Raw genomic sequence first — 134,674 nt, forward strand, 5'->3', positions numbered from 1 at the left:
AGCGGGGTGCGCGGCCGGAGCCGTGGCGCTATGAGGGACGGCCGCTTCCTTCTGTCCCCGCCTGCCTGTCTGTCTGTCTGTCCCTCCCTCCCGACCCCTCCCTTCTGACTTTCTTTCCGGAACGAAAGCACGCATTTGCTGGAGATTCGGAACTCTTTACTTCCCAGAAGGAAAACCCATAAAGGACATTTGTGCTGTGGGTCTTGAAAAATTCACCAGCGAATGAAAGGTTTCCACGCACGGCGTGTGCACTGCCGGCGGCGATGACGGTGTCCGGAGAATTGCAGGGGGGCTTCGGCCGGTCCTGGGAGTCCGGCCCTCTGGGTTGCGGGGGGGGGGGGTCCCGGCCCCTCCGTGGGCCCGGATGCAAGGCTCGGGAGTGGGGAGAAACGGATCTGGAGGCCTGGGTTTCTCCGTGGAGACGGCAGGGACCATCTGGGGGGCGGGGGAGGCCGGGAAGTGGAGGAGGCTGGCGGCCTGCACAGGGTCCCCACTGTCCCCACTTAGCCCGAGGGCACAACCCACCCTGTGAGGTTTCTCAGGAGAGCTGAGGAGGGCTGGGCTTTGCAGCTGGGTCCGTCGGGGCTTCCAGACCAGACTGGGTGGCCCCCAGAGGCGCGGCAGGGATAGGACGGCACCCCTACCCATTCTGCTGTGGGGACGTTGTAGGAAACCAGGACAGGGGAGAGGGGCGAGCTCCGTGGGGGGTTGCCTGACAAAGAATCCCAAACTCACCAGTTTAATGCAACCATTATGTTCTACTCCTGCTTCCGTAGACCAGGAATTTGGGGAGGGTTCAGCAGGATCGTTTGTCCGGGGACGGCCCCGAGCCCACAACACGCAGGGAGGGACCCAGACACAGGAGGCCCCACAGGGTGTGAGTCCACGCGTGTGACACGTCCTGACCAGGCTCCTCCACCGCCGGGAAGGGGCCTGTGGGGGCCGGGGGACCGGTGGGGCTGGGGAGTGAGGGCTCTGGGGAAAGGGATTCCTTGCAGGTGATGGAGGGTTCTGGAATTAGGCAGTAGTGACGGTTGCACAACTCGGGAAACATACTGACAACTGAGCGAATGGACCTGAGGACACGGGGCTCAGCGAGAGCGGCCAGACCCAGAAGGACCCGTCCCACAGGACCCCACTCCCAGGAGGGCCCCAGAGGAGTCTGGTCCACGCAGAGAGGAGGGGGTGGGACCGGGAGCTGGGGCAGGCGTGGGGAGTCCGTGCTTCGTGGGGATGGAGTCTCCGTGTGGGGGGTGGGACGTTCTGGAGCCGTGTGGGGGTGTGAGCCGTCTGCGCAGACGGTCGAGGCAGTGCATTCGTGTTATGTGCACTTTATCACAGTAATAATTTTAAAAAGGTAAAGCAAAAACCAAAACAAGACAACAGAAGGCACGGGGATGTATTTCTGGCCCCGTGTCTGGGCGGCTGGGCCACCGCTCGTCTCTCCCCGCTCCTGGGCTTGCGGCCACAGTCCCCGCGGGGCAGACAGGACAGGGATCTGGAGTGCGTCCCTCTGTCGAGTCACGGCCCTGAGGTGGGGGGAGCTTTCCAGAGAACGCGGCTCGGAGGACAAGGGAACCCACAAGCCTCCTCCGTCGCTCTGCACAACCGGCCAGGCAGGAGTTGGCTCCCCTCTGTGCAGAGGGGACGGGCGAGGCCGCCTTTTGTCCTCTGGACATCGACTTCACCACCTCGCGCCGGTGTCCTCCCGGGCCCCGCTGGAGAGCGGCTCCTCCGGACACGGTGGAGGACAGAGCGAGACGGACGTCCCCACCTCCGCAGCGAGGCTGGCTTCCTGCTTGCCCCGTAACCTGGGTCTTGCTCCCTCGCGCAAAGAGACATTAGGACTCTCTCGGGCCTCGGAGGCCGCCTCCGGGGTGAGGGGCGGAGGACAGGAACCTCAAAGCCCGTCTCGGCAATAAAGAAAGAATCTCGTGACCCAGAGGACTTTGGATCAGCCCAGTGCTGGGAGAGATAAGAGAAGTGTGAGGAGGGGTGGGTGGAGGGGGGGATCCCAGTCCCTGCGGTTCCGGAGAGTGGCACAAAGTGCTTCCGGAGCATTCCAGAATATTCGCGTCTGCTCTAGGCTCACCCCTGGTCGGCGTTCCTGGAGTACAGGCTGGGAGCTCGCTGGGCGTCCGACGGACGGTGTCCGCAGTGGGTTGATGTAGGAGCAGAATTTGCTCTGAGAGTCGAGACAAGTCAGTGCGTCATCAGACCCATCACCCCGAATCCCAGAGGCCCTTCTGCTTCTCCGGGAAACTGGCCCCCCGTGGAGTTGTCCCCTTTGCTGTCTCCCGGGGGCTGGGTCTCCCGGCAGCACACAGGGAGGCGGGAACGCACCGGAAGGTGTGGAAGGATTCCCTGGGAAAGTCCAGCAGGGCAGGGACTCCCTACGGGGACAACTACCCCTGGAGGCACCGGGCCACGACTGGGGGTGTCTGCGGTTGTCACACTGCTGTGCCTGGCCTGGGGGTCTGGGGGTGCTGCTCAGCCCCCACAGTGCCCGGGACGCCCCACTAGTGAGGACCGTCCAGCCTCCTACATCCGCAGTGCTGGGGCAGGGGCAGGAGCCTCGTGGTGGGGGGCGCAGAACCAGAGGGCAAGGCAGGTGAGCCAAGGGGGGACATTGCACAAGGTCCCCTAGGGGCAAATCCGGAGAGGACGAGGGTCACACATCAGCTGTCCCTCCTGGGGCAGGGGAGCTGGGGTCCACCCCGCACCTGCACGTCATCAGAGTAGGGCTGCTGCCGCGGGGACGTTACTCCCAGGGTCCCCCGGCTCCTGCTGAGTCCTGGCGAACGGGACATCAGCTGCCTGAGGGGCCGAGAGCACAAGGCGCCGGCTCGGGTCGGGGGAGCGGCGTGAGCAAAGTCCTGGGACCTGGGGGCGGCCCCTCGGCTCCTGCTAGAAACCGACGTCCAGGTGCAGCGGGCAGCGCAGGAGCCCGAGGTCCAGGACGCCCACCAGGTGCAGGGCCCGGCGGTCTGCTCCCTTTGCTCCCTGTGGCCACCGCCCCCAGGACGGCTGCCCAGGTTGCACCGTGGGAGGAGGACAGGCCTGGGTTGCCCAGGCTCCTGGCTGGCAGGCACCCTGACAGCGCTGCGCACACAGGCCCGCAGGAGCTGAGACTCCCCGCCCCCCAGCCCTGACTTCCCGCAGAGACTAAGCCGCTTGTCCTGGGAGACACCACCTCCCGGCGGGCTTCCGAGCTTCCTTCGGCTGCTTTCTGGCCACGGAACTTCTCATCAGTGGGAAGCTGCACTCAGGCTCGATGGGAGTCCAGGCACCACTTTGGGCTCGAACCCTGGGGCAGTGGCGCCCCCCTGGCCATATCTGGGCGTCTGACCCTCGGGCACGACGAGACCCCAGCACCCCGCGCCCCTCTTCCACTAGTGACCTCAACCCCACGACCACCCCGACTGGGAGTGAGAGTTTCACGAAGAGATGCTGTTTTCCCTCAAACGTGTACCCTTCTTCCCCGCAAACCTGGTCACGCAGTTCCTGACCTCGGGAGGCCACGTGAACAGTCCATTCTATGCCCAAGCAGATCTGGCCATTGGGCCGGGTGCGAGACTAAATGAGACTAAAGCGTGACCAGGTGGGGCTTCCCCTGTTCCGGGTCACTGAGCTGCTTGCAGGAGGAGCCTTCCTGGGCCAGGGTGCCAAGGAGAAGGCTGCGCGGGCCGGCTGGAAGCGCTTCCGTCTTCAGCCCAGGCTAATGGAAGCCAAGGGGCACCAGGAAGCCTCGACCCACAGCTACGATGTCTCTGGCAAACCTCAGGTGTGTGGGGGAGGGAAGCCTTTTCCTCTACCCTCTTAGGTTCTGTACTGGGGCCTGTCAATTAAACGGATGAAAGACATTTTATAGGAGCCACACAACTTTGCTTATTTTTAATTTGACGTGCTCAGGCATCACGTCAAGAAGTTGAGGTTCTAATGAACCTCAAGAAGTTGAGGTTCTAATGAACAGGGAGATCCGACAGCTCGTACACTGTCACGGGGGAAAGGCGGGCAGAAGAGCCGCGTATGGGGGAGCAAATGAATTTTGGGAATGATAAACTGCCCTCAGGAGAATAAGTGGGAGCGGTGATAGTTTGTGACAAAGTCTGTCTGGGAGTGGCGCCCGCTTCTGTTCCCCGAGAGGAGACCCTGATCCCTGGAAGGGATCTATGACAATTGTGTTCTTTCGGGAACCTCCGTTTTCAGGCAGATAAGGGATTTCAGGAGCTCAGACGCTCGCAGCTCAAAGTAATTCTCACAACAAAGTGCCATGTTTTGGGGGTAACAGGTCCGGGTCCCCTTCAGCTGCTCCAAAACTTTGGAAAGTTTTACCAAACTTTCCTTTTCGTTACTTGTGTCAGACATTTTTGGTGCGAATGAGGACACCCCTGTGCGACAGCCCCAGTGTCCTAGAGTCCCGCAGTGGCCGGGGGTAATGACCTCCCACCCTGCCCTGCACCTTGGGTCCCCAGAAACGCCGCAGGGGTTTCCAGGCTTGGCTGTTTAAGCAGCGCCCTCTAGAGGCCCCGCCAGTGTAGACAGGCCGGGAAGTGGTTCGAAGACCCCCTGCGGCGAAATTCTAGCTCCTTAAGGACTCCGGCAAGAAGACGCACAGGTGTTGGGTGGGCGCACTGCACAAAGTGTCAGTCAGACGAGGCGAACAGCCTGCGCACCTTCCCTGGTCACCCCTGGGGCCGACGTGCCCTCAGCCTCCTGCTTCCGCAGCTCATCTCCGCGTCTTCCGGAGGACCGCGGAGCGCAGGGAAAACGTGGCGTGCTAAAAGCGAACACTTACTTCTCACATTTCAGAATATTTCCTTCTGCGTTGCCAAGACATATATGTACATATTTATATGCATCATATATGTTTATTTATTTTTTATAAATTTTACTTATATAATATGCGTTTTTATGTATTTATATGTTACTTATGTAATATATATATATTTAACTGCAATAGAGAAGTTACGACAAGGTGAAACATGGTGGGTCAAGCACTACCTATTTTACCTTTTTATTTTTATTTTATTAATTTATTTTAGTTTTTTAAAAGATTGTATCTATTATTTGACAGAGGGAGACGCAGAGAGAGAGGGAACACAAGCAGGGGGAGGGGGAGAGGGAGAAGCAGGCTTTCTGCCGAGCAAGGAGCCTGATGGGGGGCTCGATCCCAGGACCCCAGGATCATGACCTGAGCTGAAGGCAGATGCCCAACGACTGAGCCATCCAGACGACCCTATTTTATTTTTTTAAGACTTTTACTTTTTAAAAGATTTTATTTATTTGTTTATTTAAAGATTTTATTTATTTATCTGACAGACGGAGATCACAAGTAGGCAGAGAGGCAGGCAGAGGAAGAGGAGGAAACAGGCTCCCTGCTGAGCAGAGAGCCCGACGCGGGGCTCGATCTCAGGACCCTGGGATCATGACCTGAGCCGAAGGCAGAGGCTTAACCCACTGAGCCACGCAGGTGCCCCTAAAGATTTTATTTTTAAATCATCTCTATACTCAACGTGGGGCTCGAACTTATGACCCTGAAATCGAGAGTCATCTAGTCCACGGACTGAGCAGGCCGGAGACCCCCAACAGTCACCTACTTTCACCCCTGCAAAGGTCTGGAGTTTTGCACCCGAACTGAAATGGCTAATACTTCGGAATTCCCTGTACTTGCTTGAATAACATCTACCAGGGGCACCTGGCCGACTCAGTCCGTGGAGCCTGTGACTGTCGATCTCACGGTTGTGAGTTTGAGCCCCAACGTGAGCACAGAGATTGTTAAAACTAAAATCTTGAGGGGTGGCTGGGGGGCTCAGTTGTTAAGCGTCTGCCTTCGGCTCAGGTCATGGCCTCAGGGTCCTGGGATCCAGCCCCGCGTCGGGCTCCCTGCTCAGCGGGATGCCTGCTTCCCCCTCTCCTACTCCCCCTGCATGTGTTCCCTCTCTCGCTGTGTCTCTGTCAATTAAATAAATAAAATATATAAAAAAAAAAAGATGCTGCCAGGCAGGTGTGGTGCGCTAGACAAGCCTTGGAAGGGAGCTCGCTTGCTCATAAACCCACCGTCCACCCGTCGGGAACGGCCCGCCACTTCCTTTGGTTTCTCCTTGTCCAGCATGTACAGGGGCCCGTTGGGAACCAACACTGCACCTTGATTTTAGCCCCCCGGAGGCCATCACAGCCTTCTGACCTCCATAGTTGTTGGACAGAAATGATCTAAGCCACTGTGGCTGTGGTATGAGTTACCATCTCATACCCACTCGGGGACCAGGACTGGTCCCATGCCCCGTCCCCGAAGAAATCAGTGGGCCAGGCGTTCCTGGGCACCCCACAGTTCCTGCCATCTTAGATCTTCATTCCCAACCCTTGGCTGATTGTAGAGACCCTTGATATCACCACTAGGGTCTGTCCTTGTAGTTTATGCTGACAGGTAAAGTGAACATGAAATCACACAAGCTATAATTAGGACATTCAGAAACTTACATGGTTTGCCAAATGATAAAAGAAAAAGGTAAAATTATATTTTGGGTGAGGGGCTAAAAAATCAAGGGTTTGCAAATATTCTCTGTAATATTGCCTGTGCTTTGGTCTCACATCTACTCACATCTGTCCTGGAAGCTGGGAAGCAGGCAGAGACACCTCCCAAATGAATGGGCACGTCTCTGTGCCAATAAAACTTTATTTACAATAAGAAGTGAGGGGCCGGGTCTAGCACTCAGGCAGGCCATATTCACTAAGGACACCTGTTTCAGAATATCACTGGAGCTAAATTGGAAACAGCAATAGGAACTCACCCTCTTCCAAATTGATTGTTTCTACCTGATCACTTTAGGTAGCCATTAGAGGTTCTGCACCAAAAATTAGCATGCAGTCATTGAAGATGTGTCCCCAGTACCCTGCAGTCATGGATACTCTTCTCCATACCCAGGGAATGGGGGTCTCTGGAGAACAACTGGCAGTGTGTTTCCGGGCAGGGAAGGTGCACTACGGGCTTGGACTATGTCACTGCAAGAAGGCAGGGGTGTCTATCCACGTGGCAGTGTTGAAGGCACACAGGAGCCCACACAGACATATCCGTCATCAATCATGATTACAATTAATTAAAACTGCGTGAGTCTGAATGGCACGAGTCCATAATTATCCTCCAAGGGCAGGAACAATGGTTATACTATACACAGGCCTGATTTGTTCCGGTGAACCATTTCTCAGCACCCTCACATCAAAAATCTGCTATCCTGTCACCACACGGAACAGACTCAGGGTGACCCAACTATATAAAAGATCCTATTCTTTGTAAAAAAAACCCAAGAAATTAAAAAAAAAAAAAAGGGCCAATAAAGAAATACACTAAAAAGCTTACACTAGTTATTTTCGGATAGTAAGACAATAGGTGATAGTCACGTGCTTTTCTGTATTTTTCTGGCATTTCCAAGAGTCCCTCCTTTATACTTCTAGAATGAAAAATTATCCCCGGGTTTGGACTGCCTGTGTCCACGGTTATAAGCTGGTGCTTTGGCCTTGGGTCAATTTCTCACCCCAAAAGAGCCGAGTGAGCTGGTGCACAAGGAGGCGTTTTATCCCATCTCGTGGCCGAGGCTGCCGTTGGCAGCACGTCCCGTGAGGGGCTGGCAGGTGTACAGGTGCAGGATGCCCTTGGCTCTGTCCTCATCCCCAGGGTAGAGGTCGTCCCCAGGGCCAGGGGACTGGCTGTCCGTGGAAGGGAAACCCGGAAGGGCTTTAAGCAAAGGCTCTGAGCCTCCGATTAAGCTTGGAGGAGACTGGATTCTACAGGGTAAGGAGGGGTGAGTGGTTGAGGCTGGAGGCTGTCCTGAGAAGCAGGGGCAGTGCACAGTTAAAGCGCGGAGTCCCTTGTTCCAATATTGTTACAAATCTCAAGATGGTGACAGCAGAGCATTCCATCAAGCTTGGGGCCCTGGATGACCGCTTGGGCTGCGTGCCCGGGGAAGTTGGCCGTGGTGGCATCCAGAAACGGGGACCCCATTCAAGCTGTGCTTTGGAGGTGAAGAGCTGATCGAGATTTGGGACTGCACACTGAGGTGGGAGGTCTTGCCTGTGGCTCTCCTAGGTGTCACCGGGCCACTCGCCCCTGCCCCCAACAAAACTCCCTTCATGGGAACGACCAGGCCGAGACTGTGGTGTGGGGCGGGGCGGGGGGGGGTTGCGGGGGCTCCCAGTCCCTCATTAGATGCTACATTGTTGCAGATGTGCAAATGTGTCCTGAAGTGCCCTGTTCAGGTAAGGGCCAGAGGAGAGCCTCACGCCCGCCTATGGGGATGGGCCCGTGCCGCCGGCCTTGACCCACCGGCCTTCTGGCCACCCTGACATGGCTCCAGGACCTGGAAGGGTCGCCGCTCTTCCTGAGTGCTGGTCAGCGGTCCGCGGCCCTTCCTCCAGGGACCCCTCCCCCAGCGCAGCTCCAGATTTTGCCCCCCGCCCTCGGGTTGCCCAAGGAGCCCGGCTTTATGGACCCCGACCTCCCCGTGTCCCCTCTGCGGGGCGCTGGGGTGCCTGACACTACGGGCGCGGCCAGCAGTTTGGGGTCGAGGCTCCGTGTGCCCCTCGCGTCAGGTACCTGGCCCCGAACGGGGCGCGTTTCTCCGCCCCTTCCGCCTGCGCGCCCCTCCCCCCTGCGCGCCCCCTCCCCGACCCTCCGCAACCCCCGTCCCCCTCGCCCCGCCCGACTCCCCGCCCCTCCCCCGTCCTCCCTCCCTCGCCCCTCCCCTCCGCTCCCGTCGCCTCTTCCCTCCCCTCCCCTCCGCTCCCGTCGCCCCGCCCCTCGCCCCGCCCCTTCCCGCCCTCCTCCCGCCCGCCCCGCCCCGCGGCCGCCGCACCGACAAGATGGCGGCGGGTGGGAGCGGCGGGCGCGCGTCGTGCCCGCCGGGGGTCGGCCCGGGCGCGGGGGGCGGCCCCGGGCCCAGCGCCAACGCCGCCCCCGCCCCCGGCAACGCGGCCGCCGCCGCCGCCGTCGTCCCGGCCCCCGCCGCCCCGGGGCCGCCCCCCGCGCCCGCGCCGGGACCGGGGCCGGGGCCGGGGCCGGGGCCGGGGCCGGGCGCGCAGCCGCGGCGGGCGGGGAGCGGGCGGCCGAGGAGCCGGGGGCGGCGGCGCTGCTGCGCGAGCCCGCGTACAACTGGCAGGCCACCAAGCCCACGCTGAAGGAGCGCTTCGCCTTCCTCTTCAACAACGAGGTGCTCTGCGACGTGCACTTCCTGGTGGGCAAGGGGCTCGGCGCGCAGCGCATCCCGGCGCACAGGTGGGCCGCGCCCCGCCGCCCCGCGCCCCGCCGCGGCCCCGCGCCCCGCCGCCGCCCCGGGCCCCGCCCGCGCCCCGGCCCTGCCACCCAGCCCCGCGGCCCCGGCCCCGCCGCGCCGCTCCCCGGGCCCCGCCCTCCCCCGACCCTGGGACCCCCCCCCCACCATCCCATCGCGGGGACCCAACCGCTGCGGGGACCCGCCACCGCCGTGTCCCCTGAGCCCCAGCGCGCCTGGGACCCACCTTGCCCCAGGCCTGTGACCCTGCCAGGCCCGCCCTCGCCCTCCACCCGTCCGCCCTCTGATACTGGCCCTACCCTGGCCCTGGGACCCCACCCCCAGCCCCCCAGCGGACTCCTGCCCTCCAGACCCAGCCGCCCCCACCGTCCTGCCCCAGTGGCCTGCTGCACCAAGTCCCCCATCCTCCCCGGCTGGGGACCTTCAGGCCCCCACCAGACCCCCCCACCAGACCCCCCACCTCTGGAGCCCAGGAGCCAGATTCCTAAACCGCATAACCCCCTCAGTGATCCCAGGTCTGTGACACCCCAGCCCATGTCTGCCCCGGTCTCCAGGCCTGGTCTCTGTAAAAGGGCCATTGTTGGCCCAGGTCGGCCCCCCTGCCAGTCTCCTGGGTGAAGCCCCCAGACCCCCAGCCTGCCGAGGGCAGGGGTGGGGGGGGGGCTGATGTCAGACCCCCGTTCAGTCCTGGTCTTTCTGCCCTTTGCACTCCAGGGGGCTGGGGCTGGGGCAGGGATTGGGGGGGGGCCGGCTGGGAGGCCTCCGTCGGGGGAGGGGGGCGGGGGGTGTCTTGCCACTGGCCTGGAATGTTCCACAGCGAGCGGTCCTCCAGCCTTCCTGACATGTGGCCTTTATTTAACCTGTGTCTTTGAGATGTTTCTGGCTTTTTCTTGGTTATTTATGTGCAGCTGGATTTAGATTTCTGTCTGCAGAAGGTTCCAGGCCTTTGGTTGGGTCCCCGGGACCTCCTCCGCCGTGTGCGGGCAGCTACATGGGCCTCCCCCCTGCCTGGAGTAGGGTCTTTCCCAGAACCCCCCACCCGCCCCAGGCCTCCTGCATGTCCATCTGATCCACTCAGCCCGGTCTGGCCTTTAAAGCTGTTCCCCCCAACCCACCCAGCTTGGGGGAGCGCACGGAATGAGCTCCTGCCCGCCTGACCCACGCCCTTTGGGGATGGGGCCCCGTGGATGCAGCTGGAAACCCCACGAGGTGGGGGAGGCCTCAGGGTTTCTGCTGCAGGGGAGTGACCGGCCGCCCCGCGTGCCCTTAACCTTAGGACATGCACTCCAGCGTGCGTGGCTGTTGGTGATGAAGAAAGGATGGGGAAGGTGGGCGTGGGACCCCCAGAGGAGTCCGGGAAGGGTGTGGCGCGGCTGGAGCTCCCCGGATGGGCTCTGGTGGGAAGGTCAGCCTTGTGTGGTTTCTGGTGAGCTCTTCTGGGAGCAGGAGGGAGTTGTGGCCTGGGAGAGGACGGGCGAGGACAGCAGGGATCCTAGCCCTGCGCGGGTGGTGCCAGTGCCCAGCGGGGCGAGGGGGAGGGGAGGCCTGGGGACCAGAGGGGCTGGGCCTGCAGCAGGTGCAAGAGGGCGCTTTGGGCAGAGGGACAGCGGCTGCTTTGAAGGGGGGGCCTGGCTGTGGATGCAGCCTGCACGCGCTTGGTGGGGACCCTCGAAATAGCAGGTGCAGGTCCTCTGCCTGGGGGGCTGGGGTGGCGGCTTGGTAGGGGAGGAGGGGTGGGCTGCAGTGGCGGGTCCCTGGACCCTGGCTCCAGCATCCTGGGGGAGGACAGGTGTGGCAGGGATGCGTCCAGGGCCGAGACACCTGGCGGTGGGGGGAGGCGGCTGGAGGCCCTGTGGGTCTGGGGTCTGCAGCGTGCGGGGACAGAGCCGTGGGAGGGGTGGAGTAGCCTGGGAGAGGTGTGTGGTGGGGAGCGGCGTGGTGCTGAGGAGTGGCTGTGAGGAGCCGCCCCGAGAGGGGTCTGGGCACAGGCGGGGCGGCAGGCACTCCCCTTCAGACCGGCCTCCCGCTGGACCGTGGCTTCGTGCACGGGCGGCCACACGGGTCCCGAGTCCCCAGGGAGCCTGGGCCCGAGACTCCCGGAGCCTGTGGGTTTGATTGCCAGCCAGGGTCCGGGTCCGGCTGACGGCACTTTTCTCGTCCCTGTGCCCTGGCATTGACGCCCCACTCTTTGGCTGCTACTGATAGAAGGTTCTAGTTCTTTTTCTTTCTTTTCAGCCTTTGGGTGGTGATTTTGGATGCGGGGGTGAAATTTGCCCGCAGTGATCATGTGGATCACTGCCCGGCGAGTGGCCCGGGGCGTTCTGGGCCTCGGTTTCCCTACCTGTGAACTGGGTCTGACAGCTCAAGTGCCTCCACCCCGGGACTTCCAGGAGGACAGACTTGGTGACCCCACCAAGTGCTTATCGCAGGGCTCCAGGGTGAACGTGAATAGAGGTGGGGACGGAATCCAGGGCGTGAGGTCAGCAGGCCGGGGGCCCTGTAGGGAGGGGCAGAGGCTCGGTACCCCGGGGCCCCACTGGCGTGTGCCGGGGCTCCCCACCTGGGCCCAGATCCTAGGAGGTGATGGTAGCCTCATTGTGGGGAAACCTGGCACACCCCCCTGAGCCAGGGCAAGGTCAACTTGAGCGTGATGGTGAGCGTCCATCAGGGACTCCGGGTGGATCAGGCCAGAGGGGCACCTCGCCTCTGTGTTCTTCCCCAGCGTTGTGGGTTGAATGGTGGCCCCCGAAAAGGCGTGTCCACACCCCAGTGCCTGGTACCTGTCAATGGGACCATATTTGGAAAAAGGGTCTTTGCAGATGTGGTGAAGTTCAGGGTGTCAGAGGTCACCCTGGACTGTCTGGTGGGCTCCAAACCCAGTGACAGGTGTCCTGGGAGACAGAGGAGAAGCCCCCGACCACCACAGAGGCAGGCACTGGAGCCCTGGGGCCCCCCGCGGCTGGAGGAGGCAGGCAGGACCCTCCCCTGCAGCCTTCCGAGGGCCCTGCCGCCCCTGCACCGGCGACTTCTGGCCTTCAGGACTGGGGGACGGTGGGATTCTGTTGTCGAGAGCCGCCCAGCACGTGGGAGACTGGGGTCTCCAGGCTGACCCCAGGACAGCCCCCAACAGACTCAGATCAGGCTCACGCGGTGGGACGCCTGGCCAGGCGTCCTGGAGACTGTCAAGGTCACGAGAAGCAAGGAAAGGTGGAGATCTTGCCGCACGCTAGGGGTGCCTAAGGGGGTGGCCAGACGCCATGTGGGTCGCTGGTGGTGTCCTGCCACAGAGGGCAGGTTCGTGCCCCTGCTGAGCCCACGGCAGAAGGCAGACTGGGGGAGGGGCTTGTGCCAACCACGAGGAAGGCCCCTTGGGCTGGCCCACCCCCTGCCCCAGGCTCTGGCGGGCATGGGCTGACCGGGGGTGGGGGACAGCAGGGCCCTGGGCCCTCGTCTGGGGGCTCTGCTTGGCCTTCACCCTGTCCCTCACGTGTACATACAGTAGATGCATTCAGTAGGTGCTCAGTCACTGCAGGGCTGCTGACCTGCCCGAGTCAGAGGTCTCGTCGCTGCGGAAGCCCTGGGTGTCTCCTACTCCCGCAGTCGGTGGCTCCGATGCCCCAATTCCTCCCGTCGTGGAGAACGGAGCCCTGCAGGGGGTGCCCACGGGGAGCAGTGTGTGGGGTCCCGGGGCATCGACTGTTCTGCTCCCAGATCTTGGCGATGACTGGCCGTACCGTTTGTTTGGGGCACTGCCGAGGCCCTTGTCCTTTATCGAGACTCTGGGCTGGTCTCCCCCTGACGCTGACCCTTCTGTCGCTGATCCCGGCCGCGCCCCGCCCCCCCCCCGGCAGACAGTCACGGACGCGAGGCGCCGGCGGGATGCACCCCTGGGCCGCCGACACTCCGGCCCCGGCGGCCTCCGTCTCAGGTGCTTGGTCTGCCCGGGGGGACAGGGCGGTGCGGGCAGCGCCATCCGTGAACGGGCGCGGGCGTGTTCCGAGAAAACTTCATTTGCAGAAACAGGCGGTGGGCCGGTCTGCCGGCCGCGGGCCGACTCCTGGTCCCTTGGGTTTTCAGCTGCCGAAGGAGTTCGCGGCGAGGCCGGGTGCACCGGCCGCACCAGGCTGGGGAGCGCGACGGTCAGGCTGGGCGCGTCTGGGCACGGGAGCCCTCTCCGCTGGCTCAGGCCGTTGTCCGGGTTCGCGGGACGGCTGCGTGGTTTTCCACAACGGCTTTTGCACATTTATTGCCGATTTTTGTTCACTTTTTTTTTTCTCTGTCATGAATAATCTTCGTTATATTTTTCCAGCTGGTTCTTGCTGGGAATCATGTTTATTTCTGTCTGATTTGAGCGATGTCTGTCCGAGGCCTTGTTCCTGCTAATCGTCGGGCGGATTCTGTGGTCTGGCACCGCCGATAGGTTTTCAGTCACTGCAGGGGTGGTGACGTCTCGCGCTGCGGAAGCCCTGGGGAGTCCCACTGTCCCGATGCCCCAATTCCTCCCGTCGTGGAGCCAGCTGCCCGTGGCCGCCGAGCCTTTGAAATTCAGTTGTTGCAATGGAGGGATTGAATCTTTAATTTCTTAAAAAGATTTAATTTGTTTGTTTGAGAGAGAGAATGAGCACGAGCAGGGGCAGGAGAGGCAGACTCGCCGCTGAGCAGGGAGCCCGACGTGGGGCTGGATGCCAGGACCCGGGGTCATGGCCTGAGCCGGAGGCAGAGGCTTCACCCACCAAGCCCGTAGGTGCCCCAGCGAAATCTTCAGATTTAAAAAAAAAAGGTTTTGGGGGATTTCTCTACGCTGTTGTTTTCAGTACACTGAACCCTTGAGTCATGGCGGGGCTGGGGCTCTGGCCTGCTCCCGGCCAGAAATCCACGTGTCACTGTCCACCCTCCAAACCGCCCCTGCTGGTAGCCTAGTGGGGGCCACAGGCTGTGCGACGCCCGAGCGGACGCTTTGTCTGCCATGAGCCGTGCTCTGAGGATCGGGAGGAGAGACGACGTTGGCAGCCCCGGCAGCGCTGGCCGAGGGACACCCGCCTGGGCGTGGGCCCCTGTTGGAGGCACAGCGACAACTCTGTTACCTGTTCTCAGGTTTAATTTTATTTGTTTATTTATGGACGGCAGAGGGAGAGCCCCCAGCAGGCTCCTCGCTCCTGTGCAGCCCGAGGTGGGGCTCGATCATGACCCTGGACGGGAGCCGAAATCAGCCCGAGGCTTAACCGGCGGAGCCCAAAGTGCTCCAGCTCAGTACGGGTGTGGCCGGGGTAACTCCGCAGCTACTGAATTCCGTGCAGGGGCAGACGGCGCCGCGTCCATGCCGCGGGCCGCGTCCATGCCGCGGGCGTCCAGCTGCCCTGGCTTCTGCGCGGCCGGGCGCGAGGCTGTGGGTGGAGACCCAGGTTCTTAACTCCGGGGTGGACCTGGGAGCGGACAGCTGGGCCTCGGGGGGAGCCCTGACGTTCGACAGTTGGAGAAAGCGCCAGCCTGGGGCTCCCCGGGGGGTCTCCGCTGTTCCACTTGGGGATCCCCGGGTCGTGGATCGATCCCCGACAGGCTCCCTGCTGGGCGAAGTCTGCCGCCCCTGCCGTGTGCGCGCTCTCTTGAATAACTTAGATCTTTCGTAGAGAAGGAAAGCGCTGGCCTGCTTCCCGGCGCCGCACCGTCTGCCCCCGTGATCTCGGCCTGGTGGCTCCGTGGCTCCCTCCGGTCTTGCGGGGGCGCCGGGGGTCGCCGTGGCTTCCCTTCAGGGAGGGGTTCGCAGGGGCTCCCCTGTGCTTGTGCGTGTCCGCAGCGGCTCCTTCTCCGTCTGAGCTGCCCTCGTTTGTTGGTGTAAAACCGTTCCGAACTTCATCTTCTCGAGGGTCCGCAGCGACTGCCCACCTGGCCGCTGAGTCCCACGGCTTGCGTCTCCTCTGGGGGCGGCGGGCTCGCGAGGTCCGCCCTTCCCCATGTGCACCTGTTTCTCGCCTTGGGTTGGGTCCGCTCCGCGCTCGCTGGACGCCGGGGATGGGCGCTCCCCTCGCCGAGTCCCGGGCTTGGCCTCATGGACTCGCGGCCCTTGGTCCTGGCGGTGCCCGTCGTCCCCGTGGCGGGTGGTGGTCTCCCCCAGGCCGGCCGGGGGCCCTGCTCGGCGGCTGTGGCGGCCGTCCTCCGCCCGTGCCTTGCTTCTGGTGCTGCTCTGTTCCCAGCGCGTGGCCCTTTCTCGGCGTTGCTGTGGCTGTGGTCATCGGACTCGTGTTTGGAGAGCACGCCCTGGCTGCTGCCAGCCCCGCCGTGTGCCCGACGCGCGACCGTGGCGTGTGCACGTGGAAGCCCCCAGATACGCTTTGGTCAGGCCAGCCGTACCGCAGTCTGCGCGCCGCTCCGCCAGCCTCCTAGAGCAGCCTGAAGGTCCGTCCGGTTGTCTCTCCGTCAGCGCTCGTGGTCTCCGGCGAGAGCCTCATCGGGACGCCCATCGTGCGGGCCTCCTGCGGCTCTGCCTGTGGCCTGTGCCTGCCTCACCCGCAGCCCCTCCCGCTGCGTCCCAGGGCTGCTGGCCGGGAGCACTGTCCACTCTAGGGGCTCTCCCTGGGGGACACTGAGGCTCTGTACACACCCCGTGTCTTCTCCGTGCTGCCCACTGGCTGTCGCGTTGGGGGACGAGGAAGCCCACCGGGTGCCGGGCGGTGGTTTTCCGTGTTTGTGAGCCGGACTTCTAAAGGGAGAGCTGTCCCCTCCTCCTGGCCGCTCCCTCGGTTCTGTGCTTGATCTGTCTTTGTGGACGTGGATACGCGCTGTGTCCCGCACACGTACTCTGTTGAGGCTCACGGCGCCCCAGATTTGGCCGTCCCACAACCCCCGCTCCGTGACCCTGTCCCATGTCCTTGTCCCGCTCGGAGCCTTTCTCTGCTTCCTGTCCCCACGAGACACTCAGTGCGTCTCGTACTTTCCCTGCTCCGGCCCTGGAATCCACCACGTCTCCAAGGAGCTGGTCCCGTTTGTCGACACCGAGCTCCCGGCGCTGGGCGTCCCCTCGCCGCCAGGGTGTCCGAGCGTGGAGCCCTTCCCAGTGGACGAGCTGCACCCCCGACCTGTGTGTGCGTCCACCTGCCCAAAGCACAGGGTGACCCAGTGCCCCAGGTCAGCACCCCAGAATCCGTCCCTCCACCGCACCTGTTGCCCCTTTATCCTCGGAGGAGAACCTGGCACACCCCTTCCATGACAAGCCTGCTTCGTGGCACAACCCCAGGACCCGCGGCTCTGCTCAGGAGCGAGACAGGACGTGCAGGGGTGCGGCCCCTCCGGAGGCCCGGCTCCTTAAGCGGCGCCTTGCCTTTGTGTGCGGCTCTCTTGGCCTGCACCCCCTTTCCCAAAACAGGGGTTCTCACGCCATCCGGGGGTCTTGTCCGTGTTCCGTCTTCTTTAAAGCTTTTCAATTGGGGTAGAACGCGCACAACACGAGGTCACCACCTGACCGTCTGTGCACAGCTCCGCGGCGGGAAGCACACACCCCCACCCTCCGGCTCCAGAACTTTCCATCTCCCCCACGGAGGAGACTCTGTCCCCACGAAGCATGGACTCCCCAGCCCTGCCCCAGCCCCCGCTCCCACCCTCTCCTGTCTGTGCGGACGGGACTCCTCTGGGGCCCTCCTGGGAGTGGGGACCTGCGGGACGGGTCCTTCTGGGTCAGGCTGCTCTCGCTGAGCCCCGTGTCCTGGGGTCCCTCCGCGTCATGGCAGGAGTCAGGGTCCCTCCCTTCCTGAGGCTGGACCGTGTTCCCGTGTGGGGACGGGCCGCGCTGCGTGTGTCTTTCACACACTGAGGACACTGGGGCGCTTCCCCTTCTGGCCGCTGTGACCCACGCTCTGTGAACACAGGTGTGCAGCGTGTGTGGACACGTGTGCGGCAGGCGTGAAGCTGCTGGGTCCCGTGGTAGCTTGTGTCCAGCCCGCAGAGGGCCCACTGGACCGTCTCCACAGTGACCCTGTGACCCGCATGTCCCCGCGTCGGTGTCTCATCTCGCCGCGGTCCGCGTGGTTCACCCCCCCCCCCGTCTCTGTGGGCCGAGGTGGCGTCCCCCGGGGGGGGCAGATTGGCGCTTGGAGAAGGAATGCCGGCGCGGTGACGAGGGGCTGGAGGCGCGAAGGCGTCTGAGCCCGGGGACGGGAGACCCGGTGACCTCTCTAGGGCGCGTCTTGTGGCCATGCCTGCTGGCAAGGGCGCGTGAGGTCTGGGGCCACAGGTGTCCGGCACGCAGCGTGGACACACGAGGTGCCGTCCGGGCCTCTCGCTGCGGCGCCCGACCGTCTCCCGGCCAGGACTGAGGTGCTTGTGTACAGCTGGGACATGGGAGCAGGAAGGCGCTCGGTTACAGGGTGCGGGAGCGCAGGGAGGGCCGGAGCCGCCGCCGTCGGGGATGTGTCCGAGGCCAGCAGCTGCGGAAGCCAAGCCTGCAGGCTGCGGGACCACAGACGTGTTTCCTGTCCGCGTCCTGGGAGCCAGACATCCGAGGTCACGGTGTGACGAGGAGGTCCCTCCTGCCTCTCCTAGCTCCGGGGGTGTCCGGGTGTCCCCAGGCTCGTGGCTGCGCCCCTCCCATGTCTGCCTCTCACCACGGGGCTTCTCCCAGAGTCTGTGTCCCAAAGTCCCCCTTACAAGGACTAGGTGTGGGACGAGGGCAACCCTGCCCCCCTGTGACCTCATGCGAACCAGTCACGTCCACCAAGACGATTTCCAAGTGAGGTCCCGTTCCCGCTTTCTGGGGGACGTGACTTTTGAGCAAGGCTGTTCTCCCCCGTAGACTCGGTTTCGCGTCCGGTCCTCTGTCTCGGGTCCGGTCTCTGGATGGGCTCAAGCCCCGTGCCGCGTGGTGGCCCCTACGAGGGCCTGGGAGGTGTGGCCCAGGGTGGAGGGGACGGTAGGAGCTGGGGAAGGAGGTCCTTCTCCCCGTGAAGAGTCGGGGGCTGCCCGGCCTGGGACTCGGGGGGGTCTGTGGGCAGGCAGAGGCTGGAAGGGGGGTGTGGGGGCCACTCTGAGCCCCGCATGCGTCCCGATGGGGGCCCCAGGACTGGGTGTGGCGCGGGGGCCTTGGGGGCCTTGTGGGCCCGGGGCAGGCGCTCTGCGGCCGGTGGGTGGCGGGGTGAGCCCTGGATGCTGGGAGTGGACAGCACAGAGCGGCGGCCCCGTGGACGGCTCCGGCTGGGGGTCACAGCTTGGAGGACGGCGGGGTGCCGCGCTGCTTGTCCTCAGCCAGTGGGCCTTCCGGTCTTTATGCTGAGAAGTCGCAGGCAGGTGGGTCCCCTGTGGTCACGTCACACTGGATGAGCCCTTTGGCCTCACAGCTCCCGCCTCCCAACGCCGCCCCTGCGTCGCGCGCCCTCCCCTGCAGCCTCAGCTCCACTCCCCTGTCCCTGCCGGCCTTCCTGGACCCTCGCAACCACCGCAGCCTGCGTGCGTCCAGCCCCACAGTCAGGTTGTCCGTGCACCAAACCTGTACGTGCCTCCCTCCAAGACGGCCGGGACCCTAGTGCCCACAGCCCGAGTGGGGGCGTGGGGGGGGTGACGGAGGGACCCTGACAGCCCGAGCGGGGGTGTGTGGGGGGTGGACACGGAGACACTGACAGCCCGAGTGGGGGCGGGGGACGGGCGCACAGGGGGACAGAGCCTCAGGGCACGGGCTGCATAGCCTCCTTCCTCCGCCTCTCCGTTCGGGAAGCGTCTGCTCCCGCAGCAGCTCCTGTGGGGACAGCCGGGCCCCCGACAGCCCAGACTCGGGTGACGGGCAGAGGCAGAGCGGCGTGGAGCGTAACCGGGCTCTTCTGTGCCGCCAGGTTCGTGCTGGCCGTGGGCAGCGCCGTCTTCGACGCCATGTTCAACGGCGGCATGGCCACCACGTCCACCGAGATCGAGCTGCCCGATGTGGAGCCCGCCGCCTTCCTGGCGCTGCTCAAGTAAGACTCCCGGACCCTTCCCGGCGGGGTGCGGGCGGGGCGGCGCCGAGACTCCCAACGACCGCACCCCAGAGCCCCCTTCCGTGCGTGGAGGGGCCTGGTCTGGGCGTGTCACACGCGTGGCCTCACACACCGCGGGGCCTCCTGCGTCTGGTCCCTTCCCTGCGCGTCGTGGGCTCCGGGGCCGTCCCCGGGGCTGCCTCCACGTCCCCGTTCTCACGCCCGGCAGTCAGCAGGGTTTGTGGAAAAGCAAGATAACGGGAGAACCTTCCATCTGCCTCCAGTTGGCTCTGTGAGCCTGGAGCTCCCTCTCCACCGCGTCCACCTTGGAGCCCTGAGTGCTGGGGCGCGATCATGACCTTCGCGGAAGGCAGAGGCTTAACCTGCTGAGCCCCCCAGGAGCCCCTAGGGCACCTTTTTAAATGCAGTTCATCTCTCTGCGAGTGTGAAGAGAGCACAGAGTCTCACGGGAAATCCGGGGCGGGGAAGGAGCAGGAAAGACTGGAAGTTCCAGCCAGTGTGAAGGACAGAGCACGCGGCCCCCATCTGCTGTGTCCGAGCCCCGCGAGTGCTGGCCCAGCTCCAGCCCGCAGCCCCGCAGCCCCTTGGGGCCACCCTTGCTCCCTCCCGCTGCCCACCGGGTCCCTGGATGCCCCTTAATCCCTGACGGACACGGTTGGTCCTTCGCGGTCCCGGCGACTTCCCCACTGGCAAGCGGCACTGTGGGGAGCGATCTCGTGGATTTGTCATCGTGTAACTTCTCCGATTGCTCAGCCTGGGCCGGCGGGCTCGGTCTCTCCGTCTCCACCACTCCCCCCGCCGCTGGGAGTGTAGAAGCAGCTGTGGGGGGGGGTGCCGTGTGCCAATAAAACTTTATTTACAAATACAGGTGACACAACCATGGTGAGCTCTCACCCCGTACCTGGGTAACTATTATGAAAAACACAGAAAAACACGAGAGCTGACAAGAATTAATGGGGAGTGGGGGTTGGGACCCCCGTGCAGGCCCAGTGGGAATGTGAGACCTGGCTGTGTCCCCAGGAGACGCGCCAGAGGTCCCTCAGGAGGTTTCCACTTGGAGCCACCATGTGACCCAGCAGTTGAGCTGCGGGATGTCTGTGCGGAAACCGAGAGCAGGGACTCGAACGTGACCTGCGCACCCGTGTTCACAGCGCGAGTGTCCACCTGTGGGTGCAGGGGAGACACCACGTGTCTGTCCACACGCTAGAATGTTAACGCGGAGGGACCCCGAGGACACGGGTCAGCGAAAGTGGCCAGACCCACAAGGACCCGTCCTGCAGGACCCTACCCAGGAGGGCCCCAGAGGAGTCGTGTCCACACAGACAGGGCTGGGGCCAGGGCAGGGGGTGGGGAGTCCGTGCTTCAGGGGGACAGTCTCCGTGTGGGGGGATGGAAGGTTCTGGACCCAGGGGGGTGGTTGCAGGACGGGGTGAGTGAGCTTCCCGCTGCTGAAACGTACACCTCAAAATGGCGCTGGGGTGGGAGGGGCCGTGCGGCCACCTGGGGCCACTGCTGGCCGGCGGGTCCAGGTGCCCTCAACCCCCCACTGCTGGCCTGGGGGCCGCTGGGCGCCTGCCCTCTTTGGTCCGGGGCTGACCCTATGGGACCACAGCTGCTCGTGCATGGGGCTCTTCGGCTTCTGGCACATTCTTGGGGGAGGGGGAGGGTGGCCGCACTCGGGCGCAGCCCCCCAGATCTGGCTCTTGGGGCTGCGTCCCTGTGCATCCGGCGGGCTTCGGCCAGTTCCGACCTCTCCATGCCTGGGCCTGCACCGCAGGCCGCACGTCCACGTTCAGAGTGCAGAAGTGGCCGCAAGGCCCGGGACCCAAAGCTCTGGCCGCCCCAGGGCAGACCCCACCGCGGGGACCTCGGGCAGAGTCGGGGGGCTTCCGTGCTGGTGCTCCGGCATGGGGCCGGCCCCGGGGGCCGGAGGGGCCGGACTGTGGGTACGTAGCCCCTGGCTGGTCCAGGCGGGTAAGGGTCTTGGGCAGGTCGTGTGTGCAGGTCACGGGGTGACGACAGCTGCTCGTTCCGGAAGGCTCCTGGGGCTGGAGCGCTGCTGCCCGCCCATCTGACGGTCCTGGTGTCCTGTCTTAGGTTTCTGTACTCGGATGAGGTTCAGATCGGACCCGAGACGGTCATGACCACGCTGTACACGGCCAAGAAGTACGCGGTGCCCGCGCTCGAGGCCCACTGCGTGGAGTTCCTCAAGAAGAACCTGCGGGCGGACAACGCGTTCATGCTGCTGACGCAGGTGCGCGCGGCGCGGGGCGGGGTCGGGGGGGCTCCGGCGTGCGGGGCGCGGGGTCGGGGTCGGCGGGGGGGGCTCCGGCGTGCGGGGCGCGGCGCGGGGCAGGTGAGGGCGCGGCGCGCGAGGGCGGGATGGGGGCGGGGCAGGTGAGGGTGATGGGACCCGGCGCCGAGGCTCCCGGGGCCGCGGGAAGCGGGTGCTCGGGAGAGGCCGCGGGTGTGCAGGGGAGAGGGAGGCCGGGAGGTGCGCGGGTGCACGGGGGCTGGGGGCGCGAGGCCGGACCAGAAGGCCGGCGTGCGGGTGCCGTCCCGCGAAGGCCGGGGCGGGGACCAGGCGAGGCCGCGGGTGTGGGGTGGGGCGCGGCGCGGAGGGAGGCGGGAAGTACGGACGCGGGCGCAGGGGTTGGGCGAGGGCACGTGCGGGCGCGTTAGGGCGCGGATGCAGAGGGAGGCGGTGAGAACGCTGGTGCGCGGGGGCGGGGCCGGGCCCCTGAGACTGGGCGCGGGTGGGCTGCTGGGGGGCGGGGGCCGCTGGGACGGTGCCAGGACCTGGGTGGGCGGGGACGCTGGGACCAGGCGACACTAAGGCGCATGGGGCTGGGGGCGGCGAAGGCGCGGTCGGGGAGCAGGTGAGGAGGGAGGGGCGCGGGGGCGAGGCGCGGGGGGTGCGCGGGACGCGGGAGGGCTGGGCGCGAACGCAGGCGTGTGAGGGTGCGGGGAGGGCACGGCTGGGGGGGGGACCTGAGTGTCCCTTAAATGTTGTGGCTGAAAGAGAGCTTCCCTAGGCTCATCCTGGCCTGGACCTTGCAGACAAGGTGCCTGGCCCGTGTTTGGCCAGAGATTTCCCAGCTGCCTTTTGATGCCCTTTTTCAGGGGTCAGGTGTGGGGAGAGGGGCTGTTACCATCATGAGAGTTTCTTGGGGCAGGTCCCTTTCAGGGTCTGTGGTCCCCGGCGTGGGGGTGTGGCTGGCGTGGCCACAGGGACTGGAGGCAGGGAAGGGCGTGGACCCAGGCGGGTAGGGGACAGGGCCGCCCCCTCCCTGGCGGGCCCGGGCTCAGCCTCGTGTGGGCTGTGGCAGGGCCAGAGCCAGGCCTGTCGGGTGGCACCGAGAGCCGTAGCGCTGTGGGTTGTGCCGACCAGGCCCCAGCAGGGAGAGCACGGACCGGGGGCAGGGCTGGTGCTGGGCAGGAGCCGGGACGTTTTTGGCTCCGGTTCCCGCACCCTGCGAGCAGGTTCCTGACGGAGCAGTCTTGGCTGGTCGAAGGGCAAGGCTTCCCTGTCCGCTGGCCGTGTGTGGCCCTCTCCCGGGCTTTCTGCCTTCCCTGGGGCCTGGCCCGCCCGCGGGCCCCATGTCTGCCTTGGAGGCACAGGCATCGTCGAGCCCGAGTCTCTGCGGCCCCGTGGCCGCGAGACGTGGAATTCAGGCCTGCGTCTGGGCCCGAGGGGCGTCCAGGGTTCCCGTGTCGGCCGTGCGCTGACGCCCGCCCTCTCGCCAGGCGCGACTCTTCGACGAGCCTCAGCTGGCCAGCCTGTGCCTGGAGAACATCGACAAGCACACGGCGGACGCCATCACCGCCGAGGGCTTCACCGACATCGACCTGGGTGAGGCCTGGTCGCCGGGGCCTGTGGCCGCAGGTCCGGGGAGGGCGGCGCGGCGACCCCCTGCCGAGCTGGTGCCTTCCCCCCACAGACACGCTGGTGGCGGTGCTGGAGCGGGACACCCTGGGCATCCGGGAGGTGCGCCTGTTCAGCGCCGTGGTCCGCTGGTCCGAGGCCGAGTGCCAGCGGCAGCAGCTGCCCGTGACGCCCGAGAACAAGCGCGAGGTGCTGGGCAAGGCCCTGGCGCTCATCCGCTTCCCGCTCATGACCATTGAGGAGTTCGCCGCAGGTAACGGGGAGGGGGCGGGGGCTGCTCGGCAGGAGCACGACCCCCCGGGTCCCCAGGTGTGACCCTGAGCCAGCTGTGGGAGCCGGGGTGGGGGGTGCTTCTCCACTGAGGACACCCTGGCCGGGTTCACGTGGACAGTGTGGCCCGCATGCCAATGTGTAAAGACCAACAGCCCCTGGACGGCACCCGCTGGGCATCTGGGCTCCCTCCCCCCACGTCCCGCATGTCCATCCTGGACAAGCCTACACTGGGCGCGAGGAGGCTGGGCTCGCGCCGACGTGGAGGCAGCCCCACCGTGTGGACATGTGGGACACGGAGCTGCCGGCCTCCCCTCCGGGGCTGGCGGGTCCCGGGTGAGGCTTCTGGTCCCGGCCGCGCAGCTAGTTCCGATCACAGCCCTGGGGCTCCGTGTGCCCCACACCGTGCTTGGCTTGCCAGATGGAGCAGCTGCGGTGAACTGTTAGCGCGCGTGTCGCACACGCGCGAGCCAGGACCGCCGTCTCCTGCGGAGTAGTGGTCTTGAACGTGGGGTTCAGGGCTGGCTGTGACGTCCGAGCCCGATTGCCCATCATCAAAGGCGTAGTGAGTGCCTCTCGTGTGCCAGGCACCAGCAGTCCGCGGTGACCAGGGGGGCCTGGGCGCTCTGGATGGCGCCAGGCTGTTGTCGGGTGGGGGTGGTCAGCGGGCCAGGCCTTGTCCCGTCCCCATACCTGCGGGAGCCTTGTGGGGGCTCCTCCTGCTGCAGCTTGGCTCACACCCCCAAAACTGCTCTCCTGGAGGTCCCCCTGCCCACCGGGCCGCTGGAACCCCTAGTGACAACCCCAGCTAGTGCCGCCCACTCCCCTGGGTGTGGGGTCTCGCTGCTTCCTGTATCCCTACCTCTCGTGAGGCCCCCCCAGGCCGCCCTGCTCTGCCTGATGCCTGTGGTCCCTGGGAATGATCTGTGTCTGCGCCCTGGGGTCGGGTCCAGCCTTCTGGCCCTTTGTTGCTCAGCGTGTTTTAGAGAAAGACGGCCCCTGCTTCTGTGTCCCACCGGAAAACAGGAGACCAGAGACAAGTCGGGAAACACCGTGCCCGGAGGCCCGACGGCCAAGCCCACCGTGGCCACGGCCTGATGTTCTTTTCCTCCTGCATTTCCTACGCAGAGATTAAAGCGAACCGTGTCAACTCTGTTCATGTTGTTCCTTCCTTACTCCCCCAGAGCTGTCCCCACGGGTCCCAGGGCTGCGCGCAGGCCTGTCACCAGACCAAGGAGACCAGCCCCGAGGCCCATGGATGGGACTGGGCCGGCTCGCCGCCCCCAACCCCTGTCGCTAGGTTGCCTGGCCCAAACCCCCGCCGGCTGGGGGAGACAGCGGCACCTCTTTAGCCTGGGCAGGGCGGCTGCGGCTCCCTGAACCAGGGCTGCCCCCCAGGGCGGCTGGTTGCCGGGCGACCCGGGGGCGGGAGGGGCTTGTGGCCCCGGGAGCCAGCGGATCGGAGGCCCCCGCAGATGCCAGGGCTGCCCGGACCCCCGGTGTCCTCACCTCTGAGGGCCCCCGCCCCCTGTGCCTGCAGGGCCCGCGCAGTCCGGCATCCTCGTGGATCGCGAGGTGGTCAGCCTCTTCCTGCACTTCACCGTCAACCCCAAGCCGCGCGTGGACTTCATCGACCGGCCGCGCTGCTGCCTCCGCGGGAAGGAGTGCAGCATCAACCGCTTCCAGCAGGTGGAGAGCCGCTGGGGCTACAGCGGGACCAGCGACCGCATCAGGTGGGCCGGCGGGGGCGGGGCCGGCGGGCCGGGGGCGGGGCCGGCGGGGGACACGGCCGCAGCTTGGCACCTGCTGTGTTCACCGCCCAGGTTCTCGGTCAACAAGCGCATCTTCGTGGTTGGCTTTGGGCTCTACGGCTCCATCCACGGGCCCACGGATTACCAAGTGAACATCCAGGTGCCCACCCTGTGCCCCCCCCCCCAGCAATCAGCCAACTCATGGGGACACGAGCCGACTCTGGGCCTCCGTGGGGTCTTGGGGGAGGCACGGGGCGGGGGGCGGGGGCGTTGGTGAGCAGCGCCCGCTCCCCCCGCCCCCCCCAGATCATCCACACGGACAGCAACACTGTCCTGGGCCAGAACGACACGGGCTTCAGCTGTGACGGCTCCGCCAGCACCTTCCGAGTCATGTTCAAGGAGCCGGTGGAGGTGCTGCCCAACGTCAACTACACGGCCTGCGCCACGCTCAAGGTGTGCCCCTCCCAGACCCCAGACCCAGCCCGGGTCCCGACTCCCCACCCCCGTTGTGGGGCTCTAGGGTCATTGTGGTCATGGCCCCGGGCAGGGGGCTGCCACCCCGAGGCCTCCAGTAGGACCCACTCCCTTGGGAGGGGCCTTGCTGGGGCTCCGGGGTGCCTGACTGCCGGAACCCCATCCACCCCCAGGGCCCCGACTCCCACTACGGCACCAAGGGCCTGCGCAAGGTGACCCACGAGTCCCCCACCACGGGGGCCAAGACGTGCTTCACCTTCTGCTACGCGGCCGGGAACAACAACGGGACGTCCGTGGAGGACGGCCAGATCCCCGAGGTCATCTTCTACACCTAGGCCCCCAGGCCCCCGAAGTCACCTGAGGCCAGCAGGCCGCCCCCCGTCCCAGGCCGTGCCCCCACGGCCCCCATGCTGTGGGCGCGCTCCCTGCCACGTTTCTGGGCGTCGGGAGAGGGTCACTCCCTGAGGGGAGCCTGGCTGCCTGCTCCGAGGAGCTGGGCAGGAGCTGGCAGGCCCTCCTGCGGGTTTCGGGAGGCAGGGCCGGCCTGGACCCGCCCTGAGCGGAGGGGCTGCCGGGTCCTGGGGCGTGGGAGCCCTGCACGCTGTCCCTGCAGCTCGGGGCTGCCTGACCAACGTCCTTCCCCCGGGCTTCGGCCAGGACCCCGTCTCATGTTTGTTCTGCACCCCCCCCCGCACACGGCAATGCATTCTGGGTTCCCATGCCTCGCGTGGGAGGCGTTCAGCAGGGGCGCCCCTAGTGCATCGGTTTGGGGTCTCGTGTTCCGGTCTGGTCACGGGATGCTCAGGCCACCCCGACCCCGGGCCCCAGCACACTGGCCTTGGTCCCCCCTTGAGGTCCTGTGGGCTGGCGCTCTGCCAGGACCCCGCAGCCGTCCCGCCCCTGCAGCCACGGGCGCAGACCACAGGCCCCGTCTGCCCGGGTGATGCCGTGGGTATGCGGTGGGTCCGCCGTGGCAGCCAGGTCCCCGGCTGGCCCACCCCCCACCCTGTACATAACGCAGCCCTGCCCCTCCCGCAGCCACCTCCGAGCAAGCACCCTGCGCAGAGGTGCGGGGGGGCGGAGCCCCGCCCCCAAACCCTGCTGCACCCCCACCACGTGTTCCCGCCCCGTGATTCCTTCTGGAAACTGTCTTCCCCAAAGCCATGGAAGGTGTGCCCTCCTCACACCGTACCCCCACATGATTTTTTTAAATAAAGGAAAGAAACGTAATGGCCCTGACCCGTGGGCTTCTTCCTGCCGGAGGCGGCCCAGGAGCCCAGCTGCTCCGAGAGCTGGCCCTTCTCTGCGGCCGCGTCCCCACCTGAAGACTGGGTGGCCCGGGGAAGGTTCTGCCTGTGTCTGGAATCACGGTCTCCTGACACAGATGTGCCTGCCCTCCCCATGCCCTCTGTCTTCTGCCCGAACTTCTGGTCTGCCCATCGGGGGACCCCAGAGGGGCTCTGCCGGAGCACCCTGACCACGCCTTGTCGTCTCTGCCCTCTGGGCCCTGGAGCGGGGTGGCACACAATAGGTCCCTAGGCCGTGCCATGCAGTGCAGGCAACCTGACCTGGGTCCCTTGCTTGGCTCTGCCCCATGGGTGAGATGATCCCCAAGAACAGGCAGAAAGAGAAGGGCCCGAGAGCGAAGAATTTTCCAGAATGAATACATACATCGATCCCTGCATTTAAAGATCTCAGAAACTCCGAGATTTAAAAACCACACATACTCAAAAGTGCTAGAAACCAAAGGAAAAAACAGCAGGAGAGGGGCACCTCGGCTCAGCCGTTTAAGCGTCTCTTGGTTTTGGCTCAGGTCATGATCTTGGGGTTCTGCGATCGAATCCTGCGGCGGGCTCTGTGCTCAGTGCGGCGCCTGCCTGACATCGTCTCCCTGCCTTGGCCTGCCCCTAACGCGTCAGCAGGCGCTCTCACTCTGTAACGTGAATAAATCTTAAAAAAATGCACACAAAAGAGCTACCAAACTAGAAAATGCGCCCTTCAAAATTGAAAGACAAATGAACTCAAACAGCAAAACGGGACCAAAACTCTGTCAATTATGTTAGACACACACAGATCTCCACGGCGGAAGGCGGTCAGGCTGGGTAGGAAACCGAAACTAAACTAGTTCCTGATTCCAAGAGTCTCACTTAAATTACGAAGAAATAGAAAAACTGAAGATAAAAGGTAGTCAGTTTCACTACGCAGACCCCGACCTTGCCAGAAAGACGGCAAAGACCTGAGGGCAGCAAGTGGCCCCGGAAGCGAGGCCCATCGCGCAGCGACGGGAGGTCCGCGCGGCAGGGAGGAGAGGCTGCGGGTGCGCGCACGGGTGCGCGCGCGGAATAGATGCGGAGACGGAGACGCAGTCAGCAGAGCCCGACGGGAGGCTCTAACACCAACGCGCCGCATCGGCGAGCAGGACGGCACCGCCGGCACCGAGGGAGGCTGCCCTCCCACGGCAGGGCAGTCGGACTGGAAACCAATCCAGGGGGATCAAAGCTTGTTTCCATAAACACAGGCTAAAAAGCCATATGGGAGCGAAATATTCTGAACTGAAGGATACTCTGATCATACTAGAGCAAAATCGTAAGATCCCGTCAAAGTGGACTTGGGGAAATTTATATTGTATGCACAGGTAGAAAAACCAAAGGTCTAAGTTTTCATCTTAAGAAACTAGAAAGTGAACAGCAAACTTGATGCCCAAAGTGGGAAACAATATGCTGAGACCAAAATTGAAGCAGAAAACGTGAAATACCAACAAAACCATTAGCTGGTTTCTTGCTGGAATCCTAGCAAAACCCAAAAACTTTCTTTTTTTTTTAAACACAAAAATCCAAGAGCGACGTCCAGACTGAGGAGGAGACAGCACTTCGCACCCCACAGATCGGGAGGACACAGCACGAGGGGTGTTCTGGTTCGGGTACGGACCGTCTGCACGCCCGCATCCCGTGCGGCCTCACGGGCGCCACGGAAACGAAGCGTCCTGAGCGGAAGACGGAAGAACGCGTGTGCAGCGCACGGCATCAGCCCCGTCTCCTTTCAAAGGGAAAGTTCTGCCATTTGCAGCAGCGCGTGGCCTCACTCACGCAGAGGCTGTGCGCGGTCCTCCGTGTGACGTCTGAACTACAGCCACTCCCGTGGGATCAGGCCGGGCAACGGGGCAGAGGCCGGTCGGCGTGTGTCTGAGAAGATCTGCGCGCTCTCGGGGCGCACCATGCAGCCCAGTGACGACAGCGCAGGCCGGCAGAGCTACTACAAGGGGCCCCGTGTCCTCGCCGTGCACACACCGTCAACTCTGGGAGCTGAGGGGTGTGTTAGTCACCCTGGCCCGGGGTTGGGGGTGGGGGGCGCTGCGCATCAACGTCCTCTTGTCTGCACGCCATCGGGTCACAGCGGACAGCCTGAAGTTAAAGTTGGAAGAAAACCTATGAAAGGCACACGGATGCCGAGAAACCTAGAGGGGCTGGGTTTCAGGAAGAGACACTGCCCGGCAGGCAGAGGCCAGCAACTGACCCCCCAGAAGCATGTGCTGAGCTGGGCACGCCATGGGCAGGGCACACTCTGCCCGAGAGAAGCCAGCTGGGGCTGGCATCTGTGCGCCAGCAGAACCAACCAGAACCTGGAGGAGCTTGGAAAATGGCGGGTTTTCTCCCACGGGACTGTGCTTAGTGCCGGGCATCTGGTGCAGGGTGGGTGGGGTGGAAATCTGCGGTCTCTCCCTGCCTGGAAATCACAGTCTGCGAGAACTCGAGGCCGGCAATAAAAACAAGCTCAAGACATGAACAAAGTTCAAGACCTGTGAACTGGAGGTGAGCCAAAGCCCAAGTGGAAACGCAGCCTGATGAGCCTGGCCAAGGCCTCATCCAGGCCGGCAGTCTGGGAAGGAGCGGCCCCCGGCTCTGCGGTGCTCGAGCACAGTGTCTGTGACACAAAACAATTCTGAAACGTGGAGGAGAAAAATGAAATCTATAATCAAGAGGGAAAAACCACCACAGCCTGCAGAAGCGGACCTACAGGGGCCCCGAATGTTGAAACGAGAGGTCAGGGGGGCCTGGAGGGCTCAGTGGGTTAAAGCCTCTGCCTTTGGCTGAGGTCATGATCTCAGGGTCCTGGGATCGAGTCCCGAATCCGGCTGTCTGCTCGGCGGGGAGCCTGCCCCCTCACCCACCCACTCCTGCCTGCCTGCCTACTTGTGATCTCTGTCAAATAAATAAATAAAATCTTAAAAAAAAAAAAAAAAAAGAATATATTGGGGGCGCCTGGGTGGCTCTGTCGGTTAGGCGTCTGCCTTCGGCTTGGGTCATTCACGATCCCAGGGTCCTGGGATGGAGCCCCATGTTGGGCGCTCTGCTCAGCGGGGAGCCTGCTTCCTCCTCTGCCTGCCGCTGCGCCTGCTGTACTCTGTCATGTAAACAAAATCGTAAAACAGAACAATTAATAAATTGGATAGCTTAAGAACACACGAAGCACGACAAACAAGTCAGGACTAGTAAATCCGAAGACATGTCAAATGACCCAAACTGGAAGCACAGAGGAGGAGGAGGAGGAAACCGTAAAACAGAACCGCGCGTATCAGAGCGCGCTGGGGTCAGGGAAGAGAACTGGAAACCTGGGTGAGGCCCTGGGAAAGCGCGCTCGCTGACAGCAGGACACCGGCCGGAGCTGACGCAAGACACAGACCCCCAGATCTCAGGAGCCGGCAAGCCCTGCGGGACGAAGACAGAGACAACCACGTGCCACGGCCATGCGGCTCACACGCGCTGCTGCAGGCGGCCAAAGAGGTGCAGGAGTTGGAAGGAGCAGCGGTGACTCACATCAGCACCAGCCGAACGACATCTGTGAAATGCTGGAGGCAAAAAAAACAAAATGCCCCCACAAAAAACTGAACCCACCTGCCCACCCGAAATCTCATTCCCAACAGCCATCGCTAAGGCAGGCAGCATGTTCTCAGGCGGACAAATGTTGAGACTTTGTTGCAGAAACCCACACTCCCAACACCTTTAAACGCAGCTCCCCAGGCGGGAAGGAGAGGCCGAGCCCGGGCCCCCTGGCGTGCGGCGGAGGCAGCACGCACACGCGCGCACAGAACGCACACACATAAGCGTGTACTCACAATTACATAACAGAAATATACCCCCGCACCGGGGGACCGGAGGAGGGTGAGCGGGACCGGGCCCCACGGTGCAGCCAGCAGCGCCTGCGCGACCCGCCGGCTCCATCCCCGGGGCCACAGGCTCTGACCCGACAGCCCAGGGCGCCGGCGGCAGGTCACCCAGACCAGCGGCGCCACTGAAATTGTCGCCTGGCCAGGAGATGCCTGGTCGGTGGCTGTTCTCTGCGTCCCCTGGGCGCCCGTTCAGTGTGGGGTTGGCGATGTCTCTCCAGCTGGAATGTTCTCTCCAGCAGAGGCTCTCCAGGTCGCTCCGACGACGTGCTTCTTCAAAGGCTCTGCCGACGCGGCGCTCCCTGGCGGCCCGGTCTTCCTCCCGGCGCACCTCGCGCTCCCTGTCCCGCTTCCAGGCCCTTCCGCCCGCGGACACCCGGCCCCGCGGACTCTTCCTCGTTCCTGAAGTCTTCTTCCCCCTCCATTTCCTTCTGAATTCAAGCTGTTTCCGCTCCTAGTTTTGTCCATTTCCGTCTTCAGTTTTTGAATTTCTGATCCAAGATGACTTTTCGCAGAAGTCTTCAAATGCGGTCGGGAGTGTCTCGCTGTCTTCACCGGCGTCGAAGTCACCTGTCCGGGGAGGCTGGGAGTCCCCTGGCCGAGCTCCCTGGTCTGCAGTGGACAGGGTCACGTCCTGGTTTCGCTAAGATTCATTCCCTTTGCTTTCGGCCATATCACTCCAAGACCCTTCACAAGGGCATTAGCCCAGCAGGGGGAGACCCCCCAACATGAGCTCACCGACCCTCACCACATCCAAAGATTCTGTCCCCAACAACGTCCCGGGCCACGGCGGGGTCAACCTGGTGAGCGCTGGGTGAACACGGGCAGCCCGGCAGCCACCGAGACCTTGTCCCTCTGTGCCGCATTCAAGGCACCACGAGAGGCTATCCCGGGCCCCCACTTTGTCAGGCGTGTGGGGACCCCGTGCGACTGCCCCAGCCCCGCCACTTCTGCAAGCAGCCGCTTTGCCGGGGTTTCTGACATGTTGGTGTGAAGCCAGGCCCAGGGAGACCCGGCCCGTACCTGTCCTCCACGCTCATCCCGACGAGGGCAACAGCAGCGTCCCCAGCCCGCAAACACAGCCTTGCCCAGCTCTGGCACTGACCGGAGCTCTGACGCCGTCTTGGGAGCAGGGGGTCGCGCCCCGGGCCTGCCCCTCCTAGGGACGGGTGCACCTGTGCTGCCTCAGCCAAGCCTCTTGCAAACACCGCACGCCACACTCAGGACTGCTTTCATTTTCCTTTATTTTTTTTAAAAAAGCCCCTAAACTCTATGGCTTCCAGGAAGCGTCAGAGAAACCGAAGTGCCGTTTCTGTACACGGTGTAAAGCAAGGCCTAGACGCACACCCGCTGCCAGGCCGGCCCCGCCGCTCCAGCCCGAGGGCCAGCGCAGGCCCTCCGGGGACCTAGGGGGACGGCTCCCGCCAGGGCTGCCCAGCCCGGACGCACCCGCGGGGCTGGGACCAGGCTTTAAGGCGCTTGTCTCCTGCCGCTGCACCGGGGCGTGGAGCCCGGCCGCGAGGAGCCCGCGAACGCCCGGGCACAGACCTCAGCCCCAGCGCGAGCAGGGGCCGCCCCTAGGGCTCTGGGCCCTGGACTCGGCTCCACGAGCAGCAGCGGCAGGAGACCCTGCGGGGCTGTGCCCGCCCGCCCAGGCTGGGCTGCAGCATGTGGTCGGGGCCTCCCCCACCCCGCCTTCCCCTGTGGCGCGGGGAAGCCCAGGGTGGGCTCGCCCCCGCAGCGATGCCCACGGTGCCCCCTCGAGAAAACGGCCTTTGGATCGAGGGAGACAAGCTGAACTTTATGAGACTAACAGGGCGGGCGGCGCGGGCGGCCCACTACTCACTCCGGCGGGCGGCGGCCCCGCCGCTTCTTGTTCCGCTGTCACTGCTCTCGGAGGGAAGGACTAGACACGGGTGTAGGAACGTTCGGCCAAAGTCTCGTGTGAAGGAAGTGAGCCCGCGAGGGGCAGGCGGGCAGCTGGCCAGCCCTGTAGTCTGTGTCCTGGCTGCGGCCGCGCTGCGGGGCCGGACTGCCCCCGGGGGGGCTGTGGCAGGAGGGGTTGGGGCGCCTCGGCCCCAGGGTCACTTGTGACGCTGCACCGCTTTTCTCTTCCTCCTCTTGAAGAAGCAGCAGCACCTGCACGGGGAGGGCAAGGGGACAGGGACATGGGGCATGGGGTGGGAAGGAGGCCCGAGGTGCCCCCGTGCCCGGCTGCTGCCCAGGGCCTTACTTGGTGTCGTCGGCCACCTCCACCTCCGCAGGCGCTGTGATGGGGGCGTTGGAGTGCCCGGCCGTGGGGTCGTCCGCGTTCAGCTCCCCGTTGGTGGAGTTCAACGCCTGGGTGGGGGCGCAGCAGGCGGGTCAGGGGGGCCCTGCCCCACCCCCCCATGTCGGGGTCGTCGGCCCCGCCCCTCACCTGGTTTTTGCTGTGTGGCTGGGCTTTGTCCCGAGGCTGAGGCTGCGAGGGCAGGTCGGAGTGGACCGTGCCGATGGGCGTGGGCTGCAAGGGGTGCGGGGCGCACTGCTGAGGCCGCCCACCACGGGCCCGGGCCCCGCCCCTTGCCCCCGCCCCGCCGCCCGGGGCCCCGCCCGCCGCAGGAACCAGGACTCTGGGCCGGCGCCCACGTACCAGGGGCTTCCCCGCCCAGTCGTACTCATAGTCGAACACGAAGCCGCTGCGGTCAAAGAGGTCGGTGAAGAGCTTGCGCAGATAGTCGTAGTCCGGCTTCTCGAAGAAGTCCAGGCGCCGCACGTAGCGCAGGTACGTGGCCATCTCCTCTGTGGGGAGCCGGCGGGGGCGCAGGGTCAGCGGGGCGGGGCGCGGTCAGCCGGCCCGGGGCCGCGGGGCGGGGGCGGCCCTCACCTGGGAAGCTCTCGCAGAGCACCTCGATGGGCGTCGCCCGCTTGGTGTCCCCGATCTTCTGGTAGCGCTCCTTGAGCGTGTCGGCCTGCGGGGACAGCGGTCAGCCGAGCCCGCGCCGCCGGCCCCCGCCCCCGCCCCCACCCCCGTGCCCACCTTGAGCCCCTGCCAGGGCAGGCTGCCGCGCAGGAAGTACATGAACATGTGGCCCAGCGCCTCCAGGTCGTCGCGGCGGCTCTGCTCTGCGGGGGGAGAGCAGGTCAGCGCGGCCCGCGCACCCCCCCCCCCCCCCCCCGCCCAGCCCGCGCGCCGCTCACCCTTGCCCAGGTGCGTGTTGATGCTCATGTAGCGCGCCGTGCCCGTGAGGCTCTTGTGCTCCCGGTACGGGATGTGCTTCTTGGTCTCGGGGTCGATGTACTCCTTGGCCAGGCCGAAGTCGATGATGTGGATGGCATGCTGCCGCTTGCTGCCCGGCCGGCCCACCAGGAAGTTCTCGGGCTTCACGTCGCGGTAGATGAGGCTCTTGGTGTGCACGTACTCCATGCGCGTGATCTGGGACCGGGGTGGGGGGCGGTGAGGGCCCCCCGCCAGCCGGCCCCCAGCCCTGAGCCCTGCTCCGCCCGCCCGCCCGCCCCCAGCCCGCACCAGCTGGACGGCGATCATGAGCACAGTCTTGAGCGTGAACGTGCGGTCGCACAGGTCGAACAGGTCCTCTAGGCTCGGCCCGAGCAGCTCCAGCACCATGGCGTTGTACTTCCCACACGGACCGAAGTAGTAGACCTGAGGGACGCCCTCTGCAGCGGGCAACACAGACTCCTGTGGGGCCTGCGGGGCACCCTGGGCACCGCCCCGCACTGCGCGCGCCCGGCTCCGGCCGTACCTGCGGCGTTGAGCTGCTTGTAGAAGCGGTACTCCAGGTGCAGCTGGGGCGCCCGCGACTTGATGGGCTCCTGGGAAGGGCAGGCGGACATATGGCCAGGTGACCCCCGCCCCCCACGGTGTGCAACACCGCCACCCAGGAGACCCACTGGGCCAGTCTGAGCTCAGGTGACAGCCCCCTCTCTGCGTGCCCACCCCCCCCCAGACTCTCGGCTGGTCTGAGCCTGGACCAGGCGACGACACAAAAGTCCCAGACTCACCAGTTTAATAGCCACGTACTCATTTGTGTAGAGATTCTTCCCTGCAGGAGAGACGAGCGTCAGAGCCGCAGCGCCCCGGCAGGGGGCCCAGCGGACCCAGGGGCCTCCGGGGGCCACCTCCGATTCCCCGGCAGACCCCCTTGAGCTTGGCCACGTCCTGGGAAGGAAAAGAACGCCTACACGGCCCCCTGCCCCGCCGCGGGTGGCCCCATCGCCCCCCCATCCTCGAGGTCCCCCCGGCAGGCGGCCCTCTCCTCCCGCCACCAACCAGGCCCGCCCACTCAAGCAGGCCGCTCCCAACTCCTCTCTAGGGACTCCTTCCTGCCAGCACACCAGCTCGCTCCAATCTCTCCCATCTAAAAAGACAAAGAGAGAAAACGTAGACCCATGGTGACCCCAAGGCCCCTCTTCAGCTCCCACGGCAGCAAACAGGAGAGAGCAGCGTTCCCCTCAGCCGGTGCCATCTGACTGCAGCAGCCCCTCGGGGCTCCCGAGAACACTCCCACCCCTTCCCCCTCTGACAGCTGCTCGGCCTCTCCCCAGGACCAGCCCCAGCGCAGTCCACGCCCCCGCCCCCGCCAGCCCATCTCCTTCCGTCCGTCCCGCCAGCAGACCCCAGCCCTGTGGAGCACAGCCCCCTGGCAAGAAGCCACGTGGAGAGGCCTGTCCAGGTCCTGTCTTGCAGGGGACTCACCGAAGGGGCTCCACCCCGGCCATCGGCGTGGGGAGCTCCCTCGAGGTGCAGAAAGGAATGAGGCCCCAGGTTCCAGCAACACCCTGCCCACAGCGGCTCTGGCTGCCTTCCCAGCACACCTGGGGCTAGGATCTGTGTGCCTCACAGGTTCGAAAGAGCCTGGGGGAAGTGGTCTTCCCGAGCCCATCACTGACCCGCAGGACCTCCAGAAGCCCATACAGAAAGAACCCACACACCCAACCCCAGAGACCTGCTAACATGTGAGTTCCAGAACCAGCCACAGCCCAGGTTTCACCTGCTAGAAACCCCAGATGGGGCTACTGGAGAGCCAGCCTAGCCCAGCAGCTCAGGGCTTCTGTCAAAGGGTCCCGCACCCTGTGGCTCCGAAGTCGGGTGAGCTGCGGCACCACGGAGGGCTGCCCGGTGCTCGGCCCCACTCCCCAGCCCCTCCGGGAGCCACTGTGCCGCGGGGAGCCGGGCTGCCCTCTCCCACAGAGCAGCTCCTCCCGGCACGACCCTGGCCTATGCCCTCGGACCGGCCTCACGGGACCCGGAAGGCCACGTACATGGCCCCACACGGTATACCTGCTCCTCCGGGAGGCCGCGCGTCTGTCCCGCTGTCCCGGAGGAGGATCCGCTGTGGGGAGAGGCCCCAGCTTACTCCCCCATCATGGTGTCACCTGCACCACGCTGTCCCTGTGAACCAGCTCCCAGGCTGTCGCGGGGGCTCTCCCGGCCCACCAGCCCCTCCCCCAGGTCCCCGCCCCATCCCAGGCGTGCTCCGGGTGGTCTGTGGCACCAGCGGCCTCCGCGATCCTAGGGCCTTGTTCCCAGGGGCGGTTCGAGAGTCCACAGGTCCACTTCCCTGACACGCTGCGCAGGCCCTCAGGAGAACCCGAGGAGGGGACACCGGACCCCCCAACCGCCAGCCGTCACGTGTGAGGTGCCTTCTCATGGGGGTCTGCAGTTGTCACTGGGAACGCGTGACAGCCTGTCCGAGTCACTCTGCGGGCCCCTGGCAGGCTTCGGCACGCGGACAACCGGCAGTGTGTTTCCGTTTTTCTTCTCCAACTGTTGCCCAAAGAGAAAAGCTCACTTCTGATGGCGTCTCGAGAGACCACGTGGCCGCCACGGGCCTGTGCCCGCGCCGTGCAGGGGCGCCCAGCCCGCTCTCTCCATGTTTTCCCGTCTTCGCCGTGGCGGGCCATGGTCAGGAAGGGGTGGACTGCGAGACCCCGTGTCCTGGCAGACCCTGTTCACACCGCAGACGACCAAGAGGCTTATCAGACGCTCTCTTGAAGCCCGGCTTCCTTGTTTTTGATGAAAACTAGCTTTTGCCTCTTATGTTCTTTCTTCAACGTTTTACGAGAAGTCTCAACATAAACGGAAGCGCCACACGGGGAAGACCCACATCCTCAGGCCCCAGGTGACCTCAGTGAACCTGCTCCTTACCCCACTGAATGGCCGTGCACCTGTCACCAGATCATCTCCTTTCAGATCATCTCCTTTATTTACTTATTTTTAAGATTTTATTTATTTGAGCGAGAGCGAGCACAAGCAGGGGGAGCAGCAGAGGCAGGGGAGAAACGGGCTCCCCACAGAGCAGAGAGCCCGCTGCGGGGCTCGATCCCAGGACCCTGGGATCATGGCCTGAGCCGGAGGCAGAGGCTTCATCAACAGAGCCCCCGGGCGCCCCACCTTCCTTCCTTCTAGTAAAAGCAGAGCCCTGCGAAGCAGCCGCAGCAGCTCCCGCGGTGCCTGTTTTCACTGGAGGCATTTCCCGGGGATGCACACACCCGCCGGGCCCACGCGATGCGTTCGGGCAGACATGGGGTGCCTCCGGCTCCACACGGACGCAGCAGCCCGCCCGAGGCAGCGACCAAGGGGCACCACTGTGCCCGACCCCCCTTCCCGGCTCCAGCCGTGTTTCTCCGAGGACGCCGGCGGGCTCCCAGGGCGCTCTCCCACGCACCGCAGGGCTGGGTACCACGCCGAGCCGCCCGGCCCGGTCCGCTGCTTGTGCTGAAACGTGGCGTGCGACTCACGTGTGGCGCCTTCACTCGTGGCCGCTAAGGCCGAGTGCCTTCTGCGCCCCATGGCGACTCTCTCCACGCCTGCCGTTTCTAATGTGGTGTCTCCCCGCCCTCGCAGCAGAACGGGGCTCGGGCTCACGGCCCCGGGTCAGGGCTCGCACGCCCCGCCGGCGAGCTGGCTGGGCACCCCTCTCCTGCCCGTCTGGACTCCCGGCGTCTTTTTACACGTGTGCGACACCGGGACTCTGTCACACAGTGCTTGGCACACCACCTGTCTGTGGCCTGTCTGTCCACGCTCCTAACCGGCTTCCTTGCGAAAACACGGGGTCTTTCCAAAGACTTCAAAGACAGAGCGAGCAGGCAAGCGCCCGAGGGGGGAGAGGGGCAGGAGAGTCCCCAGCGGCCGCTCGCGGAGCGCAGAGCCGGACGCGGGGCTCGATGCCACAGCCCAGAGATCATGACCCAAGCCGAGACCAAGAGTCAGACGCTCAACCAACGGGGCCAGCCAGGCGCCCCTCACAGCAGGAGTCTTTAACTCTGAGGGTTCTGACCCTTTACAGTAACTGACCACTGGGTCTTGCTGAAGAAACTGGCGTCTGACCGCCTGCGTGAGCCCCGAGACAGCCAAAGTCCTTGAAGGCCAGAGTGAGTGGAAGGTGAGCGTGTGCCCACGTGCCCACTTGTGTCTCAAGTGGGGAGTCGCACACAGCTGGAGGCGGTCAGGGCCTTGGCCTCAGAGGGCCTCACCAATGTCAGCGGAGTCACTGGTGCTCCCGAGGGCGGCGAGCAGAAGGAAGATCCGTGGGGGCCACAGGAGGCTGCAGCGGCCGCCGTCCGGGTGCAGAGGTGCCCTGAGCTCCCCCGGCCCCTGGCTAAGAAGCCAGGACGCCCTCGCCACGGGACAGAGGTGACTGCAGCCCGAGTGAGGTCTGCTCTCAGCCGAGTGCCCGCCCCCAGTGATGTCAAGATGAGCCTCCACGGCAAAGGGTCACACAGACGCCCAACGCGGCGGAGAAGGCAGTGCCGGGGTGTGCGGGACACGGCGAGCGAGGCGGCGACTAGGAAAGCGGAGCCAGAGGTGCTGGGCGCTCGGTGTTGAACAGTCACGAGGACGCGTGAGGCTCAAAGGACGAGACGGGGACACGAACGCGCAGATGGGAGACTCCGAGGGAGAAACGGGGCGTCCAGAGAAGTGAGAAACGCCGAGCGTGGAAGGAAACTCCCCCCCCCGCGGCTCCGACGACAGGTCAGACGCGGCGGAGGGAAGGAGGGTGAACGGACAGATGCGCAAGACCGAATGGGACGGGAGCAAAGGGGGGCCCCGGGCCCTGGGAACACCCGCCGCCGCCTGGGGGCCCCGCGGACAGCGTGAGCATCTCGTGTGCGCCGCGGGGTCGGGGGACGCAAAAGGCCCGAAGACGAAGGCAGGAAGGAGCCGGCCAGAGGACCGAAGCGGCTCCGATGTACCGGACAGGAGTCACGCAGGTCTGCAAAGCGCACTCAGTCCCACGGACAGACACAAAGAAATCTGCCCTGAACCACGCAGAATCGAGGTCTGAAACCAGAGGCAAAGAGAAAACCTTCGAGTTGCCCGGAAAAAGGACACACGACGGACAGGAGGGCAGGAATCATCGGGAAGTGCACACGGAGACCAGCCGGCGTCCCCGAGCGCGCTCCAAGCAGAGTCCGGACAAGCCTGAACTCGGACAGGGCCGTGGGACTCCCGGGCCCTCGGACGCTGCCCACGGGGAGTTTAGAAATGTCGCCGTGCCTGCGGGGGCCAGTCTGGCAGTTTCTCGTCCGCACATAGCTTGTCCGCGACCCAGTGCTTTAACAAAACATCTGCACACGACTTGGGGAGGGCGCACGGAGCGTGTGCACCACAGCGGCGGGAATCTGTGTGCAGCTGCTCGTCCCCGAGTGGGAAGACGGGACAGGGACAACGGGGCGTGGTCACAAAGACCGACAACCAGCTAGCTACACACGCAGCAGCAGGGACACGCAACACCATGCGGGCAGAAACCGGCACAAAACACCAAGCCCCTCAATTTGAAAAAGGCTCGAAGTCCAAAACTGCGGCACCCCACAGCCCCGACGCACCCTGTCCTTAGTCTGTGCACACCCGGACTGTGAGGCTGCCGACCCCAACACCCCAAAAGATAGGCCTGTGTAGCCCCCAGGCTGCAGGCCAGCACTGGGCCCGGTCTGTGTGAGCACGGGTGTGCACACACGCACACGCTAACAGGGCAGCGGGACGGGGACAGGGTGGCTCCGTCTGGGGTCGGCTGCGGAACAGACCGCAGGCTGTTGGGAGGGCCGGACGCCGCTGCCCTCTGCTCTCTGCCACAAGCTCGGCAGCCTCGGTGCCCGAGTGGCACACGCACCGGCCGTTCGAGCCCAGCACCAGCCCCACCTGCCCCCTCAACCAGCACACAGAGATCGGACCCCAGCCCCGACAGTCTGCTCGTTCACAAACCCCGAGCCCTGGGCTTCCTAGAGCCACAGACAAGCAGTGAGACTCCACGGCCCAAGCCCAGTGCTGATGCCTCGAGCAGCTGTGCTGTGCCTCTGGCTCCGAACGGGCCCCCCAGCCTCCCAGGGCCACAGGCTGGGGGAGGGCTCGGGCTCTGCCTGCGGCTCCAGGGCTCAGCGAGAGCTGAGCACACATCTCACCGGCTAATGCCCCTGTCCCCGCCAGCTAGAAACTTCCACGTGGGCACACAGCTCCCCGACTGACAGAAACACAGGTCAGGTCGAGGCTAGGGCTCCACGCGTCCGGCAAAACCTCCCCCTTGGAGGAGGTTTACCTGCATTCCCAGGCCCAACCATCTGTAGCCCCCTGGGAGTGCGGGCCGTAGCCCCATCGGGCAGCCTCCCCCTCCCTGTGCCCCAGAACGTAACAAGGGGCTCACCTAGCCGGAGTTCCCCGAAGTTGCCACAGCCTATCTTCTTCCCGACCCGGAAGTTGGGTCCCACCATCAGGACCCCTGAGCTGGTCCCCGAGCTCCGGACGCCGTGGCTGGTCCGGCCGCCGGCCTTGGACATCCTCCGACCCTCCTCCGACTCCCCTTTCCCGCCTTTCTTGTCAAAATCCATAAGTTTGTGGTACCCTGGCCTCTCCACGGTGACTCTGCTGCCGTGCAAATCCCGGGTCCGGGCAGACCTGAGGCTGCGGCCGGCTCTTCGGGGCTAGTACACCATGGTGGCCCGGCGGGCTCCCTGCTAGTGAGACGCGGGCGCTTGCCAGGGCCCGGCCGTGGCGCTCATCTCGGTGGCCTCGGGGTCGCATGCAGGGGGAGGACACATTCTGTTGACAGGTCCCGCCGCCTCAAATCTCGTAGCTCCCAGCTGGTAGAGAAACAAAGACAGGGGTTAGGAGGCCACAGGTGTCCACGACACAGTCCCAGACTGGTGGGGGGACCCACGGGTAGCACCACGAGAGGCTTGGGCAGTGAACCCGCACGCTGGAAAGACTTCTAAAGGTGAGAGTGCGACCCACGACTTTCTGGGAGACAGGAGTGCAGTGACTCACGCCCCTGTGAATGCCACAGGTCAGGCTGGTGGGGGGTGGGCTCTGTTGAGGGACCCCAGCCCCATGACTCGAGGGCAGAGCCCCTGGCAGAGGAGGTGGCCAGTCACATGACTGAGGCCTCAGAACCCCAAAGCCAGCTATGGAGCCCCAAGCCTGGGTGCAGAGAGACCAAGGCTGATAGACCCTTACCACGGACCTCGGATGCCTCGGGGCCGTCCCACCGAACCCCCTGCACCCCACCCTGAGCTGTGCAGGTGGGCCTAACCATGCAGAACTGTGGCCTGTGGTCAGGCGGGGCTGGAGGAAACCTTGACCCTGGCAAGGCTTCACTCGGTCCGCAGCTGCCAAAGCCGGCACAGGCTGTGTGCGCCACTGGAGTGGGCCCAGCCTCGGCCGGAGGGACTACGCGGGAGCCCTGGAGGGCTGAGGAGGAGGGTGGGTACCAAGCAGCGCCCAGGATACAGGGAGGAAGGGGCCGGCCACCCAAGCTGGCTGTGGCGAGGGGCAGGTACCCACAGAAACCACCCCGGCCAGCGGCCTCCAGCCCCGTGTCCCCAAGGCCCTCCCAGACCTGCGCCCACCCAGCAGACTCAGCCAGACCCGGCCTCTCTCTCCAACCCCACCAACCGCTCACACCAAAGCCAAAGATCTCCTCACAGAGAAAGCACCAACTCCGCCAGCCAAAGCGCCCCCCTCTCAAGTCAGGGTGGGGCGCCCGGGCGCCTCCGGGGGCTGATGGAGTGTGACCGAGGACACCCAGGTCGTGATCCCAGGGTCGTGAGCGAGGCCCCTGCGGGCGCCTGCCCTGGGGGCGGAGCCTGCTTGACTCCCCCCCCCCCCCCCCCCCCCCGCCTCTCTCCGCTGCGGCCTCTGGGCCTACCCAGCTCACACCCATCAACGTCCAGTACTCAAGGCCTGCCACACCCACCCGGAATGTCCACGCGGGGCTGACGGGACCAGGTGACGGAAACAAGGCAACGGGACACAGTGGGCTCACCGTGGAGGGAGGCAGCCGGCGTTTTTAACAGAGTGGGCAGGGGCTGGCAGGCGGGACACGGAGAGAGCAGGCTGCTTCCCCGGGGCCAGCGCTGCTGCCAGCTCTCCCGGGCAGGGGCGCCGGCGGCACAGATGCTGCTGCCTCTCCCTCGGGGGGGCTCCAGCACCCCTGCTCCGCGATTGCCCAGGGCTGTGGCGCACACACACCCCCTTCCGGGCTCGCACACAAGCGTGCACACCCACATCACCCAGAAAGGCGAGCTGCCCTGGGAGCCTGGGTGGGGCCTGCTCGGGTCTCCTGCCCCCGTGGGAAGGAGCTCAGGCCAGTGGGGAAGGCCCAGGGAAGGCCCCACCCGCTCTGGGAACCCTCCCTCCCTCCAGCAGGCCCTGGAGGCCAGAACCAGCGGGGTATGCTGGGCCCCCCAGTCAGCAACAGGGCCCAGCACGAAGAAGGGGGCGTGCGGGGGTCCCCCGCCTCCCTGCTCCGTCAGTGGTATCCCACATACCCCTGGGCAGAGCCTAGAACACGCAAGGGACGTGGGGTCTTGGGGCAGTGGCCGGGCCCCCCCAGGAGGGAACACGGCCATGTGAGACTAGCAGAGCCAGCCCGCTCCGTCGTGGGCGCCTGGAGACCCCGCAGGAGCCCCCCGAGTGCACCCCGGCTCCGCCTGCAGGTGACCCCACAGACACCGTCGCCCCAAGTCTGCTATGAACACTGCCCTCGCGCCTGTCCCCCAGCGTCCACAGGAGCCGCACTGTGGCAAGAACCCAGATGTCCCCCGACAGACAGCGGGTGCGCACGAATATCGCGTCATCGGGAAGGATGAAATCCTGCCGTGTGCAATGACGTGAACACACTAGAGCCGGTTACGCGGACCGAACTCGGCCAGAGGAAGACGCCGGTCACGGGCATCACGGATACGAGCGTCGGAGAAACAGGACGGCGGCACAGGGGCACCAGGAGAAAATGAAACCAAGATAACACCAGACGCGGAGACAAACCGTAAGAAACTCTTAACCTCAGAAAACAAACAGAGCTGCCGGCGGGGAGGGGGTGGGGGCGCTGGGGCACCGGGGACGGGCACCGGGGAGGGCAGGTGCTGCGGGGGCGCCGTGAACTGCGCAGGACGGGAAGTCGCACGTCCTACGTCTGAAGCCAGTAATACATTAGATGTTAATAAAAAAATACTTATTTCCTGTAAAAACAACAACAAAGCCCTCGATGGGCTCTGTCCTCCGCCTGAGCCAGACCCCGTCCCAGGCACGCCGCGGGGGCGCGGGAACCGCAGGAGAGGAGCCGGACAGCACCTCCCTCCCCATGAGAGCAGACGGCACCGCCCGTCTCTCGGACCTTGCTCTGCGTCACCCGTATCACGGATATGACCCACACCCCATACTGGTCACCCTTGAAAAGCGCACAGTTAGGGGCGCCTGTGGGGCTCAGTGGGTTAAGCCTCTGCCTCCGGCTCAGGTCATGATCTCAGGGTCCTGGGATCGAGCCCCGCATCGGGCTCTCTGCTCCGCGGGGAGCCTGCTTCCCTGCCTGCTTGTGATCTCTGTCAAATAAATAAAATCTTAAAAAAATTTTTTTAAATCTAAAAAATAAAAAGAATAAGAAAGCACACAGTTCAGTGGTCTTTAATACAGTTACCCAACCATTACCATGATCTCATCCCAGAACATTCCGTCTCCCCAAAAAGCAGCCCCAACCCCATCAGTCATCACCCCCGAGCCCCCTTCCCATCCATGGAGGAGCCTGGTCTGGGCGTGACACACGCGTGGACTCACACCCCGTGGGGCCTTCTGGGAGCACGTCCATGCCAGGGGCCGCAGGGCACGCGTGTCTGTCTCTGGGCGTTGAGAGGGGAGCCTCGGCGGACACGTGCAGCCGGGGTCCTGGGTGCACCGCGGGCACGCCGCTGCGGCCCTGACGGACATCGGACATCGTACCGAAGCCGTCAGAGCAGCAGCCGCCCGCGTCCCGGAAGCCCCCAGCGCTCCTCCGGCTCTAGCCCGCCCCGCCGGCGCGGCGGCAGCTCCTCGGTCCACGTTTGCCCGCACGCCCGCTCCTTTCTAGACACGGCCTCCTCCGCCAACCGAGACAGAGGCGGCCAGACCGGCTTCCCCGAGAGTGGCTGCGGCGGAACGTCGTCGTGAAAAGGGAGCGGAGGGGGCACGGCCCGGTCTGGAGCGGCCTGGAGGGCCGGACGGAGCAGAACCCGGCAGGACGCGGCCACCCGCCGGGGCAGGACTTCTGTAACAAACACCTGTTCTCTGGTACAAAGTGCAGGGCAGAACGCCACAGCCACAGCCGCCTGGCGGCCGCCCCCGCCCCCCCCATGGGCCCCTCACGCTCCCGGCGCCCGCCCCGCTCCCCCAGGAGCCTCCTGGGGTCTGCACCCATGGGGCGCCCCAGCCCACCTACTGCCCTGCGAATGCTCAGACTCTCCTTCCCTCAGAGCGCCACCAGGCACAGGCCACCAGGTACAGGGCACCAGGCACAGGCCACCTGCGCACACGCAGGCACAGGCAGGCACAGGCGCGCACAGACTCGAACACAGAGGCCCCGAGTCCTGCAGACGTAAGAGCTGCGGGAGTTTTCAAGATCGTGAGGGACACGGACCATTCAAGCATCTCACGACGGCCGCTCTCCTGATGAGGGGTGAGCTCCAGGGATGAAGGGGCCCCGGGGGCTCCCCGCAGAGGCAGCATGCTGGAAGCCAGCAGGGGGACCACCTGAGAGCCATCAGCTGGGGGTGGGGGGGGAGGTCCTGAACACAGGCTCCACACAGACGAAGCCAGGACAACCGGAAAGACAGACACCTGCTCTCTGTCCTGGGGCCTGGCACGGAGCCCCTCAAACCCGGGGCACTTCCCGAGGGACCAGTGGGTCTTCAGAGGCACCAGCAGTCGCCGGGCGGGTTAGTGGGAAGACCTTGGGAGAGGAGCTGGGAGGCCAGGCAGGCAGGGGAGGCTGGGCCAGGCTCCGCGGTGCCCTCTGCAGGCAGGGACACCTGGCTCTGGATGCCACTCCCTGTGGACCTACCAGGACGGCTCTGCCCCAGGCACGCGGGAGGAGCTCCTCTGTGGGCCACACACCTCAGGACCTCAGCCCCCGCTCCTCCTGGGAGGCCCCCGGCCAGCGGCACAGGGCCATCCCTAGCAGCGCCCACCCCAGATAGGCATCTCCCCCGGCCTCGTGACCCAGGCGCAAACCCTCTGGGCCTGCAGAGCTGCCCTCCGGAGACCAGAGCGCCAGGAAGACCCCTGTGCCTGGGGTGGTTCTTAGGGTCCCCTCCAAGAGACCATGTGCGCACCCCAGCCGCTGCCTGTGACGGCGGGGTCTGGGGTCTCGCAGCACGCCCCTCCCCAGACACCTCTTGCTGCTGCCATGAAGAAACCTGACCATGGGGGTGCCATGCTGGGGGCTTGGGGACACCGTCCACACCCCTCACTCTCTCACCAAACCCTCTACGGGGAGGGGTCCACCAGCTGGCCCACTCAGCCACAGGCTCCTCTGTGTGAGCCTCCCCAGCGGCCCCTGGCGGCCTCCCCAGCCAGAAGAGCCCCCAGTGGCTCTGGCAGATGGTGCAGACCGGGCGCCTGGGCGCAGCTCGGGAAGGATGTGCGTGTGTGCTGCCCCACAGAGGCCCCGGCACTGTGCCAGCGGCCCGCACCTGTAGCTCTCCCAAGCCCCACGCTGGCCCGCAGCTGCCCCCCTCGGGGTACAGCAGGCACTGTGGTGGCAGGTGAGAAGCCCTTCAGTCTGACCCCTTCCCGGGAAAGCTCTGAGGATACCAGGCCCTCCTCACCCCCACGGAACAGGGCCACCTCCCCGCAACCCAGCAGGCGGCACAGACCTGCCAACGTTCTAGAAGGCAGCCAAACTCAGCGTGCCCTGGGAGGCCACCCCACCCAGCACGGGCCACAGAGGGGCATTCTGGGTCATGCCTTGGTCCACTCTGAAAGCCAGATGGGAGCCACAGGGGACCAGCAAGAGCGAGTCACCTGCCAGCCCAGGAAAGCAAGGAGAGGAGCAGCACAGAGGCCTGACGCGGCCAGGACCGGGCAGGTGGCAGCCTGGCATGCCGGGGTCCAGCCGGGTAACCCGCCATCCAAGGGCACGGGAGTGTCTGCCGTCAGCCCCAGCCCTGCCCAGGCCTAGGTGCCGCCGCTAAGAGTAACCCTGTCGGGGGAAGGGGCTCCCGACTCTCCCTCAGGCCTACGATAAACCCAGTCTCTGCTCAACCAACAGGGCCTCCAATTCCTGACACAGGGCAGTTCCCCCGGGGCCCCCCGACCCAGGAAAGGCCTCAGCCTGCCCCCACCAAGAGGACCACAGACCGCGTGCCCAGGCGGCCCCCGTGTCCCCACCAAGCAGGCCTCGTGGAGACCTTTCTGGGGCAGGGCTGTGCTCCTCTGTGAGCACCCACCTCAGGTGAGTTACCTGCCGTGGTATTTTGGGGGTCCTCCATCTTGTCAGGGCCAGGGGCCAGCTCCCCTGGTGGAGGCCCCAAGAACCCCCTTCTCTGACCATGTCCACTTAGTGATGTCACAGTCCCTGGCTGACATCACCAGCGCAGCCCCATCCCAGAGCCGGGGCAAGTCTGGGAGCAGGTGCGCGCAGACAGCCTACCTCCTGAGATGTGGGGCCCTCTGAGGCTGCCCTGGGCCCGGGGCCCAGCCCACAAGCACCCACGTCCGTGGGATCCAGGCTGCGCCCCACCCCAGCATCTCTGGACACGCACATCCCTCCTGAGCCGGACCGACCCTTGTCTCACGGGGCCTTGAGGACGGGGAGGCCAGGCCCCCTCCCAGGACCCCCTGTGCCACATCCCGGTGTCCACACAGCACTCCCAAGGGTGATCTGGACCCCGGACACGTGACCGACCTCGTGGTCGCAGCCCAGAAGTCCCAAGTCACTTGCAAGGTCGTGTTATGACAGAGAAGTAAGTGCCCCAGGGTGGCAGGCCCCCCGCGACAAGGTCAGCGCAGTGTGTTCCGGGGAACAGGTCATGCGCTGCGTGTCCCAGAGGAAGGACTGCAGGTGACCAGCGAGGGCACGTTCGGGGACAAGCATTCTCAGTGGGTGCCACACACAAGCCACTGCTCAGCGAGCAGGAGCGGAAGACCCTCAGGCCACGGTGAGCGTCCGCTCAGTGGCCACGAAGACGCCCGGAGGCCGCGTTGCAAGGAGACAGCGTGGAGTCCTGGGGGTCGGACAGGGGCACTGCCGCAGCCACAGGCGGCAGCCACCAGAGTGTGCTCTCCAGCGGCTCGGGCACAGCCGACGCGGACAGCTGTGCAGATGTGGCCGGGTCTGGACCCAAGAGCCCCGGAATTCACAGTGCCTGCCTTGCGACCTTCCGACAGACCTGGGCTTTCACACAATGAACCAGATCACAAAAGAGAGGTGAGGCCCCGATGACAAGCCCCACAGCCGAGCCCACGCACTGGCACCAAGCGGAGACTCGTAAGAGGTCGACCCCAAGACCTGGGCACCAGGATCCCCGGCAGGCAGCAGGAGAGGACGCCCAGGATCTGCTTCGAAATGTCGCCTCCAAAAAGCCTGGCAGGACACAGATCCCTGGGTGAGCTGCTGGGGCCGTGGGGCCCCGCGCCCCGTCCAGGGCGTCTGAGAACAGCGGAGCCGGAGCCGAAGGGAAGCGGGAGGACTCCAGTCTGATGAGTGGGGCGCACTCCAGTCCTGCGACGGGGGATGGCGGGGACGTCCACAGGGCCTCCCCGGCCATGGGGGCTCCGAGGGGTGGGCTGGGCTGGGCCCTGCTGCTCAGGCAGCCTGCACCACGCCCCACACGTGGCCCACGGGGGGCCATCTGTCCAGCCCGGAAGTCACCAGTCACGTTCACAGAAGAGGAACGAGGCGGGTGCCAGGGGCTCAGTGGACGCCCGGGGCTGCCACACGCCAGCGCTGGCCTCTCCTCCGACCGCTCCCAGCCACCCGGGAGAGCCCTCATCCGTAACTTTTCATAGAGCTAACCCACTATCGCGGGGCAGGCGACCCCACCACACGTGACAGACCCCGGGGACCCCATCCCGGCAGGCCCAGGGCGGCCAAGACACTTGCTGCAGCAGTCCCTGGTGTGGGCACTTGTGTCCCTGGAGAGGCATGTCTGAAGCCCCAGCAATGTGACCCTCTGGCACATTAGGGTAGGCTGTCTCCTTAGACAAGTGTCCTCACGAAGAGAGGACAAAGATATCCAGGAAGGGCAGGCGCAGCCAAGGAACAGCAAGGACAGCCAGCAAGACCAGAATCCGGCAGGGGCAGGCAGGACCCGTCCTGAGGCCTGCAGGGCGGGTGCGGCCTCGCCACACCTGGATCCCAGACCTCTGGGCTCCAGAACAGTGTGCAGCCCCGCTGGGAGACACCGCGAGTGGCCACAGGCAGGAGCTGCGTGGGCAGCCAGGACCCAATGGGACGAACGCAGCCTGGGGACATCCTGCAGGACCCCCGGCCAGCCCTCCTGCGACCTCCCAGGGCACCACACGAGGAACAGTGGACTCAGGGTCCCGGCCCAGAGGGTCCGAAGCCGAGGGACAACGGAAATCCCGTGGGGTCGGGACGGGGTCCGGGGACAGAGCGAGGATCTCTGCTGAAGGAGGGGACAGGCCCGCCCGTCACTGCGCGGCCGTGCAGCGTGAGCGGAGGGCCCACGCGTGGGGCCCCGGGAGCTCTGTCCTGTGCGGGAGCTCCGCTCACGACTACTCCGGAAGAAGGGCTACTAGCAAAAACCCAAACTGGGGCACCTGGGGGGCTCCGTTGGTGAAGTGTCTGCCTTCGGCTCAGGTCGTGATCCCAGGGGCCTGGGATCGAGTCCCGCGTCGGGCTCCCTGCTCGGTGGGGACTTGCTTCTCCCTCTGCCTCTGCCTGGCCCCTGCTTATGCGCTGTCCCGCCCGCTCTCCCTCCAACAACTGAGCCACCAAAACCAGGACACTGACTCATGAGGCCCGCGAGCCACTCCGAGGCTGTGCGTGCACCTGCTCAGAGGAGCGTGGGTGAGGGAGTCCACGGCCACGGGACAGCTGGGTGCCCCCACACAGCTGCTGCAGGAACCCCCGGGTTCTAGAAGGTGTGGGGCAGGCACAAGGAGGCAGAGACGGCCCCGTGAGGGTCAGACCCTGACCCAGGAAGCAGCAACGGCGCGAGAAGCCAGGATGCGGACAGTGACCACGGAGTCGGTGAAGACGGGGAGACCGGGGCCTCACCCACAGCGAGTGCAGAACACGGCAGCGGCCGCCGAGGAAAACCGTCAGCGGCTCCTCAGAGTTACTCACGGAGCCGTCAAGGGACCCAGCGACCTGCTCCTCGGGGTCCACCACAGAGAATGGACAACATGCGTCCACACAAAACCGGTGTGCCGTGCTCACAGCAGCCGAAAGGCAGACACAACCCCCACCTCAGTGTCCACCCACGGACAAACAGACATGCGTCCCCCGCCCATGGGCACGGCCTCGGCCCCCAGCAGGAGCGAGCACCCCCCCAAGCCCTGGGGATGGACCCTGAGCCCACGACACCCGGGGAGGGAACCGGACACAGGAGGCCCCACGGGGTGTGAGTCCACACGTGTGACGTGTCCAGACCAGGCTCCTCCACGGACGGGAAGGGGGCTTGCGGGGGTTGGGGCTGGGGAGGGGGTGACGGCTGACGGGATGGGGTTTCCTTCTGGGGTGACGGGACATTCTGGGATGACAGGGAGGTGATGGTCCCCCAGAACTACGAATGTATTAAAAACCACCAAAGTGCACATTTCAGTGAATTTTTTATGGTTCTGTAAATTACATCTCAACTCAAAACAGAAAAGCACAGCGCGTGGCATCTCAATAAAGCTGTTTAAAAAGCCACAGGGCGCCTGGGGGCTCAGTGAGTGAAGACTCCGGGCTTGGGCCGGGGGTCGTGATCTCAGGGTCACGGGGCTGAGCCCCAGGTCGGGCTCTGCGCTCAGCACGGAGTCTGCCGGGGCTCTCCCGGTCGGCGCGCCCCACGCGTGTAGGCGCACGTGCGTCCTCTCAGGTAAGTCCTGAGAAAGCCCTGAAAATAAACACGAACCAACAGGCAGAGTGAGGGGTGGGGGGGACGGGCGCCGACGGAAGGCGCACCTGCGAGCCCGCCCGGTGCCGAGGCCGCACCCCTGCCCCTGCGAGAGCTTCCGCGGAGCCCAGGGCCCGGGCCCACAGGAAGTCAACGCCACAGAAACGGCCGGCCCGGGGGAGACTCGCCCAGCGTGAGCGCTCAGCGACCCCAACCTGCGCGTCTCAACCCCTAGGGGGCCCCGGGCGAGGATGCCCCCTGCCACAGCCAGCCAGGACAGCCCCAGTCCACGTGGCCCGGGGAGCCTGAGCTCACAGAACACCCCAGCGCTCACCGAGGCCGGTCAGGGCGATGCTGCGGCCCCCACGCTCCCGCGCACCCCACTCTCCCGCGCACATGCAGGGCTCTTGCACCTCCAGGCTCACAGGAGCCCACACCGAAGGCCCTCGGGAGGCGGCCAGCACCCTCCCGCCCCGTCCCCACCACCAGAGACCCAGGCGGCAGTGGGGACCAGTTAGAGAGACCGGGAGCAAGCCGGAGCTACCCAGCCCCTGCCTCTGGCCACACACGTGGCAGCGCCTCCCCCGACACTGGAACAGCGCCCAGTGCCCAGGAGGCCCCTCAGAACACACACGCGGCCCTGCTCACGACCCGGGATCCCAGCGCTCCCCGAGGGGCTGAGGCCAGCGTCCGTGTGGGCTGGGAGCTGCCACTGCACCCTGAAGGTCCCACTGCGCACCCCACAGGCCCACCAGCCACCCACCCCACCCCGCAACAGCCCGGCACCGGCAGCCAGAACAGCAGATAAAAACACTAGGAGCTCCATTAACAAGGGACCTCGGTCGGCAACACGGAAGCGGGTGCGAGGGCGTCCCCGGAGGACACGGGACACGCTCCCACGAAGTAGCTCTTTCTGTTTGTCCAAAGCTCAAGTCCTCGGGCCCAGCAGAGCGGACCGACTGCGTACTGGGCCACAAATGTTTACTGGTCAAATCTGTGCTCTTTTTTTTTTTTTTTTAAGATTTTATTTATTTATTTGACAGACAGAGATCACAAGTAGGCAGAGGCAGGCAGAGAGAGAGGAGGAAGCAGGCTCCCCGCTGAGCAGAGAGCCCGATGCGGGGCTGGATCCCAGGACCCTGAGATCATGACCTGAGCCGAAGGCAGCAGCTTAACCCACTGAGCCACCCAGGTGCCCCTTCTGTGCTACTTCTTAAAATCAAATATTTCCAATGAAAATTTAGCTCCCAGGGGCGCCTGGGTGCCTCAGTGGGTTAAGCCTCTGCCTTCAGCTCATGATCTCAGGGTCCTGGGATCGAGCCCCGCATCGGGCTCTCTGCTGAGCAGGGAGCCTGCTTCCCCCTCTTTCTCTCTGCCTGCCTCTGCCTACTTCTGATCTATGCCAAATAAATAAATAAAACCTTAAAAAAAAAAAAAAGAAAACTTAGCTCCCCGAGAGCGATGGGCCACAAGTGTCAGACACGCCAGCAGGAAGGAACTGACCGGCCGGGTCAAGGCTTCCCGCACAGGCGCCGGGGCTCAGCGGGTTCGGCCTCTGCCTCCGGCTCAGGCCAGGGTCTCAGGGTCCTGGGACTGAGCTCTGCACCGCGTGCTCTGCTCAGCAGGGAGCCTGCTCCCCCCCACTTGTGACCTCTGTTTCACCAAATAAAGTGAATTCCACCTGTTGCTTTTGTGCCAAGGCCGCCACCGCGTGGCCCGAGTCCGCTCTCCACCTGAGATCTGGAGCACCTGTGCCTCAGAAACCCTTGTCACTCCCAAAAGCCGAGGACCACCGAGACCACCTCGACGGGGACGCTGAGGCCCAGGGGGTGAGCGGGCCCTGGAGAGCCTGGGCGAGGGCCACAAGGCGCACTGGGAGCCTCGGGGCTGGGCCCCTGTGCCTCGGCCTTCAGCTCTCCCCAGCCGCCCAGCCCCTCCCGCCGGGCTGCAGAGGAGCTCCGCCGGCAGCTGAAGCCGGACTCCCGGCACCAGGTGCAGCTCTGGACGTGGTCCCCATGGAGCCACGATGCAGCCCAACCCAAAGCTCCAGGCCGCATCCCTGATGGCTCCTGGGGGACCAGCCCCAGAGCCCTCTCCCAGCTTTCGTCCTCAGACGTCCAGCTCCAGGACACAATGGAGGGCTGCACCGCACAGGCCCTGGGACCCACGGCCACAAGCCTCACGCTCGGGGAGGCCACTCTCAGCTCGGCTCCCAGCAGCGGCTCCAGGGCAAGGCTCTCACCGGGGACATCCTGCCCCCAGGAACCGTGGGCGACACCTGGGGACGTCTGCTCCGTCATGACTGGAGGGCTCCTGGCACCAACTGGGTGGGGCCAGGGAAGCTGTTCAGCCCCCACAGCACCCAGGAAGCCCCCCAGGGAGTGTATCAACCCCGGTGTCAGGGCGCGGCGACAGAACATGTCCTCAGCAGATTTCCAACAGGCCCGTCGGTGCAGCCTAAGCAAAAAGAAGGCAGCCCCCAAGCAGGGGCCCGCAGTGAGCTCCCGCCAGCCTCCCCGCAGGTGTCAAAGCAGAGAGGCAGGACGGAAGGCACTGCTGGGGCAGGGAGGTGCACTCAGAGCCCCAGGGCCCCAGGGCTCACTGCCCAGGCCGATCAGCCCTCCTGGCCCCACGCTCGCATGCGGAGCTGCTTGGGGGGGTGGACTGGGGATTCGTGGGACACACAGCTTCCTGCACAGCATGGTAAAGACATCGGTCTCCGGTCACAGCCCCAGAATTACACCCAAGACCATTCCTAGAAGCAGCGAGAGCGCCCTCAGGTGTCCTGTGTCCCAATGAACCACACCCACCTCTACCGGAAGCCCTCAGCCTTCCTGAAGTCTCTGTCTAATCTAATCTAATCTAATCTAATCTAATCCAATCCCTGAGACACACAAGTGAACCTGGGGAGACTGAAGTGTCCCAGGCCCTCTGCTGCAAAGCCTCGAGAGGCACCGCCTCACCGTGGGGTGCTGTCCAGAGCCTCCAAGGCCACAGATCTGCAGAAGGGCTCTGCTGGGCCCACTCTCCCAAGGCTCACTCCACGCCCACCAGCCAGATCCTGGGACCACAGCAAGCAGAGACTATGAGGACAGGCACAGCCACGGGGCAGACACTGCCCTCAACCCCGTATCTGCAGGGGAGACAGTACCTGCTCTCTGAGACGGGGGCTCGGTCTCCAGACCCAAAAGCAGATGAGGTGTCCCTCACTTAGAGAGCGGAGACTACTGGATAGCTGGCGTCTCCCTTTACACACAATCTTCCTAAGACTCTAATATCACACACCAATGAGAAACCAGTGACAACGCAGTATGTCCCTTTCCGCCTCTTAAACAGGGACCGCCCACCCAGGGCAGCCTTGGATCATCCCAGGACCCGCCCTGGAGCTACCCAGGTCCTGGCAGGAGGGTCTGAGCAGCGTGAGAAACACAGGCACCTTGCCCACCTGCCAAGAGAGCTGCACTGGACTTGGGGGGCGGGGGCTGCTGACGGGAGCCTCAGCAGACAGAACCCGAGGTCGACTCTGCACCCCAGGTCTGGTGCATCAGTTGATCCGACGCACGCCAAGAGCAGCTTAAGGAACAAAACTTCTGTCACGACGCTTAACCGTGGATGCTACCGAGCTCCCGGAAGAGAAAGGACCCGTCGCGGGGTGGGGGGCTCCCAGAAATGGGCCTCCAGCTGCCCTGAGGGTGAGCAGACCATGCGGGAGGCCGTCCAAGGGAGGGGACCCCAGACGGGGCCTGGACCGGGCTGGTGCGACAGCAGGGCCCAGAACCACAGCCTGCTCCTGTGAGCAGTTAGACTGGGGGTTTCAGCACAAGGACTTACCCCCCTGGGAGAGTGCCTCTGACCCTGTGAGTGGACCCCCACAGCACAAGGGCACTGTGTGGAAGACGGGATGAGAGGGAGACACCAAGGCAGGCCAGCGCCCACGGGATGGTGAGGACAAACAATAGCTCCCAGCCAGCAGGAGCCCCAGGGACTCCCAGCACACCCACTCCTGCCCGGGCCAGTCCTGCCTGGCACCGTGGGCACCGAGGGGCACAGGTATGTGCGCTGGCCTCATCAGGGCCAGGCCTCCATACCCAGCAGGTCACTCAGGACTCTGCTTCCTCGACTGCACAACAGGGACTCAGGAGGCTGGCCCCCAAAAGGGAAGGGGGCAGACTCGAAGCCACGCAAGGTGGGGGCCTTCCAGACCCACCAGACCTTGGCTTGGTTCTCTCTTTCCCTAAGGGCCCACTGACTGCACCACGCGGAAAGACTTGACCCGTGGGAACATTCCCGAGCAATCGCCAGCTCTCCCCAGTGCGCCCTGCGGCCCAGCGCCAGCCAGCAAGGCAGCCATGCTGGCCGCCACCCCAACCAGCACGCCCCGGCTCGTGCCTACAGGCACCTGTCTCCCCATCAGAGCCGACCATGTTGACCTGCCGATGTCACCAGAGGCCTGAAGGCTGGTGGCCCCCAGCCCCCCACCTCTCCTGCTCCCCCCAGCCTTCTGCCCACCAATGGACCTAGGGCCTTGATGGAGTTCACCTGCTCCTAGGAGGAGACAGGGCCCACCTGGAAAGAACCTGCCAAGACAGAGATCGGCCCCACCCCAACCAGGGCGAGGGACCCTGCTGCTTTTGAGGTGGCCTGGGGAGAAGGGGGAACTCCACAAAGTCAACTATGGAACAAGCGGTTACTGGGTCCCCCAGGGGAAAGGCCACCACAGGACAGGGGGCCCCGCAGGCCTGTCCCAGTAAATCCCCATGGACACGAGTGACCCCGTGGGTGTCTGCAATGCCGACTGGCGGCGCGCTGGCTTCCCCCGAGCTGGGATGAACGGATAGAGAGGCTTTCAACTTCGGGAAAAACCCCTCACCTACTTCCTCTCGCAACCCGAGGTAATGACTGTGTAATTAAAAAGAAGAGAAAAATCAGCTGGAACCAGAACCAGCAGTTCAGAGAGGCCTGTCTTCACAGGGGCTGTCATCAGAGCGGGGACACACCCAGAGCCACGTAACGAGCCACTCATCCCCAGTCCCCTCGAGAAACGAGAAGGCGTCCACATCAGATGCGAAGCCCGTTTACGCAAGGTCCTGTGCCCCACGGCCCCCGCAAGCCCCTGGGGTTCTGTCCACCCCCGGGGCCGGGCATGTCCAGTCCGCTCCTTTCAGACCTCCCTCCCCACCCGCACCACACAGGTCGCACCTCCACTGGCCCAGCAGGCACCGGACCGCGCCCCCCCCCCCCCCCCCCGCACTCAAGCACTCCCCGTTTGTTTCCGAGGCCAGGCCACAGACCCCCCCAGAGGATGAAGAGAACACCTGGGGGGGCCACAGCCCAGCCCCACCCACCAGCCTGCCCATCTGCCTGCAGGGCTCCCTTTCTTGGGGCACAACTTGGAGGAGACACAAGCAAACAGAAAACGAACTACCAGCGAAGCCGCAAACTTCCCCCTTTCGAACCTGCCGGCCTGGCTCCCAGCCTGTCTTGTCAAGGGCCCACCTGCCCCAGGGACCAGACCAAGGCCCCGCGGACCTACCCCCACACTGGAGCCTTTGTGTTCCCACTCGTCTCTCTCACCCACGAGCCGCAGCCTGTGGGGCTGGAGACGCCAGCGGAGCCGGCCAGGTCCTGCAGGCGAGGACCGAGGCCCCACGCAGCGGAGGGGCCAGAGCGCCCGGGGCAGGCGAGCCGGAGCCCTCCGAGGCACGGCCCACAAACACTACCGCCCCGAGGCCAAGAGCCCCCAGGCCTCCCCAGGAGGACAGCCCCAGCAACCCCCCCCAAAGCATCCCTGAGAAAGTTGGGGCGGGGGGGGGCGGGCAGGGAGGAGATGGCGCGGCCACCGCCCCCGGCGCACAGACCGCGCACCCCCTCCCAGAGCCAAAGTGTTTCCGGAAAACAAAACCGGGGGCGCGGGCGGAAAGGGGCGGGCACAGCCACACCGAGGCGGCCGCTCCTAAGCAGGGCCCCGCAACAGGTCACCGCGGACGAGACCCCCTGCCGCAGGCCCCGTCCCCGCCGGCCCCGCTGTCCCCTCGGGGCCTTCCAGCCCACAAAGCCAGGGACGGCTGGGCCGGGGCAGGCGTCCAGGGTCGAAGGGGGGACGTGCGGGGTCACGGGCAGGGGGCAAGGGGCCCGCGCACCCTTGCCCCCTGCCCCCTGGGCCGCGAGAGGCGCAGTGGAGCGCGGGGTCTCGAGCCGGGTCCCCGGACGACCGCCGAGCCTGCACGGGGGCGGGGGCAGCGCGGCCGGAGCCAGGCGTCGGCGGGAGCGCGAGGCCGCAGGGCCCGAGCCGGGGAAGGGGCCGTCCGGTGGGAGCGCGGGGCGCGGGGCGCGGGGCGGCGGGGCCGTATCGCGGGGTCTGGGGGCGGGGGGGGGGCCCAGGTGCGGGGCCGGCGAGCGGGGGTCCGCGGCCGGGCGCGTGGCCGTGGCAGCGGCGAGGGCGCGCGTCCTTACCTCGGGGACTCCGCCGTGGCCGTGGCCCCCGGCCGGCCGGGCAGCGACCCGGGCTCCCTCAGCAGCGCGGCGCGGACCCCCGCTCCGGGCCCCGCTCGCGCTGCGGCTCCGGCTCCGGCGCCCGCTCGGGCCCCCGCTCCCGCTCCCGCCCCGCCGCCGCCGCCGCCGCCGCCGGCCTCCGCATGTTGGCGCGGGCCGTCCCCGCGGCGCGGGCGCCCGGCTCGCCCCGGTCTCGCAGCGTCGCCCGCGGCCCGCGCTGACGCCCCGGCGTGGGGGGAGGGCCCGCCCGCACTGCGCAGCCGCCGTCGGGCCCGGGCGCGCGGCGCCTCAGCGCGGGGCGGGGCTTGGCGGTCGCCGGCGCCGCCGCACGACGGCCGCCGCGCTTTGCGGCCGCTCGGGGACGGGCAGACAGCGGCCCGCGGGGTGTTCCTGGGGCGCGCGCCCCGCAGGGCTGGGTGGGGCGGGGCGGGGTCGGGTGAAGCGCGCGCGCGCACGTGTGAGGAAGGAGCTGGGCCGCGTCCACACTCCGGGCTCGGGGGGCGGGGGGGGGAGCGGGACTCCCGCCGTTCGCCCGGGCCCGCCCGCCGTTGCCATGGCGACGCGTGGCGGCCGCCCGCCGCGCTTCTGTGACGTCACGGTCTCGCCACCTGACGTCACGGCCGGGCGGTGGCGGCAACGGGGCGGGGCTTGCAGGGCTAGCGGGAGCTCTCGGAGAGGCGGCCGGGCGGGCGGGCCGGGGGGCGGGGCTTGCCCCCCCCCCGCCGCCCCCAGCAGGCTCCCCTGCAGGGTGGAGCGCTGACCTCCCGGGAGTCCGCCGGCCTGCGGGCGCTCAGGGCTGCGAGCACCGGGCCCGGCGGGTTCGGGGGGCTACGGGGACCGCGCGGGGCACAGGGACCCAGAGCTCAGCCCTGCGGGAGGACGACGGCATCGGAGCTCGGGCCGTTGTCCGGCCGCGGTGGCCAGGCGGGAGGCCGAGGAAGGGGTCCACGGCGGACCGGCGCTGCAGGGCCGGGGCGGAGGCGGCGGCCGGCCTCGCGGGGCCCGCGGAGCCGGCCGTGGTGACCGAGCACGTGCGCCGCCGTTAACCGCCGCAGTCCTCGCCCGCTCAGGCCAGAGACCCTGCGGAGCCCGTCCGTAGACCTCGCTGCACCCTACACGACCCGCGGGCCGCCCTCCCCAGTGGCCGTCGAGACGCCGGGCAGTGCTGTCCCCGCTGGGGAGACCGTGCTGAGCGCCCGTCCGCTGTCGGCCCAGTGTCCCCTGAAACCGTGCTTTGCCGCCGCCCCTTTCTCTGCCTTTGGATTTTGTCGGGGGCGCGAGGCCCAGCCTGGCCCCTCTGGGACTCCCCGAGCCAGGGCTCTTGCAACCCTGCGACCCATCCTCTGTCCCACGGCAACATGCCCGCCTCCAGGAAGCCCAGGCCACAAATGGCCGTGCTGTCCTTGCTGGCGGCGTCTGACCCCTGCCCAGCCTGACCCTGCAGCCTTGCCCCTGTGGGAAGCGACATCCCAGGCCGCTGAAGGAAGAAAGTGAGGCCGAGGCTGGGGCGGTGCCAGGAAAAGGCTGTGTGACTCCGCGCAGGTCGCCGGCCCTCTCTGGCCCTCCACGTCTGCAGGGTAGGACGCTCCATAACCCCCCGGTGCAGCGTGGGAATCACAAGCTCCTGAATAAAGGACCGTCCGCTGAACGTCTCTGTCACCACTTGGAGACTTTGAAAAAGCAAAAGGCCTTTTGTGCTTCCTCTTTTCTAACCCACTTTGAAGGTGGCCCGCAGGTGCCTGCCTCCTTTTAGCTTTGATCCTGGGGACACCATCGGGGAAAGCTGGTATGGGAAGGGGCCCTGCTGGAGCTCTCAGGGCAGTAAGAACCTCGTGGAGAGGTTGAGCCTGTCGCTCCCGTTGCCCATCACCCCACCGGGGAAAGCCGGCCGAAATCCCAGCCGCCCCTAAGTCCCAGACAGCTGCGGATTTCAGAGAGGAGATGGGCGGGCAGCGACCCCTTGTATTCCCCGACCCCCGGAGGAGGCAGGCCGGGCTCCTGGGGTCCAAGGCCAGCCCACAGGTCCACTTTTGTGGAACTGAGTCGGTTCCCACTCCCTGCAGCCAGGCCCTGCCCCCGCTATGGGGCAGGGATGCGGACTGGCACATTCGCATATTCCAGAAGCGGACACTGAGCTTTATTTATAAAGGGGAGGTGACTTGCTCGTGTCTGGGCCGTGGCAGGAGTTCTGCAACCCCAGCTGGGGCGAGTCAAAGCACACTCTCGGGATGCTGTGAGCTCCGGGGGATCCCAAGGCCAGAAAACGTGTGAGGGGCAGCCCGTGAGCAGACACCCAACAGAAGCTCCTGGGTGGGACCCCCCTCACCCAGCGGGCCCCCATCCTCTGAGAACAGACCCCAGCCACCAGGGCTCTACCATGTGGCCCCAGGCTGCTTCTGATTGGCCCAGAGCAAGCCCATCTGCGGTGACTCTTGGGTTCCCGAGAGGAGGGGTCCCTGCCTGCCTGTGCCCAGGAGACCCAGATGGTGGTCTCCTGCTCGTGTGTGTCTGCCTCCCGCAGTGCCGAGACACACTGGGGTGAGCACGCGCCGGGGCACCCAGGCCTCCCGGGACCCTCCCAGCGGAAACCAGGGCAGGGGATGTGCAATGTGCCACGGCCACCAAAGATCCCAGCCGAGGAGCTCCTTCACTCCTAGGGGCCAAGGCCTGGGCAAGTTAGAGAATTGAGCGGTGCCACCCCCCAAAATTCACATCCACCTGGAACCTCAAATGGGACCTTATTTGGAAATAGGGTCTTTGCACTGGTGAATTCAGAGGAGGTCACGCTGTGTGAGGGTGGGCTCTATGTCAATGGCTGGTGTCCTCATAAGACAACACATGGGGCACCTGGGTGGCTCGCTCAGTGAAGCGTGGGACTCAGAGGGGGCTCAGGTCATGATCTCGGAGGCGGAGTCGTAGGATCGAGCCCAGCATGGGGCTCTGCGCTCAGCACAGAGTGTGCTGGAGATGCTCACCGTCCACCCCTTCCCCACTCATACACTCTCTAAATATATATATATTTTTTTAAATGGAAGAGAGGGGCGCCCAGGTGGCGCAGTGGGTTAAAACTCTGCCTTCGGCTCAGGTAGTGATCCCAGCGTCCTGGGATCAGCCCACTGGGCTCTCTGCTGGGGTGGCGGGGGGAGCCTGCTTCCCTCCCCAGCCCACCCCTGCCTCTCTGCCTACTTGTGGTCTCTGTCCGTCAAATAAATAAATAGAATCCTTTTCTTAAAAATGGAAGAGAACAAACAGCGGACACTGGAGGGGTCAGCCACAGACCGAGGGGCTCCTGGAGCCCCCGGACGGAGCATGGACCCGGCGACACCTTGATTTCAGGCTCTGGGCTCCAGAATTTAGGAGGATGAGTTGTTTCGGGCCACACAGTCTGCGATACTTGAACGTGGCAGTCCCAGGAAACCCCTGTAGACGTGGACCCAGACTGGCCACTGTTAGGGATTGAACGGTGGTTCCCACAAAGGTATGTGGAGATCCCAGCTCCCGGCGTCTGTCGGAGACAAGGGGTCACAGGGCTGGCTCCTGCTGGGGGAAAACCTGTCCCAGGTCCCCCAGCTTCTCAGGGCTTCCCCCTGCCTGTCTGGGCCCACACGTCCCCTTCCTATTATCATACTGGATTGGGACCACGCTACGCCTTATGGCCTCACCTTACCTTGGAAAAGTACTCCTTCGGTGACCACTTCTAAAGAAGGTCACCTCCTGGGGTCCCGAGGGGCTGGGATTTCAACATAAAAGAACCCAGCTCACCTCGTCAGAAAACGCAGAGGCGCGCGCACAGCGCAGCACACACCTCACTCCACCAGAGGGCAGGGCCCAGGCCCTCCGACCCCCAGACACGGACGGACAGCCGGGGACCGGTCTGTGCCTTCCGGAGGGTCGCAGGGGACTGAGCCCCGCCTGCCCGCGGCCATGACCTGCCCACTGATGCCTCCCCACAGACCCCCTCGCTCTGGTCTCCCTGACACCTTCTGTCCCCACTCTTCACGGTGGGCCCAAAGAGCTCCCAACAGAGAATCCAGCCGCCCTTTCCGTAAAAATGAAAAGAATGCCACTCATCCCTTTCTCTAAAAAACGTTATTTTTTAATGTTGAAGTATAATGAACATTTTTAGATGACATTAAGAAACGTTTTTAAATTGTCTTGAACACTAACCTAGTGTTAGGATTCGGCTAGGACAGGCAGGGAGGGCCCTTCCTTGGAGCTTGCCGCGGGGACACCGCCCCATGGACACGGTCCTCTTGCAAGCCAGGCCCCCCAGACAAGGGAGCACGGAGCCCCGGGGGCCGTGGTCCTTGGGACACCAGCATCACCCCACTGCAGACCCCGGGCTCTGCCCTCCGGAAGGTGGGGGGAGGCACCCGCGGTTTAAGCCCTACCTGTGGTTCTGTGACGCGGTCACCCGCACAACGGGTCCCAGTCTCTCAACTCCGGCCCCAAGCTGCGTCCTTCCAGCCCCCGGGAGCCGGGGGCGCACACATTCCCCCCTTCTTGCTGTTGTCAGTCTGGTCTCCCCACCCAGCCCAGGGCAACCTGCTCTCCGTCCACCCATGCACTCAGGGGTCCCACACATGGACAGGTGCGTCCCCATGGCACAGCATACCCCGGCACCCTGTTTCGTTGCCCTAGCATCTGCTGGGAGCCTCGGGAGGGCGTGGCCCCAGGAGAGTCGCAGGGGTGGTTCCTGCTGGGGGAGAACCGGTCCCAGGCACCCAAGCTTCACGGGGCGGGGCAGGGGGTAAGGGGGTCACTGGTCACCTTGGCATGCTGTAGAAGCATCAGCCCCGTCTCCACGGGGTTTCTCCTACATTGTTTTAGGGCCCACCTGACTTCGGGGTGACCTCACCTTAACTAAGTACCCCTGCAACCACCCCATTTCCAGATAATTTCCCATTTTGAAGCTGCTGGGCACTAGGACATCAACACACAAATCTGTGGGGGGCGGGAACAAGGCAGCCCAGGCCATCTGCTTGGGGCTCGGTGGGGTTCTCTGTGGATCTGGTCTCCTCCTGTGCTGGCGAAGTGTCCCGTGGAGGACTCCCGCCCTCCCGCCGTGTCCATGCGGGGTGTCCACGCCAGGAGCCCCGGGAGGCTCTCCCGTTCCTCTTCCTGCCACATCTACCATTACCTTCTCTTCAAAGTGAGCGATGCTGGTTTCTCATTTTCTGCACAATTCCCTTTTCAAGTTAAAGAGCGGGGCATAAAACAGCGAGTGGACTGAAACGAGAAGCACAGAGGACACGCACCATGGTGGCTCGCGGACCGCTGGGGTGCGGCTGTGCGGGGCAGGGTCCACAGGCAGGGGCGGCATGGGGTGGCTAGGGCAGCGGGCCGTGCACCCCTAACAGCCCAGCAGAGGCTCCGTGATGCAGGACGGACTACGGGACTGACTTCCAGGATCCTCTCCCGTAACATACCCATTACGGAGTAACAAAGGTGCCTGCGTGCGGGCTTCCTAACGTGGGCCACACCTGCTCCGCAGGCTACCCTGCCCCATGGTCAGTGCAGTGTGTGCCTGTCGCAGAGGCTGGCTTGGGGTCGTTTGGGGGATACCCATGGCTTGAGACCTAAGGGGACCCAGGCCTGGGTGCATTTGCAGGGACCACGGCTGCCTTTGGACACCACGTGGTGCTTGGCACAAGGAGCTGAAGCAAGCAGGCGTGGGTGTGGAGAGCACAGAACGAGCCCGGCTGGCCGGGGCTGCTGGGGGGCCGGCGTCCGGCGCGGCAGTGTGTGATGCAGAGGGCCCCTGTCCTACCCCAGGGCGGCCAGCCAGGGGCCGAGGGGTAGCACTCGGGGTGCCTGGGGAGCCTGGCCAGAAAGGGCTGGGGGGCTGCCAGGGCCTGTCTGGCCTGTCCGCACGCAAGAGCGCTGCCGAGATGCCCACGGGGTGCTCGGTCCTTTGTCTCAGGAGCTACAGGGTCAGAGGGGGAAAAGTGACGTTTCGATGAGATTCCTCACTAAGGCACAGATTTCGCACAACTTCTTTCCTTCTTCAAGGCCAAGCTCCTGAGAAATTCCGTCTCCCGCTTCCTGCAGCTCGGGAGGGGCTGTGTGGCCGCAGGCTCCAGGCAGCCGGCCCAGGCGGTGGCCCCCATCCTCCCCCAGAGGGGTTCCACCCCAGGTTCCGGATCTCGACAGATGTCTGCTCCACGTTCGCAGGAGGAGGGCCGCTGCGGGCAGGCCGGCCAACGGCCCTGCACAGAGCCCAAGGGGCAGATGGACAGACGGACAGGGGCTCAGACCACGGCACCCAGGCGGCTCATCGGCTCTGGCGGACTCCGCAGGACTGTGCACAGGAGCTCTCTGGCTGCAGGCGGACCGGGACACAGAGGACAAGAACACGGAGGAGCTGGCCAAGCGTCGCCTGTAGGGACAGGAATCGAGGGGACGAGAAGGGCCGAGGGGCGCCCGGCGGAGCCCCGCTCTGCGCCGTCAGCTCCAGAAGGCAGACAGCGGGCCTGCTGCCCTTCCTCATCGGGGAGGCCTGCAGTGGGCGCCGCGGAGACCTCCGGGGAGACAGCGTCCTCCTGCCGGGCAGCGGAGGCCGGGCAGCTTCCGGGCGCCGCTCGCAAGGACGGCCGCTCCCGGAGGTGAGAGGCGCGCGTGTGGGTCTCTGGGTGCGCGCGGGCGCCGCTGCCCTGGTCGGGGAGGGGAGAGGGCAGTGGGGGTGGCCAGGCAGGGAGGCGGCGGCTCCTCTAAGGCCACTGGCTGCCGGCCGCCGGGTAGCTGGGCACAGTGGGATACTCGGGCAGGCTGTTCCCCGAGAAGTTGTTGTACTGAGCCTCCCGGGACGGTGGGTTCCGCCACGCGCCTGTGTTCCACTCAGTCTGCGCCTTCTGGAAGCTTCCGCCAGCCCCCCGGTAGATCCTGTGCACCTACAGGCACAGAGGCAGAGAGAATCCAAACTGAGTCTGTGGCAGGCGACAAGACCCGCTTGTGTTCACGGCAGGACCTCTCGCAGGAGTCACAGAAGCCACAGAAACAGCTCCCCGGACGCGTCAGAAAACGCCAGAGCCGACATGGCGGCCTCGGAGGGCGCCGGCCTGACCCACCGCCACGGCCCCCGCTGCTGCCGTGTGTGGCCGCCAGCACCGCTCTCCTGCCCTGCTCTGGGGCCGGGCTCTTGGGCCGCCTGACGCGGGCGCCCTGCACCCCACGCCCTCTCTGTGGCCCATGGTCTCCTAGCCAGAGACCGCCAGGAAGGACTGACGCCCCACGACAGCGCAAGGAACGTGGGCCAGGGCTGGAAGCTCTAGAAATTCTGGAAAACTCAGCAGGCGAAAACTGGCATTTCAACTGGGTGCTCTGCTGACCGGTGGAGCGAACCCCGTCGCTCACGGGGATCCTCCTGCTGCTCCGTGACTCTTAAATACCCTCTCTGCGCTCTCAGTGAGGGGGGGACAGACAGAGAGCTCGCACAGACAGCCGGAGCCCGCCCTCCGGAGCCCGCCCTCCCCACCGGCCACTTGCGAGGATGGCCCTCCGCGGCATCTGGAACCGGACTGCGGGCTCCGGCCAGCCTCAGCCACCCGACCCTGCTGGGGGGCTCGGGTCCCCGATCCGTCTGTGTGGACGCGAGGCTCGAGCTGAGCACCTGCTCCCCTCCCCGAGTCGGGGTTCCTGGCCTGAGCCAAGCAGACGGGCCCGCAAGACCGATGCCGCGGACAACCCGGCGCTGGGTCTCTGCCAGCCCCCGGAGACCACAGCACACACGCACGGTGCTGTCTCGTTTGGGGGGAAACGAAGCGTGTCCTGTGGGACACCCCGGGAGAAGGCTCTGGAAGCTCCCGCCGAGTGTCCCCGCCCCCCACACCCCTGGCCTGAGCTCATTTTGCTTCCTGTCCTCTGTCTGTATAAACCACAGCCATAGGGAAACCATCTGCTGCGCTCTGGGGTCCTCCCGGTACACCCCTGCACCTGGGCCTGGGGACGGACGCAGGCGTGGTGTCGTTGCTTAGGAAGAACACACTCTATTTGAGTCCATGCATCTTTCCTTTCTGGCCCCACAGGCGCCTTCAGTTAGCATCTACTTTCTAATTTCCGATGTTTGCAGCTGCGCGAAAGTCCCTGGTTGCAAACATCGCCCCGTGCGGACTCGATCCCGGAACCACGTTCAGGTTCACTCGCCATGCGTCTGCGCGCACACTCGTGGGTCCCACAGGTCCCTCCACACCCCCCCGACTGTCCACACAGCTGAAAGCATTTGGGGTGCACACGGGGCGGGGGGTGCGGAACAATGCTTCTGTGTTCGTTCCCAGACAGTCAGGGTGCAGGGGCTCAGGCCTGGTGTCCCCCGCGGCCGCGTGCCTGCCGGCTTCCACGGGGCTGCACGGTGACCATTCTGCCGCAGTCTCCGAGCGCCCGGAGCCATCCTGCCCGTGGGAACTTTCCGTGGCGGTGGAGACGGCCCACCAGCCCCACACAGCCGGCAAGCACCCTAGATGAGGTGGGTGTGCTAGGCGCCTGCCAATTTTTACTTTTACTTAATCTCAATTTAACTGTACTTGGCGGCCAGCATCCAGCGGCAGCCAAATTGGGCAGCGTGGAGCATACCCCAGGCCACGCATGTGCTGGGGGCTCTGGCATATGGTGTCCCCGAAGGCAGATGCAGCCATCAGCGGCCTCCACTATGCTGTTCCCCCAAGCCTGCTTGAGTAACGGTCAGCTCGTTCCTGGACACTCAGTCTCTCACTCCTTAAACGGGGATGAGACGAGCTGCCGGGGCTCGGGGTCTAGGGCGATGGCATGCATGGGAAGATGCTAGAAGTCTCCGAACCCAGAGGACTTACCTTGATGATTGCAATGGCCATCATGGCAGCGGACATGGAGAACATGATGGCTGGGAGCAGCATGACCACAGCAGCCCCGACACTGGTCTGGAAGAACCCAACTGCCGCCAGCCAACCACTACAAGGGGCCAAAGAGAGCGAGCATGGGTGCCAGCACATCCACCAAACAAGGAGCCCAGTACCCTCCATATGTAAAGATCACCAACAAATCAACAAGAAAAAAAATAAACAACTAACAGGGAAATGGGTGATTGGTATGGGGACTTGCAGGGAACAATGAACACACAAAAAGACGCTCAAACCCAGCAACAAGGAACACACGCTAGAACGGAGTCGCTGCGTTCCCAAGCCACACAGGCAAGCGTGGCGTGTGCAAGGGGCTGTGGAGAGAAGCCCTGCCCTGGAGGGAGCGTGGCCCTATGCGGGGCAGCAGCAGTTACCACACTAAGCTCTACGCGCTCATGGCCGCACCCAGCTCTCGTGCTCCTAAGAATTTACACCACAGAATCACGAGTCACCTTGAAAAGCCAGGGGGCCCTAAACGTTCACCGGCTGGAGAGAACACAGATGCCTGGTGTGCCACAGCCTCACGATGGATGCTAAGGTGGTGTGCAGGAAGCGAGAGAGCAGAAGAGTTAAAGAGCCCTCGGTACAGCAGGACCGCGTGAGGCACGTTCTGTCCCAAGCACGTGTGGACACACATCCGCACCTGCCTCTAGGGCCGAGAGGCAGGAAATGACGTGCTTCAGGGACATAGAAGACCAAGCAGGAGCCGGGAAGTCAGGACTCGTCCGCGGCTGCCAGCTACCCCACATGCCCCGTTCAGGCCCTCCAGCTGCTCCGCGGGCAGCCCCGTGTTCCACGGGCCAGCCAGCCAGGCGTGCCGGGTCCAGGCCCCCGCGGTCACACGCGCCCCCGCGGTCACACGTGCCCTGCCGCCTACAGCCCCGCGGCAGTGCCCCCGAGAAGCAGAAGGCTGTGTCCCGCCGCCCCCATACGAGCCTCGCCGTGCCCCACGCAGGAGGCCGAGCCCCGGGTCTCCAGAGGCCGCCTGCGCCTGTCGAGTGTCCTTGCGTCTCGGGCAGCAGGGTGGGCGCTGGCGCAGGAACACGCGTGGTTTTCTCGGAAGCGTGCTCCGGGGACCGCGTCACGTTCTCAGCAAAAGGGAAGCCGCAAGTCCTCCCAACCCAAGTATGTGACACGGGGGCGGCCGAGGAGCCGGAGCCGCAGGCTCACTCTGTGCTGGGCACTAGGGACAGACCTGCCACCCGCTCCCACTCAGTAGGGGGCTGGGAAAGCCACTGGGGAGGGCACCTCGGCCGGGCAGGGGACGCAGTGTGGGGCCGAGCCAGGCGGCTGGATGGCCCAGGCGGGTGACGGTGGTCGGAGGCTCCTGGGAGGGGAAGAAATGCTGGCGCGGCAGTGGGGGAGAGTCACCCTCGGGACCAGTGTCCTCCCAGCAGGTCTGCGGCCCGGAAAGAGGGGTCAGACAGGCGGGGTCCCAGCCTGAGGTCTGCGGTCTCTGGGGGAGGTGAAGGCACGCGCAGGCAGGAATGCGGGCTGGGGGACCTGCTCCACGGCCCCAGCCTCCCCGCAGGACCAGGACGGAGAAACATCTCATGTATGGGTGACCACCCAGGCTCCAGGGACAGTAGGGGACACACTGGTCTCCATCAGCTACAACTCGATGAACGACAGAGCCTGCCACGAGCCGTCCAGGTCAGGAAGAGGCCAGGGCGTCCACGACGGCAGCGGGGAGGAGCCGGAGGGCAGGGCTCAGGGAGGGGACGAGGGGCGCCGGGGGCTCCCGCGGGGGGGGATCCAGGGGGGGGAGAACATGGCGTGAGAGACGGAGCGGAGACTCCCCAGACGTGCAGCCCCGCCACCAGCACACACGCGAGACATGGAGACACGTGTCACCACTGTGTCAACAAGGGCAGGCAGCTCGCATAGAGCAACCCCCGACGCTGGTGGGCACGGACGGAAGCACACAGCATGCCCCCCACGCACAGCAGTGTCCCCGGCACCAGCAGGAGCGAGGCCTCCACACGCTGCCCCAGGGCCCGACCCCGAGCCCACGACGCTCAGGGAGGGACCCAGACACAGGAGGCCCCACGGGGTGTGAGTCCACGCGTGTGACACGCCCAGACCAGGCTCCTCCACGGACGGGAAGGGGGCTCGTGGGGGCCGGAGGCTGGTGAGGGGGTGACGGCTGACGGGGACGGGGCTGCCTCGGGGAGATGAAACCTTCCTCAACTAAACAGAAATGACGGGTGCACACTCTTGAGGGTGCACGAAAGCCACCAAGCTGTCTACCGTGAGAGTGAATTTCTGGCCTGTGACGGGGGGCTCACTACCGCCGTTACTCTAAAAACCAAACTGCGGACTGGACAGCCACATGCAGAAAAATGAAACCAGACCATGTCCTTACTCCACACACGGAAACAGACTCCGAATGGATGAAAGACCTCAGCGTGAGGCAGGAATTCACCCCAATTCTTGAGAACACAGGCAGCGACCTCTTCGACCTCAGCCGCACCAACTTCTTCCTAGGAACAGCACCAAAGGCCAGGGAAGCCAGGGCAAAAAGGAACTCTTGGGACTTCATCGAGATCAAGAACTTTTGCACAGTGGAGGAAACAGTCAATAAAACCAAAAGACAACGGAACGGGAGAAGATACTCGCAAACGACATACCCGATAAAGGGCTAGTGTCCAAAATCTATAAAGAGCTTAGAAAATTCAACACCCAGAGAACAAAAAATCCAATCAAGAAAGGGGCAGAAGACATGAACAGACATTTCTGCAAAGACAGCCAGATGGCCAACAGACACATGAAGAAGTGCTCCACATCACTCGGCGTCAGGGACATACAGATCAAAACCACAGCGAAGGGGCGCCTGGGTGGCTCAGTGGGTTAAAGCCTCTGCCTTCGGCTCAGGTCATGGTCTCAGGGTCCTGGGATCGAGCCCCGCATCGGGCTCTCTGCTCAGTGGGGAGCCTGCTTCCTCCTCTCTCTCTCTGCCTGCCTCTCTGCCTACTTGTGATCTCTGTCAAATAAATAAATAAAATCCTAAAAAAACAAAACAAAAAAAACCCACATTGAGATGCCACCTCACACCGGTCAGAAAGGCTAAAATTAACAAGTCAGGCAACAACAGATGCTGGCGAGGATGCGGAGAAAGGGGAGTCTCCTGCACCGTGGGTGGGAATGCACGCCGGTGCGGCCACTGTGGACAACAGCACGGAGGTTCCTCAAAAACTTGAAAAACAGAGCTACCCTACGACCCAGCAATCGCACTACTGGGTATTTACCCTAAAGATACTAACGTAGTGATCCGAAGGGGCACGTGCACCCGAATGTTCACAGCAGCGAAGTCCACAAGAGGCAAACTATGGAGAGAGCCTAGATGTCCATCAGCAGATGAACGGATAAAAAAGATGTGGTATTTATATACAACGGACTCCCACGCGGCCTTCAAAAGAAATGAAATCTTGCAATGACGTGGGTGGAACTAGAGGGCATTATGCTGAGCGAAGTCAGTCAATCGGAGAAAAACAATTATCATCTGATCCCCCTGATGTGGGAAAGGTGAGAGGGACTGTGGGGGCCTGGGGGCAAGGAAAGAATTCATGAAACACGATGGGAGTGGAGAGAGACCAACCATCAGACTTTTTAAAATTTTATTTTTTTAAAGATTATTTATTTACTTATTTGACAGAGATCACAAGTAGGCAGAAAGGCAGGCAGAGAGAGAGAGGAGGAAGCAGGCTCCCCACTGAGCAGAGAGCCCGATGTGGGGCTCGATCCCAGGACCCCAGGATCATGACCTGAGCCAAAGGCAAAGGCTTTAACCCGCTGAGCCACCCAGGCGCCCCAACCATCAGACTTTTTAAAGATTCTATTTATTTATTTGACAGAGAGATCACAAGGAGGCAGAGAGGCAGGCAGAGAGAGAGGAGGAGGCAGGCTCCCCGCGGAGCAGAGAGCCCGATGCGGGGCTCGATCCCAGGACCCTGAGATCATGACCTGAGCCGAAGGCAGAGGCTTTAACCCACTGAGCCACCGGGTGCCCCTCATAAGAGACCCTTAATCTCACAAAACAAACAGAGGGTTGCAGGGCTGAGGTGGGGAGGGGGAGGGGGGTGGGGTTTGGACCTTGGGGAGGGTATGTACTATGGTGAGTGCTGCCAAGTGTGTGAGCCTGACCATTCAAAGACCTGTGCCCCTGAAGCAAATAACACGTTATATGTTAATAAGAAATTAAAAATTTTTTTAAATTTTAAAAAATTGACATAAATACTATAAAAATGAAAAAACAAAACAGCAAACCAAACTCCGAAAGCGCAGGGCAAGGAAGCCTCCATTCCCACAAACGAGCTGGAAAGGGAGGGCGGGCGCGGGGCAGAGCCCGGGGAGGGCCGGCCCCGGAAGCGCGCACACCCCACGGGCACAGGCAGCCGACCCGAACGTAGTTAAACCCCACGTGGGAACAGAAGGACACCCGTGGCCACGTGGGGCTGCCGACGACGGCCCAGCGGACGGCAGTGCGGCACCCGTGCGGGCCTCCAGCCGCGGTAGAGGCCTGTCCGAGGCCCACGGGCGCGACGGCCACAGGCGCACCACCCTTCTCTCCGCTTCCCTGGAAACCCCAAAGAGGCCCAACACGGAAACCCTACTGGGGGCGCCTGGTGGGCCCGGCTGCTCCCAGTCTTCGGGCTCCTTCCCACCGTCTCCCCGCTGTGGGGACAGGCCGGTCCCCTCCCCCGGTTTGCCCCAGGGCTCAGCGCCGGCCCCAGAGCCTCCCCGTCTCTGCGCTCCCTCCGCAGTCCTACCCGGGGGGGGCTCCCGGAGCAGTCTGGGGGGCTGGGGGCAGGGACAGGGCCCAGCCCAAGGGTGGACCCGTCCGAACCCTATGGCGGCGCCCAGGCCTGGAGCACGCGCCAGAGACCCAAAGGACACGGGATGCAGAGCACACGACTAGCCTCTTTCAGCCTCCTCTGCCCCTCCGCGGGACGGTCCCGCCTTTCCTGACCTGGGCCAGGTGACGGCCAAGCACATGCAGCTGCCGCCCCCGAGGGGGTCCTCCCCAGGCTGCGCGTCAGAGGCGTGATCGCAAACCCCCTCGCCAAAGACAGCGCTTAGAAAAAAAGATAAACTATAACTTAAAGAGCTTTTTATAAAACTCCTTGAATTGAGAAGTGGGCTCCACACCCACACGGGGCTGGAACCCATGAGGCGTCGCAAGCCCCCCCAAGCGAGCCAGCCAGGCGCCCCGAAAACGCCGAGTAAAGGAGCAAGAACGAAAGCCAGAGGAGGGCGCGGAGGGGTCGAGGCCGGCTTCCCAGACACGAAGCAGCACCGGGGTCTGGACAGACACGTACGAACGAAGGACACTCGTGTGTCTCAGAGTCCTTTTCCTCTCCAGGCCCCCAGGGAGGCGTTTGCAGAAATGCCCCGTGTGGGAGCAACAGACCCTTAGGATGCTGGGCAGGCAGGGGCGCCCCGAGACCACCCCCCGAGGAAAACCGCACAGCTGGCCGCTGTGTGTTCCGTCAGAAGGCCAAGACCAGGGACGGCCACACTTGCAGCCGCAGATACCCGTCCCCTGGCGGTGGGCCACCAGGGACCAGAGGGGCGCAGTCACCCTGGGCTGGGCTCCCAAAGGGAATGTGGGTCGGCAGACCAGCACCCCAGGGTCCCCACTCCCTGCACCGAGCCCCGGGGAGGCCAAGGAGCTCGGTGGGATCCCAGCCACCCCAACGAACGCTCCAAGAAGGCAGAGCCAGGAGGACCCCAATGACAGCCCTTCACCACCTGCGTGGGCCCAGCGCCCAGCAACAGAACGGGAGCAGCGACAGCCGTCCGTGAGAGCAGGCAGGCCTGGAGCCGCACGCTGGGTGCTGTGCCCCCTCCCTCCCCCTCCGGTCCTTCAGGACAGGAACCGCTTCAGAGCGGCTCTCTGTCCCGGCTCCCCAGCTGGTTGGTCACCTGTCCCCAGCCCTGCCTGGCCAGCACTCCAGCAGGGACAGAGACTACCGTCCTCTCTCTACAAGCCGGCCCCTGGGGACAACGTGGAAACCGGGGTGGGATGACACCGGACGGAAAAGAGCTCACACGGAGGGCTGGAGCCCGCCCCACCACCGGCCGGCTCGCGAGGCTGGCCCTCCGCGGCGTCTGGAACCGGACTGCGGGCTCTGGCCAGCCTCGCTGCTGGGGGGCTCAGGTCTGAACCGTCTGTGCAGATGCGAGGCTCGGGCTGAGCATCTGCTCCCCTCCCCGAGCCAGGCTGACGGGCCCACGAGACCGACCCCGCGGAGAACCCGGCGCTGGGTCTCTGCCAGCCCCTGGAGACCACAGCACACACGCACGGCGCGCTCTCGTTTGGAGGGAACGAAGCGTGTCCTGTGGGACACCCCGGGAGAAGGCTCTGGAAGCTCCCGCCTGGTGTCCCCGCCCCCCACGCCCCTGCCCTGAGCTCACTTTGGTTCCTGTCCTCTGTCCTCTGTCTGTATAAACCATGGCCATGGGAAAACCATCTGCTGGGCCCTGAGGTCCTCCTGGCACACCCCTGCACCTGGGACCCCAATGACAGCCCTTCACCGGTCCTCCAGACCCAGATCTGGGAGGAACCCGAAACCAAGGGTCCACGCGGAGCTCATCTGCTCAGCAGGCAGGAAAGAAGCAACACCAGGAAGCCCCGGGGAGGCTCTTGGGGAAACAATCCCAGGTGAGAGCAGAAGGTGACCCGCGGACTTTGTGACGGGGAGCACAACACACAGGAGGGGACGGACACCAGGAAGGCGCTGAGGGGCAGGCCAGGAGGCCACGAACACCCCAAGGGATGCCAACTGAGAGGCCAACGGGGCACACCTGAGCAGAGACAGGCTTCCAGACCCCCGACAAGGCCGAGCACACACACCAGCAGCCTCGAGCAGCCCACGGGACACTCCACGCCAAAGACACGACCTGCGACCAGCTAGCAGCCCCACAGGCACCCACATTCTCGTCCTGGGAGCTGGGACGTGTCCCTTCCCAGAGCAGAGGGGACCTCATCAGGGCCCCGAGCTGGGGGTGACCCTGGGTTCCTGGGGCGCCCGGCGTCCTCACCAGGTCCTCACGAGAGGGAGGCAGAGGGCGGGGGTCCCAGAGACGGGCAGACCCGGCGCTGCTAGCGGGGAGGATGGAGGGGGCCGCAGGCCAGGAAAGGGCAGGAGCCGGGTCTTCCTGGGGCCCCGGGGGACCAGCCCTGCCAGCACCAGGGTTTTGGCCTCATGAGGCCCACGTCAGACTCCTGACCCCAGAATTGTGAAATGAGTCTGCTTAAGTCGCTAAGTTTGTCCTAACTTGTGACGGCAGCTGCAGACCTGGGTATAAACCTTAAAAGACAAAAAGCCTAGCTCTCTCCTGACAGCAGGGTCACAGACAGCTGTCCTGGGGGGCCTCTTGCTGTCCGTGGAGCCACTCCTCCCGGACACACCCCCAGGGACACACCTATCAGCCTCCTGGAGGAGCTGGGAGTGCGTCCCAGGCAGGACCCTCGGGGCAGGCCCTGGGTGGGCACAGGCAGCAGACCCCAGCCCCAGCCCTCCAGGGCCACCAGAGTACTCACACGCCCTCACACCCTGGGAGGCTGGAGCCGCACCCGCCCCACGGGGACCGCGTTGTCACCCCCCTCCCCACGGGGACCGCGCCACCCCCGCGCGGCAGCCTGGCACCCGGCTCACCATGCGCCCCATCCCGCAAAGCCGACGGCCTGGATGACGGTCAGGACAAACTGGGCTCCGAAGATGAAGAAGAAGGCCATGAAGTTGAAGGAGCTGTCGGCGCTGCAGAGGGAGAGAGCACAGCCGTCACGCAGGCCGCGTGCGCACGGCGGGACCGAGGAGGTGCCGGCCCCAGCGCACCAACGCACGGGGACTCCGACCGGGCGGGGACTCCACGGGCCACACCGGCCTCTCCGGGAAAAACTGCTGTCCCCGGACAGAGTCCCGGCTGCGGAGGAACGGAGGGGTTTCATGGTGAGCGACGACGCCTACAAGGTTGCTGAAGAGTGACCCAGGGAGGAAGCGTGTCACAGACTTAGGGCGCCCCGTAGGCTCTGCGGAAGACACGGACGGTTGCCAATGGGGCCGTGGCACAGGCGACCTCCAGGTCACTGAAGGAGCACGGGGCCTGCAGGACCCCGAGGGCCGCGGGAGGAGGCAGGGCGCTCCCAGGCCGTCCGCACGCCGCCAGCATTGCTGAGCGAGGCTGCCTGAGCTGGCCCGGAACCCAGAAGAACGGCTCCTTCCAGCTTCGGCAGCCGGGTGGGTCTCTAGTTCTTACGCCCCCACCCCGGAGGGCCTTGGGGAGCTGGCAGAGTCCCTGAGCCCGGGATTCGGGAACCATCAAGGGGCAAACACGGCAGGTCCTGAGGAACAGGGGGCCTGCTGGGGTGAAGGTCCACAGAAGCCTAGAGCTGCTTGCGAACACCCAGTGCATCCCCCGCACACAGGAGTGTCCCTTGGCCCCCGGCAGGAGCGAGGCGCCACCACGCACTGCCCCGGGGACGACCCCGAGCCCACAACGCTCAGGGAAGGAACCAGACACAGAAGGCCCCACGGGGTGTGAGTCCACGCGTGTGACACGCCCAGATGAGGCCCCTCCATGGATGGGGATGGGGCTCGTGGGGGTGGGGCTGGGGTGATGGCTGATGGGACAGGGAATGTTCTGGAACTACACAGAGTGATGGTGCCACAACCTTCTGAAGACACCAGAAATGCTGACACGAGCGGGTGGGCGGCTACGGGAACGGCCTCTCGATTCAATCCCTACAGGACAAACCAGACCACCCTTGCCGGCGTCTAGACGGCCACCCCGGACAGAAGCCGTCCCCCGACCCCACCGGACCGTCCCAGACACGGACGTCTGAGGACGCAGGCCCCGAGCACACAGGGTCGCGCGACTGGCCGTCCCCTGCGCCGGCCGGGCCCGCACTCACCGGAAGGCCTTGTAGGCCGGCCGGAACCAGCACACGTAGCCGCAGGGGGAGAAGAGCAGCAGCCACAGCAAGGCCAGGCCGAAGTTGGCTCCCGAGCCGCCTCCGATCCACCAGGCCAGGCAGGCCACGAGGTTCACCGCCAGCGTGGCACAGTAGACTGGGGAGGGGGCGGAGGGTGAGTGGGCTCCAGGGCAGCGGGCCTGGGCGCCTCCCACCCCCGGGAAAGCAGGGCCGGGCTCTGGTCAGCACGGGCGTCGCAGAGCCAGACGAGGGCTCAGAACACATCACTGTCAGAAAGGCGAGGCTGAGCCCAAAATCCGCGCTCCCGCCGCCGCCTGAGGATGCGACCAAGTTCATGGTGGGGCTGTCTCCGGCCTGGGTCAGAGGGGTGCAGGGAGGCCCGGCCCCGCCCCGGGCCCGCCCCCAACCCACCCGCTCACACAGCCACAGCCCCGCCCCGGGCCCGCCCCCGCCCCGGCCCCGCCCCGCTAGCGCAGCCACAGCCCCGCCCCCGCCCCGCCCCGCCCCGCTAGCGCAGCCACAGCCCCGCCCCCCCCCCCGCCCCGCCCCGCCCCGCCCCGCCCCGCTAGCGCAGTCACAGCCACAGCCCCGGGCTCGCCCCGCCCCCGCCCGCTCACACAGCCACAGCCACAGCCACAGCCCCGGGCCCGCCCCGCCCCGCCCCGCCCCGCCCCCGCCCGCTAGCGCAGCCACAGCCCCGCCCCCGCCCCGCCCCGCCCCGCCCCGCTAGCGCAGCCACAGCCACAGCCCCGGGCCCGCCCCGCCCCCGCCCCGCCCCGCCCCCGCCCGCTCACACAGCCACAGCCGGTAGATCCTCTTCACCAGGAGCTGGTGCTCGATGGGGATCTCGTCCGAGAAGTTCTGGTAGAAACAGGGCTTCAGGGGGATAAACCTGGGCAGCGGCGGGAAGTTGTTCTCCTTTTCTGCAGGGACACAAAACACCAAGGAACGACACCAGGCGGGGGGCCTCAGTGACCGCCCCAAACACGTCCCCATCCCTGTCAACCTGCAGACGTGTCCCCTCCCGCGACAGAGGGGACCTCGTCAGGGCCGCGAGCCGGGGGTGACCCTGTGTTCCCGGGACACCCGGCGTCCTCACCAGGTCCTCACCAGAGGGAGGCAGAGGGCGGGGGTCCCGGAGACGGGCAGACCCCGCGCTGCCGGCGGGGAGGATGGAGGGGGCCGCCGGCCAGGAAAGGGCGGGAGCCGGTCTCCCTGAGCCCCCCGGGGGGGGGGGGGGGACCAGCCCTGCCCGCGCTGGGGTTTTAGGACTCCTGACTTCACAACATGAGATGATAAATGTGGGTTGTTTTTTTTTATTTAAGATTTTATTATAGAAAGAGAAGCACAGGCGGAGGGAGAGGGAGAAGCAGGCTCCCCAGCGAGCAGGGAGCCCGATGCGGGGCTCCATCCCAGGACCCCGGGATCATGACCTGAGCTGAAGGCAGCCGTCTCACCGATGGAGCCGCCAGGCGCCCCGGTGAACGTGGTTCAACCCCCTCGGCTGTGCTGGAGAGACGCACAGAGCCTAAGGCTGCCAGCACCCCACGCCATAGAACGTTCTGGCACTCCAAAGGCATGCGCTTCCTGGGGCAGCTCAGACACATGCCCACCAGCCCCGGGTTCCAACCACAGCACTTTAGCCTCTCTGAGTCCTGGAGCCCAGAAGTCTGAGCTCAGGCTGTGGTGGGGCCGCGCCGCCCCGGGGGCTCCACAGGAGGGTCCCTCCTGCCTCTCCCAGCTCCTGGGGCTGCAGGCAGCCCTTGGCGTGCGGCCACATGGCCTGCGTCAGTGACAAATGGCCATCTCCCATGTCCTTATGGGAACACCCGCCACCGTATCACGGCTACCCTATGTAGTGTGACACCCTCTCCACTAACTACACCCACAGCGGCTCTGCTTCCAAACACGACCCTGCTTCACAGGTGTGGGAAGACGGGACGTGTCTTCCGGGGACAGGGTTTAGCCTGAGCACGGCATGGTCCACGCCACCCTCAGCCTTTGGAAGACGTCACCTCTGTGGCCGGACGCCTCCTGAGCACCTCGGAGGGCCAGGCCGTGAACCGAAGCCAGAGGGGGGCTGCCTTCCTGGCGGGGGGACGCTGACAGTAATCACAGTGACTGAGCAAGAGGGGCGAGCCAGGAAATGCTGCGGGGGGTGGTGGTTAGCTGTGCTCCACCGGGAGGGCCGGGGCGCCTGGCTGGCTCAGCCCGCCGAGCATCTGACTCTTGGTCTCAGCTCTCGATCTCGCAGTGGTGAGTTCGAGCCCTGCACTGTGCTCTACGCCGGGCGTGGAGCTCACCCGTAAAGACCCGTCAGGTGAGCCCCGCCTGCTAAGTGTCTGCCCGAGGCTCAGGTCATGATCCCGCATCCTGGGATCGAGCCTCACTCGGAGGAGCCTGCTTCTCTCTGCCCCTCTCCCCTGCTTGTGTGCTCCAACAAATAACATCTTAAAAAGAAAAAAAAAAAAGTTGGTACTTAAACGGAGACTCCAGGAAGTGAAAAGGAGAGGCCCTGGGCTCCGCGGGAGGGCATCCATGGGTGCGGATGGAGAGGCAGCGGGAGCCCGGGGACCAGGGAAGGGTGGAGAGGCTGAGGTGGAGGCAAACTGCACCTTACTGGCCGCAGAGCCCTGAGGCAAGACCACAGGAGGCAGGAAGCCACGGGTTCCAAGCCTGAGCAGAGAGAGGAGCTGATCCTGCTCTGAACTCAGCCTCTGTGATCAGGTGTGGGAGAAGGGCCCCAGCACGGGGCCCAGCTTCCATGCCACAGTCCCTGGTCGCCACCCTTCACGGTTCCTGCCCAAGGCCCCAACAAGGACCCCACCCGGCCCCCCGCCCCGCTGCTCCCTCGGCCACCAGCACCTCTCTCCTTCCTGGATGTCCGACCCCCACCCCTCCTGCCGCCCACAGCAAGGACAGAGTGACGCTTCCCGTGGTCAGGCTGCGGCCCAGAGGTGAAAACCCCCACCAAATCACATCCCTTTGAAACCCTATTTTCTTGGCAAATAAGAAGCCCTGGGACACGTTCTGTGTAGACTCGGCCCTCAGGAGCCTGCGTTCAAATCCCAGTGCCACCAGCAGCCGGATGACCTCAAGCACCCAGCGCCCCACCCCGCCCTCCACCCGAGGACGGGGGCGAAGCTGAAGCTAACTACACACACAGGGCGGGGGTGAACGTGGGCGGACGGTGCGCACTCCGGCCCCGCCGTGGCCTTGGGGCCCCCTCACTGTACCTGCACATCCCACCCCCCCTTCTGAGAGGGACGAGGTGGGCACGCCTGTGACAGAGTGAGTGACACACGCAGGCATGAACCCAGACGCCCAAACCTCACACCTCCCAGTGATGTCCACGACCAAATGGGCCCCGGGGCAGAGAGCCTGGGGCAAGCGGACAACCCCCACAGAAACCGGCATCGCCCTCCCGTCCGCTCAGAGCGAGGAACGGACCCCAACACCCTCCACGGGAGGAAGAGAGCGGCGTGTGCCCCCGGGGGGGTTGTCAGGGTGGGTCTGGACACTAGGGGACCCCTCCCACAGGACCCCCCCACCGCAGGACCTCTGGGTGAGACTCACCAGACATTTCCGCTGTGACAACTGGGCGGGACAGAAGCCTAGGGCCACCTGGAGGGGAGACAGCCACAGTCAGGAGGTCCCTCAAGGCTGCTGGGGGACCCCGACCCCAGCTGCACGCTCAGCAGCAACCCCGGCTAGAGGCCTCAGCTCCAGGCTGTCCCGGGGGCTTCCGTGCTCTGGTCCCAAAGCGCACCCCAAACCGGTCAGGCCCGCCCCACGAGCCGCCTGCAGAGCCTCCCGGGCAGCGTCCGTGCTGGCAGAATGGGGGTCGGCCTGCTGCCCCAACACACAGCCGGCCAGAACCAACATGTTCCTGGGACCCCGTGGACACACGCCACCTCCCTGTCCCCCCCAACCCCCAAGCTCCCTCTTTATCCATGAACAGCTCCGAGCACCTCCTCAGCGCCGCTGAGAACTGGGTCCACGCTCCGTGCTGAGTGACATCGCACGAGTCGCATGGCCTCTGTGGTCTGCACCCTTGCCCCTGCAAGCCTGACGGAGCTAAGGGCCTCGCAGCGACCTGAGGCAACTGGGGACGCAGCTGGCCACTGGCGGCCCTTCCTACACGGAACCAGGGGAGCCGGCATCACGGAGAAGCCTCGCGGAGCAGGCTGCCACCAACACGTACACCTGTGGGGACTCTGCCGGTCCCCTGAGGGCCCTACGGGTGGGCACGGCCATCACCAGGACAGAAGCTAGGCTCACGGGGCCGTGCCCAGGGCCCACCCAGGCCTCACCGTCCCCAACACTGAGAACCTACAGACAGCTCCCAGACGCACGTTCGAGGTGACAAGGTTCCACTGACACTGAGCTCCCACAGTCCACTCCCCACACCCCCGGGATACCCTCTGGTCCGGCCCAGCCCAGCCCTCCGTGCCCACATACCGGGTGGGCTCACAGACCCACGGCACTGCCCATCCGTGGCACTGGCCTGTGCCTGTGGGCTGGGCGGGGGGGGCTGGGGCAGACCCCCGGGCTCCAGGGGAAGCTCAGAGCAGGGATGAACTAGGCCCCACAGGGACCCCAAATCTGCACACGCTGGTTCTACTAACTGCTCTGGGGAAGACCCCCAGCTGGCCCCATCTGAAGCACGGGAAACGGGACCGCGACCAGAAGCAGCCATTCAGGGAACGGAGTGCAGGCCACCCCCGCCCTGTGTCAACACCCCAGGGCCAGCTCCACCCTTCCAGAACCAGGACACAGGCCAGGAGGTGCCCCCTAGGCCAGCACGTGTCCCCCACATGGCTCAGGAGCTCCCCTTCCCGCATATAAACCCCAAACCTTGACAAAAGTGGTCACCTGATCCAAGGACCCTTGCCTACCACGGTCCCCGCCTCTGTCAACAGACACCAACCTGGTTTGGGGCTATTTATTTTCACAAGCAGAGCCGTTTCCAGACCCAGAACAAAGGGGATCCTGTCCCAGCGGACCCTCGGGCTTGGGGCAAGAGGTGGCTGGAGAAGGAAGTCCGAGGGCCCAGCCCCCTGCCCAGGCTGGACCGCACGAAGCTCAAGCCCGGGGAAAAGCTCCGTTGGGGCAGGAATGTGTCCCCACACGCCAGCAAGACAGTGAGAGGCGGAGGCCTGGCGCTGCAGTCTGAGGGAGCCGAGCTGCCGGTGCCTAGGAGTCAGGGTCCAGCCGGCGGCACTGGGCCTCCAGGACCCCACGGAACACCTGGAAGCGGTGGTTGAGGTCGGGCCGGGCGTGGATGCGGAAACGGGTGCCCAGGGCGCCGTCAGGCGAGGGGGCGCCGTAGAAGACGCGCTGCACACGCGAGTGCACCAGGGCCATGGCGCACATGGCACAGGGCTCGCGGGTGACGTACAGGTCATAGCCCGTGCACACATAGGGAAGGCTGTCCGTGCACGCGTCCCCGTCCTCGTCCAGCTTGCGCACAGAGCCCACACGGACAGCCTGGGGGGCACCGGCCGGGGCGAAGGAGCAGGCGGGGAAGGGGCCGAGGTCATAGGCGCCACGGCCCTGGCCCTGAGCCACCAGGTCAATACACACCATGGTGGCGTGCAGCAGGGGGCGGGCTCTGCTGCTGCAGTCATGGCCCGTGGCCAGCACGCGGCCAGAGGACGGGTCCACCACCACGGCTCCCACCGCCCTGAGGCCCCTGGCGGCTGCCTGGTGCGCTGCCCACACGGCCCGCTCCATGTGGGCCTGCATCGCCGTGCGCTCCTGCGCCGAGAACAGCCGCCCGGCCAAGGCGCGTGTCACCTGCCTATCCTCGTGGAAGGACGTGGGCCAGTAGGCACGCGCCTCCTCAAACTGGCCTCTGGTCAGGGGTGGCCGGGCTGGCACAGGCACCAGGAAGGGCTGTCCCAGGCCACGAGGGTCCACGGCCTGCTGCGGGAGGAGCTCGGCGAGCGACCTGGCCCCGGCGGCTGGCCCCGCCAGGCACAGCAGCATCTCGAGCGCATGCGGGCCGGCGCGGCGGCTGGGCCGCACCCTCTTCAGGTGAGGCTGCGCGGGCAGTGGGTGCACGGCTGACACCTCCTTGAGAAGCCGCGACGTTTGCCGCTTGTCCAGGATGGGCGCAGCGTAGGCCAGTACCAGCTCCACGTCCCTGGACTGCTGCTCGGACAGGACCGGGACGGCTTGCCACGGCTCGGGCTCGGGCTCCGGGCTCCCAGTGTTGCCGTCCACACGCTGCTCCCCAAGGCCCGGGGCTGCCTCCATCCTCGGCACGGCTCCGACTGTGGGAGACAGAGACCGGAGCAGACATTCATCCGTCGGCTGCAGAGGCCCCGGCAGAGCGCAGCAATCCGACCCAGGTCCCGGGAGCGTGCGGAATCCGAAGGCTCGTCCGAGTCCGCGCACACGGAGTGCACCGGTGGCCGCGCTCGGGCTCACATCCCGCCAAGTCCTGGTCTGCAGAACTCAGCCCAGCACTGACCTTCTGTCTCCCTGGGGCACGGGCTACTGTGGACATGCACGCCAGGTCTCACCCAGTGAGAAAAAGACCACAGACGGTCTCAGGACTCGTCTTCACGCCGGCCGGTTGCCAGGTCCCAGCACTCATTCCCCCTGCCTCTCTGCGCTTTGGGAACAGCGGCTTCTAGAACATGTAACATCACGTCCGGACCTTGCATCGTGCCCCTGGTGGTCGGGACCACCACGGATAAGGTCAGACCCCAATTCCTGGTCATCTCGACGCGACTGTGGGGGGTCCTTGCTGCCCCCACGTGCCCACACCACACAGCCGGCTGGCATCCGGGGCAGACTGGCCCCCTTCTCTGTGGATAGGGAAGGGCTGGAATCCCCTCTGACAACCGGGGGCTTCCATGTCTCACAACACGCCTCCCAGCCCACTCCTCGGCCACCCCTAACCGAGGGTGTTCATCAGCCAGCCCCGCTGGGAGGCACAGGACAGCCTCACCCTCCAGGCTATGTCCTGAGCTCATGATACACGTCGGGTCAGCACGCAGAGCCCGGGTGCTGCCGGCAGCCACGAGGGACTGGAAGGCGCAGAAGGCCTCCCAGCACACGCACGGCACCGTGCCAGGCAGGGCCCACAGCAGGGCCCACGGAGCCGACTCTAAATCGCCCCCAGCACACGCCACGCCCAGGACCCCACAGCCCGCACGGACCCCGAAAGCTCCAGGTCTCCACAGCAAAACACGCGCCCCACCTGCCCCACTGAGAGTACAACTCTGATGAAAACAGAACAGCCAACAAGTAAGGAAGCCTACCCCGGGACGCTGCCGGCCGGGGTGCCAGCCCCTAGGCAGGGTGGCAAAGCCCCAGCGTCTCTGTCGGACCTGCGGCTGCTCCACTCCACACCCAGCCACGCACCTGGAGCTCCGAGAACACACGTTCACCACGAAGAGCACACGAGGGCTCTCAGCAGAGCCTTCAGGGCACCCGGAACGCGGACACGGCCCAAGCGTCCTTCGATGGACAAGTGGAGACACACAGTGGGTCCCCTATACACGGGAGCAGCTCCTGACCGCCAGCAGGTAGGTGTGAGGTGTCCCCATGCACCCTGGGGACAGACCCCGAGCCCACAACACTCAGGGAGGAAACCAGACACAGAAGGCCACACGGGCTGAGTCCACGCGTGTGACACACCCAGACCGGGCTCCTCCACGGACAGGAAGGGGGCTCGTGGAGGGTAAGAAGTGACTACGAATGGGGATGGAGCTTTTCTGGGGGTGGGTGGAGTGTTCAGGAACAAGACTGTGATGATGGTTCCACAACCCCATAAAAGTCCTAAAAACCACAGATCGGTCCATTTTATTTTTTTTTTAAGATTTTATTTATTTATTTGACAGAGAAAGATCACAAGTAGGCAGGGGCACCTGGATGGCTCAGTGGGTTAAGCCTCTGCCTTCAGCTCAGGTCATGATCTCAGGGTTCTGGGATCGAGCCCCACGTCAGGCTCTCTGCTCAGCAGGGAGCCAGCTTCTCCCTCTCCCTCTACCTGCCTCTCCGCCTGCTTGTGATCTCTTTCTCTGTCAAATAAATAAATAAAATCTTTAAAAAAAAAAAAAAATCACAAGTAGGCAGAGAGGCAGGCAGAGAGAGAGAGGAGGAAGCAGGCTCCCTGCTGAGCAGAGAGCCCGACGCGGGACTCGATCCCAGCACCCTGAGATCACAACCCAAGCCGAAGGCAGCGGCTTAACCCACTGAGCCACCCAGGTGCCCAGATCGGTCCATTTTAAATGGGTGAACTGCCCCTCGGTGAAGCCACTAACAAAAAGGGAGGGGTGAGGGCACCGGGCAGTTGCCAAGTCAGCAGACTCCAAACAAGGCCCTAGGCCTCGGATGACAGCTGCTGGTACTGCAGCCGCCACGTGTCCTCCCAGTGACCCAGAAGGGAGCTCGGGGGCTGGCCCCTTTCTGCAGGACAAGCCGAGGCTCTGTGAGCTGGAAGGACTTCCTGGAGCCACCAGGCAGGGAAGGCGGAGTCGGGATCCGACCAGCTCTCGGGCTGCCTCCAGGCCGTTCCACAGATAAGGAGTGAACAGCTTCTGGAGACGAGGTCCCCGCCTGAGCTCCCAAGCCCAACGTCCAGAGGGCAGCGCCAGTCCAGTGGCAAACAGGGTCCGCGCACCAGGGCTGTTTCAGCCAGCAGGGACGTGCAGCGGGCTGGAGGCCTCTGGGGCACCCGGCTCCTCTCTCATCCCCGAAGCTTGAGATCAAGGCCCGGCTCCAGGCACCCAGCCGCCTCCACACCCCCCGCACACCATCTGCTATGCTCACGCAGCTCAGTGCCAACCCTGGCCCGTCCGGGGGCAGCCACAGCCGGCTCAGAACCGACGATGCAGGGTCCCAGTGCCTCTGCCTCAGGCACTAAGTCCTAGACCAGGAGGAGGGAGCCTCAACTGCACATGGGAGCCCCCACAGGTGGGCCAGGGACATAGGACCCTAACACAAGTGTCCGGCAGCTTAGGATTACCCCCCACCCCGTGTCGCCCCACCACAGAAGGGGTGCCCTGGAAGTCCCGAAGACTCTGGTGCTCAAGGGAATCAGGAAATGGCACTGATTCAGGCAGCGGAGTCTCCCTGCAGGCCAACACCCAGTAAACTCAGGCTCGACGCCCCGTCTCCCCACTGGATTAGGAAGGCAGGCCAGAAGCCGGGTGTGAACCCCGGGGCCCCAGGCCTAAGCCCCAGCCTCAACGTCCCCCTCTGAAAAACGGGAATCCAACACCATGACGCGGGGCGGTCGGAGGCAGAAAGGGATGAAACCCACACGAGACCCCACAACGGCCCGGGTCCAGTGATGCCCGGGGTCGGGGGTGGGTGGGTGGAGACGGTGGGTGAGTCAAGGAGGGCTCCTCGGAGGCGGTGACCCGCAGCTGGCCCCGGAACGCAGGCAGCCCTGAACAGGACAGCCAGGGCTGGAGTCCCAGGCCCGCCCGCAGCGCGCGAGGTGCTGGTTCGGTGCTGGTTCCGAGGGCGGAACCCGGGCGGCTCCTGGCCCAGCGCGGAGGCGGGGAGCTGCCACCTGCACCCGAACGAGCTCCCCGCTGCTGATACGGAGTTCTCCGACGGCGGGGCGTCCGAGGGGGTCGGGCGCGCGGGGTGCAGCCCGGGCCAGGCCAGGCCGAGCCCCGGGCCACGCACGCTGTCGGTAAGCGCCAGGGCAGCGCCCGTTTACGACGTGGAGAGGCCTGCAGGGGCGGGGCGCCAGCACGCGCGGGACCCGGAGGCGGGGGCTGGCCGCGATGACCCCGGGCACGCGCGCGGGGGTTGGGGGGCGAGCGGAGCCGCCGGGCGTACGGGGCCTCCAGCCCGCGGCCGCAGGGGCGCGCGCACGCGCACAAGGCCGACGGCGGGGCAGCGGCGGCCGGCGGCCCGACCGCCCCACGCGCACGCGCAACGCGCCGATGCCCCCGGCAGCCTCCTGGCGCCGGGCACGGCCGGCGTTCCCCGCCAGCCGAGATACGCTTTCCCCCGCGCCCGTCACCACCCCGGCGCGCCGTCCGTGGGAGCCGGGGCCGCGAGAGCCGAGACCCCGGGACCCCGCGCTTACCTGAAGAACCGCACGCGAGCGCAGCGCCTCCCAAGGCTTAGCAACCGACCGCCTGCCCCGCCTCCGCCCGGGCCGCGGGGCACGACGGGAGCGTAGTTCCAGGGGCGGGGTCGGCGCGGCACAGGGGCGGGGACCGGGACTACAATCCCCACAAGGCTGCGCGCCGGGCCGCGGAGCACCGCCCATCTCCCGAGCGCCGCTCCCGAGACACGCGGGAGCGCGGGGAGAGCTGAGTTGAGGGTTCGAGACCCTACTGGGCGGAGGGGACAAGGGGACGGCGGGGGCCGTTGGGGAAATTGGACGAGGGAGACAGAGGCAGAAGCGGACCCGACACCCAGTTGGCTGCTGCCGCGTGGCTTCAGAAGGGCTGTCCTCAGGGACCGGGGTGGGGGTCAGCCTCGCATAGTGGCCCGGGATTGGGCGATGGTTGGCCTCGGTGTTCCCGTCTGTACAGCGGGCCAAAGGGGCCTCTTGGCTCTTTTCGCCAAAACGTGCTAATTGCAGGAGCAGCTCCAGGTGTTCGTCGTGGTGAAACCCTGAGCCCAGCGGTTCTGCACGTCGGGCGACGTCTGGGGACCTCCGCGGCGGCGGGGGCGGGGGCGGGGATGCGCGCGCGGCGCCTGAGCCGGCGGCCGGGGGGTCCCTCGGCGCCCGGTGCCGCGGCGCGCAGGTTGGGGGACCCGGGCGGCGCCCGGTGCTGAGCCCGAGGGAAGTCCGGATCTCGAAGCGCCCCGAGGGGGGCATTTCCCGTGTCCTCCGTCTGCCTGTTTCCCGCCTGCGGGAGCCCGGGAGCCCCGGGTCGGCCGGGAGGGGCGGCCCCCCGCCTCCGCGGGTTCCTGCCGCCCCGGCCCGCGTCCCAGGCTCAACCCCGCAGGGCCCCCGTCGGACCCCGCCGATTCCCGTCGGCGGCGAAGCGTCCCCCCCTGCCCCGGTGTATTCGCGGGAAACACGTTCGCTCCGGCCGGTCCCCTTCCTTTCCGCCCCCCAAATCCCAGTCCGAGTCACGTGGCTTCCGTTCTCTTCCGCCCTGGATGTGCCCCTCGCACCGGCCCAGAGCGCCTGTTCTGCTGCTGATGATTTTTTTTTTCCATTCCACGGTGCTTGGCGGGCATGGTGTTAGAAGCAAAGACTGGGTTTTCTGCATGTCGAAAAAAAAAAATCCTCCTCAATGTATTTTCTACGTATATTTTTAAAGATTTATTTATTTATTGGACAGAGAGCGATCACAAGCAGGCAGAGAGGCAGGCAGAGAGAGGGGGAAGCAGGCTCCCCGCCGAGCAGAGAGCCCGATGTGGGGCTCGATCCGGGACCCTGGGATCATGACCTCAGCCAAAGGCAGAGGCTTAACCCACTGAGCCACCCAGGCGCCCCAGAATCTGCCTTTTTTTTTTTTTTAAGTTAGCTTTACACCCGATGTGGGGCTCAGACACATCGGCCCAAGATCAGTTGTCGCATGCTCCACCAACTGAGCCAGCCGGGCGCCCCTTGTCCCTCCAGTTTCTAGTCTCTCCGTAGGCGAGAAGACATACAGGTGGGCATGTGAAAGGCAGTTTGGCAGATCTCCCAAGAGAACAACCCCGTGGCCCAGCAATTCCAAGTCTAGATACACACACCGGGGATCGGAAAGCAGGGACCCAAAAGGATTCCAGCCCAGCCATGTTCACAGATAAAGGGTGAGAATTCCAGTAACGGGTAAATGGATAAATGGAACGTGGTCCATCCAGATACTGGGATATGATTCAGCCTCAAAAAGGGAAGGATCCTGGAGCACCTGCGTGGCTCAGTCGGTGACGCGTCTGCCTTCGGCTCAGGTCGTGATCCCAGGGTCCTGGATGGAGGAGCTCCTAGCTTGGCAGGGAGCCTACTTCTCTCTCTGCCTGTCTCTGTCTCTCTCTCTGACAAATAAATCTTAAAAAAAAAAAAAAAAAAAGCAACGGACTATGACTCAATGGCACCAATGAGAATCAGCCTTGGGATTTTGCTTGAAATATAAGCAGACGGGCACCCGGGTGGCTCAGTGGGTTAAGCCTCTGCCTTTGGCTCAGGTCATGATCTCAGGGTCCTGGGATCGAGCCCCACATCGGGCTCTCTGCTCGGCGGGGAGCCTGCTTACCTCTCTCTCTCTGCCTGCCTCTCTGCCTACTTATGATCTCTCTCTCTGTCAAATAAATAAAATCTTAAAAAAAAAAAAAAAGAAAAGAAAAGAAAAAGAAAAACACAAGCAGAGTTCTTCTCCTTGTGCTATAGGGTTGAAGCCCAGAGCTTCCTGCAGTAATTTTTACCACCCAGTGGTGGAGTTTGTCTGGGAATTAAACCCAAACAGAAGAGAGCAGATCCCAAAACGCTGAGCGACTGGGTCTAGCCCTGCACACATCGGGAGCCCCGGTGCTTTCTGCGTTTTGTTGGGTGTGGTTGTTAGGACCTTAAGCTAATCGGAGTTAATGATTTCAGTCCTTTATAAACCCAGAGCTTCCATCAATAGGGTCCCATCTGTTCATCATGTAGCACCTTCACAAGTCCCACGATCCTCAAAACTCACAGCGACAGGCAACTCGGGTCCAGAACCAACACGTTGGGAAAACCTGGGGACTGGTTGCTCACTTGTAAGCGGAGTGGCCGCAGAAAGTGACCTGGAGTGTGGGGGGCCTGGGTCAGCTACGCAGGCTGGGTGCCTGGAAGCTCTTCCCTGTCCACAAGGCAGTCAACGAATGAGTCTGGGGAAGGGAAGAGCTTCCCACAGGCCTGCCCCTCTCTCCGCGGGGCTGGGGCGAAAATCAACGTTCCTCATGCCAAGCGGGGCGACGCTCACTTCTGTTGGTCATCACCCTGTCGATGTCCAAGGGCACTCGTGACGCTGGTGTGGGCCAGGTGCTTCCCACTCTGCGGGGGTCCTCAGACCAGACTCTTCCTGGAAATGTGGGGCAGGTGGGGGGAGCGCGTCCTTCAATGCTCAGGGAAGCCAGATCAAAGCCATTGGGGTTCCACAAGGAGGGAAAGTTGCCACATCCGGCTTCCTGAATATTCTAGGACACGCCGCTGCCCCCAGCAGGTCTCTTCACAAGCGAATCGACCTCGAGAGCTCTGGGCCCCTCTGATGCTCCTGCAGCCGCAGGACTGATCACACGCCAACCATCTGTCACTTCCCCCGGGGCCAGAAAACATTCATTTCTGAAAAACAAACCAAGTCCTGAAGTTCTAAAACCCAGTCCTTTGCTCACATCTCTTTAACCCTTACGTTGCACAGAATGATAGAACCCACCTGGTTCTCTGCGTTCCCAGGCCCCAGGGCTGAGACAACAATTCGTCCTGATGCATATTTCCAGAGGGCATCCCCCCCCCAACACACCTTTCGAGGCACTTATCATCTCCTTTGTCCTCATGGCAATCCTATATGGCAGGGCAGAAGTATCTTCATTTTATTTTATTTTATTTTTTAAAGATTTTATTTATTTATTTCACAGAGGGCGAGAGACAACGAGAGAGGGAACATGAGCAGGGGGAGAAGCAGGCTTCCCTCTGAGCAGGGACCCCTCCCAATGCGGGACTCCATCCCAGGACCCTGGGACTATGACCTGAGCTGAAGGCAGACACTTAATGACTGAGCCACCCAGGGGCCCCAAGTATCCTTGTTTTATAGATGAGAAAACACCGCAGTCCTTTTGGTCATTTGACACTTATGATCAGGTTTATGCGTGTGCCTTCCCCGCTCATACCCCAAGGTGGGGTTTGCTGGCATTGAGGAGGTACCGTGTCCAAACAGGGCCTAAGTTCCACAACCTTGAAATGACCTCTTCACGATTCTTGGGGCTGGACATGCACCCCAGGGGTACACAGTTCCAATGAACCTCGCCCAAAGCCTGGCCATGTGGGACTGGAATGTCAGGAGAAGCCCTATTTTGAGGAGCCTACCCTTTGGTCTGATAGTCTTCCCAGCACTTGTTATTCCCTGGCGATAGCTTTTTTATCGAGAATGTCCACTCCACAAGACACAGCACAGGGGCGTCTACCTTCCCTGGCCCAGAGCAAGTTCTCAATATAGGGGACCACCCAATGTCACGATTATTGTTATTATTATTTTAACAAGGCAGACGGGATGGCCCACCCATTCCCCAAGGAGCCCCGTGCAGCCTGCCCAGCCGCTAAGGATCCCCCGGCACTGTTGTCACTTACCTACCAAAGGCAGCACGTCCCAATCCCTGGCTTCAGTCCTGATCAGCAGAAGGGACCTGGGGGAGTCCCAACACATCCACACCCATAGTCTTGCCCCCCCACCCCATCAAGGGACCCGGCGCCTGCTTCACGTCACTCAGAGAAACAGGGGTGCCCTCCCAAGGGACCTCTATAGCGCACTCCCCTTCAGAAATGCAGATTCTCGGGCTGCAACCTGCACTTGCTGAATCGGAAACTCTAGGCTGGGCTCCAGACATCTCTGTTTCAACCGGCCTCCCAGGGGGGTCCAGGGCCACCCCGCCCCTCAACTTCAAGAACCAGGCCCTTTGCTCCCCCACATTTGCAGTGTCTGGAGATGTCTGTAGTCGGCAGGACTGGGATGCTCCTGCCTCCGAGGGGGTGGGGGCCAGGCATGCTGCTGACCACCCCCCACACAGTGCTCAGGGCACTCCCACAGAGACTGATCTGCCCAGAATGTCAGCAGGTCCAAGGGCGACAAACCCTGCATTAATTATTTGGGAAAAAGATTGAGTCTGGTCTCTGCTCACGCTGGACACAAGAGTAAATCCCTGGGGTCAGAGGGTACAAACCAGGGCGATCCCAGCGTCTGTGAGTCGCCCCCACTCAGCGTGTGTCGTGAAGCGCGTGCAGTGTCCCAGGACCTCTGGAGCCCGATGGCTGCAGAACGCAGTCTCCTGGGGGTCAGTGGGACCTCCTGACCCAGGGGGTCTCACCTGGGAGTGAGTCTGCTCCCCAGGGGACACAGGTGATGCCTGGGGACATTTTTTGGTTGTTTCAGCTCCAGGGAGTGCTCCCGGAGTGGAGCGGGTGGGGGCCAGGGATGCGGCCAGGACCCCCCAGTGCTCAGGACGCCCCACAACCAAGAAACATCCGTTCCAGGTGTCAGTCCCGCGGAGGCCGACAAAGGCTGCCCAGGAGCCGAGCAGATACACCAGCCGTGGTGGGGGACCCTGGACAAGGGTCTTGGGGCCCCGAGCCTCAGTTTCCCCACCTGTAAGTTGGGAATGGGGACAAGACCTACTCGTTTTACGTTGTTGCAAGGAGAGGGACGCGCGCGGCCAAGGGCAGACCCGATCCTTGGCTCCGGGGTGGGGAGTCTATTTGGGGACAGACCCCCCCAAAAAACAGAGCCCTTGTCCGACTAGGCGATATCTACCTAGGCAGATGGGGACTCTCCTTCAGGAGGAGACCGCACCCCTATGTCAGGGCCTAGAAGAATTCCCACGTCCCCCTAGGTCCCGGCTCGGTCCTCTAGGTACCCGGGCCGGCCCTGTGAGGGCCCAGAGCCGCGGGGAGGTACCGGAGCCAGTCCCGCCCCTCTCGGGAAGACCAATTCCTATTAGCCAGAGGGGAGCGGCGGCGAGCTCTTATTGGGCGAGGGGAGCGTAGCGGCGAATGATGGACGGGCCGGGGCGGGGCTGGGCGGGGCCGGGGCGGGGCCGGGGCGGGGCCGGGGCGGGGGAGGAGGGCAGCGCGCCCCGCCCCCCGCGGGAAGGGGACTGCGGGGGCCTTGAGGTTTCCTGCTCCCGCCCCCTCTCTTCCTTTCTCAGCGGGGGAAACTGAGTCAGTGCTTCCTGCCTTTATCCAAAATGTTATTTCCGATACCGTGGGTGGCGGTGTTTTGTGGGGTTTTGGGCATTACTTTTGATTTTTAAATTTATTTCAATAAAATAGTATTTACCTCCGCGACTGTTGCTTTTTGGGGTGTTTGGGTTGTTTGGGTTTTTTTTTTTTTTTGCCCTTTCGTGTATTTTCGGTCCAACGTGAGTGCCTCACTCTCTTTTTTTTTATTTTTTTTTTATTTTTTTTTTATATATATTATTTTTAAGATTTTATTTATTTATCAGAGAGAGAGAGAGAGAGAGCGAGAGAGAGCGAGCACAGGCAGACAGAATGGCAGGCAGTGCCTCACTCTCTTGACCCAGGTTCCAGTTTTACAGAAAAGGACAGGGCCAGTAAACTCAGTGGGTCCACAATGTTGGGCCTCAGACGTCCAGGTCAGTCACTACCCCTAGATCCAACCTCCAGGGGATAGAGAGGGAGGCGACCTCGTCCTTACATTTAAAAACCGAATAATTGGGGCACCTGAGTGCGTCAGTTGGTTAAGTGGGCAGCTTGGGCTCAGGTCCCGCCGACTCGCTCTCTCCCTCTGTCAGATAAACAAGTAAATAAATAAAATTTTTTAAAAAATAAAAATTGAGGAAATCAATTAGGCACAGTTGTCCATTTTTAGAATTAGGGATAGAATAGTATGATATGATATACGAATGATAGATACAATTCACCCATTTGAAACATATAATTCAATGGTTTTGGTTTTTATTTATCTTTAAAGATATTTTTAGGGGCGCCTGGGTGGCTCAGTGGGTTAAAGCCTTTGCCTTCGGCTCAGGTCATGGTCCCACGGTCCTGGGATCGAGCCCCACATCGGGCTCTCTTGCTCAGCGGGGAGCCTGCTTCTTCCTCTCTCTCTCTGCCTGCCTCTCTGCCTGCTTGTGATCTCTGTCAAATAAAGAAATAAAATCTTAAAAAAAAAAAAAGATATTTTAAAACTTATTTGGCAGAGAGACGGAGCTGGCACACACGCAGGAAGATGGGCAGGCAGAGCTGAAGAAGCAGGCTCCCTGCAGAGCCCGGAGCCCGAAGCCGGACTCGATCCCAGGTCCCTGAGATCATGACTCCAGCCAAAGGCAGATGTTTCACGGACGGAGCTAGCCAGGCGTCCCTATTTTAGGACATTTTAATCACGCCATAAAGAAACCATATAGGCATTAGCAGCCGCTCCCCCCACAAGCCCCAAGCACTCACTAATTCACCTGCCTCTATGGAATTGCTTATTCTGAATATTTCATGTGAGGGGGTCATGCAGTATCTTGTTCCTCTGTGTCTCCTTTCCCTAAAGGTGATGGTTTCAAGGCTCCCCCACATAGCGTGTATGCTGGTCCCCCACCCCTGTTTACAACTGAATAATACTCCAGTGTGACCGGGCCATGTTTGCTTTCCGCTGGTCTAGCCGTGAACATCTGGGCGGTTCCCACTCCTTGGCCATGATAAGTAACGCTGCTTTGAATGCGCATGGACAGATCTGCAGGTGGACATAAGCCTTCCTCTGCTACATCAAATGGTAACAGCACGTCTAACCTCAGGAGGAGCTGTCCGCCTGTTTTGCAGGGCGGCTGCCCCATGCCGAGCTCCCGCGGGTCTGCGCAGGAGCGGCCCGACTGTTCCACTTGCTCACCCACGCTCCGTATCGCCTGTCCTATTGGAGACAGCAGCGGGAGCAGCTGAGAAGTGCCATCTCACGGTGGCTTGGGCTTGCCTCTCCCCGAGGACTGCAGCCGTGGAGCTGACCGTCACTATGGACACCTACTATGCGCCAGGCCCTTTCCTGAGAAGACAGACTCACCTTTTGGCTGGCAGGTGACAGCCCAGGAAAACAGAACAAGGGTGACCGGCTCTGCGGAGGGCTGGAGCCAGTGTGGTCTTTATGGGGCTTGAAGTGGTCAGGGAAGGCCCCTCCATAGAGGTGACACTTACCCCGAGCCTCCAATCGTGACATGTTTTCTGTGGGGAGAGAGCAGGCAGCCAGGCAGAGGTCCTGCGGCAGGACCGAGATCCCTCTGGTTGAGGTTTGGTGAACACAGGGGCTCACGGAGGAGAAGCAGAGAGTCAGAGAGAGTTGCCACTTTGCAAAACCATCTGGCAGTTCCTCTTTCTTTCTTTCTCTCTTTCTTTCTTTCTCTCTTTCTTCCTAAGATTTATTTGAGGCAGAGAGAGCACGTGCAGGTGAGGGTAAAGGCAGAGGGAGAGGGAGCGAGTGGATGCCAAGCTGACTCCCTGCTGAGTCACAGAGCCCAACACCAGGCTCGTTCCCAGGACCCCAAGACCATGACCTGAGCCGAAGCTGAGAGTCAGTCAGTCACTCAACTGATGGAGCCACTGGGGCGCCCTGGCAGCTTCCATTAAAGCTAAACTCATAGGGGGGACCCCTGGATGGCTCAGTGGGTTAAGCCTCTGCCTTCGGCTCAGGTCATGATCCCAGGGTCCTGGGATAGAGCCCCACATCGGACCCTCTGCTTAGCAGGGAACCTGTTCCCCACTGCCCCCCGCCTGCCTCTCTGCCTACTTGTGGTCTCTGTCTGTCAAATAAATAAACAAAATCTTTAAAAAAGAGAGAGAAAAAGAAATCTGTGCGTATATCCGTGCTCATATGCTTAGATGTCCTGTGGTTCTCTTTCTCTGGGGAACCCTAACTAACGCAAGCTCCCAGGTGAGCTTCCTGGCACCCTCTTTTCTGCTTCTAAGCCCCACTCCTGAGGTGGGACAGGAGAGGCAGGTGGGGGCAGGTAGGTGAGGGGTGAGGAGTCTGGCTGAGCAGAGAGAGAGAGGAGAGTGCTGGGTCCCCAGGAAGGGCTTCCTGGGTGAAAGTCCCAAGCCTCCAGGGCCCGTCTCCCTCCAGGGCCACCCTCCCCACCCACCCCACCCCCATCTGTCGGGCCAGCTGAGCTATTTTAAAATGCCCCCCACTTCCTTCCTCACCCGTTCAGGAGCCCACTTCCTGACTGGGTCTCACTGTCTCCTCTCAGCGTGGGGTAAAGACAGACTTGCAAGCTGGGGTGTTTCTCCACCAACCGCAGGGTCTCAGACCCTGAACTTGGGGTTCCCTGTCCGCTGTGCAAATCAGGAGGGGCCATATAATTGGCAGATCCCAGTTGAAAGTGAAAATATGGGGCCCCTTGTTCAGAACTTATTAGGAATTTCATGACAACAGCCACAGGGCAACAACCCAAGGGAGGGGCTCTTTGAAGCTCAAGGCTCTGGGTGACGGCACAGGTCCCAGCCCCTTGAAGCTGGTGCTGCCCTGAGCCCCGGGGCTGTCCCCATACCTCGTGGTTTCATAAACGTGTATTTATCTATTTTATTGTGGTAAAATACACATAACATAAAATTTACTGTTTAGCCATTTCTAAGTGCACAGCTCATCGGTATGAAGCACGGACTCCCCAACCCCTGCCCCAGCCCCAGCTCCTACCCTCTCCTCTCTGTCTCCGTGGACAGGACTCTTCTGGTGACCTCTTGGGAGTGGGGTCTTGCGGGATGTGTCCTTCTGGGTCTGGCTGCTCTCCCTGAGCCCCGTGTCCTCGGGTCCCTCTGCGTCATGGCAGAGGTCAGGGGTCTTACTTTGGTATCAAGTGCACCTGTTTGAGTCCCTCTCACTCTCAGGCAGACACTAAGAAGCAGAAACATTAATTTCTTCTTGTTGTTGTTTTGTTGTTTTGCTTTTAACAATTTTATTTATTTATTTAACAGAGAGAGAGTGAGAGAGGGAACCCAAGCTGGGGGAGAGGGAAAGGGAGAAGCAGGCTTCCCGCTGAGCAGGGAGCCCGACACGGGGCTTGATCCCAGGACCCCGGGATCACAATTTGAGCCGAAGGCAGATGCTTAACGACGGAACCCCTGGGCACCCCGGACACATCCGTGTGTAACAGCCGGTCTTCTTTAAGCCATTTGGTTTTATTCCAGCCTCTGCCTGATCCTAACAGGGAAACAAGTCCCGTTTCCACCGAGCCCCAGACAAACTTGGAAGACACATCAAAGGTGAGGAACCGTGAACAGTCCCCAGCGATCTCGTCTCCCTGCACAGCTGGGCCCAGGCAGAAGTGACCACCTGTGCAGGGTGGTTAAAGCCCAGCTGCAGGGCACCTGGGTGGCTCAGTTGGTTGGGTAACTGCCTTCAGCTCAGGTCATGATCCCGGACTTCCAGGATCAAGTCCCGCATCAGGCTCCCAGCTCTTTGGGGAGTCCGCTTCTCCCTCTGACCTTCTCCTCTTTCATGCTCTCTCTCACTCATTCTCTCTCAAATAAATAAATAAAATCTTAAAAAAAAAAAAAAGCCCAGCTGCATGGGGCGCCTGGGTGGCTCAGTGGGTTAAAGCCTCTGCCTTCGGCTCAGGTCATGATCCCAGGGTCGTGGGATCGAGCCTCGCATCGGGCTCTCTGCTCGGCGGGGAGGCTGCTTCCTCCTCTCTCTCTCTGCCTACTTGTGATCTCGGTCTGTCAAATAAATAAATAAAATCTTTAAAAAAAAATAGAGTCTTAAACAACAACAAACAAACAAGCAAACAAACTAAAACCGAAACCCAAAGGGCTTTGCCCCAGGTTCCGGGCCCCAGGGCTGCGATGGTCTGGTGGTCCGTCTGGTTTCTGTCAGGACTCCCCAGTGGTCTCTGTACTCTGCTTCCTGCCGCTGCACTTTGAGGGTGTTTTCCCAGTTTTCACAATTCGAGACAACATGGGGAGAGACGGCTTCAGACAGAACTTTCTCTCCTCATTCCCCATTGTTCGCTTAGATCCTGAGAAAGAGAATTTCTTTTCCTACCTCTCCCTCCCTCCTTTCTCTCTCTCCATCAGCACTTATTGAGCACCTACTGAATATTAAGCCCTGACCTAGAAACACTGGAAGCACAATAGCGAACGAAACAGAGGCAGGGGCCTTTCTTCTTGGAGCTCACCGGCTAGGCCGATGCTTCTAGAACTTTCTGGGTGATGGACACATTCTTCTACCTGTGTCATCTAGGAGCTACCAGCCCCATGTGGCCCTTGGACACCTAAAATGGGCCCTTGCAACTGAGGAACTGAATTCTAAATTTTATTTACTTTTAATCAATTCATTTAAATTCGAGTAGCCACGTGTCACGTGTAGCTTTCCCAGTGGACAGCACATGCTAGCATTCATGGCTCCAGGGTAGGAGCATTTTTAAGGCCATCCATTCCTGTGGCCTGTTATCTTCCACAGAGGCTGGGTGTCTCAGGTCAGGAGAGAGGGAGAAACGCAGAGTCAGGATGGCCTGAGGTCACGGTGATGCCATCCACTGTTACAAATGCTGTTCTGTGGATTGGGGAATCATCGTCGTGCTCTTGTCAGGCATCCACCCATTGGTCAGACATCATGGGGGACAGCTGGGAACATGGGGGACGGAAGCCAGGGTCACTGCCCCAAGGAGCTCATAGACTATGGGGAAGACAAGATAAACAAAGGAACCACCCAATACAATGATTGCAGACAGAAGTCCTATTATGGGAATGTCTGCGTGGCTCAGTCGTTAAGCATCTGCCTTGGGCTCAGGTCATGATCCCAGGGTCCTGCTCAGTGTGGAGTCTGCTTCTCCCTCTCCCACTCCCCCTGCTTGTATTCCCTCTCTCGCTGTCTCTCTCTCTGCTAAACAAATAAATGAAATCTTAAAAAGTCCAGTGATGGCAATAAAGAGGCTGATGGGAGAGGGCCTGGGGCAGGGTCTCTGGCTGGGGGTGGTTGGGAGGTGGGGCCTCTCGGAGGAGGAGGGACGCTTCAGCAGGAGACTGAAGGTGAGGAAGTGCTGGCCCTGGGGCTACCTGGGGATAGGGCAAGGCAGACAGGAGGCACAGCTGGTGCAAAGGCCCTGAGGTAGGAACAAACTGGAGAAGGCCAAGATGGCTGGGGCGGACAGAGCAAGGAGAGAAGGTGTAGCAGTGGGCCAGCAGCTGGACCACCCAGGACCTTTGGGAAGGGAAGGAAACGCAAGTGACTGTCCTGAAACATGGGGAGCCTTACAACAGTGCTTCTATCTTGGCAGAGTTTGCTCTGGTCCGTGGAGGGAGCTCAGTGAGTCAGGGCCAACTACGGGTGGGTGGGATTCCAGTCTTGTCTCCTGGGCCCACCCCCTCTTCCACTGGTATTTGCCAGTGTTGTCCTAGGGGCAGAGCGGTGCAGCTGGAGAGGAAGGAGGACTGCGGAAGGAGGCTGTGGACAGGCCTCTTCCTGCTCAAAGAAGTCACAGGAAATCAAGGAAATTGGCAGGAGCCTGGCATGGTTGTGACCTTTGGACTCAGACGCACTTCAGCTGAAGTTAGGAGCCTTGGGGGGAGGCATCCAGAGCTCCCTGGCATGCAGCTGGGGCAGGTGGCCAGAGGAAACCAGGGGAAACCACCCCTGGGCAGTCTCCCCTCCCCAGCCCGGGCCTCTCCAGGCCCTTGTCAGGGGGACTGGGGCCCTGGGGGAGGGCTGCCTGGGAAGCCCAGAGTTTGGGGCTTATCTCTGTAAACAAAACTGAAGGTTAGAGTTGGGGGGAGCCATGGGGGTAGAGTTAGGGGGGAGGTGTGGGGGCTGGGGCTGCGGACATGGGGTGGAAAAGGCAGGCGGGCCGGGAAAATGCGAGTCGAGGCAGTGTGCGGGCCTGGAAGGGCAAGGCTGTTCCGCTCATTTGCAGTCCTGCCTGCAGGCTGGGGCCCGAGGGCCTCTGCAGACTGTCCCGGTCACCTCTTCCGCAGGCTTGTCCGACCACCGTCTCAGCGGAGGTTCATCCGCAAAGGCCTGGCGCACCCCCTTTTCGCTCCCAGCCCACATCCTTATCTGTCTCTGTTCCTTCCTCGCTCCCTCCTCGCGGCGGGAGCTGAGGCCGACCCAGGGTGAGGAGCGCGGGGCACAAACTCAAGGGACGCCGGAGAGCGCAGGTGCAAAGATTCTTCGTATTTTAATGCAATATTTAAAAAGCCGAAATTAACGCAAAATAATCCACGGCGAACAAAACTTCAGGATTCTGGAAAAGGTCGGACCCGCCCCTGCACTCCGTGACCCTGCCTCCCTCCGCGTTGGGTCAGGGCCCCGTTCCGAGAAAATTTTGTTCTTTCTCGATAGCGCGTGAACATTCTTATCCCCACGACGGAGCTCTATGGCGCCTCTGTAAATTCGGCTTCCGCAGCGAGTGCCCCGCTCGCCTCTCCCCAGCCCTGGACCTGGGATGAGCGAGAGAACGAATGAATGGCTGCGTCTCTGCGGAAAACCGCGGCCGCGACCCGGGGCTCGGCCCCCCGCACGCCGCCACGCCCGCCCGCGGGAGCCGGCCCCGCCCACCGCGCCATGCCCCGCCCCGCCAGCGAGTCAGCTCCTCCCCCAATCCCGGCTCCGCCAACCACGATCCTGCCCCGCCCACCCCGTGTCCGCCCCCGCCCCAACTCCGCCCCCTGGCCCCCGGAAGCACGCAGCGCCGGCGCCCGTCCGCAGCCTCTGGGCCCCCGCGCGCGTGGCGCGTCACGTCCGGGGCGGCGGCGGGATCGAGGCTCATTTCCGCCCGTGGGGGTGCGGTGGCGGCGGCGGCGGCGGCGCAGGAGGCTGGGCCGGGGCGCCGAGGGACCGACGGACGCACGGGCGGGCGGCCGGGAGCCATGGAGCGCGGCCCCGGGGCCGGGGGGCGCGGGCCGCGGCGGTGAGTGCCCAGCAGCGGCGAGCGCGGCGCGGGGCGACCGCAGGGCCGCCCGCGGCCGTTTGGGGAGCGGGGCCTGCCCGCGAGGCCGGGACAGCCGGGTGGGACGTCCCCGACCCCTCGCTCTCGGGGAGGCCGCGGGCCGGGCTGTGGGGCCCGCGGATCAGGCCGGACGTCGCGGACCCGCGTTCCGACCCCGGCAGGGCGCCGCCGCGGGCCGCCAGCCGCCGACCACCGCCCGACCCCGCAGCCCGGCCCCGCGCGCACCGCAGCAGCCCGCGGCGGCGCCCTGCTTCCTGAACGTCTCCCGGGCCCCTTCGCCGGCCCCTTCGCAGGCGTCCTCCGGCCGCCTGGAGCACCCGGGGGGCCTTGCCGGCCTCCGCTTGCCGCCAGGGCACACACCGCAGCGCCGCACCCTGGGTCGGTGCTCGGCCCAGGACTCCTCCGGGATGGAGCGCGAACTCCGCCGCAGGGCCCACGGGCGCCGCCCGACCCAACCCCGGCGCCCCCGGGGACCCCTCTGGTCGCCTCTTCGGACCGGTTTCCACTCAGGCAGGAGACCAGCAGCTCCTGGGACCCGCCCTCACCCCTGGGGTTTGGCGCTTCCCTGTTCCCTGTCACCCAGCCTCAGCCTGCCCTTTCAGACGCACCTTCTTCCCGGCGGCTTTCCCGCCCCGACTGGCCGGGCCAGGTGCCGTCGGCGTCGCGCCTATGTAGGTCATCGTAGATGCTGCGGTTGCCGGGTTCCTTGTGGGTCCTCGGAACCCCAGCCGCCCGCGGGGCCTGGCGGGGGCGGGGGCCGGCGGCGGTGCGCTCAGTGGTGCACCTGTAGACCAGCGGCGGGGGCCAGGGGCCTGCGCCCAGTGAGCGAAGCAGTGGGTGTGCACCGCCCGGCGGAGGCCCCGCTCTCAGGACTTACTCGGGGACACTCGTAAGTGGCACGCGGGAGGTCCCAGGTATGCGTGGCCCAAGAAGAGACTGTCCTACCTCCCTGTCAAGCCTCGCAGACTCCGCAGCTTCCCCTTTAGTCTTCACCTCCTGTCACTCGCCCAGTGGGTCTGCGGGTGCAGCAAGCTGTCCTGCGCTCCGATTGCCCTGGGGGCGTTGGCTAAACCCTAAATACAACTTCTGGTGAGTGCGGTGGAGGCAGACCTGGACCCACTGGACCCGCAGAGCATAGCGCCTTGCCCTGCTTCGGAAGGCCTCTCCGAGGGCGCTGGAAGGGGGATCCAAAGGGTGGACAGGACAAGGGGCAAGGACCATCTAGTGAGACTGCGGAAGGGGTTCCTGGCAGGGCAGCTGCATGGACTCCGGCTGGTCTAGGGAGAGCCAGGGGAGTGGGTTCCACGGTGAGGGAGGCTGCGGGGGTCAGCCTGTGGCAGCCTGTGCCAGGGATTGGGTTTCTATCCTGAAAGTAGGGGAGGTCAGGGGCCTCCAGAGAAGTGGTGTGCTTGGGTGTGTGCTGGGAGAGCCGTGTGGGGGTGGGGAGCAAGCCGCCAGCTGGACAGCGCCGCAGCCCGCATGAGAGGTGGCGGCAGGTGGACCAGGTGTTGGTTGGAGGAAGACCCGTCAGACCCCGGTGGAGGGAGGAGTCCAGGAGGACACCCGTGTTTCTGGCGTGGGCAGCGGGTGAATGAAGGTGTGCGCCTTCATTTCCTTAGTGGCCGGGGGGCTCTTGCTTGCCCACCTGGCTCTCAGCCAGGCCTTCCTCTCCACGCCGATCTTCACTGAGCCGTGCGAGGTGCAGCCCAGCTCTTCCTCCCCGCCCAGTGCATTGGCCGTGTTTGGGTCTGGATCTCCGAGAATATATCGAAGCGGGAGGCCGGGTGGACTGGCTGACATCTGGGGACACGTCATTCCTTTTTGGGCAAAGGGAGGGCATCCTGTGCTGTGTTGTGTGTCTGTCAGCATCCCTGGCCTCCCCCGTGCAGTGCCGGGAGCACCCTTCCCGCGTCCTCACGACCTAGAATGTTTCTCCCTGGTGGCTAGTGTCCTGGGGGCGAACTCTCCTCCTCTGGGAGTGAGAACCACTCGCACGTGCGGGGCGCGGCCTGCCCGGGAGTTTTGCCAGTTCAGGGCCGCCTTGGCTTTCCCAGCTCCCGCCCACCGGTCCCGTGTGCCGCGGATCTGGGCAGTCTCCATCCCGTGGTGGCAGGTCACACAGGTCTGGGGGGAGCAGGTGTGTCTTAGGGCTGTGGCCTGCTCTGCTCTGAGTCTGTGTGTCCCAAGTGCCAGCGCCCCAGAATGGCACACGCCAGGGTGCTCTGCCACTGCGGCGGACTCATGAGTGCCTCTCTCCGTCTCAGTCTGGAGGGAAAGGCCTACTGGGCGGTGAGGTCTTCCTCGAGCCTCTGGGTTTCTTCCCGTGCCTGCGTTGGCGGCTTGGTGTGGGACTGTCGGCTCTCGCGGCAAGGCTGAAGTCTGTCCCGTGCGCGGTGGGTGTCTCTGCTCCCCCCAACCCTGGTCTGCTGCCAAGTTGTCTACTCCCCCTGGGAGCTGAGATGCGTCTTTGCTGGTCAGCGAGGGCACAGAGGCCCAGGCAGGGAGAGAGCCTTGCCTGAGGCCACACAGCCCTGTGCTGCCAGAGCTGGGCTGGTAGTGCCAGGGCCGGACTCCTTCAGGCCCCAGGGCCCCTCCCCCAAGCCTGGCCCCAGCACGGGGAGAGTCATTGTCCCAGCTCAGCCTCTGGATGTATCCTGCTTTTGTTACCAGAGCCTTTGTTTGTTGTATGTCCCTTGCCTCTGGACAGTGCAGGCCTGCCCCGGGGCCTGGCCCTCTGGAGCACACTCCCAGGGCCCTCCAGGCAGCAGGCTGTCCTCACCTTGGCCACCTTGTGTCACCAGGGGCTGGCACATGAGTCCTTGAGAGCACAGAGTTGGGCTGGGGGAGAGTCTGGGCCGGCTGTGGGGATAGAGGCGTAGGGAGGGTGACCGCGTATGTGTGGACCCAGAGCAGGGGCTGTGTGGGGACAGCTGGGGTAAGCCAGGGCTCTGATGGCCCAGCCCAGCCTGCGGGCCGAGCCGGGGCTGACAGGTGGGGGCTCACATGGCCAGTGCTGGCGGCTGGACGCTGAGGGAAGGGTGTAGCAAGCGCTGGTCTCGTCAGCTTTGGGTCCCACCAAGCCCCCTGGGAGGTACCTGGTCCCCTTGGAGGACGAGCTGGGCCCCCAGGCCCCTGGGGTGGGGGGTGGAGCATTTGGGCGGAAGAGGGTGGACGGGACTGGGAGGGATCCAGGAGGCTTGGTGTGGATAAGACTGGGTCACGCGCCTCCCGGCGCAACCCCGAGGGAACCCCATTTCTCACTCCTCCCCTGCAGGGTTTTCCTCTGCACGACGTGGAGATGCAAGTCTGCGAGGCTCCCAGGGGCTCGGCTTGGACCACGATGGGGCTGGGCTGCGGCCTCCTAAGGGGGCTCTTGTCTGGGGCGGTGGCCGGGGGTTGCCCTCCCCCCTGCCCGCGTCTCAGAGCACCCCCACCCCTCCCCTGCCACGCGAGGCCCACCCTGGGGCCCGGCGCCCGCCATGAACGGCCTGTCGGTGAGCGAGCTCTGCTGCCTTTTCTGCTGCCCACCCTGCCCTGGCCGCATTGCTGCCAAGCTCGCCTTCTTGCCGCCAGAGCCCACCTACTCGCTGGTGCCCGAGCCCGAGCCAGGGCCTGCTGGAGCAGGGGCCGCCCCTTCGGGGACCCTGCGGGCCTCTGCCGGCACCCCTGGGCGCTGGAAGCTCCACCTGATGGAGCGTGCTGATTTCCAGTACGGCCAGCGCGAGCTGGACACCATCGAGGTCTTCCTGACCAAGAGCAGCCGGGGCAGCCGCATCTCCTGCATGTACGTGCGCTGCGTGCCTGGTGCCAGGTGAGCCTCGGGGTCGCCACGTGTGCCGGGGGTCTGGGGCCACGTTGGGGGGCGGGGAAGGAGCTAGCGAGGGGGACCTGGAGGCTCCAGGTGCAGGATGTGCTCTGTCCTCGGGCCTCTCATTTCCTGCCGGGGTCGTGCTGCACGGCCAGAGCCAGGTGAGAGCCTGTCTGGTGGGGCAGGCGCCCTGGGAACACTCTGGCCAGCAGGGCGGCAGCTGACTTCCACTGAGGGCGGGCCTCTCTCCACCCAAAGCCCCCGGGACCGTCAGGCCGGCCGTCCTTCGAGGTGCAGGCCCTGTCTTGCAGATGAGTGGCCCGAGGCCCAGGGAGGCGGTTCTGAGTGACCATGTCACCTCCTTGGCCAGCGGCTGCCTGCTTCAGGGTTTCGGCGCACACCTGCTCTGGGAAGGGCTCCTGGGGGCTGGGCCCTCAGTGAGGCCTTGGCATTTGCTTTGGGGCCGGGGCACGTGAAGCCTGGCAGGTGGCTCTGGCCAGGTCTGATTCCTCCTGCCGAGGGTGTCCTTGGGGCCTGGAAGTGCAGCTCTTCTGGGAGTACAGTAGTGGGAGAGAGGTGGGGCCTTCCAGGTGCTTCTGCCATTAGGGCAGGCGGGGTTCTGACTCCCAATCGGAGTTCAAAGGGCAAGTGTTTACCTTTGAGCTAGGCTGGGGGCCAGGGGTGCTGGAGGAAGAAGGCTTGAGTCCACTGGCCAGGAGCCAGCCTGTCGGTGACCTGGGGCAGGTCCTGCTCTGCCAGCAGTCTTGCAGGGCGGACGTGAGTGCTGGGGTCACGTTCTGTGGGAGTGGGGAGGGTAGGTAGGGATCGGCTTCATTCCTTTGTGGGGGCCAGGGCTGGTGCCAGCTGCCGGGAGGAGAAGCCGCTGTCTCACTCTCCGGATAGGTCTAGGCAGCGGGTGTCTGTGCGTGCTGTCCTCGGGCTGTGGAAGTCCTCTAAAAGGAGGGATCCCGCGGAGAGACAGCCATCGCCCAGAGGGACGCGGCAGTCACTATGCCTTCTGGGCCCGGGCCGTGGTCCGCCCTAGGCCGAGACTGTGATCGGTGGTCCCCGTGGTTCCCTTGCACAGAGGGCACGTCTGTGGCCCTGCCGGCTGTCCCCTGCCCAAGACCCAGAGCCAGGAGGAGCCAGAAGAGGCGGCCTGCCTCCCTCATGGACACTCTCGTCTGTGGCGGAGCAGGGGTGTGTCTTGTCCCTTTCCCCCTGACCTGCCCGGCCCCCCTCCCTGCCGCAGGTACACGGTTCTCTTCTCACACGGCAACGCGGTGGACCTGGGCCAGATGAGCAGCTTCTACATCGGCCTGGGCACGCGCATCAGCTGCAACGTGTTCTCCTACGACTACTCGGGCTACGGCGCCAGCTCGGGCAAGCCCTCCGAGAAGAACCTGTACGCCGACATCGATGCCGCCTGGCAAGCGCTGCGCACGCGGTGAGCTTCGTGCTGGGCTGGGGGTGGCCGCCTGGGGACTCGGGCCTGGCAGGGGGGCCCTCGTGAGATGGAGCCATCCGCGGCCACGCTGGGCCCCAGGGCGAGGCCTGACCCGTGTCCCCATGGTGTGACAGGCAGACTTGACGTGCGGGAGGTGGGGCGGGCGCTCCTCTCCTCCTGGGACCCCCTTGCCGGGAGTGGATGTGGATGGGCTGGGGGTGTCCCTGGGGGAGCGGAGGCTCCGCCCGCAGGGCATGGCTGGAGGGTGGCCGGGGAGGACGCCCGCAGGCTGCCCGAGGACTCCGGAGAGTCCGGCTGTCCGGGGAGATGTGGTTTTCAGGGTAGAGTGGGGCTGCTTTGTCATGTTGCAGGGCCGGCCCATGAGGCATGAGTGGCCAGTGGCTGTGGTCTCCTTTTGGGGGTAGGGCTCCTCTGGACCTGGAGGGTTCTGGAAGGTTCTAGACGGTTCTGTCAGCTCGGTGTCTAGCACAGCCCTGGGGGCCAGTGGGAGGGTAGCAGGCAGAGGCTAGGTCCTCCCTGGGTATGGGCCCCCAGCTCGAACCTGTGTGATTGCCTCAGGGCAGCTGAAGTTGGGGCCATACCTCCGCCCCTGGAGCCCCCCCATGCTTTTCATCCAGCTGCCGGGCAGCCCGCTTCCCACTTACTTACCTGGTGTCTGAGAATCCAAAGAATCCTGCGGAAGGAGGCCTCCCTGACTACCTCTGGTCCTCCTGGAGGCGCTGCCCTGCCTGTTGCCTCCTCGGGGCTCCCTGTCTCAGTCCTGCCGGTCCCCCCTGCACCCCCCGTTCCCGCAGGGACCAAAGTCAGCCTGCCCTGGGGAGGTTGGGGACCCTGGTTGCCGAAGTGATGCACCAGGCATTCCGGGCTGCAGGCCCCAGGAGTGGGGTCCCCTGGTACCACCCTGGCACAGGGGACCCATTCTGGGCGGCATGGCGCAGGGACGTGCTGCCCTCGGCTTCCTCAGCCCTTCCTGCTGCGGGTCCTGCTGGCTGGGTGGGGGCTGGCAGATCACGGCCTGCTCTGGGGCAAGGGCTCTGAGCCGTGTCCGTCCCACCGTCTGTCCTGCTGCCGGCACTGTCCTCAGAGATCCGATCCCTCGGAAAGAGTCAGCAGGAGGGCAGGAGGCTCGACTCTGGTGTTGACGGGGGGCCTGGGAGGGCTGCGGAAGACCCGTCGCTGCACCTGCCGCCTGTTACGTGTTTTAGAGGGTGGTGTCCAAGGGTTGGGACCGGACTGCTGCTCAGGGTGGTGGTGCCTCCTGTGGTGTGGGGCGCTGGCTGCGGAGCCGTGGTCAGGGTGGTGGGCCGAAGGCCAGATGGGGTCCCTGAAGCCTGGGGCCAGGCAGCTGTGACCTGGAGTGCTGCCTCCCATAACAGAGACAGATGGGGTGGCCCCTGGGTAGACAGGTGGAGTCTTGCCGCTTGGGGGGGTTACACAGGTGAGACGCAGAGGGGCCTTCCCTTGAGGTGTCAGGGTCCAGGTCTATGGGAGAATCATGGAGGCCTCTTCCCCTGGGAGGGTGGTTGGTAGGTCCCTGTGCAGATGGGAATGGGCGCTTGGAGGCTGTGGAGCTGACTTGGGGCCGGGTCAGCTGTGCTGGGGGTGGGGTGTGGTGCTAGGGGAGTCATTGGGGGGAGTGGGTGCAGGGTAGAGGGAAGGGCTGGGACCCGGATGCAGGATGTGGTGCCCACCTACACACAGGAGCCACCACTTCTGCTCGTCTGGGTTGTGCTGAGCCCCTAACTGAGGCCACACAGCGAGGGGCTGGAGACTGGTTGGTGAAATCAGGATACACAGCTACCGTGACTTCTCCTGGTGAAGGGCATGGATGGGTGAGGGGTGGTGGGAGGAAGACAGGTCCCCTGCCTGTGCTCTCAGGAACTGGGTGTGTCTCTGGTCAAGTGGGAGGGGGGCAGGAGAGGCCTCAGCGCCTGCCCTGTCCCCCCGAACCCCAAGCATGGCGTGGGGGCCCTCACCAGGGGCACCACAGGAGGGCACCCCACGCCTGTGATCCAGGTTGATGCTGTTGCTGAAACAGGGTTAGTGCTGGGTGGGGCTGCAGCCGCGCCAGCCATCTGTGCATCTGCCCAGGCCCTTCCTCCTTACTGAGTGCACTTGTTCGCTGTTGAGAGACAGTGCTGGGGAGTGTGTGGGGGGGTTGTCTCTGAGTCCAACCCCCTTGCCCAGAGCCACGCAGGGAGAATGGGGGGCTGCCCTGGGAGGGCAGGGCGGAGGGGCGGGGAATGTGCTGTTTGCTGTAGCTGCTGCTGGCTGTGGCTGATCCTGCCGTCTCCCCGCCCCCCTCGCCCCTCCCCGCCAGGTACGGCATCAGCCCGGATAGCATCGTCCTGTATGGGCAGAGCATCGGCACGGTGCCCACCGTGGACCTGGCCTCCCGCTACGAGTGCGCTGCCGTGGTGCTGCACTCCCCGCTCACCTCGGGCATGCGCGTTGCCTTCCCTGACACCAAGAAGACCTACTGCTTCGATGCGTTCCCCAAGTAAAAGGGGGGTTTGGGGATGGCGGCCGGTGGGGGTCAGGGGAGGGGCTTCTGCGGGGCGGGGCACTGCTCAGAGCCTGGCGGTGCCTTCCCCTACAGCATCGAGAAGGTGTCCAAGATCACGTCACCGGTGCTCATCATCCACGGCACAGAGGACGAAGTAATCGACTTCTCCCACGGGCTGGCGCTCTATGAGCGCTGCCCCAAGGCCGTGGAGCCGCTGTGGGTGGAGGGCGCCGGGCACAACGACATCGAGCTCTACAGCCAGTACTTGGAGCGCCTGCGCCGCTTCATATCCCAGGAGCTGCCCAGCCAGCGCGTGTAGCCGGGCCCTGAGCCGAGCCGGACTTCAGCAATAAGGCGGCGCCTGGACCTCGCCCCCGCCCCGGCCCGGGGGCTGCATGTGAACCCCCCCCCCCCCCGGGCACCCCAGTCCTCCGAGACAGCTGGGGGTCGGGCGTCGGGGGCCGGGCCGGGACCTGCCCCAGCCCAGGGGCCGTGGACGATGTACAGGCGCGGAGCTACGCTCTCCTTTCCTTTTGGAAGCAAAAAGAAGGAAAAACGTGAAAACAAATTAAAGATTTAAAATTTTAGGGTTCCTCTTTCTTTGTGGCTCATGCATGCCTTTCAGGGCCCAGTGAGTGGGACAAATGCAGGGGTCTGGTCACTGCCCTTGGGGAAGAGGAGGTGGCTTTGGGTCCCATCCAGAGTCCCACCCCTCGAGGCTACTGGTTGGGTGGTGATGGAGGGGTAGGGAGCCTGCGGCCCCAGGTGCCTGAGGCCTGTGCCTCCTGGGAGCGTGGTGGTCCGCTCCCCTGTGGTAAGTAAGGACACGAGGTCTGGGAGGTGCTGCCCCGCCCGTCCTCACCACCCTCGCCTGCACGGAGAGCCAGGAGAACCCACCGAACCCACCCTGACCCTGGCAGGTCCAGAGGCCCAGCGGGGTACCCCCTGGAAAGGGAGCAGGGACTGGGATGGGGGAGCACTTCCGTCTTGGGGCCATCAGAGCGTGGCCTCCCGGGGAGCCATTGAAAGCAGGGCTGAGCCAGGGTTTCCCTGGACCTCACCACCAGCCCCTGGGGGGTCCTCTGCGCTTCCCCAGAGCGAGAACGGTCCGTGGCGACTCAGCCCGCGTGGCGTTGGCGGGGCCCAGAGTTCAGTCCGAGGCCTCCTGGGTTCCGCGGCCCCTTTAAGGGCGGGGCGGGGCTTCGTCCTGGGGGCGGGGCTGGCGCCGTGGGGGCGCGGCCGGGGCGGAAGCGGAAGTGGCGGTACCGCGCGCCGAGGCGGCGGCGGCGGCGGCCCGCAGGACCCGGGAGGAGGGGTAAGTGGCCGCCGCTCGCACCCCGCAGCCCTCCCGGCGCCCGCTCCTTTGCGCGCCCCGACCTCCCCGCCCGCAGCACGGGCTGCCGTGAGGCGGGCCCGCGCGGACGTCGGCGTCTGAGAGGACGCAGAGCCGGGGTCGCGGCGGGGACTCGGGCCCGGGTGCTCCGTCCCCTGCGTGCTCGCCACGTGCCCGGGGGGCGGGCCGCGTGTCCGTGCCGCCCTGTCGCCGTGACGGGGCGGGGGCGCGCGCGAGGACTCCCCTCCCTCGAGGCCTGCCGCCGGGACTCCGCGCGCCCCCGGGCCCGGGGGTCCCGCCCCGCCCTTCTCCGACGCCGCAGTGCCCTTGCCTGGGGAGGGGCCGAGGCGCGGGCGGCTGGTGCCCCGTCCCTCCCGGGCCCCACGGGCGCCGGTCGCCGGGCGCTCAGGGCCGTTTGATACGACCCGGCGCTGAGGAGCAGCGCTGCACTCCGGAGAGACTGTCCCTGCCCGCCACAGGGCCTTTGCATGCCAGAGGTCGGCCGTTGTTGCTGACATGCCCTGCGTCCCGGCCTGGCACAAATGACCCCGGCGTGGCTCGTGTTCCTCAACAGGCCTGACTTTCTCCGTCTGCTGCTACAGTGTTTCTTCCCCGAAGCACACCCCACCCCCTCCCCGCTGCCCTGGGACCCCATCCGAGGGCAGGTGCCCCGGGAGCCGGAGTGCCGCAAACCCAGTAAGCTGAAAACAGCTTGTTTAGAATTGGAACCGAAATGTTCTTGGATGCACAGAGTAAACAGTTCGGGAGTTTGGAAGGGCGTTGGGGGAAAACTGGCGCGCCTCCAGTCCCTGACCTCCAGCGCCCGGCTCCCCCCTCCTGGGCTCTTTCTCATGCGTCAAGGAAGAAAGTCTGAGCGCGCACATCCGATGTGTTGATGCAAAACTTCTTTCCCTTTACATGTAACCCTTTTGGCCAACATAGCTGTGGGGGGAGGAGCTCTCCCTGTCCTGGGCCATTCATTTCAATTGTGTCATCCTATGGTGTTAGCGCGGGATTTATTGTTTCCTGTTGGTAGAAATTTCGGTTCTTTCTAGGCTTTTTGTAACAAGCAAGGCTAGATTGATTAAGCTTGTACAAGTGTCTTTGTATCCGAGCGGGAACATTTCTGCAGGTCAGCCTGAAGCTACGTTCTTTAGGGCGGGAGTGCTGGGTCCAAGGGCTTGTCACAGGTCTCTGAATCTGTGCTCCATCTCTGTAACAGGCCTTACGGGGTTGCCTCCCACCAAGCACCGAGGAAGGACGGGCCTGACGCCCATTTCTGATGCTTGCGTTTGCACATCTGGTTGGGGTAAAATAGTATTTCTTTTTTTTTTTTTAATATTTTATGTATTTATTTGACAGACAGAGATCACGAGGAGGCATAGAGGCAGGCAGAGAGAGGGGGGAAGCAGGCTCCCTGCTGAGCAGAGAGCCCGACTCGGGGATCCATCCCAGGAGTCTGGGATGGTGACCTGAGCCGAAGGCAGAGGCTTTAACCCACTGAGCCACGCAGGCCCCCTAAAATAGTATTTCATTATAGCTTTACTTACTTGTGTTTCCTAAAGGGAAATGAAACGTAGCAATAGTTTTGTCCAGTTTATTTATTTATTTTTAAAGATTTTATTTATTTGACAGATCACAAGCAGGCAGAGAGAGAAGAAGGGAAACAGGCCTCCCTGCTGAGCAGAGAGCCCAATGGGGCTCCATCGCAGGACCCTGGGATCATGACCTGAGCAGAAGGCAGAGGCTTTAGCCCACTGAGCCACTCAGGCGCCCCTAGTCCAATTTAATTTTTGCCACTTATATAATCACTTCAAAAGTCTGTATCTGTTATGAATGTGTACATATGTAAAAGCCGCTTGTATTTAATATTCTTCAACCACTTTTCCATTGGGTTGTTGGTGTTATTGTTTTCTAGGAGCACTTTACATATGAAGGAAATTAACCCATTTCCTGTTTCTCCCCCCATCTATAATTTGTTTTTGACTTGGACTGCGTTTTTTTCCTCCGATTTCTAAAAAATTCATACCATTTTTGCTAAGCATTTAAAATCATTATTATTAATTGATAGCTGTTTTCATATATGGTTTCTGCATTTTATGTCATGCTCAGAAGTATTTTCTCTACTCCAAGATTATAAAACATTTGATGTGTTTTTCTGGAAATGTAATGGTTTCTTTTTTACATATATATTTAAATTTTTGGTCTAATTTGGGAAAGTGCTTCCGGGAAGGACTGTGGGAGCCCAAACTGCTTTTCCGAATAGGTTTCCCTGACTCCGTTTCCCACAGAAGCCACTCCTGCCCCTGTGGACAGTCTGTCCTTACCGCACGCTGGGCTCCGAGTGCGAGTGGGTCTGTTTCCAGCCCTTGCATTGTCCCCCTCACCTGGGCGCCACCGTCTTCTTTACTGAATGCGCCAAGACCCCGTGTCCCCTCGTTGAAGTCAGATGGAAATTGTCCTGTCAGAATGCACAGCTGAGGACGCCAACGTACTTTGTGTGATACTAGTTCTGCATGACACTCAGTGACAGGAAGCATTCCGAAAGCATCACTGCGTGTCCCCCTCCCCGGCCCTTGGATAGTCACCGTGCCAGGGGTCACCTGGGTTGAAACCGAGTGCTGGTTGCTCCTACGGTAGCGCCCACTCACTGCGTGTAAGGGATAAACTGAGGCAGGCTGCTGTGGACCAAGGGCTCATCAGGCTTGACCAGCCCCCAGGCCCTGTGCCTGGAGGATCACCTCTTTCTGGGTGGAGCGCCCCCCGCCCCAGGGCTCACCCTCAGCCTCGGGGGTGGGGGGTCGGACCATGTGCAGCAGTGATGGGGAAGCCAGTGGTACATTCCAGGATGCGCCCCCCCCTTCCTTTCTGCTTGGTATGGCCCATGGGCCAGGCTGCCTGGGAGAAGGGCCAACTTTCGGTTCTCCATTTTGTGGATTTTCCACAACACATGTGTTCACACCCGGCAGCAGCATTCTGCTGCTGCCCAGCAGGCCCACCAGCACCTGCGCCCTGGGCGGGCGCCCCCCGACTCCCCGTGACTCCTGACCTGCCACAGCTTAGACCCCCGGCTCCCATGGTCTGGGTATGTCCCGGTACCTAGAGAGCCCCGGGGACACAGCTGGGCATGGGCCCCTCCCTGGGGGTCAGGCCTGGGGCGGTGAGGATGCTGCTCACCCCGGGGCCATGAAGTCCAGACTGGCCCCGCACCCAAGGCCAGGCCGTCCACCCTCCTGTCCTTCCGTCTGGGGTCCCAGCTCCCTGTAGACTGAGCTGGTGGGACCCGCTCTGCTGCCTCTGCCATCTCCACCTCCACCGGAACCGCAGGGCCCCCCAGATTCTGGAAGAGACCGGGCTTAGGGTTCTGTTCCGTCCAGCACAGTGGCCGCGGCTGTGCGCGGAGCCCTTGCCCGGCAGGGCCCAGATGTGAGATGGAGCCTCTGGTGGGTGCCGGCCCTGAGGACCCTGAGCTAAGGTGTGGGCGCTCCCGCGGGGCAGGGTCCCGGTCGGGGTGCGGGACCGGCCTGGGAGCTGTGGTACTGCATTGGAGGGGTGCCAAGCTGGCATCAGGGTCCCCTTCCCTGCCATTTCAGAGCTCCTATCTCCCTCCCAGTCAATGTTTGTGACAGCCCTGGGTCACCGGGTTGCTGTCCCCAGTGTCCCCACTTACAAGGGAAATGGCTCAGGCCAAGTTGCTCCCAGAGAAGTCCCAGCGCCCCAGCCAGGCTTAGGCCCTGGGCTCCCCTGCGGCTCAGAGACTGGACACGGGGGTGCCCCTGCTGGATAGCGCGCTCTGTGCTGCCGGACCCCTGTGCCTGGAACCAGGCCACACACAGACCAGAGCCACCTGTGCAGAACCCATGCTGGTGAGACCAGGGGGGGTCAGGGCCTGGCTGCCCTCACTCGGCTCTGAGGGGCTGAGCCAGGGCCCTCTGTGTGGTGACCACCGGGCCCAGTGGAGCGCCGCTTGCCCCGTGCGAGAGAGGACCATCTGGCAGAAGGGTCTTCCTCTCCCTAGGCAGGGCGGGTGGCGACCAGGGGAGTGCGGAGGCCCTGCAGCCGGGGCCTCCCATGCGGTCCCCTGACCTAGCAAGCCACCTGCTGGGGTTCCTTCTCCACCCCCATTGGAAACCACACGACAACACACAGGCTGGGGTTGTTCTGGGGTACCTTTACAGGAGTGGCATTGGTGGGTCAAAGGTAGCACATCTACACTTGGACAAGCAAGGGAGGTGCTGCCTCCAGGGAGCCTGCTAATCCCGTTACTGAGCAGGACTCCTGGGTTCCCTCTTTTGTTTGCTCGCTTCTTTGTTTTCAAGGATTTTCTTTCTTTATTTGACAGAGAAAGACAGAGATCACAAGCAGGCAGAAAGGCAGGCAGATGGATCGGGGAAGCAGGCAGGGCTCGATCCGAGCACCCTGGGGTGGCGATCCCAGCTGAAGGCAGACTCTTTTTTTTTTTTTTTAACAGTTATTTTCTTCTTTATTTATTTATTTTTTTTAAGATTTTATTTATTTACTTGACAGAGAGAGATCACAAGCAGGCAGAGAGGCAGGCAGAGAGAGAGAGAGAGGAAGGGAAGCAGGCTCCCTGCTGAGCAGAGAGCCCGATGCGGGATTCGATCCCAGGACCCTGAGATCATGACCTGAGCCGAAGGCAGCGGCTTAACCCACTGAGCCACCCAGGCACCCTGAAGGCAGACTCTTTACCGATGGAGCTGCCCAGGTGTCCGTCCGCATTTATTTTATTTCTAACTGGGCTCCCCGCCCAGTGTGGAGCCCTACAAAGGGCTTGAACTCAGGACCCTGAGATCCCGTCCTGAGCTGAGAACAAGAGTCACACGCTTAACCGACCAAGCCCCCAGGCACCCTTCTTCGTGTTTGTTTTAAAACCTCCATCTTGTGGGCACCGGGCCGGCTCAGTCGATGGAGCACGCGACTCTTGATCTCAGGGTTGTGAGTTTGAGCCCCTTGTGGGGCACAGAGATGTCTTAAAAAAAAAAAAAATTAAGATTTTCGTCTTGGAGTACTTTGAGGTTTATAAAAGAGCCAGTATAGAGTCTCACGGACCCTGCCGTGCCCCTCGTGTTGATACCTTGTGCGAAGCAAGAAACTCACGTGTGTGCGCTCCCATCAGCCGCCTCCAGACCTTCGTCCGACCTCCTGGGCTCTGCCACTAGGGTCCTTCTCTGTCCAGCAGCTGTGTACCCGTCGTGTCTGCTTACTCTCTCGAAATCTAGGACACTTCTTCAGTTGTACCTTGTTTTTCACGAGCTTGACAGTTTGGGGACTGCTCAGGTATTTTCTAAGAAGTCCCCTAATCTGGGCTGAGGGTTATGGGTTTTGGGGAAGAACACAGAGTTGAGAGAGTCAAGAGTAGTCAAGAGCGCAGTTGTGTCTGGTCCTCTCCTGCTAAGGGTTCTCAATGCTCCCCGACGTCCCTCTGAGTTGACCTTGATCTCCACTGCTAGGCCGAGGTAGAGGCTTCGGGGCCTCCCCACAGTCGGATTCCCGCCCTCCCCTTCCCTGCTCTGTTCTTTGGAAGGGAGTCTCTGAGTCCAGGCTACACATGGAGGGGGATTTATTTAGAAAATATTTTTCGGGCGCCTGGGTGGCTCAGTGGGTGAAAGCCTCTGCCTTCAGCTCAGGTCATGATCCCAGGGCCCTGGGATGGAGCCCCGCATCGGGCTCTCTGCTCAGTGGAGAGCCTGCTTCCCCCTCTCTCTCCGCCTACCTCTGTGCCTACTTGTGATCTCTGTCAAATACGAATAAAACCTTTAAAAAAATAAATAATTTTTCATATAGAAAAGCATAAGAAAGAAAGGATGCATGACCTATAATTACACTGCATGACACCTGCTGACATTTAAAAAGAACAAAAGGGAGGTGCCTGGCTGGCTCAGTTGTTGAGTGTCTGCCCTTGGCTCAGGTCATGATCTTGGGGTCCTGGAATCGAGCCCCGCATCAGGCCTCCTGCTCGGCAGGGGGGCCAGCTTCTCCCTCTCCCATTCCCCCTCCTTGTGCTCCCTCTCTAGCTGTGTCTCTGTCAAATAAATAAAATCTTTTTTTTTTTTTAAGATTTTATTTATTTGACAGAGATCACAAGCAGGCTTCCTGCTGAGCAGAGCCCATGTGGGGCTCGATCCCACAACCCTGGGATCATGACCTGAGCCAAAGGCAGAGGCTTTAACCCACTGAGCCCCCCAGGCGCCCCTAACAAATTAAAAAAATAATAATAAAAAGAACAAAAGGGGGCTCCCTGGGGGGCTCAGTTAGTTAAGCCTCCTACTGGATCTCCACTCAGGTCTCAATCTCAGGGTCCTGAGTTCAAACCTTTCATACTGGGTGTGGAGCCTACTTACAAAAATTTAAAAAAGAGGGATGCCTTGGTGGCTCAGTCGGTTAAGCCACTATCTTTGGCTCAGGTCATGATCCTAGAATCCTGGAATCGAGTCCTGAATCTGGGCTCCTAGCTCAGTGGGGAGCCTGCTTCTCCCTCTGCCTCTGCCTGCTTGTGCCTCGCTCGCTCACTCTCTCTCTTTCTCTCTGATAAATAAGTAAATAAAATCTTTTTAAAAATTTAAAAAATAAAAGGAATTAACACGCATGGGTTAAAAAAAAGTTGAATAGTATACAAAGTACTATTAAAATTATTATTATTTTTTAAGGATTTTTCATTTTACTTATTTGACAGAGATCACAAGCAGGCAGAGAGGCAGGCAGCGGGAGAGGGGGAAGCAGACTCCCCACTGAGCAGAGAGCCCGATGCGGGGCTTGATCCCAGGACCCTGGGATCATGACTGAGCTGAAGGCAGAGGCTCAACCCACTGAGCCAGCCAGGCGCCCTGTTATTAAAATTACTAAAATCAAATATAAAGTCTTTACTGTCTTAAAAAAGATAGGGCCATCCCAGCATGTGTATATGCACACGTGTACACACACACACACACACACACACACGCACGCACACTGCAGCCTTGGTTCTGAGCCTGACCGGTTTGGGGCATCTTCCTGGTGGGTACACAGGCCTGGGGCATCCCTGCTGCGCAGGCCTCCGCTTGTTGTTAACTCTCCGCTCACCTGTGCCCCAGACCTACCTCCCCTCCAGGGCCAGTGGCCTCCCCCTGCCCTGCCCTGGTCTAGCAGCCAGTGAGCGCCCTCCTGACCCCCTGAGTGCCATCAGAGCAGGGTAGAGATGGGAAGAGTGGAGGGACTGGCTGCCGGGAGTGCTCGGACCGGCTCCGTACTTCCCCCAAACCCTGTGCTGTCTCAGCTTTGCCCGTGTCTCTGGCCTCTGCCAGTCCTGATTTCCTCATCTGTGAAATGGGGGCGACAACTTGAAGGGTCTTAGGGTGACAAAAAGCAGAGGGGAGCATGGAGTCCAAGTGCGGTGGGCATCATTGGGCACTGGGGCTTGTGCACACAGTGGTGGCTCAGGGTGTGGGCACACACAGCCTGTGGCTGGAACACAGGCCCCGGTCCGGGAACTCCTGCCTGCAGAGTGGCCAGTGTGGCCCCAGACAAAGCCCACGGATCCACTGGGAGGCATGTCTTGTGTGGGGCCACGCAGCCTGCTGTGGACTGCCAGGACGGCAGCCCTGACCTGTCTGCTCACACCCTCTGCCCGTGGGAAGAAGGCACGACCTTGTCGCCGCCCCAGGTCCCTGCCGTGGCCCTGAGTGCTGCCCCCGGCCATGTCTGCTGGAGGCCCAGGTGTGGCTGCCTGTGGCACACATGCCCCAGCCCCCCTTCCTGCATTGGGTGGTCCCGTGCCTACCCACCTATGCCCTTTCCTGACTCCCAGCTGTCCTGCCCTAGACCTTGAGCTCCTTGAGGGCACGTTGCTGGGTGCTCCTCTGGGCACAATAAACATTCCTGGAAACGACAAATGGGTCCTGGCCTCTTTCCTGTCCGGCTGCTTGCCTCCGTGCCTGGTGTCAGCTGGGGTCAGGGGTAGGCTCCAGGGCTGCCTGCCTTGTCTGAACTTGGGAGAGCTGCTTCTGTGTGACTGGGCAGTGGAGGGGCGGGGTGGGGGCTGTAGACTGGCCCAGGCGGCTCACCTAAACCTTCAAAGGCACGGGGGCGGGGCACAGAAATGGACTGCAGTGCTCGCCAGGTGCCCCCCTGGATGGTGTTCGGCCCGTCAAGGGGCCATCCTTCGCCTGGGCAGCCTTCGGTCAACACTGGGTCTCCGGCTGTCCCCATACAGCCACGTGCAGGGTGGGGGTGGGGGGCCCGGACGGGAGCAGACAGCCGCTAGCGAGGTGGCAGAATGAAGAGAGAGTCGAGGATGGGGCCAGGGTCCGGGCCGCTGTCCCGCACGCAGGCAGCAGCAGCTGTGACCCCAGGAGGCCGCTCTGGCCATCGCTGGGCCCCCACAGCCAGCCTAGGAAGAGGCGGGGCCGTGGTCGCTGCAGAGAGGGCCACCCTGTTGTCCCACTTCCGAGTGACCCCGGCCTCGGACTGCCGGCTTGGCTGACTCCGGCCATCGGCGCCCTCTCCATTAAACTACCTGGCCCGGGGCGCCTGGGTGGCTCAGTGGGTTAAGCCGCTGCCTTCGGCTCAGGTCATGATCTCAGGGTCCTGGGATCGAGTCCCGCATCGGGCTCTCTGCTCGGCAGGGAGCCTGTTTCCTCCTCCTCTCTCTCTCTGCCTGCCTCTCTACCTACTTGTGATCTCTCTCTGTCAAATAAATAAATAAAATCTTAAAAAAAAAAAAAAAAAAAAAAAATAAACTACCTGGCCCGGACGTCCTCAGGGCTTCCACAGGCCCCACTTTTCCCAGCCCCAGTCCCCAGGATCCGCGCCCGGCGGCGGGGAGCGATGTTCCAACCCCGCGTATCGGCAGGGCCGGTCGCTCTGCCTCGGCCAGCTCTTTGCAACCCCGCCCGGCTCCCCTTCCCGACCCCCAGACTCTGCTCCTCCGCCCGCCCACACCGGCCCTCCCCACCCCCCGTGGGGTGCGCACAAGTGACTCCCGAGGGGGGTGCAGGAGGAGAAACGAACGCCGGTTCGCCGGACGCGGCTGGGCGGGGCGCCCCACTCGTCCCGTGCCCGGCCACGGGGCTCCGGGAAACGCGGGGCGACGGAGGGGAGCGCGGTCCAGCAGGGTCCAGGTCAGGGTGAAGGAGAGGGGGAAGGGTCGCGCACGTGGCCGGGGGGCGGGGCTGGCCGCTTCCGCACCCCCACCGGGCCACGTGGGGAGCGAAGCCCTCCCCCATCGAGAACGGGGGCGCGCCCGGGGCCAGGGTGGAAGCGTCCGGGGAAGGGGCGGGCTCCCGCCGGCCGCGCGCCCCGGCGTGGGGTGGGCGCGCCCGCGAGGGGGCGGGGCGCGCGCCGAGGAGGGCGGGCTGCGCCGGGCGGGGGTGGGGCCGGGCGGGAGGGGCGTGCCCAGATGGGGCGGGGCGCTCCCGCGAGGAGGACCGTACCGGGGAAGGGCGGAGCTTGGCGAGGTGAGGCGGGGGTACTCCGAGAAGGGCAAGGGGGCGCGCGCGGGCGGGGTCTCGGGCTGGGGGTCCCGCGAGGGGAGGGCGCGCTCCGGGAAGCCGGCGGAACCGAGCTCCGGGGTCGGAGTGGGCGCGCCGGGGGCGGCTCCTGCGGTCCAGACCCCGCCCCCGGCGGCCGCGCGCGGCGGGCAGGGCGGCGGAGGGCGCGCCGGCGGGGGGCGTGGCCGCGCGCCCCGAGGGGGCGTCCTCCGGGCGGGGCGGGCCGCGGCCGCCCCCGCGGGCTCCGGTGCGTCAGGGCGCGTCAGGCGGGGCGGGGCGGGCCAAGCGCGGGCGGCGGCGGCGGCGGCGCGCGCCGGCCTCCGCCTCCTCCTCCTCCTCCGCCTCCCGCACTCGAGCAGCCGCCGCCGGCCGGACGGGCACCGCTCCCGCCGCCTCCTTTCAGCCCGCTCGGCCCGCGCAGCGCGCCCTTGCCCGGCATGTCGGCGGCCGTGGCGTGCGTGGATTACTTCGCTGCCGACGTGCTCATGGCCATCTCCTCGGGCGCCGTGGTGCACCGCGGGCGGCCGGGCCCCGAGGGCGCGGGCCCCGCCGCCGGCTTGGAGGTGCGCGCGCCGCGCCGCGAGGCCGCCCCGCCCGGGCCCCCGGGCCCGCCACCGCCGCCCCCCGCCGCCTCCGGCCCGGGCCCCGCCACCGCCGCCGCCGCCGCCGCCGCGCCCCACCTGCTGGCCGCCAGCATCCTGGCCGACCTGCGCAGCGGGCCCGGCGCCGCCCCGGGGGGCGCCTCGCCCGCCTCCTCCTCCTCGGCCGCCTCGTCCCCGTCCTCTGGCCGCGCCCCCGGCGCCGCGCCCGCCGCCGCCAAGAGCCACCGCTGTCCCTTCCCAGGCTGCGCCAAGGCGTACTACAAGTCCTCACACCTCAAGTCGCACCTGCGGACGCACACAGGTGAGCCCCGTCCTCCCGGCCCGCGCGCGCGGTCTCCTGCGCCCCTTCCCCCTCCGGGACCCCAAAACTGCGTGGCGCGTGGGGGGCGGGGAGGGGGGCGCGCCCGGGCGGCCGCCGCCGCCGCCGCCGCGCCGGCCGGGAGGGCGGGGCCTCGGTGGGTGGGGCGCGCGCAGGGGGCGTGGCGGCCACGCGGTCGGGCGGCGCGCGGTCGGCGGGCGGGAGCGTGGCCGCTGCAGGGGCTCGCGGGGCGCGCGGCGCGACGGGGTCCGTGGGCGGAATCGGGGCTCCCGGACCGTCCCCTCCCCCGTCGGCCGGGTTTCTCTCTGTTTCCTGTCGCGTTCGCGTCCGGGGAGTGGATGCCGCGGCCGGAGCACCCGCTCTGACTGTCCTGTCTTCCCGTCCTTTGCCTCAGTTTCCCTATCTGTAGAGAGGGGGTGGCAGCTGGCAGCGACGAATCACCCCAGAGGGCAGCAGAGCAGCTGGCGTGGGGGCCGGGGTGGGGGGGCGCCCCACACGTTTATTGTCCCCCCTCGTGAGTTTTAATAAGGCGGCGGGGCTTGCTGAATGCGCGGGTTGAGGCCTGAGTCTGGATGCGGGAGTGGGGGGCGGATTTGACAGGGGGACCCTCGAGGGCGTCAGGTCCTCACGCGTTAGGTGGCAGGGATGGGGTGAGGGATCCGTGACACTTGTCACCTCTCGCTTCTCAGCCGAGGGTGAGGGAATAGCTCGGGGAGTCTGAGGGAGGGTCACAGCCATCACCCCTTCACCCCTTCCCTTGTCCGCCTGGGGTCCCCCACCCTCCACCCCGAGAATGCTCTTGTCCAAGTTGGGAGTTGGGGTTGGGGGAAGGTGGGTGTTGGAAGCTGGCCTGGGCTTGAGTATTGAGAGTATTGGGGGGGGGGTCCCTCCTGCCCTGGGGGGGGCATCTGGGTACTGACATGAGGGTGCACTGCTGCCTTCTAGCCCATGACCCATCTTGGGGTTCAGTGTTTTTGCCTGTATAAAGGGTGCAGAATTCTGCCTTCTCAGGGTCTCGGTGGGGGTCTGGTGCAGCCAGGGCGCTGTGGACGCAGTCCCCTTGTGGAGAGGGCACAGGAAAGCAGGCCTGGCCCTGTGGTGTGGTGGGATTAGGGTGCGTGCAGCCCCAGGCTCCTTGTGGGACCTCAGATGCCCGGTGTTCTCCCTGCTTTTGGCGCTCCCCGTCTCCCTTGCAGTCCTCATCCCTGCCCATAGGGACCTGGAGTCTCTGCCCCGCTTGTGAGCACCGGCGGGATACCAGGGGCACCGGGCCGACGGGCAGGGTCTGCATTGCCTCCTGGAGCCGCCCCACTTCCCCAGCAGCCGCTGGGTGTTTATTCCTCTCTGGGTGTGGAGCTGGGGTCTGAGGAGGGCCCTGGATCATCCTAAGTGAGTCGGCCTGTTTGGGCAGCCGGGGTGCTGACGCAGAGAGACTGTCCGGAGAGGGACCCCGTTTTTCCCACTCTTGTGCTCCTACTTCTGTCCCGTTGTTGGACGGTGAGGCGCCGAGAGCCTTTTGGACCCCTCTCCCCAACCCAGGGTACTGATTTGATTTATTTTCTTTTCTGGGTCCTGTCCAGTTTCTGGGTCAGTGGGAGGCAGTGGCCAGGCCACCTCCCAGCACAGGTCCCAAGAGACAACTTCAGAATGGCCTAGAGTCCTTCGACCTGAGGCTCAGAGGCCCCAAGCAGTGGTGGTCGCCTCGAAGTCGGGGGACTCCTTGCTGGGCCAGGATGTCAGTATTGCTCTCCTCGTTTTAAATGAGAACTCTAGGTTCCCGAGGCCCAGCCGGGGTGGGGGGAGTGTCCCAGCGGAGCGGGTGAGTAGTGGGTTGGGGGCAGGCAGGACGCCATCCCTCACAGATCCTTAGCCCCCATGGGAGCGGTCCTCAGAGGCCTCCCCACAGTGCTGCGTGGGAGCCCGGAGGGCACGGCTCCTGGGCACACCGTCTGCTTCTGAGGTTGGGAAAGCCTGACTCAGGGCCCCTTGCTGTTCTGGTTTCCGAGGGTCTCCGTCACCTGTGTGCCCAAGACTGCTCATTCATGGAGTCGCCCCCCCCCCCAACCCTGGCTTCGTGGTTGCGTAAGGGCCTGTGAGTTTTTCTGGCTCTTAGTCGAGGGGGGCGCTGCTGTTACGCCTGGCTTGGGGGAGGGGAAGTCATGTTGGCCCTGGGTGTCCCCAGGCTAGCTTGGTGTTGCCTGTGGCCGGGAGTGGGCCTGGGGGGGGGGGGAACGACCCCCGGGAGAGCCTGAGGATCGCTCTCTCTCTCTGTAAGGAGAATCCCAGACCGGGCCCAGCCCCATTCCCCAGAGGAGCAGACTGAGGGCCCGGGCAGGAGCCTGGCCAGAGTCCAGTGTCCCTGCTCCGCTTGGCACAGGAGCGCCGAGGCTGGGGAGGGCCAGCCAGCGGCAGGGGCAGGGCTGTCCTGTGGTCCCCTAGGTCTGGCCTGGAGCCCCGGCACGGAGCTCTCCTACGTGGGGTGGAGAAGGACTTTGGAAGCTTCAGGAGAAGTTGACGCCGTTGCTATGGAGACGGAGAGTGAGAGGCGCGATGGGGCGGGGGCGGGAGGAGAGGCTGGCTGTCTACTCCTGCTCTCCCAACCTCCATATCCGGACTGTTCCCCTGCCCCAGAGTCCCCGGTTCCAAGCGGGCACGGGCTCTGCTCCTGCTGGACTCTCAGGCCTCCACCAGCAAGAGGGAGCTCAGACCCAGGAGTGGAGCTTCTAGGGCAAGGTTGGATCCCCAGGGGGCCACGGACACCACTCTCCGTGGTTGTCCAGGGCACCCTGGGGGGTCTTGGCAGGATCCCTGGCTGCACCCACTTGATGCCAGTAACTCGTGTCCCCTGGGGTAGTTGCAGGATCACCCCCAGGTGAGACCCCCCGTTTTACTCTCGAACCCTGTCTCGGGTCAGGCATGGGAGGTGAGCGCTGAGCACGGGCGGTTCTGTGGGGCCTCCTCGTCCCTGTGTCCTCACAGCCTGGACCCTTGGGCAGGGGGTAATGGCCACAGCCATGCAGGAAGAGGTCTCTCTGCTAATACCTCGGGGTCCTGTGGGGCAGAAAGGGGTGTGTCCCAGGAGCAGGATGTCGCCGGCTGCAGGGCATGGGGACAGGGGCCCTGGGGCAGGAGTTGGGAGGCTGAGGCGGAGGTGTGAGGCGGGGAGGGTCAGGCCAGGTGAAGGGTTCCGTTTAATCCCAAGGGCAGGGGATGGAGGGTGGCCAGGAAGGCAGGCCCGGCTTTGCAGAGGAAAATCCGTTTACGGAGCTGGGATTAGGGTCCGGGAGAGGAGTTGAGGAGGGCAGGCGCCCCGCCTGGGAGCGAAAGGGGTGGGCCAGCCCACAGACGGGGTGCAGGGGAGAAGCCCCTGGACGTGGAGAGTCAGAGGTAGCCGGGGTGGACCCCAGTTATTCTGAGTAGCCCAAGGAGGGGGCAGGGTGGGGGTGGTGGGATTCTTGGCCGAAGAGGCCCCCGGGGGAGAGGCAGATGGGGACCCTGAGGCCCAGAGGGGAAGTGGCCACCATCCTCCCGGGGCCGAGTGGACAGCAGACCCTATCCCCCTACCCACCTCCCCTGGGCAGTGCCTTTGAGGACAGGTGGGGCTGGGGAGACTGGCGGCTTACGGTGGGGGCTCCCCCTAGCTCCCTCCTCCACACATGCAGAGAGCAGCTGGAACTGGGGAGTGGGGGAGGGCCCCAACATTGCAGGGGGCGATAACCGCCCCCCACCCAGGCTCCCTGATAAAGGTCGCCCAGATGGCCCGGGAGCTGGTACGCGATACCATGCGAGGAGCTGGCTCCCTCCGAAGGGGGCCGCCCTGACTTGAACCTTCGCCCAGTGCCGTCCCTGAACAGTGGGTCTTCTGACCACACATGCTGGGGGGGGGTTGTGGGAGCCGTTAACGGCTCACCCCCTGGGCCACAGAGGCCCGTCTGGGAGGGAATGGGAGGGAAGCGAGCGCGCAGTGCAGGTCTGCAGCGAGGAAGGAGGGGTGAGGGGCTGCAGTAGCCGCAGTGCCTCGGTCGGGGCCACGGGGGCGGACAAGAGGGTGAACACCCCGTCAGCTGCTGCTGCACCGAGCTTGGTCCTCTGGCCCCCGAGGCTTCACACAGATGCGTGGAGTGCCCACGGCGGGTCAGGCCTGTGCCCTCCACTTGGCAGTCAGGTGAAGGGGCAGGTCTCACACCTGGGAGAAGCCAAAAAAGGGGACAGTGGAGTGTACCTGTGGGGTAAGGAGAGGTCCATCTTAGGTGTGAGGGTATACACCGAAGGGGCAGAGCGACAGGGGAGAGAGTCTAGGCAGCCGGAACACGGTGTGTGAGCACTGAAGAAGTCGAGGGAGGGTGAGGGGTCAAGGTAAACCCTTTCGGCTTTGATCGTGGGTCAGGGAGTAGTTCTGGGATTTGAAAAGCAGAGCACAGACTAGGTGGCTTAGCCCCAAGCTGATGGGCTACTGCACTAGTCCAGGCAAGAGCTGGGTGTACAGCCAGTGTGGGGTCTGGAGATACTCTGAAGGGGTTACTGATAGGATTTCCTGTGAGCAGGCCAGGGACATGGCCTGTCTCCGCCTTTGGTGGCAACAACAGGACGACTGAAAGGGGAAGCCGACAGGAGGAGTGGGGATGTGGGGGTGGGTAGGTGGTAAGCCTTGTGTTTGGGGGGCAGGGCCCAGGGGGCGCCTGGCCGGTTGCTCATTGGGGCATGGGACTCTTGATCTCAGGGTTTGAGTTCGTGCCCCACGTTGGGTGTGAGATTATGTAGGGTGTCTCTGTACAGCCATCCTAGGAGCTTGCTGGAGGCAGACCCCAGGCCCTGCTCTCCAGACCTCCCCATCAGCTCCCCCTTCTGCTGCACCTCCACAGCTGTTCTTTGGGTTCTTTCTGGAATCCCGGGGTGGGGGGAGCTTCAGGAAGCCCCTGGCGTGCTGCCTGCTGCCTGCTGCAGCCCGGCCCTCTGGAGCTCTCCCGAAATTCTCTCACCTGGCCCAACTCCACTGCACGTGCTGGGTAGGTGGGCATTTGTGCAAGGGTCAGCTGTCGGACACAGCTCCCTCCCTACCCAAGGGATGACCTCAGGAGGTCATGGCGAAGGTTGGTTGTAGGAGTCTGGTCCTTGGCCCTGTCTGGGAAGGCCAGGCAGGCCAAGTGGTGCTGCTTGGCTCCGGTACCACCACCTTCCCGGTCCCCTCTTTTATCTGGTCTCCAGGACCTCTTGGCCTCCATTTCTTCTGAGCCAGCATGGCACTGTGGTGACTGCAACTGTCCCCAGGTCACCCCAGCCCAGCCCAAGTCAAAAGGTCTTGTCCGCAGGGCCCCGCCCACCGCATCTCCTCCAGCCCAGGTTCCAGTCTGCTCTGGGGCAGCGGGAGGTGGCACCTGCGGCCCCACTGGCTCTGAGCTTCCTAAGCGCAGCCCCCTCCCCGCCCTGGCTAGTGGACCGTGGGAGGGTGACAGGGCCTGGTATCTCGCAGGCATTCGCCCGACGTTGTGGGGGCGGAAGCCTGCGCACGGGGTCCCGCCACCCACGTGTGCACGTGAGTTCCCCAGCAACTGGGTGTGGGGCGGGGCTGGCAGGCGTCCAGCCGGCAAGTCGACCCCAGCGGGGCCGCCCCCGCCCTAGCGCAAGCGGGGACCACGTGAGCGAGGCCGGCTGGGCTGCGGATGGCCCTGCCGCCACCGAGCTACGTGCGGCAGCTGTGTTCCCGGCGGCTGCACGCGTCCTGCCCCAGTGCGCGCTGGCACGGCTCTTGCAACCTGCTCGTTGCAAAGTGGAACTGCGGGAGGCGGGGAGGCGGGTGCCAGTCCCGCCGCCCGCCCGAAATGGGGAAGTGAGCCAACTGCGGGGCGCGCCAGCAGCGGGATGGCCCCCCCTTCCCTTCTGTTTCTCCCCGCCTGCGCGCTGCAAGATGGCGACAGGACTGAGTGCCCCTCGGAGGGGGCGCCCCCGGGCACCAGGACTGGCCTAGAGCCAGCAGCCCCGCCCCCGAAACCGGACTCCCCTCCCGCAGCCTGCAGCCCTGGGGGGACTGTCCGGTCCCAGCACTTCCACCAACCGGGTGGGGCCGGGGTCCTTTCCCGGGCTTTTTTGAGCCCCCCGGGTTCTGTAGAGGTTGGCTTTGCGGAGGTCCCTCCGCCTGCCTTTGGGATCGTTCCGGGGAGGGGTGCAGCCCCAGAAGTTTGTAGTCCGCAAGGTCTTGGGTACAGATGTGTAAGGCCCCCTCTTCACCCCGGGGTAGGTGACTAGCACACCTGGATTCTCCGCTGCTGGGAGAAACCCACAGATCTTCATGGGGGGACTTGCTGGACGCCGCTGCCTCCTTTGGTCTTGGGGGCGGCCTGGAAGAAGGGGTGGGGGAGGGGAGGGTTTCGTTCTCCTCTGGGACATGGGTGATGGCCCGGCGCTCTCCCTGCCTCTCCTGTCTCCTACCTCCTCCCAGCCCGTCACCTAAGGACAGTCCCTTGGCTTTCAGAGCTGGGATGTCCCTGGCACACGCTGAGAATCCCCACCCTGCTCCCCCACCGTGTCCGTCCCGTTGTCCTGTCCCCCGCGCTCCGGGTTTCCTCTGCCCTCGGCCACCATCTACCCTGTTGGGGGGCCTTTCTCAGACCCCGGGCCAGGCACCCCCTTCTGGTGTGTTCGCTGACTGAGTCACCACAGTGCCCAGCCTGGGCCTGACCCCGCGGTGGCCCCCCGGAGTCCAGCCTCTGCCTTTTGCACCTGGAGCTCCATCCAGTGCCACAAAGGGTGTCACACGGGGGTGTGGGCGCCACGGCTCACGCGCCCACATTCTCTCCGGACCCGCGTCACACGCACCCTCCAAAACTCCTGAACGAAACAACCGCTGGAGTCCGGCCTCCAGGTACCCCGCGCAGGGGCACAAGCTCCGGGTCCCTCAGGACCCCTCGGCCTGGGGCGTGGCCGGAGTCCAGGGGGGACTCCCCCTGGGGTGGGGAGATGCTGACAACGCTCGCTGGGGACCGGGCTGAACCGATGGGGAGCCGGCACCCCAGGCAGGAGGGGTGGGTGGCGACAGGCGCTAGGGGCTGGCGGCGGCTGGCCGGGGCAGGATGGGCGAGGCCAGCCTGGGAGGTGGGAGGGGTCTGCGGAGGAAGTTGCCTGGTGGCGGCCCGCCCCTCGCCTCCCCTCCCCTCCCCTCCCCTCCCCTCCCCTCCCCTCCCCTCGCCTCCCCTGCCAGTCGGTTCCGTGGGGGCGGGGTAAGGCCGGTGGCCGCCGCCTCCAAGCCTTCCCCTTCCCGGCAGCGCGGTGACCTGCCAGGGGCCTTCTCTGCCAGGGCCTTGTGCCCTTCCCCACCCTGGGCTCTGGGGCTGCAGGTGGCGCTGTGTTCCCTCCACATGGCCCGCGACAGGGTCAGTGGGTGGGCTGGGGCATGGGAGGCCACAAGGGTCACTGGGTGGGCCGGGCACCGGGAGCACCTGGGAGCCTCCGGAACGCGCCCCCCCCCCAGAGCGGAGGTGGGGCGGGACCCACTGGCAGAGGGAGCAGCCCCCGCCGAGCCCCGTGTGCCCCGGGGGTGGGCGCAGACCTGTCCCCAGGCCGTGGTGCGGTGGGAGTGGGGCGGGCCTGGCAGAGCTCGGCCTCCGCCCGTTCTGCTTCGCAGCCACGGAAACTGCTCGTGGAATGACTACCGGGTCTTGGGGAGCGAAGGGTAGGAGAGTTCCTTAGGGGCTTCGTGAAATGAGTGGGGGGTTTCTTTACGTCCCCCCCAGAGTCCAGCCTCCGGAACCCGCGGGCGGCGGCTGCGGGTGGGGGGCGGGGGGAGCCCCACGGCCCGGACCGCGGGGCCTGCGGCGAGGGCCCCGCCGGCCGTGTCGTCCCCCCCCCGCCCCCCCCCGGCCCCGCGCTGACCGCCGCCGTCTGTCCTCTGCCCTCTCTGCCCAGGCGAACGCCCCTTTGCCTGCGACTGGCCGGGCTGCGACAAGAAGTTCGCGCGCTCCGACGAGCTGGCCCGCCACCACCGGACGCACACCGGCGAGAAGCGCTTCCCCTGCCCGCTCTGCTCCAAGCGCTTCACCCGCAGCGACCACCTGACCAAGCACGCGCGCCGCCACCCCGGCTTCCGCCCGGAACTGCTCCGGCGCCCGGGCGCCCGCAGCACCTCGCCCAGCGACTCGCTGCCCTGCAGCCTGGCCAGCAGCCCCGCGCCCAGCCCCGCGCCCAGCCCGGCCCCCTCCGGCCTGTAGGGCCCTCTCCAGCCCGCCCTGCCGCACCCCTGCTGGGCCTGGGCACGGAGCACCAGCAAACCGCCTGCTGTCCACAGCCAGGGGCGGGCCACGGACCGACGGCCCCGGTCCCCGACGGCCGGCCAGGGTGCGGGTGGTCCTCGGGAGCGGTGGCTGGGGCCCGCGTCTGTAAATAGCCATGTCAGATAATTCTCTTCACACGTGTTACACAGGAACCCCTGGTGGGCGGCCAGCAGGCGCTCCCCTCCCCCTATCGCCACCTCCCTGCTTTGGAGAGGGTGAGTCTGGGGGGTGCTGGTGAGCGGCCCAGGAAAGGTGCACCTGACCGGTGCTTGGACCCTGCCCTCCCCAGCCCCCCTCTCCAGGTTGGGATGATGTGTGCAAAGAGCCTTAGATGAACCAGGGGTTACCGCGGCACCCCTGCCCACCGCGCCTGGGGCCCCTCACCCCTCTGAAAGCCATTGGAGATGTTCAGGGAATTGGGGCGTGGCCCCAGCCACCCCCATCCGGGTACTCAATCTCAGGTGTCCACAGGTTCTGCCCTGCCACCCAGCTCCCCGGCAGTGGGGGTGGGGGAGGGGGAGGCAGTAGGATCCAGGATTTGCTCCTAAGACTGGGGTGGGGAGGGAGAGAAACGGGTTCTTCCAAAGAGCATTTGACTCACACGGAGGGGAGGGGGTAACACGGCTGCGGCTGGGGCAAATGCCTCCTTATTTATTTTCCTCTGTCTCTGCTGGTGGGAAGGAGGGGGGCGGGGAGCTGCTCCCCCTCTGGGTGGGTGTGTGCGTGTGAGTGAGGACTGCGCCTGTCAGAGTCCAGTCCCCGACTTTGGCCTTCCACAGCATGGTGTGACAATCAGTCAGTCCCTCCTGTTCGGGACCACGACAGCATCGAGCATAAAGCCCCCGTCCCCTGCACGTGGAGGTGTGGGGGCCGGCCCGCCCTGCCACTGGCCCTTCTTCCTGGCGGGTAGCCCCGGTCCGGGGGCCTCTGGAGCAGAGGCTGGGGTCCCGCCTATGAGGGCGGGAAGCATGAGGGCTGAGCCCTGCACCCCATGGGATAGCTCGTTTTTTTGGACCGGGTAGAATATTTTTTCAGGCACCAATCCCTTTCCTGACCTGGGCCCTGTGGGTGGTCTGCTGTCCTGGGCGGGGTGGGTGGGTGTTGGGGAGAAGGTCTGCTTGATCTGAACTTAGGGTAGGGAGGGGTAAGTGCTGTGTCCTCTCCTGGTGCATTCCCACCACAGCTTGGGTTGGGTTTCATTTTGGACAGGGACTGAGGACCCCCATCCTACAATGGGAGAGCACCCAGGCTCCCTGTCCCAAGACCGTGAAAGGACCTGCGTCCCACTGTTGGCTGCAGGAGGTTTGTGGCACCTGCCTGTGTTCCAGAACCTTTCTGTCTCCCCTTTAGGGGGCTGGGGGTTTGGACGGCATAGGTGTGGACCAGACCCGGCCTGGCAGCATCCAGGGACGGGTGCTGGGGGTCCTGGGGAGGAGGCCAGGGAAGCCCTTTCGGAGCTGGACTGGGAAGGGTCGTCTTGCCTGGTCTCTGGGCGGATCCTTGCCGGCCTGGTCCGCCTGTACCCTAAATCCTCCTCTCTGGCAGTGTTGGTGAGATGCCTTAGTCTGTGGGGGCAGGCTGGGGTCCCCTTTCCCCCTGTGACCTTACGGGCGTCCTCTTGGTTGTCCCATCCCTGGCTGGTGCCTCCCCACAGGAGGTGGGCTCTGGGTTTGAGGGGCCCGGAAGCTGGGGACTCATCCCTGGCCCCTGTCCAGGGGCCTGGAGAGACTTGTGCCCCTCTGCCCCCAAGGAGCTGGAGGTCACTGGGACCTGGTTCCAGCCACTTAGCTGTGGCATCTCAAGGGGGGAAAGGGGGAGGGCCCCCCCCCCGGGGTTTGTGCTTTCAGGGGGCGCCCCCCTTCCCCTGTCCTGCCTGGCCTCTTCCTTGTATTTAATTAAACAAGCCCTTTTTTAAACCCGACTCTTGTGCCCGTGTGGTTTTTTCCACCCCTGGCCTTCAGCCGGCCAGCTGAGTGCCTGTGTCCCCCAGCCTCCCGCTGGGGACCCTGGAAAGACGCCACTGGCTGGGACACGAGATAACGCTCCCTAAGGCCTGGGGAGGGGGCCGCTGCCCCGCCTCACCCACGCGTCAGCGCGGCTGCGCCCCCCTCCTTGCCGTTACCGGGCAACCGAGGCGCGGTGACACGGCGCCCGCCCCTTTTGGGCTCCGGGAGCTGGGGGAGCCCCTGCCCGTGGGGCTGCTGGTGGGCGTGACAGCGTTGATCCGAGAGGGTCCCCGGACCCCGCTGCCTCCACCGCTCTCCGTGGCGCGCCCGGCGGGTCTGCTCACGTATCGCACGCCTGCCGTCCGCCCGCTCCGGATTGGAGGGCACAGGGCCGGGGAGCCCCTTGGGGAGGACTCAGCGACCCCGGGAAGCTGATGAGGGTCGTGCACCCCTTTCCTAGGGAATAGACGCCCAGATCCCCGCGGTTTGCAGGGCCCCGAGGGCGGGTGTGGCTCCGGTGGGGGCGCGCAGACCCTCCCCAGGGCCTTCCCCGAGTCCGCCCCGGGAAGGCGAAGGCCCCGCCATCTGGTGGCCGTTCCTAGCATTGCCCCGCCGGCTCCCGCTGAGCCCTGCCCCGGGGTCCTCGCCCTGCGGCCGTGCTGGGCAGGGGTCCCTCGCCCTTCCGCAAGGACGGCCTCCCTCCTGTATCCGCTAACCCCTGCTTCGCTTTGTCCCCTTTTCCCTGGCTCTGCCCCGCAGGCCCGCAGACATTGCTCCTTGGACCCCGGTCCCACTGCCCCCTTCCCACTCCACCTGGCTTTTCTGCCCCTTTGGGCAGAGTCCCTGGAATTCGGGGACAGCCCCTCCTGCCTGTCTCTCTTGGGACCCCATCCCATGTGCTCTGCACAGCTCGAAGACGTCCCCTGCGGCCTTCTGGACGCTTCCTGGTCATGTGGCCTCGGGGATCCCTGACCCCCTCGGATATCCTCCACCCCGGGCTCAGGACCCACTCCTAGTACACTCACATGCCCTTATGTGCCCAGGACACTCCCTGGTCCCACGCCAGTCGGACCTCAACTCCAGACCGTCAAAGTGCCCATTCCCACCGCCAGGTTGCCCAGTCCCACCTCCCCTTCAGGCACGGGCCTCTCCATCTTTCCAGGTGCAGGCCAGAATCCTTGGGGTCACCCTTGACCTTGAGCGTCTCTAACCACATCCATTCCATCCGGAAACCTCCCTGGAGCTCTAACTTCAAAGCACATCCAGCGTGGGCCCAGTTCCACCCCATCATTGGCCACCTGGACCACAGCAGGCGCCTCTACCCTGGTCTCCTTCCTGCCCCCTCTCCCAACGCCCCCACAGTCTGATGTGTCCCCTCTCCGTGGCCACCAGAGGGCGCCCATGAGCACCTGCCTCGCGTCCCACTCTGCTTACAGCCCTCTGGGGCTCCTCCGGGAAAAGCCCAAGTCTTCACTGATGTCTCCAGGGCCCTGCACTCCTCCCTCTCTCCCCCTTGCCTACCCTGCTCCAGCCGCGTGGACCTCCTCCCTGTTCCTCCAATCGGCCAACCCAGTGCTGCCCCAGGGCCTTTGCACTGGCTGTGCTTGCTGCCTGGAACGCCCTTCCCCCGCGTTACCTTCTGCTGAACGGCTCAACCCCCACGGTCCTCAGACGACTACAGGAACCACCTCTTATCAGACGCACGCCGTGCCCTCACCCCGCACTTGGATCGTGCTGTCTCCTTTCCTTATGTCTTCTTGTCTGTCTCCCACACCTGGAGCACCACCTCCACCAGGGGGATCTTCCCGCTGTTCACCGGTTCTTCTAGCGCTGTGTCTGGCACGTGATGGGCACTTGGTGAATATTTGCTAAATGGACGTCCAAGGCCCACCCGCGAGTGCGGATGGAGACTAGGTGAGCTTCACTTCACACACCTTGTCGGGCCACTCTCGGGGGCCTGCCTTTCTGATCTTGGTGATGACAGGTGTTGACGGACCCCCGTGTGAGGGGCCCAATGGCTGAGGTGAGGACAGCAGGAGGCTGGGAGGGGGCCATCCTGTGCTCACGGGGTCCGTGGCTATCAGCAGCTGCTGGACCTGGGGTGGCCAGTTGTTCATACGGCGGCTGTGGTGGGCAGTTGTGGGTGCATCTCCCCACGTTTTAAACATGGGCAACGGACACATTCACATCATTTGAAAAACTCCTACTCAAAACCCTGGGGCTCAAACACACACACGGAAAGCAACCACATGCGTGTCCAGAGCTGCACAGTTCACGAGGCACAGACGCCCTTCGACCTGTGGCCAGACACATGAAACCAACACACACACGCCTGCACTCAGCTGTAACCAGGAGCGAGGCACCCACGCGCTGCCCCGGGGACGGACCCCGAGCCCACGACGGACCTCGAGCCCACGAGGTGCACGGAGGCCACATGGGGTGTGACACGCCCAGACACGCTCCTCCACAGACAGGAAGGGGGCTGGGGGGGGTAGGGGGCGGGGGAGGGGAAGGATGACTGCTGATGGGGACGGGGTATCTCGTTGGCTTCAGAATATTCTGGAGTTAGGTAGAGGTGACGGCTGCGCAGAACAGTGAATGTACAAATATGCCCCTGAATTTTCACTTCCAAAATAATTATGAATAATTGATAATTATTGATAATAATATTAAGTAATCAATCACAGGCGCTCTCTGGTGGCGCCGGGGTGACCCAGTCAGTGGAGCATGTGACTCTTGATCTCAGGGTCATGGGTTCAAGCCCCACCGGGGGTACAAAGATCACTTAAAATCTTGGGGCGCCTGGGTGGCTCAGTGGGTTAAGCCGCTGCCTTCGGCTCAGGTCATGATCTCGGGGTCCTGGGATCGAGTCCCGCGTCGGGCTCTCTGCTCAGCAGGGAGTCTGCTTCTCTCTCTCTCTGCCTGCCTCTCTGCCTACTTGTGATCTCTCTGTCCAATAAAGAAATAAATAAATCTTTAAAAAAAAATCTTAAGAAAATAAAATGATTGATTCTGTTAACGGGACTTTCCCCTAAATAAAAAAGGAAAAAAAATCCACCAAGTGGACTCAAACAGAGGGGAGAGCCCCCCCCCTCCCCGGGCGCCCTGTTGGAGACGCCTCCATCTGCCTCTGCCATTTCTTGTTTTCATCACTAAAGTCTTACCCCAGGTGGGCGCATGAGATCCAGGTTTCTGCACACGCCGCCCCCCCCCCCACGAACGGAGGGCACGTTCACTCTTTCGCATTGCCCCACTTTACAGATACGCGTTGCAGATTCTGTGTCCGGCTGGGTTCTGACCCCGAGATCCTCGGGCTGAGGAGGGCGGAAAGTCAATAATGTCCCGACACTGTTGGGCACACGGGGAGGTGTGGGAGGCTGCCGTGGTGGACACCCCCAGGGACAGGGGGCTGTCAAGGGGAGAAATCCTTCACTGCTTCCGGCGCTCCAGCTCCCAGTCCCCTCCTGGTGTGCACAGCCTCCAGCTGTCTCCGGCCTGGACGCCTGGGTGGCTCCCTCGGCGGAGCGTCTGTCCTCGGCTCAGGTCCTGGCCACCAGCCCGGGTGCTGGGGTTGAGCCCCGCCTGGGACTCCCTGCTCGGTGGGAAGCCGGGTTCTCCCTCCGCACTCCCTCCGCACGTGCTCCCTCTCTCAGTAAGTCTCTGTCGAATAAATAAATAAAATCTGAAAAACAAAATTAGATTGTGTCGTCTGCAGAGTCATCTCGGACCCTTCCCATCCCAGCGGCCCTCCTGCCGTACTTCTTAATTAATGCGATTGTGGTAAAAATACGTAACATAAAACGTTGCATTTTTTTTTTAAAGGAATCTTATTTATTTGACAGAGCGATCACAAGTAGGCAGAGAGGCAGGCAGAGAGAGAGGAGGAAGCAGGCTCCCTGCCGAGCAGAGAGCCCGATGCGGGACTCGATCCCAGGACCCCGAGATCATGACACGAGCCGAAGGCAGCGGCCTAACCCACTGAGCCAGCGCACAGCGGCGTGAAGCACACTCACCCTGTCCTGTGACCACCCCCACCCTCCGGCTCCTGAACCTTCCATCTCCCCACGCGGAGACTCTGTCCCCACGAAGCACAGACTGCCCGCCCCTGCCCCCTCCTCTCCGTCTGCGTGGACGGGACTCCTCTGGGGCCCTCCTGGGAGTGGGGTCCTGCGGGACGGTCCTTCTGGGTCTGGCCGCTTTCGCTGACCCGTGTCCTCGGGGTCCCCCCGCGTGTGGCAGGGGTCAGGGTCCCTCCTCCGTCTGGGCAGTGACACTCCGTTGCGTGGACGTGCCGCATGGTGTCCACTCTTCTGGCGGCAGACGTGGGCTGTCCCGGCGGCCGCTCCGGGGAGTCCTGCGGCTGCGGGCAGGGGCGTGCGGGTCTCTCCTCAGGCGCCCGCTTTCCTCCCCGTCGGCCGCGCACGCAGGGGGGCCGCTGGCTCGTGCGGCGGCCGCACCCGGCACTTGCGGGGACCCGCCACGCCGCCCTCCAGAGCGGCCGCCCCAGCGCGGAGTCCCGCCGACACGCGAGGCTCGGCCCGACGACGCTGTGTTTTAAGGAACCCCGGAGCCCGCAGCGCGGACTCACGGCCCGGAGACCCAGCGTGGCCGGCGCTACGGCGGGGCCCGGCCGCGCCCCAGTCTCCCCGCGGGCCGCGGAGACGCGGGCCTGCCCCGCCCCCAGGCCGAGAGCCTCCCCCGTCCCGCCCGGGCCCCCGTTGGCGGGCTCCAGCGTGGCGCCCCGGGCGGGCCCCGGCGGCCGGCAGGCGCCCAGAGGGGCCCCGTGGGGCTGGGCATCGCGCTGCCCACGAGCAGGTGCGTTTAGGGGTGACCCGGGCGCGTTCCGGGGTCCCGGGAAGACGCGCCCGCAGGACTCGCCTCGTCCAGCAGGGGGCACTTCAGGGCAACGCGCTACTAAAACGCCAATTAAAAGCCAGGGACTGACCGCTGGGTCCTGAGAGATTTTTGTTCTTTTTCCCCCGATCAGGCGCGCCGTGGACAGCTCGGGCGCCGTCGGGGCCTCGGGCTCAAGATGGCTGTGCCGCCGCCTCGGAGGGCCGGGCGGCGGCGCCGGCGACGCTCCGGGAGGCTGCAGGCCGCGCCGCCCGCGTCCTCTGCACGTCCTCCCGCGGCCGCCGGTCCCAGCCCGCGCGCCCGCGCCGCGCCGCGCTCCCTCGAGCGCCCGCGTCTCTGGTCAGGCGCGCCGCGGGCAGCCGCTCCCGAGGTCCCTTGCGGCGGCGTCCCGGGGGCCTGCGGGGGCCTCGGAGCAAGATGGCGGCCGCGGGGTCCGGGAGGCGCGGGCGGCGGCGACCGCGGCGCCAGTGAGCGGCCCGGGGGCCCGGGCGGCTCCGGGCCGGGGTCCCGCTTCGGGACGGACCATGCTACGCTCCACCGGCTTCTTCCGGGCCATCGACTGCCCCTACTGGGCTGGGGCGCCCGGGGGGCCCTGCCGGCGGCCTTACTGCCACTTCCGGCACCGCGGGGCCCGGGGCCCCGGCGCGCTCGTCGGCGGCGGAGCGGCGGCCCCCGCAGCAGGTAATGCCCGAGCGGGGCTCGGCTCCCCGGCCCGGCCTAGACCCTGCGGCCGGCGCCGACCCGGCGCCCGGTTCTCGGCTCAGGCCGCGCTCCGCACGCCGGTGGGCGTCGGCTCCCGAGCCGGGCCCGGGACCACCGGGACCACCCGCCCCCGGGCCGGGTGCACGGCGCGCGCTGTCGGCGAGCCTGCGCTTCCGGGAGCGGGCGGGTCAGCCGGCCGGGGCCGTGCCCTCCCGGAGCCGCCGCGGGCGTGCGGTGGGCTAACGCGGGCCGAACGCCGAGCGCGGCCGGCACCGGTCGGCGGGCCCTGGGCTCCTGCCTCTCCTCGCGCCCGGGCTCCCCCAGCGCCGGGGGCTTGCGGCCGCGCCGCTCTGTGGCCGCGCCGCTCTCCGCCTCCGCGCCTCCGGCCGCGGCCCCTGCTGTCGCCAGTAGTGCCTCAGGAGGGTCTTGGGAGCCCCTACTGTGTGTCCGGCGCGACCGACGGGGAGGACGTGAAAGCCCGGGGACTGGGACGGGAGGGGAGGAGCTTCCGGGAGTCAATCACCTGCTTTCGGTTACGCGGAGGTGTCGGTGGACGGCACGTCGCAGCAGCGCGGTGATTGTCCTTGTCGCGGCGGGGCTTGCTGAAAGTGGGCACGACTCAGGCGGGCTTCTTGGAGGGCGGGTGCGGTTTGGGCTGAGACCGTCGGAACGGGGGCGTCGCAGGAGAGGCCAGAGAAAGGATGAAGTGCTGTCGTTGCTTCTGAGGGAAACCCAGGCTCCCACCGGTGACCTCTGTCCTTCAGGACTGGCTCCCCCTTTCCGTCAGACCGCGACCTCCTCGCCCCGCCCGTGTCGAGTTTCGTCTGTGTTTTCCCCGTGAGCAATGATTGCTGCGGCACCTTCCTCCAAGGAGGGGCGCACTGGCTGCGGTCGGATAACAGGCCTAGTTTTCCACTTGGTCAGGAAAGGGAAAGTAGGATTTTCTAATTGGTCAGTAAATGTGCTTGTCCGGCCAGCCCGATGCAGGGGCTCCTGGGTTCCACGCCCCTGGCCGGCACGGGGCGTGCAGAACGGGGGGGGGGGGGCGGGCTTCCAGTGTGGCCGCCAGGAGCCTGCTGTTGAGAAAACACACCCGTGCCCGCTGGTACCGTGGAATCCGCAGCTGCTACTCCCAGCTCCCGCGGGGCCGGCGGGCGGTGGGGGGGAGCACAAGCGAGTTGGCGCCCGGCTCGCCCGGTGAGGGTCTTCAGTCCGTGCACTTACCTGTTGGCACTGTGCATTGCACTTTGCAAAGAGTCCCCTGATTTCTGGGTTCCTGACCGTTTACTAAGCGTTGGGAGAGGACAGGACCACACCCCCATGCTGCTGACTTTCGACCTGGCCCCAGGTCCTCGACTTGCCTTCCAGCCGCCTGAACTCTGGGGTGGGAGTTCTCGCCTCCTGTGTTCTTCCCACGGTAAGTCGCTTTTTACGTTTCTTTCTGCCTCACAGGTGGCCAGTT

General features: G+C 64.2%; 8 protein-coding genes across 14 annotated transcripts in view; 4 read left to right on the plus strand and 4 right to left on the minus strand.

Annotated features, from left to right (window-relative positions):
• Positions 1-8,856: 8,856 nt before the first annotated feature.
• Positions 8,857-26,848, plus strand: BTBD2 (BTB domain containing 2). Its single transcript, XM_045087396.1, is given in 10 exon segments — positions 8,857-9,075; positions 9,078-9,268; positions 19,097-19,216; positions 21,335-21,491; positions 22,985-23,090; positions 23,179-23,376; positions 24,934-25,126; positions 25,217-25,304; positions 25,451-25,597; positions 25,792-26,848. Coding segments are annotated over 10 exon segments (1,581 nt in total). The 3' UTR covers positions 25,954-26,848.
• Positions 26,849-32,009: 5,161 nt separating this feature from the next.
• On the minus strand, positions 32,010-56,705 carry CSNK1G2 (casein kinase 1 gamma 2). 4 transcript variants are annotated; one of them, XM_045087404.1, is made up of 12 exons: positions 56,544-56,705; positions 40,424-40,859; positions 34,785-34,825; positions 34,526-34,595; positions 34,291-34,439; positions 33,963-34,197; positions 33,802-33,887; positions 33,649-33,733; positions 33,415-33,563; positions 33,202-33,285; positions 33,016-33,122; positions 32,010-32,921 (listed from the first exon to the last, which is right to left on the minus strand). In XM_045087404.1, exons 2-12 carry the CDS (start codon positions 40,605-40,607, stop codon positions 32,867-32,869), a joined length of 1,245 nt encoding a protein of 414 aa, XP_044943339.1. In that variant the 5' UTR covers positions 40,608-40,859; positions 56,544-56,705; the 3' UTR covers positions 32,010-32,866. The 4 variants fall into 4 exon arrangements, with proteins under 4 accessions (XP_044943339.1, XP_044943348.1, XP_044943341.1 ...); XM_045087413.1 differs by lacking the exon at positions 56,544-56,705 and adding an exon at positions 55,624-55,791; XM_045087406.1 differs by lacking the exon at positions 56,544-56,705 and adding an exon at positions 46,487-46,660.
• Positions 56,706-60,656: 3,951 nt separating this feature from the next.
• SCAMP4 (secretory carrier membrane protein 4) lies at positions 60,657-84,539 on the minus strand. Of its 2 annotated transcripts, XM_045087430.1 has the most exons (7): positions 84,454-84,539; positions 77,967-78,014; positions 75,185-75,313; positions 74,370-74,526; positions 73,114-73,215; positions 65,387-65,504; positions 63,153-63,472 (listed from the first exon to the last, which is right to left on the minus strand). In XM_045087430.1, exons 2-7 carry the CDS (start codon positions 77,971-77,973, stop codon positions 63,293-63,295), a joined length of 693 nt encoding a protein of 230 aa, XP_044943365.1. In that variant the 5' UTR covers positions 77,974-78,014; positions 84,454-84,539; the 3' UTR covers positions 63,153-63,292. The 2 variants fall into 2 exon arrangements, with proteins under 2 accessions (XP_044943361.1, XP_044943365.1); XM_045087426.1 differs by lacking the exons at positions 65,387-65,504; positions 84,454-84,539 and adding an exon at positions 79,321-79,788 and having other exon boundaries at positions 60,657-63,472.
• Positions 79,587-84,537, minus strand: ADAT3 (adenosine deaminase tRNA specific 3). The gene is made up of 2 exons (XM_013048748.2): positions 84,454-84,537; positions 79,587-80,668 (listed from the first exon to the last, which is right to left on the minus strand). Exon 2 carries the CDS (start codon positions 80,649-80,651, stop codon positions 79,587-79,589), a length of 1,065 nt encoding a protein of 354 aa, XP_012904202.1. The 5' UTR covers positions 80,652-80,668; positions 84,454-84,537.
• Positions 84,540-97,736: 13,197 nt separating the features above from the next.
• Positions 97,737-106,294, plus strand: ABHD17A (abhydrolase domain containing 17A, depalmitoylase). Its single transcript, XM_045087435.1, has 5 exons — positions 97,737-97,886; positions 101,200-101,736; positions 102,986-103,180; positions 105,522-105,701; positions 105,801-106,294. The coding sequence occupies exons 2-5, from the start codon at positions 101,405-101,407 to the stop codon at positions 106,024-106,026; spliced, it is 933 nt and encodes a 310-aa protein (XP_044943370.1). The 5' UTR covers positions 97,737-97,886; positions 101,200-101,404; the 3' UTR covers positions 106,027-106,294.
• Positions 106,295-116,805: 10,511 nt separating this feature from the next.
• On the plus strand, positions 116,806-127,631 carry KLF16 (Kruppel like factor 16). Its single transcript, XM_045087441.1, has 2 exons — positions 116,806-117,428; positions 125,346-127,631. Exons 1-2 carry the CDS (start codon positions 116,963-116,965, stop codon positions 125,645-125,647), a joined length of 768 nt encoding a protein of 255 aa, XP_044943376.1. The 5' UTR covers positions 116,806-116,962; the 3' UTR covers positions 125,648-127,631.
• A 2,973-nt stretch (positions 127,632-130,604) lies between these two features.
• On the minus strand, positions 130,605-133,036 carry LOC123394384 (collagen alpha-1(I) chain-like). The gene is made up of 3 exons (XM_045088407.1): positions 132,907-133,036; positions 131,864-132,846; positions 130,605-131,316 (listed from the first exon to the last, which is right to left on the minus strand). Exons 1-3 carry the CDS (start codon positions 133,034-133,036, stop codon positions 131,086-131,088), a joined length of 1,344 nt encoding a protein of 447 aa, XP_044944342.1. The 3' UTR covers positions 130,605-131,085.
• Positions 132,908-134,674, plus strand: part of REXO1 (RNA exonuclease 1 homolog) — a 23,564-nt gene continuing 21,797 nt past the window's right edge. The window contains exon 1 of one of the 3 annotated variants that reach the window (XM_045087455.1): positions 132,908-133,191. In XM_045087455.1, coding sequence (XP_044943390.1) covers positions 133,035-133,191 — 157 coding nt within the window. In that variant the 5' untranslated portion in view covers positions 132,908-133,034. The other 2 variants (XM_004778024.3, XM_004778025.3) reach the window with 2 other exon arrangements.

Source organism: Mustela putorius, unplaced genomic scaffold (assembly GCF_011764305.1).
Source record: "Mustela putorius furo isolate JIRA1106 unplaced genomic scaffold, ASM1176430v1.1 tig00000095_pilon_pilon_pilon, whole genome shotgun sequence".
NCBI classification, from domain to species: Eukaryota; Metazoa; Chordata; class Mammalia; order Carnivora; family Mustelidae; genus Mustela; species Mustela putorius.

What these genes read in the sequence shown, in the direction of transcription:
- CSNK1G2 (XM_045087404.1), bottom strand. Translation starts at nt 40,607, where the DNA reads ATGGATTTTGACAAGAAAGGCGGGAAAGGGGAGTCGGAGGAGGGTCGG. An exon ending in TGCCCTGGCAGGGGCTCAAG is followed by an intron (nt 33,734 to 33,801) that starts GTGGGCACGGGG and finishes CTGTCCCCGCAG; the next exon opens with GCCGACACGCTCAAGGAGCG. An exon ending in GCTCTGCGAGAGCTTCCCAG is followed by an intron (nt 33,564 to 33,648) that starts GTGAGGGCCGCC and finishes GGCTCCCCACAG; the next exon opens with AGGAGATGGCCACGTACCTG.
- SCAMP4 (XM_045087426.1), bottom strand. An exon ending in CCGGCCTACAAGGCCTTCCG is followed by an intron (nt 73,216 to 74,369) that starts GTGAGTGCGGGC and finishes CTCCCTCTGCAG; the next exon opens with CGCCGACAGCTCCTTCAACT. An exon ending in TTTGCGGGATGGGGCGCATG is followed by an intron (nt 63,473 to 73,113) that starts GTGAGCCGGGTG and finishes CTGTGCCTGTAG; the next exon opens with GTGCACAGGATCTACCGGGG.
- ADAT3 (XM_013048748.2), bottom strand. Translation starts at nt 80,651, where the DNA reads ATGGAGGCAGCCCCGGGCCTTGGGGAGCAGCGTGTGGACGGCAACACT.
- ABHD17A (XM_045087435.1), top strand. Translation starts at nt 101,405, where the DNA reads ATGAACGGCCTGTCGGTGAGCGAGCTCTGCTGCCTTTTCTGCTGCCCA. An exon ending in CGCTGCGTGCCTGGTGCCAG is followed by an intron (nt 101,737 to 102,985) that starts GTGAGCCTCGGG and finishes TCCCTGCCGCAG; the next exon opens with GTACACGGTTCTCTTCTCAC. An exon ending in TGGCAAGCGCTGCGCACGCG is followed by an intron (nt 103,181 to 105,521) that starts GTGAGCTTCGTG and finishes CCTCCCCGCCAG; the next exon opens with GTACGGCATCAGCCCGGATA.
- KLF16 (XM_045087441.1), top strand. Translation starts at nt 116,963, where the DNA reads ATGTCGGCGGCCGTGGCGTGCGTGGATTACTTCGCTGCCGACGTGCTC. An exon ending in GCACCTGCGGACGCACACAG is followed by an intron (nt 117,429 to 125,345) that starts GTGAGCCCCGTC and finishes CTCTCTGCCCAG; the next exon opens with GCGAACGCCCCTTTGCCTGC.
- LOC123394384 (XM_045088407.1), bottom strand. Translation starts at nt 133,036, where the DNA reads ATGGTCCGTCCCGAAGCGGGACCCCGGCCCGGAGCCGCCCGGGCCCCC. An exon ending in TTGCTCCGAGGCCCCCGCAG is followed by an intron (nt 132,847 to 132,906) that starts GCCCCCGGGACG and finishes GCGCCTGACCAG; the next exon opens with AGACGCGGGCGCTCGAGGGA. An exon ending in GGGGGACCCCGAGGACACGG is followed by an intron (nt 131,317 to 131,863) that starts GTCAGCGAAAGC and finishes TTTATTCGACAG; the next exon opens with AGACTTACTGAGAGAGGGAG.